This window comes from Salmo trutta, chromosome 6 (assembly GCF_901001165.1).
Source record: "Salmo trutta chromosome 6, fSalTru1.1, whole genome shotgun sequence".
Classification (NCBI taxonomy): Eukaryota; Metazoa; Chordata; class Actinopteri; order Salmoniformes; family Salmonidae; genus Salmo; species Salmo trutta.
The window spans coordinates 334,173-478,351 of NC_042962.1; the positions used below are offsets into that span (position 1 = coordinate 334,173).

The 144,179-nt window shown below is 42.9% G+C and overlaps 3 protein-coding genes across 36 annotated transcripts in view; all 3 read left to right on the forward strand.

The window, feature by feature from the left end:
* Positions 1 to 9,244, forward strand: part of phex (phosphate regulating endopeptidase homolog, X-linked) — a 27,021-nt gene extending 17,777 nt beyond the window's left edge. The window contains exons 10-22 of one of the 34 annotated variants that reach the window (XM_029755056.1): positions 1,644 to 1,737; positions 1,832 to 1,960; positions 2,583 to 2,684; positions 2,770 to 2,847; positions 2,952 to 3,055; positions 3,495 to 3,553; positions 3,628 to 3,682; positions 3,826 to 3,893; positions 4,084 to 4,214; positions 7,320 to 7,385; positions 7,698 to 7,802; positions 7,879 to 7,955; positions 8,031 to 9,244. In XM_029755056.1, coding sequence (XP_029610916.1) covers positions 1,644 to 1,737; positions 1,832 to 1,960; positions 2,583 to 2,684; positions 2,770 to 2,847; positions 2,952 to 3,055; positions 3,495 to 3,553; positions 3,628 to 3,682; positions 3,826 to 3,893; positions 4,084 to 4,214; positions 7,320 to 7,385; positions 7,698 to 7,802; positions 7,879 to 7,955; positions 8,031 to 8,133 — 1,171 coding nt within the window. In that variant the 3' untranslated portion in view covers positions 8,134 to 9,244. Of the gene's footprint in view, positions 1 to 1,643; positions 1,738 to 1,831; positions 1,961 to 2,582; positions 2,685 to 2,769; positions 2,848 to 2,951; positions 3,056 to 3,494; positions 3,554 to 3,627; positions 3,683 to 3,825; positions 3,894 to 4,083; positions 4,215 to 4,355; positions 7,386 to 7,697; positions 7,803 to 7,878; positions 7,956 to 8,030 lie in introns of those variants that run through there. The other 33 variants (XR_003878654.1, XR_003878655.1, XR_003878631.1 and 30 more) reach the window with 33 other exon arrangements.
* Positions 9,245 to 34,576: 25,332 nt separating this feature from the next.
* ptchd1 (patched domain containing 1) lies at positions 34,577 to 104,011 on the forward strand. The gene is made up of 14 exons (XM_029755062.1): positions 34,577 to 35,030; positions 35,278 to 35,512; positions 35,686 to 35,804; positions 36,936 to 37,037; positions 50,560 to 50,674; positions 73,803 to 74,033; positions 75,538 to 75,770; positions 75,849 to 76,087; positions 90,047 to 90,183; positions 93,013 to 93,322; positions 93,515 to 93,654; positions 96,083 to 96,260; positions 101,279 to 101,615; positions 103,274 to 104,011. Exons 2-14 carry the CDS (start codon positions 35,426 to 35,428, stop codon positions 103,872 to 103,874), a joined length of 2,829 nt encoding a protein of 942 aa, XP_029610922.1. The 5' UTR covers positions 34,577 to 35,030; positions 35,278 to 35,425; the 3' UTR covers positions 103,875 to 104,011.
* A 33,528-nt stretch (positions 104,012 to 137,539) lies between these two features.
* The window catches only part of si:ch211-161h7.4 (calponin homology domain-containing protein DDB_G0272472), a 33,851-nt gene continuing 27,211 nt past the window's right edge, over positions 137,540 to 144,179 (forward strand). The window contains exons 1-3 of the mRNA XM_029755063.1: positions 137,540 to 137,878; positions 138,081 to 138,124; positions 142,801 to 142,868. Of these exons, the coding sequence (XP_029610923.1) occupies positions 137,855 to 137,878; positions 138,081 to 138,124; positions 142,801 to 142,868 (136 nt within the window). The 5' untranslated portion in view covers positions 137,540 to 137,854. The remainder of the gene's footprint in view (positions 137,879 to 138,080; positions 138,125 to 142,800; positions 142,869 to 144,179) is intronic.

A 144,179-nucleotide genomic window follows, 5' to 3' on the forward strand; every position in this document is an offset into this window, starting at 1 on the left:
TATATGGTTTCTATAGGACAGTTAGTACCTATGTCATGTGGTTTCTATATGGTTTCTATAGGACAGTTAGTAACTATGTCATATGGTTTCTAGAGGACAGTTAGTAACTATGTCATATGGTGTCTATTGGACAGTTAGTAACTATGTCATATGGTTTCTATAGGACAGTTAGTAACTATGTCATATGGTGTCTATAGGACAGTTAGTAACTATGTCATATGGTTTCTATATGGTTTCTATAGTACAGTTAGTAACTATGTCATGTGGTTTCTATAGGACAGTTAGTAACTATGTCATGTGGTTTCTATATGGTTTCTATAGGACAGTTAGTAACTATGTCATTTGGTTTCTATATGGTTCCTATAGGACAGTTTGTAACTATGTCATATGGTTTCTATAGGACAGTTAGTAAATATTTGATACGGTTTCTATAGGACAGTTAGTAACTATGTCATATGGTTTCTATATGGTTTCTATAGGACAGTTAGTAACTATGTCATGTGGTTTCTATAGGACAATTAGTAACTATGTCATATGGTTTCTATATGGTTTCTATAGGACAGTTAGTAACTATGTCATATGGTCTATATAGGACAGTTTGTAAATATGTCACATGGTTTCTATATGGATTCAATTGGACAGTTAGTAACTATGTCATATGGTTTATATAGGACAGTTAGGAACTATGTCATATGGTTTCTATATGGTTTATATAGGACAGTTAGTAACTATGTCATGTGGTTTCTATAGGACAGTTAGTAACTATGTCATATGGTTTATATAGGATAGGTAGTAACTAATTCATATGGTTTCTATTGGACAGTTAGTAACTATGTCATGTGGTTTATAGAGGACAATTAGTAACTATGTCATATGGTGTCTACGGGACAGTTAGTAACTATGTCATATAGTTTATATAGGACAGTTTGTAACTATGTCATATGGTTTCTATAGGACAGTTAGTAACTATGTCATGTGGTTTCTATAGGACAGTTAGTAACTATGTTATGTGGTTTCTATAGGACAGTTAGTAACTATGTCATATGGTTTCTAGAGGACAGTTAGTAACTATGTCATATGGTTTCTATAGGACAGTTAGTAACTATGTCATATGTTGTCTATAGGACAGTTAGTAACTATGTAATGTGGTTTCTATATGGTTTCTATAGGACAGTTAGTAACTATGTCATATGGTGTCTATAGGACAGTTAGTAACTATGTCATATGGTGTCTATAGGACAGTTAGTAACTATGTCATGTGGTTTCTATATGGTTTCTATAGGACAGTTAGTAACTATGTCATATGGTTTCTATAGGACAGTTAGTAACTATGTCATGTGGTTACTATAGACAGTTAGTAACTATGTCATATGGTGTCTATAGGACAGTTAGTAACTATGTCATGTGGTTTCTATATGGTTTCTATAGGACAGTTAGTAACTATGTCATATGGTTTCTATAGGACAGTTAGTAACTATGTCATATGGTTTCTATAGGACAGTTAGTAACTATGTCATGTGGTTTCTATAGGACAATTAGTAACTATGTCATATGGTTTCTATATGGTTTCTATAGGACAGTTAGTAACTATGTCATATGATTTCTATAGGACAGTTAGTAACTATGTCATATGGTTTCTATAGGACAGTTAGTAACTATGTCATGTGGAGGACAGTGTTCTCCAGGATCACAACTCTCAGCCGACGCTTCTTGTACAGATATCTGGACTTCACACGGGTCTGTATAACACACGCTCACTGATCAAACCTTTCCAAGCACATACACCATCACTCACACACTCATATATCAGTTTTGACCGGTGTATTTTTAGGTAACCACAGGAACGACCTCCCTGACCCCTCGTTGGGATAAGTGTGTTAACTACGTAGAGAACACTCTGGTCTACGCCACCGGACGTCTCTTCATCAACACACACTTCCAGGAGGACAAGAAACACATGGTGTGTGTGGTTCTGTGTGTGTGGTTCTGTGTGTGTGTGGTTCTGTGTGTGTGGTTCTGTGTGTGTGGTTCTGTGTGTGTGTGGTTCTGTGTGTGTGTGTGTTTCTGTGTGTGGTTCTGTGTGTGTGTGGTTCTGTGTGTGTGTGTGTGTTTCTGTGTGTGTGTGTGGTTCTGTGTGTGTGTGTGTGTTTCTGTCTGTGTGTGTGTGTGGTTCTGTATGTGTGGTTCTGTGTGTGTGTTTCTGTGTGTGTGTGTGTGTGTGTGTGTGTGTGTGGTTCTGTGTGTGTGTGTGTGTGTCTTTCTGTGTGCGGGTGTGTTTCTGTGTGTGTGTGGTTCTGTGTGTGTGTGGTTCTGTGTGTGTGTGTTTCTGTGTGTGTGTGTGTGTTTCTGTGTGTGTGTTGTTCTGTGTGTGGTTCTGTGTGTGTGGTTCTGTGTGTGTGTGTGTGTGGTTCTGTGTGTGTGTGTGGTTCTGTGTGTGTGTGTGTGGTTGTGTGTGTGTGGTTCTGTGTGTGTGTGGGTTGGTTTGATCGGTGTGTGTGGTTCTGTGTGTGTGTGGTTGTGTGTGTGTGGTTCTGTGTGTGTGGTTCTGTGTGGATTGGTTTGATCGGTGTGTGTGTGTGTAGATGGAGGAGCTGATTGAAGGAGTTCGCTGGGCGTTCATCAACATGCTGGAGAGAGACAACGACTGGATGGATGGACCGACCAAGAAGAAAGCTATAGAGAAGGTTTCTGTCTGTCTGTTTGTCTTGCTTGTCTGTCCCTCTGTCTTAATCCAAAACACTGATGTAGACTCTCTCTGTCTCTCTCTAGGCCCAGACAGTCCTGGCTAAGGTTGGCTATCCTGAGTTCATACTGAATGACACCTACATCAACCAAGACATAAAAGAGGTGTGTATTCATCTGTGTGTGTTTATGTATGTTATTGTCCGTATATTAGTGTGTGTGTGTACTAATTTGTGTGTGTGTGTGTTTGTGTGTGTTTGCGTGTGTAGCTTGTATTCTCTGAGGACAACTACTTCGATAATGTGATGCAGACTCTGCGTTTCATTGCCCAATCGGATATCAGCTGGCTGCGGAGGACTGTCCCTCGCACTGAGTGAGATGCTATGACAACCACTGGTGGAGAAACCCACCAATCGTAGAAAAATGCATTGAAAGTATAGGGAGCATTACTTCTATCTACATGACATTTGAGTCATTTTGCAGATGCTCTTATCCCGAGCCACTTCCTGTCTGTGCTTTCGTCTTTAGATAGCTAGGTGGGTCAACCACATATCACAGTCAGTAAAACACCTCCCTCAATAAATTAGCTATCAGCAATGTCAGAGCTAGAAAGAAAACAACAGTGTTTTAGTGAAAGAAAGACCAGTACAATCCTACTTTATTCACCGCTAACGTCCATCAGCGTTCACCTACCTATTGTTTTACCACTACATCACTGATGACAACCACCCTGGCGTTTGACTTCCTGGTTGTGATGTCACTTCATACTGCTGTCTTCCTGGCTATGATGTCACTTTCGGTGTGTGTTCTAGGTGGTTCACCAATCCCACGACAGTCAACGCCTTCTACAGCTCCTCCACCAATCAAATCAGTAAGATACATGCGCACACACACGCGAACACATTGCGTTGGCACTGGATTCAAACTGTTCTGTGTTTTACTCAGGGTTCCCGGCTGGAGAGCTCCAGAAGCCTTTCTTCTGGGGGCGGGACTATCCTCGGTGAGATCACACACACACACACACACACACACACACACACACACACACACACACACACACACATACACACACAGGCAGAGCCAGGCATTAGCCGATGAACATATTTCTGGTGTGTGTGTGTGTGTGTGTGTGTGTGTGTTCAGGTCTCTTAGCTATGGCGCCATAGGAGTGATTGTAGGACATGAACTAACACACGGCTTTGACAACAATGGTGAGTCACATACAGTGCATTACAAATACACACAAACAAACACACACACTTTTATAAAGAAGGTGTGTGTGTGTGTGTGTGTGTGTGTGTGTGTGTGGGGGGGGGGGTGTGTGTGTGTGTGTGTGTGTGTGTGTGTGTGTGTGTGTGTGTGTGTGTGTGTGTGTGTGTGTGTGTGTGTGTGTGTGTGTAGGGAGGAAGTATGATAAGGATGGTAACATGGACCATTGGTGGAGCAACGCGTCAATCACAGCCTTCACTGACAAGACCCAGTGTATGATCGACCAATACAACAGCTATCGCTGGGAGGAGGCGGGACTAAATGTAAGACGCACACATATCATCATCATCATCTGTTCGTCACGGGTCGGCTGGAGAGGGTTGAGGGTTAGAAGAGAACACGGGTCGGCTGGAGAGTGTTGAGGGTTAGAACTGAATACGGGTCGGCTGTTATCCTGTAATCAGGTGAGGGGGAAGAGGACCCTAACAGAACAGTGTTGATCTGTTATCCTGTAATCAGGTGAGGGGGAAGAGGACCCTAACAGAACAGTGTTGATCTGTTATCCTGTAATCAGGTGAGGGGGAAGAGGACCCTAACAGAACAGTGTTGATCTGTTATCCTGTAATCAGGTGAGGGGGAAGAGGACCCTAACAGAACAGTGTTGATCTGTAATCCTGTAATCAGGTGAGGGGGAAGAGGACCCTAACAGAACAGTGTTGATCTGTAATCCTGTAATCAGGTGAGGGGGAAGAGGACACTAGCAGAACAGTGTTGATCTGTTATCCTGTTTAATCAGGTGAGGGGGAAGAGGACCCTAACAGAACAGTGTTGATCTGTTATCCTGTAATCAGGTGAGAGGGAAGAGGACCCTAACAGAACAGTGTTGATCTGTTATCCTGTAATCAGGTGAGGGGGAAGAGGACCCTAATAGAACAGTGTTGATCTGTAATCAGGTGAGGGGGAAGAGGACCCTAACAGAACAGTGTTGATCTGTAATCCTGTAATCAGGTGAGGGGGAAGAGGACACTAGCAGAACAGTGTTGATCTGTTATCCTGTTTAATCAGGTGAGGGGGAAGAGGACCCTAACAGAACAGTGTTGATCTGTTATCCTGTAATCAGGTGAGGGGGAAGAGGACCCTAACAGAACAGTGTTGATCTGTAATCCTGTAATCAGGTGAGGGGGAAGAGGACCCTAACAGAACAGTGTTGATCTGTAATCCTGTAATCAGGTGAGAGGGAAGAGGACCCTAACAGAACAGTGTTGATCTGTTATCCTGTAATCAGGTGAGGGGGAAGAGGACCCTAATAGAACAGTGTTGATCTGTAATCAGGTGAGGGGGAAGAGGACCCTAACAGAACAGTGTTGATCTGTAATCCTGTAATCAGGTGAGGGGGAAGAGGACACTAGCAGAACAGTGTTGATCTGTTATCCTGTTTAATCAGGTGAGGGGGAAGAGGACCCTAACAGAACAGTGTTGATCTGTTATCCTGTAATCAGGTGAGGGGGAAGAGGACACTAGCAGAACAGTGTTGATCTGTTATCCTGTTTAATCAGGTGAGGGGGAAGAGGACCCTAACAGAACAGTGTTGATCTGTAATCCTGTAATCAGGTGAGGGGGAAGAGGACACTAGCAGAACAGTGTTGATCTGTTATCCTGTTTAATCAGGTGAGGGGGAAGAGGACCCTAACAGAACAGTGTTGATCTGTTATCCTGTAATCAGGTGAGAGGGAAGAGGACCCTAACAGAACAGTGTTGATCTGTTATCCTGTAATCAGGTGAGGGGGAAGAGGACCCTAATAGAACAGTGTTGATCTGTAATCAGGTGAGGGGGAAGAGGACCCTAACAGAACAGTGTTGATCTGTAATCCTGTAATCAGGTGAGGGGGAAGAGGACACTAGCAGAACAGTGTTGATCTGTTATCCTGTTTAATCAGGTGAGGGGGAAGAGGACCCTAACAGAACAGTGTTGATCTGTTATCCTGTAATCAGGTGAGAGGGAAGAGGACCCTAACAGAACAGTGTTGATCTGTTATCCTGTAATCAGGTGAGGGGGAAGAGGACCCTAGCAGAACAGTGTTGATCTGTAATCAGGTGAGGGGGGAGAGGACCCTAACAGAACAGTGCTGATCTGTTATCCTGTTTAATCAGGTGAGGGGGAAGAGGACACTAGCAGAACAGTGTTGATCTGTTATCCTGTTTAATCAGGTGAGGGGGAAGAGGACCCTAACAGAACAGTGTTGATCTGTTATCCTGTGTAATCAGGTGAGGGGGAAGAGGACCCTAACAGAACAGTGTTGATCTGTTATCCTGTTTAATCAGGTGAGGGGGAAGAGGACCCTAACAGAACAGTGTTGATCTGTTATCCTGTGTAATCAGGTGAGGGGGAAGAGGACCCTAACAGAACAGTGTTGATCTGTTATCCTGTTTAATCAGGTGAGGGGGAAGAGGACCCTAACAGAACAGTGTTGATCTGTTATCCTGTTTAATCAGGTGAGGGGGAAGAGGACCCTAACAGAACAGTGTTGATCTGTTATCCTGTTTAATCAGGTGAGGGGGAAGAGGACCCTAACAGAACAGTGTTGATCTGTTATCCTGTTTAATCAGGTGAGGGGGAAGAGGACCCTAACAGAACAGTGTTGATCTGTAATCCTGTAATCAGGTGAGGGGGAAGAGGACCCTAACAGAACAGTGTTGATCTGTAATCCTGTAATCAGGTGAGGGGGAAGAGGACACTAGCAGAACAGTGTTGATCTGTTATCCTGTTTAATCAGGTGAGGGGGAAGAGGACCCTAACAGAACAGTGTTGATCTGTTATCCTGTAATCAGGTGAGAGGGAAGAGGACCCTAACAGAACAGTGTTGATCTGTTATCCTGTAATCAGGTGAGGGGGAAGAGGACCCTAATAGAACAGTGTTGATCTGTAATCAGGTGAGGGGGAAGAGGACCCTAACAGAACAGTGTTGATCTGTAATCCTGTAATCAGGTGAGGGGGAAGAGGACACTAGCAGAACAGTGTTGATCTGTTATCCTGTTTAATCAGGTGAGGGGGAAGAGGACCCTAACAGAACAGTGTTGATCTGTTATCCTGTAATCAGGTGAGAGGGAAGAGGACCCTAACAGAACAGTGTTGATCTGTTATCCTGTAATCAGGTGAGGGGGAAGAGGACCCTAGCAGAACAGTGTTGATCTGTAATCAGGTGAGGGGGAAGAGGACACTAGCAGAACAGTGTTGATCTGTTATCCTGTTTAATCAGGTGAGGGGGAAGAGGACCCTAACAGAACAGTGTTGATCTGTTATCCTGTGTAATCAGGTGAGGGGGAAGAGGACCCTAACAGAACAGTGTTGATCTGTTATCCTGTTTAATCAGGTGAGGGGGAAGAGGACCCTAACAGAACAGTGTTGATCTGTTATCCTGTTTAATCAGGTGAGGGGGAAGAGGACACTAGCAGAGAACATTGCAGACAATGGCGGGATCAGAGAAGCTTTCGAAGTAAGACACTTTTTCTCTCTGTCCTTTTATCTTCTCTTTCATCTCTCTTTTTCTCTCTTTTTCTCTCTGTCTATTCCTCTCTTTTTCTCTCTGTCTATTCCTCTCTTTTTCTCTCTGTCTATTGCTCTCTCTCTTTCTGTCTATTCCTCTCTCTCTCTTTCACCTCCCCTCTCTCCTACTGTTTATTTAAAAGTGTGTGTGTGTGTGTGTGTGTGTGTGTGTGTGTGTGTGTGTGTGTGTGTGTGTGTGTGTGTGTGTGTGTGTGTGTGTGTGTGTGTGTGTGTGTGTGTGTGTGTGTGTGTGTGTGTGTAGGCCTACAGGAGGTGGATAGAAGAGAGTAGAGGAGGAATTGAGGAGCCATTACTTCCAGGAGTTGGACTCAACAACAACCAACTGTTCTTTCTCAGCTACGCACATGTAAGAACACACAAACACACACACACACACAGTCTTTCTCTCTCTTTTTTACTCTCTCACTGTGTGTGTTCTCTAGGTGCGCTGTAACTCCTACAGACCTGAAGCAGCAAGGGACCAGATTCAGAGTGGAGCCCACAGCCCCCCAAAGTACAGGTAAGAACTCATACACCCACAAACACACCTTTAGTTTCAACGTTTCTGACCCCACCCTTTTCTGTTGCTACGCAGGGTTGTCGGGGCAATGAGTAACTATGAGGAGTTCCGACAGGCGTTCAGTTGTCCTGATTCATCGGTTATGAACCGAGGGACGGAGTCCTGCCGTATTTGGTAAAGTGTTCTACTGCTGAATCCCACTGACATTTTCCTTCCTCTCCGCTCCTCTTCCTCTTCTGTGTGTGTGTGTAATGCAGTAACTTGATTTATTCTATATTACTGTAACTTGATTTATCCTACATTACTGTAGCTTGATTTATTCTGTATTACATCAATTTGATTTATTCTATATTACAGTAACTTGATTTATTCTATATTACATCAATTTGATGAATCTATATTACAGTAACTTGATTTATTCTATATTACATCAATTTGATTTATTCTATATTACATCAATTTGATTTATTCTATATTACAGCAATTTGATTTATTCTATATTACTGTAATTTGATTTATTCTATATTACTGTAACTTGATTTATTCTATATTACATCAATTTGATTATTCTATATTACTGTAACTTGATTTATTCTATATTACTATAATTTGATTTATTCTATATTACTGTAATTTGATTTATTCTATATTACTGTAATTTGATTTATTCTATATTACTGTAACTTGATTTGTTCTATATTACTGTAATTTGATTTGTTCTATTACTGTAACTTCATTTATTCCCTATTACTGTAACTTCATTTATTCTATATTACATCAATTTCATTTATTCTCTATTACTGTAACTTCATTCATTCTGTATTACTGTAACTTGATTTATTCTATATTACTGTAACTTGATTTATTCTATATTACAGTAACTGGATTTATTCTCTATTACAGTAACTGGATTTATTCTCTATTACAGTAACTGGATTTATTCCATATTACAGTAACTGGATTTATTCTCTATTACTGTAACTTGATGTATTCTATATTACTTTATTAAAACAGTGATGTATCTGTCTCTCTATAACTGATGTCATTGGTGTTTTCTATATTTCTGATGAATATTCCCTGTGTGTTTGGATGTATTAAACTCCGTGAGATAGAGCAGTCTTTACTGATGCTGAGTATAACATGACTAATTTTACTGGGAACAAAATCGCACACACGTACGTCCTCTTCTCTCTCTGAGTTAAAGAGATCCATCCTGGCTATTACAGTCAATTATGTCTGCAGTTCCCATGGCAACATATAGCGTGTCTACATAAAACAGTTACACCTCACTGTGTGTCTGTCATCTCTGTTTCTGGTCTGTAACTATAATCTAATCAGACTTCTCTAAAAGATAGAAAACATGTTTACTGTCTATCTGTCTCTCTTTGTCTTTTTCTGAACTCTCTGAGAGGTAGAGAAAGAGGGAGAGAGAAAGGTTAGAGAAAGAGAGAGGTAGAAAGAGAAAGAGGGAATAAGAGAGGTAGAGAAAGAGGGAATAAGAGGGGTAGAGAAAGAGGGAGAGTATGGGGAAGTAGGAGAGAGGTAGAGAAAGAGGGAATAAGAGGGGTAGAGAAAGAGGGAGAGTATGGGGAAGTAGGAGAGAGGTAGAGAAAGAGGGAATAAGAGGGGTAGAGAAAGAGGGAGAGTATGGGGAAGTAGGAGAGAGGTAGAGAAAGAGGGAATAAGAGAGGTAGAGAAAGAGGGAATAAGTGGGGTAGAGAAAGAAAGCGAGGTAAAGAAAGAGGTAAAGAGAGAGGGAGAGAAAGAGGGAGAGAGGAAGAGAATGAGAGAGAGGTTGAGAAAGACAGACCGGTAGAGAAAGAGGGAGAGAGGTAGAGAATGAGAGGGAGAGCGGTAGAGAAAGAGGGAGAGCGGGAGAGAGAGGAAGAGAAAGATGGAAAGAGGAAGAGAGAGAGAGGGAGGGACAACTGGTCTAAAGCAGGAGAACAGTCCGTCAGAGAGGGAGAGGAAGAGAGATGGAAAAGAGGTAAAGGGAGGCATTGAATGTGGAAATTGAGATAAAGTGGTTGCAAAGGAGGAAGAGTGATATTTATGGATCAGCTCTGAGAGGTTGAATGGACTTAAACCCCTAAAGAATACACACTGTGTGCGCACAGTTCTGCAGCATCAAACCTTTCCCTCCCTGGTCTTTACCTCTCTGCTCATCTATCCATCAGCTGTGTGTGGATGGCTGCAGATGTGACATCAGACTCTGGAGGATTAATTCAGTTCAGAAATGTTTTTGTCTCCCTGTTGTCTCTCTTCCCTCCCACTCTTTCTGCTCCTCTGTTCATTAGTAGCAGTGTTGTGCTTCTGCTATTTACATGTTGTTAAACTGGCCATTTTTCCAGTGTGAGTTAGTGGTGCCTACATTTTCTTTCTTGTCCCCTTTGAGAATTGAACCCACAACCCTGGTATTGCAAGCTCTACCAACTGAGCCACTTGTCACACTCACTCTCACTGTTATAGACTCAGGGGTTAAAGTTCTCCGTCACTGCACAGATTTCTAGATTCTGGAGAGGTTGTTTTTGAGGGGATACAAATCCATGCCTTGCTGCTAAAGTTTCCTTTGTGCCCTTAGGCTGAATATACTGTATAATGAACAAAAATATAACCGCAACATACAACAATTTCAAAGATTTTACCGAGTTACAGTTCATATAAAGAAATCAGTCAATTGAAATAAATTCATTAGGCCATAATCAATGGATTTCACATGACTGGGAATACAGATATGCATCTGTTGGTCACAGATACCTTAAACAAAAGGTAGGGGCGTGGATCAGAAAACCAGTCAGTATCTGGGGTGACCACCATTTGCCTCATGCAGCGCGACACATCTCCTTCACATAGAGTTGATCAGGCTGTTGATTGTGACCTGTGGAATGTTGTCCCACTCCTCTTCAAAGGCTGTGTGAAGTTGCAGGATATTGGCTGGAACTGGAACACGCTGCCATACATGTAGATCCTGAGCATCCCAAACATGCTCATTGTGTGACATGTCTGTTGAGTATGGAGGCCATGGAAGAACTGGGACATTTTCAACTTCCACGGAATTGTGTACATTATCATACTGAAATATGAGTTGATGGCGGTGGATGAGTGGCATGACAATGGGCCTCAGGATCTCATCACGGCTGTCACGTCCTGACCAGTAAAGGGGTTATTTGTTATTGTAGTTGTGGCAGGAGGTGTTTGTTTTATGTGGTTCGGGGTTTGTTGGGATATGTTCTTATGTAAGAGGGGTGTTTGTTTTATGTGTTCCGGGGTTTTGGGGTATTGTTCTGGTTTTGTATTTCTATGATTTTCTAGGTTGTGTATTTCTTTGTTGGCCTGGTATGGCTCTCAATCGGGCACAGCTGTACATCGTTGTTGCTGATTGGGAGTCATACTTAGGTAGCCCTTTTTTCACCTGTGGTTTGTGGGAAGTTGTTTTTGCATAGCTGTGTGTGTAGCCTGCAATACTGTGCGTTAGTACGTTTTCTTGTTTTGTTACGTGTCTCAATAAAAGTTCAAATGAGCACTCAACCCACTGCACCTTGGTCTACTCTGTACGACACTCGTTACAACGGTATCTCTGTCCATTCAAATTGCCATAGATAAAATACAATAGTGTTCATTGTCCGAAGTTTATGCCTGCCCATACCATAACCTGTGGAGGCTAATTTCCGCATTACCAAATGAGGAGTTACAAAACACACCAGTCCGAGTTAAACTACATCTTTAATACTTAATTAAGATACTTTTGCAAAAGTTCTTGACCCCCAATAATGCATTCTCTCGAATGAATCATTTAATGAGGTGATTGCAGAATGGCTCAGGGATCTTTTATAGCAACGATACAGCCCCTTCAAAGTACATTGACAAACCACAGATACTTAGTAACAGTTCACAAAGGTTACGTTTTGTATGACAGATATCCATAAAACACATCAGACAGTAACTGCTATGTCAACAGGGTTCATTGAATAGCCCAGTATCTGGTCTCCTTAGAACCGTCCCTCCCTGGTACGGTATTGAACAGAACTATTTCATCCAATGGCATATATCAATTGTCAACTCTAGATACTCCCATCTCAAGCAAACCCCCTCTTGACCCCACTCCTGGACAGGCTCACTGGGGGGAGTGAGCCTCTAGGCCATATATTATCACAGGATAAGTGTGAGATCTAAGAGACCATGGTCCCAGACACTGCCATAAACCTCCCCACAATAAGGAAAAGGAGGGTGTGACTTGCTCATAGACATTGTGGAGACAAGTCATTGGTTCCCCAGTAATCACGCCATCCCTTCACATGGTTTAAGCATAGGTAAAGAGACATTCACATATGAAGACAATATTTCATTCTGTCCTCCTCTCTTGCTGATATTCTGCAGAGCAACAGAGACAGGTAAAAGACAAGTCTGACCTCTTCCCCTCTCTGGGCCCCAAGTGTCTGAGCCCCAGCTAAGGGAAATGTGTAACTGAAAAGACACCAGAGTCCAATGGACACTTTCTAATGACAAGTACCTCAAATAAGCATATTATACTAATAAAACATCTTAATTATCTATGTTACCCAACTAATTCTGATTCGTCCACGACAAACCCCACGGCCACCATGAGGCCCATACCATAACCCCACGGCCACCATGAGGCAGTCTGTTCAAAACGTTGACATCCGCAAACCGCTCGCCCACACAACACAATACACGCGATCTGCGGTTGTGAGGCCGGTTGGATGTACTGCTAAATTCTCTAAAACAAAGTTGGAGGCGGCTAATGGTAAAGAAATGAACATTCAATTCTCTGGCAACAGCTCTGGGGACATTCCTGCAGTCAGCATACCAATTGCATGCTCCCTTAAAACTTGGCATTGTGTTGTGACAAAACTGCACATTTTAGAGTGGCCTTTTATTGTCCCCAGCACAAGGTGCACCTGTGTAATAATCATGTGGTTGAATCAGCTTCTTGATATGCCACACCTGTCAGGTGGATGGATGATCTTGTCAAATGAGAAATGCTCACTAACAGGGATGTAAGAAAATTTGTGCAAAACATTTGAGAGAAATCAGCTTTTTGAATGTATGGAACATTTCTGTGATCTTTTATTTCAGCTCATGAAACATGGGACCAACACTTTACATGTAGTGTTTATATATGTCAGTGTAGTACCCTAATTATAATGCCCTTTGATTGTTTCTTTTTATTAATTCCCCATAACATATGTCACCCGTAGTAAATGTACCGTTCAACCCGGTAATTTGGTTACATTCATTTCTGTTACCCCATGTATTAATTACAGTAATTTACCATTCTCATTCTGGGAGTGTGGAAAGGGTTTCAGAGATCACAACCTGCTACACTTGTGAGAAACAAGTTTTGGTTCCTCTGTCCTGTTAATGTTGAGGGAGTGCACTCGCCTGAGCATGCATAGAAGTGTACGTGCAATATATAGAAAAGTATGTGGACACCCCTTAAAAGGAGTGGATTTGTCTATTTCAGCAACACCCGTTGCTGACAGATGTGTAAAATCAAGCTGACAGCCATGTAGAATGGCCTTACTGAAGAGCTCAGTGACTTTCAACGTGGCACCGTCATATGATGTCACCTTTCCAACAAGTCAGTTCGTCAAATTTCTGCCCTGCTAGAGCTGCCCCGGTCAACTGTAAGTGCTGTTATTGTGAAGTGGCAACGTCTAGGAGCAACAGCAGCTCAGCCACAAAGGGGTAGTCCACATAAACTCACAGAACGGGACCGCCGAGGGCTGAAGCGCGTAGCATGTCAAATCGTCTTTCCTCGGTTGCAACACTCACTACTGAGTTCCAAACTGCCTCTGGAAGGGTTAGGGTTACAGTTCGTCGGGAGCTTCATGAAATGGGTTTCCATAGCAATGCCAAGCGTCGGCTGGAGTGGTGTAAAGCTTGCCGCCATTGGACTCTGGAGCAGTGGAAGCGCATTCTCTGGAGGAATGAATCACGCTTCACCATCTGGCAGTCCGATGGCCGAATCTGGGTTTGTCGGATGCCAGGAGAATGCTACCTGCCCAAACGCAGAGTACCAACTGTAAAGTTTGGTGGAGGAGGAATAATGGTCTGGGGCTGTTTTTCATGGTTCAGGCCCCTTAGTTCCAATGAATCTTAACGCTACAGCATGCAATGACATTCTAGACGATTCTGTGCTTCCAACTTTGTGGCAACAGTTTGGGGAAGGCCCTTTCCTGTTTCAGCATGACAATGCCCCCCGTGCATAAAGCGAGGTCCGTACAGAAATGGTTTGTCGAGATCGGTGTGGAAGAACTTGAATGGCCTGCACAGAGGCCTGACCTCAACCCCATTGAACACCTTTTGGCTGAATTGGAACGCTGACTGCGAACCAGGCCTAATCACCCAACATCAGTGCCCGACCTCACTAATGCTCTTGTGGCTGAATGGAAGCAAGTCCCCACAGCAATGTTCCAGCATCTAGTGGAAAGCCTTCCCAGAAGAGTGGAGGCTGTTATAGCAGCAGTGTTCCAACATCTAGTGGAAAGCCTTCCCAGAACAGTAGAGGCTGTTATAGCAGCAAAGGGGGACCAACTCCATAATAATGCCCATGATTTTGAATGAGATGTTCGAAGAGCAGGTGTTCACATACTTTTGGTCATGTAGTGAACCTGGCCTGCTGCGGCCAAAAGTTGGAAAGTGCCCATTTGGGCACATGTTCGATTTCGGATTGTCTTAACTCACCACATCCACCACTAGTCAGCTGAGCTTCTCAGTAATTTTTTCTTCACCTCACACAGTAAGTCAATGAAGTCTGTTTGTTTAGTTCTTCACAGTAGGCCTATTTCAAAAATCTTTCCAACAATCTCCCCCTTGATAATCAGCAAGCCTCGGAGTGAAAGAGCAAAATATCTGATGATCACATATCATTGGGGCGGCAGGTAGCCGAAAAGGTTGCATGATTGAATCCCCGAGCTGACAAGGTACAAATCTGTCTTTCTGCCCCTGAACAAGGCAGTTAACCCACTGTTCCTAGGCTGTCATTAAAAATAAGAATTTATTCTGAACTGACTTGCCTAGTTAAATAAAGGTTAAATTAATAAAATATATATATCCAGTGGAAATGTTATAAAATACCTCAACACTTTACCCGCGTAAACACAGCTGTCTGTCCAAGCTCACAGGCTGGCAGCGGTGGCCGCTGATTGACTGAATACCCGAGGCGCAAGATGGTGGGAGGTGTCAACAAAGCAGAATGACAGAAATATGATGCCAACTTTTTGAAGTATCAGTAGTTTCTTTGAGAAGATATATAAAGCAGTTTGAACAACAGCATAAATACAGTTATTTTAAAACCGCGTGACTGCTGTACAAGCTGCCACTGTTTTGAACAGATATTTAACATGAGCAGCCAACTCACAAACGAACGAGTGCACCAGGGATAATGCAACAAGCACACAGATGCAATGAGTGAAAACACTATCTAACTGGGGATAGCTAGCTAACAAAATGTCACAAAGCATGTGCTATCCAGGTAACGTTCATTCTGAAATAACTTCATATTTAGGAGTTAGTAAGTATTGAGTTTTGAAAGACTTCATTGGAATGGGAGCTAACTAGCTAGCAAGCTACCAGCTAGCTGCTTATCAAAGGTAGATAACATTGACTACTTGCTCTGCAATGGCAAAGCATAGGCCTAGTACCCTGCTCAAACTCCTTTAGCTCATAGTGAACCTCGAAGATTTCAAATAGTTTATCTGCTGCTTCTCTCTTAAAACCTGTTTGGGATAGGGGGCAGTATTGAGAATTTTGGAAAAAATATGTGCCCATTTTTAACTGCCTCCTACACCAACTCAGAAGCTAGAATATGCATATTATTGTTCAGGTTTGGATAGAAAACACTCAGAATTTTCTAAAACTGTTTGAATGGTGTCTGTGAGTATAACAGAACTCCTATGGCAGGCAAAAGCCTGACAAGGTTTCATGCAGGAAGTACCCTGTCTGACAAGGAGTCGTGCGTCTTGCATCTGTTTATTGAAAAGTAAGGATCTTAGCTGTAACGTGACAATTCCCAGGGCTCCGATAGGCTCTCAGAACCCGGGAAATACCTGAAGGTTAACGAGGCAGCCTCAGGCTGAAACACATTATCGCCTTTGGTAAGTGGCGGATCAGAGGACCTTTGAATGAGGCGCATGCACGATTCGCTCCTGAGGAGAAATTTAATTTGGCTGTTTAGGCTCAATGCATATTCCCGGTCGGAATATTATCGCTTTTCTACGAGATAAATGGCATAAAAATTGGTTTTAAACAGCGGTTGACATGCTTCGAAGTACGGTAATGGAATATTTAGACATTTTTTGTCACGCCAATGCGCCATGCGCAAGACCGTGATGTAGCATTCTGATAGTGTCTAGAACTCACGAACAAAACGTCGCTGTTTGGATATAACGATGGATTATTTGGGACCAAACCAACATTTGTTATTGAAGTAGAAGTCCTGGCAGTGTATTCTGACGAAGAACAAGCAAGGTAAGAACATTTTTCTTATAGGACATGTGATTTTGGTGGAGGCTGACCTGGGTGGGTGTCTAAATAGCTAGCCCTGTGATGCCGGGCTATGTACTTAGATTATTGCAAAATGTGCTTCATCCGAAAAGCTATTTTAAAATCGGACATATCGAGTGCATAGAGGAGTAATGTATCTATAATTCTTAAAATAATTGTTATGCTTTTTGTGAACGTTTATCGTGAGTAATTTAGCAAACTGTTAGTAAATTCCCCGGAAGTTTGCGGGGGTTATGCTTTTTCTGAACGTCACATGCTAATGTCAAAAGCTGTTTTTTGATATAAATATGAACTTGATTGAACAGACATGCATGTATTGTATAACACAATGTCCTAGGTGTGTCATCTGATGAAGATCATAAAAGGTTAGTGCTGCATTTAGCTGTGGTTTGGGTTTATGTGACATGATATGCTAGCTTGAAAAATGGGTGTCTGATTATTTCTGGCTGGGCACTCTGCTGACATAATCTAATGTTTTGCTTTCGTTGTAAAGCCTTTTTGAAATCGGACAGTGGGGTTAGATTAACAAGATTCTTGTCTTTAAATAGCTGTAAAATAGTCATATGTTTGAGAAATTGAAGTAATAGTATTTCTAACGATTCAAAAATCGCGCCACTGGATTTCAGTGGCTGTTACGTAGGTGGGACGAGTTCGTCCCACATGCGCCAGAGAGGTTAAAAACAGTTTTCAGTTTGCTCATTCAACTGACTTGGCTACTCTTATACAATTCTAAATAGCCAACATACTAAAAAAAAACATTTGTAAACAGGCATTAATTATCATCTTATCACATACATACATTTTCATCATGTAATTCTCAACATATCCCCAAAAACAGCAACTTCAAATCAAATCAAATCCTATTGTATTTGTCATATGTGCGAATACAACATGGGGAGAGCTTACAGTGAAGTATTTACTAAAATAAACTGAAGTAAAATAATAAAAATGTAACAAAATAATAATTAAGGAGGAACAATACATTAACAGCAGCGCGGCTATATACAGGGAGTACCGGTACAGAGTCAATGTGCGGGGGCACTGGTTAGTCGAGGTAATTGAGGTAATATGTACATGTAGGTAGAGGTAAAGTGACTATGCATGGATAATACATCACTGGGGCTAAGCTGCCTGCCATCCAGGACCTCTACACCAGGCGGTGTCAGAGGAAGGCCCTAACAATTGTCAAAGACCCCAGCCACCCCAGTCATAGACTGTTCTCTCTACTACTGCATGGCAAGTGGTACCGGAGTGCCAAGTCTAGGACAAAAAGGCTTCTCAACAGTTTTTACACCCAAGCCATAAGACTCCTGAACAGGTAATCAAATGGCTACCCAGACTATTTACATTGTGTGTGTCCCCCAACCCCTAACCCCCACCTCAATTAGGCCGACCAACCAGTGCTCCCGCACATTGGCTAACCGGGCTATCTGCATTGTGTCCCGCCACCCACCACCCACCAACCCCTCTTTTACGCTACTGCTACTCTCTGTTCATCATATATGCATAGTCACTTTAACCATATCTATATACTACCTCAATCAGCCTGACTAACCGGTGTCTGTATATAGCCTGTCTACTGCTACTCTCTATTCATCATATATGCAGTCACTTTTACCATATCTACATGTCCATACTACCTCAATCAGCCTGACTAACCGGTGTCTGTATGTAGCCTCGCTGCTTTTATAGCCTCGCTGCTGTATATAGCCTGTCTTTTTACTGTTGTTTTATTTCTTTACTTACCTATTGTTCACCTAACACCTTTTTTTCACTATTGGTTAGAGCCTGTAAGTAAGCATTTCACTGTAAGGTCTACTACACCTGTTGTATATCGGGCCACGTGACAAATAGACAAATAATATTTTATTTTATTTGATTCGATAATAAACAGAGAGTAGCAGCAGTGTACAAATGGTTGTGGGGGGACAATGCAAATAGTACAGGTAGCGATTTGATTAACTTGTTCACACGTTTTACAGCTTGGGGGTAGAATTAAGAAGCCTTTTGGACCTAGACTTGGCACTCCGGTACCACTTGCCGTGCGGTAATTTGGGGCATCACGGAAGAGGTTGTTTAAAGAGTAACCATCGGCCAAATTAAACTCTATAAGGTATATACCTATCCCATCCATAAACAGTCAATTTAATAAATCATAAACTCGTATCATCATTCTGAACAGTGGTAATTTCATGCATCTGCAAAAACCTCAGCCTTACTCATGATTCAGTACTACACAAATGGGTTTAATTATTTATTTACTAGCTAACTAAATAATTACACAGGATAAACACACTCACACGGTATAGATTATTGACTAGAAACTTAATACGATGGAAACAGGTCCCCAGCTGACTGATACAATATGACGGCTTGTTACAACAGAGATGGAGAGGGGAAGAGAGAGAGAGAGAAAAAGGGACACTTATCGTGGATACATTTTAAAACCATTCTCACGGACTGGCAGAATCCATTAATCATATACTTTGAACACAAACCGCCACCCATTTGGAATAAGAAATCATGAATGTATTTATGTGTGAGTGCCTTTGTTTGACGTTATCTCTGTCGGAACAAGTCCTTCTTAGGAAGGATGTGGGTTGGCCTTTCAGCAGCACGCTTGTAAGGCTCTGTTTGTCCGAAAGGGTCCGGACCCGTCTCTTCTACTGTTGTTCACTCTGGAAGATAGCCAGCCGTGTCGACGGTTCCTATTGGTAATGATGGTAGGAGAATACGGTGATTTGAGACGAGTAGTAGGATGGGATGGTTTGAAGAGTAGTGGTATGGTCCCACTTAGATTCACTTTTCTCAATATCTGACTTAGGACAGCTAATCAGCCGTACCAGTGATTGTCTGAGAGATGAGCTTCTCGCTTACACCTCGTGTTGATACTCAGGGTTCAGGATTCACTTTACACTTTACATGCACAGCTGCAACCTGGCAATGTTCTGGTCTGGAATGTTAACCTCTTGACGTTACCCTAGGATAGGGGGCGCCACAGCGCATTTTGAAAAAAATTCGTTCCCATTTTCAACGGCCTACTAATCAAACTCAGAAGCTAGGACATGCATATACTTATTTTATATGGATAGAAAACACCCTAAAGTTTCTAAAACTGTTTGAATGGTGTCTGTGAGTATAACAGAACTCATATGGCAGTCAAAACCCCGAGACCGATTGAAACAGGAAGTGGGATTCTGAATTGTGGACTCGACTTCACAGCTTTGCCTGTTATTCAAAACGTGAGATATCGTTCATTGAGCACTTTCTATTGCTTCCACTAGATGTCCCCAGTCTTTACAAAGTGTTTTGAGCCTTCTACTGTCGAAACTCAGTGAAGGAGACGCTGTGGCAATTGGTCACAGTAAGAGGGCCATCAGCATTGTGACGTCGGCGGCCGTGTCTACTCCCACCTTTGGAAACGTTTTGAAACACAATGCAATCGTCCCACTCGAATCTTATTGGCTCTCTTGTTGAAACAGGCCCTGAAGATTAATGTTATACAACGTTTGACATGTTTGAACGAACCTAAAGGAGGGAAAAAAGTTATTTTTCGAAACCGCAGTCCCGCGCCCGGATCAGCATTTGGATACAGCCTTCAGACGCGCTAACAACAGCAAGCTAATGGAACATAAAGGATGGACTTTTTCGACCGAAAATACATTTGTTGTGGACCTGGGATTCCTGGAAGTGCTTTCTGATGAAGACAACTAAAGGTAAGGGATTATTGACAATATTATACAAGATCAGATGTGATATGCGATTGTTCCAAGATGGCGCCGAGCTAGGTTTTCTAGCTCATTTTCTGAGTATCGCATCCCCTTTTATCTCAAAGTGTGATTACCCTGTAAAGTTAATTTAAAATCTGTTATGACAGGTGTTTTCAAGAGATATTCATCTATAAATCTTAGATTGACAATATAAAATAAAAAATCGTTTTCGAATAGTAATTTAGTAAATTGCAGCACTGTTTCCCGGGACGCATTTTATGGGAAAATAGTTAGCCAACGTCAGACGCCGATGTAAAATGCTGTTTTTATATAGAAATATGACCTTTATTGAACAAAATAATGCATGCTGTGTGTAACATGATGTCCTAGGTGTGTCATCTGATGAAGTTTGTTAAAGGTTAGTGCTGCATTTAGCTGTTTTTTGGTTATTTGTGATGCATGTGGTTGGTCGGAAAATTCAAATGATGCTACTTTTACCATGTACTCCTCTAACATAATCTAATGTTGTGCTTTTCCTGTAAAACCTTTTTGAAATCGGACGACGAGGGTCGATTCAAGAGAGGTGTATCTATAAAACGATATGAGACAGTCCTATATTTGAAAAAAATATATATTGAATTTCGTTATGCTAATGTCGCTAGGAGTTTTTCGCTGGAAAATGATCCCGCTAACGGATGACGCTCAAGAGGTTCTTTGCCAGTCTTTTTATGGACTCTGGTTGAAACGGATGATTCCATCAGGCTGACACGCTCTCTGACCTCACTTTGGGTGTGGCTACTTACTGTGCAAAGGATATATGATTGCAAGTTATCTCTTATGACTCTTAAAATCACATTCATATCTTAATAAAAATACTTTCATAATTGTTCAAATTATATGCACAATGTATTGGATGGAAACTTAACCTCTCTCGGGTATGTGGGACGATTTCGTCCCACCTACGTAACAGCTACTGAAATTCCAGTGGCGCGATTTTTGAATCGTTAGAAATACTATTACTTCAATTTCTCAAACATATGACTATTTTACAGCTATTTAAAGACAAGAATCTCGTTAATCTAACCCCACTGTCCGATTTCAAAAAGGCTTTACAACGAAAGCAAAACATTAGATTATGTCAGCAGAGTGCCCAGCCAGAAAAAATCATACAGCCATTTTTCAAGCTAGCATATCATGTCACATAAACCCAAACCACAGCTAAATGCAGCACTAACCTTTGATGATCTTCATCAGATGACACACCTAGGACATTGTGTTATACAATACATGCATGTCTGTTCAATCAAGTTCATATTCATATCAAAAAACAGCTTTTTGCATTAGCATGTGACGTTCAGAAAAAGCATAACCCCCGCAAACTTCCGGAGAATTTACTAACAGTTTGCTAAATTACTCACGATAAACGTTCACAAAAAGCATAACAATTATTTTAAGAATTATAGATACATTACTCCTCTATGCACTCGATATGTCCGATTTTAAAATAGCTTTTCGGATGAAGCACATTTTGCAATAATCTAAGTACATAGCCCGGCATTACAGGGCTAGCTATTTAGATACCCACCCAGGTCAGCCTCCACCAAAATCACATTTCCTATAAGAAAAATGTTCTTACCTTGCTTGTTCTTCATCAGAATACACTGCCAGGACTTCTACTTCAATAACAAATGTTGGTTTGGTCCCAAATAATCCATCGTTATATCCAAACAGCAACGTTTTGTTCGTGAGTTCTAGAATGCTTCTTCACGGCCTCGCGCATGGCGCATTGGCGTGTCAAAAATGTCTAAATATTCCATTACCGTACTTCGAAGCATGTCAACCGCTGTTTAAAACCAATTTTTATGCCATTCAACTCGTAGATTAGTGATAATATTCCGACCGGGAGTATGCATTGAGCCTAAACAGCCGAATAAAATTTCTCCTCAGAAGCGACTCATGCACGCGCATCATTCAAAGGTCCTCTGATCCGCCACTTACCAAAGGTGATAATGTGTTTCAGCCTGAGGCTCCCTCGTAAACCTTCAATTATTTTGCGGGTTCTGAGAGCCTATTGGAGCCCTGGGAATTGTCACGTTACAGCTAAGATCCTTACTTTTCAATAAAAAGATGCAAGACGCACGACTCCTTGTCAGACAGGGTACTTCCTGCATGAAACCTTGTCAGGCTTTTGCCTGCCATAGGAGTTCTGTTATACTCACAGACACCATTCAAACAGTTTTAGAAAATTCTGAGTGTTTTCTATCCAAACCTGAACAATAATATGCATATTCTAGCTTCTGAGTTGGTGTAGGAGGCAGTTAAAAATGGGAACATATTTTTTCCAAAATTCTCAATACTGCCCCCTAGCCCAGACAGGTTAACAGATAAAGGGGATATACTTTCCAAGTTACAGTATTTCATCCATACCATTTTTAATAACATCACAAAATAAAAAACAATATGACATAAGCTTTCTATAGCTTCCTTCTGACCATTCCCACATTCTTATGTTAGAATTATTGTTCCAGTGTAGACTTTTGACTGTGTTAGAGTTTTGGCGGGAAAAGCCTGTTAAATTGACTGGCCTTTGGGAAGAGTTCTGGGATGAAATCCTTCATGCCAGTTCACCTGCCAGCAACTCTCTCCACACCTTTCCGGTCCTACTCGTCTGAATTCTTCCGATCCTCCTGTTCCTCTGGCTGGAAATGACAAGCCTGATCTTTCCCACGTACCATGGGATTACTGGGATTTGGCTCAGGTCTTCAACAAACAAAGGGCTTGCAAACTACCTCCTCACAGGGCCTACGATTGTGCCATCGACCTCCTGTCAGGCACTACTCCTCCGAGAGGAGGGCTGTATTCTCTCTCCGGCCCAGAGACTGCAGCCATGAACAGTTATATTAAGGAGGCGCTAGCGGCTGATTTTATTCAGCCGTCCACTTCACCTGCAGGAGTTTTTTTCTTTCTTTGTTGGGAAGAATGATGGGGGATTACATCCCTGTATCGATTACCGGGTGCTAAATAACATTACCATCAATAACCGTTACCCCCTTGCTCTTATGTCATCAGCTTTTGAGAGACTCCAGTGAGCTACGGTTTTCTCTAAATTGGATTAACGGAACGCGTACAATCTGGTGCGCATCAGACAGGGAGACGAGTGGAAGACAGCATTCAACACTCCCAATGGACATTATGAGTACCGGGTCATGCCGTTTGGACTTTCTAATGACCAGCCGTTTCCCAGGCCCTGGTTAATGACGTGCTGCGCAACTTCCTTCACCAGTTCATGTTTGTGTACTTGGATGACATCCTCATCTTCTCCAGGTCCATGGTTGAACACATCCAACATGTCCGCCAGGTTCTTCAAAGACTCCTCGCTCATCACTTGTTCATGAAGGCCGATCTCCTTCCTGGGGTACATCGTGTCTCAGGAATGTGTACAGATGAACTCCCAAAAGGTAGGGCGGTGGTCAACTGGCCACGGCCCAGCACGGTCAAGCAAGTTCAGGGTTTTTGGGGTTTTGCTCATTTCTACCGGAGATTTGTGAGAAACGTTAGTGCTGTGGCGGCACCATTGACAACACTCCCCAAGGGCTCGGCTGGACATGAATGTTGGACCCCAGCTGCGGAGAAGGCGTTCCAGGACCTGAAATGTCATTTTTCTTCTGCACCCATTCTCGTTCATGCAGATCCTTCTCTTCCCTTCCCTTCATGGTGGAGGTGGATGACTCTGACGTGGGCGTGGGGGGCGGTTCCGTCTCAGCGCTCAGCAATAGACCAAAAGCTTCATCCCTGTGCCTTCTTCTCCAGGCGTCTCACTCCAGCGGAGAGGAACTATGATGTCGGCAATCGAGAGCTTCTTGCGGTCAAACTGGCGTTGGAGGAGTGGCGGCACTGTTTGGAGGGCTTGGAACATCTCTTTACGCTTTGGACTGACTGCAAGAACCTGGCCTACATCCAGGACGCTAAACGTCACAATCCACAACAGGCTTGTTGGGCTCCTTTCTTCACTCGGTTCAGATTCATCGTACCGTCTGGAGTCTAAGAACGTGAAGCCGGATGCCCTTTCTCGCCAGTTCCCCAGCTCCAGTACGGATCAGCCACCTGAATCCATCATCCCCAGGTCGCTCATCCTCGGGCCGGTGTCCTGGGGTATAGACACTGTAGTGCAGGAGGTGCAAGGTAGGGAGGCAGTTCCAGACGGCTGTCCACCTAACAGACTTTTTGTGCCTCTTGGGGCACGGTCCAAGGTACTTCAGTGGGCTCACTCATCGCGTCTCACGTCTCATCCGGGAGGGCAGCGAACGCTAGAGTTTAAAGAGGAAGTTATGGTGGCCCTCGGCGGAGACGGACACTCGGACCTTCGTGGCTGCTTGTCTGACCTGCGCACGGAAAAAGACTCCTCGACTGCAGCCTCTGGGGATTTTTCATCCTCTGCCTACACCTTCTCGACCCTGGTCCCATCTCTCTATGGATTTTATCACAGGCCTTCCATCCTCAGAGGGACACATAGTCATCCTGGTCATTTTGGACCACTTTTCCAAGGCGGCACATTTCATTCCGCTGCCCAAGCTGCCATCTTTCCGTGAGATTGCTCAGCTAGTCATTCAGCACGTTTTCTGCCTTCATGAACTTCTTCTGGACATAGTCTCTGAACCTGATCCCCAGTTTGCCTCCAGATTTTGGAGGGCATTCTGTACACTTCTGGGGTCATCAGCCAGTCTGTCTTCGGGTTATCACCCTCAGTCCAACGGTCAAACTGAGCGGGGGAACCAGGATCTGGAGAACGCTTTACGATGCTGTGTCCGCCAACCCCCGCCACTTGGAGCCAGCATCTTCTCTGGGTGGAGTACACACACAACTCTCTCCAGTGTTCCTCCACTGGCCTAACACAATTCCAGGTGCTGTACGGCTACCAGCCCCCCTGTTTCCAGATTGGAGATCGAAATGTCGGTTCCTTCCGCTCAACGCCTCATTTCTCATTGCCGCCATACCTGGAAGAGGGCTCGGTCAGCGCTCCTGAGGTCCTCTGCTCGGGTTCATTGACAGGCCAACCGTCATCGCGCCCGAGTCCCCTCCTGCATCCAGAACAGATGGTGTGGTTGTCTACTAGGGATCTGCCTCTATGCGTGGAATCTAGGAAGTTGGCTCCCCGGTATGTTGGGCCATTCAAGGTGCTACGGCGCATCAATCCAGTGGCCTATCATCTTCGTCCTCCTCGGTCCATGAGGGTCCATCCCACCTTCCACATCTCCAGACTCAAGCCTGTGGTATTCAGTCCTCTGGTTCCAGCCACTCGTCCTCCACCTCTGCCTCGCATGATAGCGGGACAGCCAGCCTACACAGTGCGACACATCCTCTCCAGCCATCAGATCCGGTGGGGGACTCAGTATCTTGTGGACTGGGAGGGTTATGGTCCTGAGGAACGTTCCTGGGTTCTGGCCTGGGACATTTTGGATCCAGGACTAATTTGGAACTTCCATTGTAGTTCAGCTACCCCTGGTGGAAGTTGGGAACCGTTCCTTGAGGGGGGGGGGTCCTGTCATAGGTCAGAGGTCACCTTTGAGTGTACACCCTGAGGGTGCCACTGGAGAGCACCCTTATGTTTTCTAGTGTCTAGGTGAGACTGATTGGGCTTATTGGGTTCACCTGGTGTATGACTATTTGGGTCCTCTGTGGAATAGGCCGGTCTCTTGTTTTGTTTACTGATTCATGTGCCAGTTCTTTGGTGTTTTTGCTGTTTAAGCTTCAGTAAATGTTCTGGATTTATCCACACCTCTGCCTGCTGTGTTTCTCTGTGCCTGGGTCCAAGTTTGTACAAGACTTATTGCCAAAGACACTAATATATACATGTAAACAGGAGTAATAGTGGCCAGTAGCAGGATAAGTAGATATGTAACCGATGTGAAATGGCTAGTTAGTTAGCGGTGGTGCGCGCTAATAGCGTTTCAATCGGGTGACGTCACTAGCTCTGAGACCTGAAGTAGTTGTTCCCCTTGCAGAGGGGCTTTTGTGGCGCGATGGGTAACGATGCTTCGTGGGTGTCAGTTGTTGATGTGTACAGAGGGTCCCTGATTCAAGCCCAGGTTGGGGCGAGGAGAGGGACGGAAGCTATACTGTTACATATATATATATATATATATATATATACAGTAGCAGGATAAATAGATACATACTAATGGTAATATATACATGTCAACAGGAGTAATAGTGACCAGTAGCAGGATAGATAGATAGATAGATAGATAGATAGATAGATAGATAGATAGATAGATAGATAGATAGATAGATAGATAGATAGATAGATAGATAGATAGATAGATAGATGGAAACAGGAGTAATAGTAGCAGGATAGATGAATACAGTTGAAGTCGGAAGTTTACATATACTTTAGCCAAATACATTTAAACTTCGTTTTTCACAATTCCTGACATTTAATCCTAGTACAAATTCCCTGTCTTAGGTCAGTTAGGATCACCACTTTATTTTAAGAATGTGAAATGGCAGAATAATAGTAGAGAGAATGATTTATTTCAGCTTTTATTTCTTTCGTCACATTCCCAGTGGATCAGACGTTTACATACACTCAATTAGTATTTGGTAGCATTGCCTTTAAAGCAAAGCTTCCCACAATACGTTGGGTGAATTTTGGCCTATTCCTCCTGACAGAGCTGGAGTAACTGAGTCAGATTTGTAGGCCTTCTTTCTTCGAACGTGCTTTTTCAGTTCTGCCCACAAATTTTCCATGGGATTGAGGTCAGGGCTTTGTGATGGCCACTCCAATACCTTGACTGCCACAATTTTGCAAGAATGCTTGTGGTCATTGTCCATTTGGAAGACCAATTTGCTACCAAGCTTTAACTTCCTGACTGACGTCTTGAGATGTTGCTTCAATATATCCACATAATTTTCCTGCCTCATGATGCCGTCTATTTTGTGAAGTGCACCAGTCCCTCCTGCAGCAAAGCACCCTCACAACATGATGCTGCCACCCCCGTGCTTCACGATTGGGATGGTGTTCTTCGGCTTGCAAGCCTCCCCCTTTTTCCTCCAAACATAATGATGGTCATTACGGCCAAACAGTTCTATTTTTGTTTCATCAGACCAGAGGACATTTCTCCAAAAAGTACAATCTTTGTGTCCAAATGTGCAGTTGCAAACCGTAGTCTGGCTTTTTTATGACGGTTTTGGAGCAGTGGCTTCTTCCTTGCTGAGCAGCCTTTCAGGTTATGTCAATATAGGATTCGTTTTACTGTGGATATAGATACTTTTGTACCTGTTTCCTCCAGCGTCTTCACAAGGTCCTTTGCTGTTGTTCTTGGAATTGATTTGCACTTTTCGCACCAAAGTACGTTCATCTCTAGGAGACAGAACGCATCTCCTTCCTGAGCGGTATGACGGCTGCTTGGTCCCATGGTGTTTTTACTTGCGTACTATTGTTTGTACAGATGGCCGTGGTTCCTTCAGGTGTTGGGAAATTGCCCCCATAGATGAACCAGACTTGTGGAGGTCAACACATTTTTTTCTGAGGTCTTGGCTGATTTCTTTTGATTTTCCCATGATTTTAACTTCTATGGGCTAGGTGGGACGCTTGCGTCCCACCCTAGTCAACAGCCAGTGGAATCCCATGGCGCGAAATACAAATACCTCAAAAATGCTATAACTTCAATTTCTCAAACATATGACTATTTTACACCATTTTAAAGACAAGACTCTCGTTAATCTAACCACATTGTCCGATTTCAAAAAGGCTTTACAGCGAAAGCAAAACATTAGATTATGTCAGGAGAGTACCCTGCCAAAAATAATCACACAGCCATTTTCAAAGCAAGCATATATGTCACAAAAACCAAAACCACAGCTAAATGCAGCACTAACCTTTGATGATCTTCATCAGATGACACTCCTAGTACATTATGTTATACAATACATGCATGTTTTGTTCAATCAAGTTTATATTTATATCAAAAACCAGCTTTTTACATTAGCATGTGATGTTCAGAACTAGCATACCCACCGAAAACTTCCTGTGAATTTACTAAATTACTCATGATAAACGTTGACAAAATACATAACAATTATTTTAAGAATTACAGATACAGAACTTCTTTATGTAATCGCGGTGTCAGATTTTAAAATAGCTTTTCGGCGAAAGCACATTTTGCAATATTCTCAGTACATAGCTCGGCCATCACGGCTAGCTATTTTGACACCCACCAAGTTTGGGGCTCACTAAACTCAGAATTACTATTAGAAAAATTGGATTACCTTTGCTGTTCTTCATCAGAATGCACTCCCAGGACTTCTACTTCAACAACAAATGTTGTTTTGGTTCCAAATAATCCATAGTTATATTCAAATAGCTCCGTTTTGTTCGTGCATTCAGGTCACTATCCGAAGGGTGACGCGCGAGCGTACTTCGTGACCAAAAAAATCTAAATATTCCATTACCGTACTTAGAAGCATGTCAAACGCTGTTTAAAATCAATTTTTATGCGATTTTTCTCGTAAAATAGCGATAATATTCCAACCGGGCAACGTTGTATTCATTCAAAGGCTGAAAGAAAAAAATGGAGTAGTCTCGTGAACGCGTATCTCAGTCTCACTGTCCCCAGGCACTCACAAACTCTCCTGCTGTTCTTCCCCCAGAGACAGCAGACACCCCATTCCACTTTCTGGCGGCTTTAGAGAGCCAATGGAAGCCTTAGAAAATGTCACGTTACAGCACAGATGCTGTATTTTTGATAGAGATGCAACAGAAGGACAACAAATTGTCAGACAGGGCACTTCCTGTATGGAATCTTCTCAGGTTTTGGCCTGCCATATGAGTTCTGTTATACTCACAGACACCATTCAAACAGTTTTAGAAACTTTAGTGTTTTCTATCCAAATCTACTAATTACATGCATATTCTCGTTTCTGGGCAAGAGTAGTAACCAGTTTAAATCGGGTATGTTTTTTATCCGGCCGTGCAAATACTGCCCCCTATCCCCAACAGGTTTTAAGCAAAGAGGCACTGAGTTTGAAGGTAGGCCTTGAAATACATCCACAGGTACACCTCCAATTGACTCAAATGATGTCAATTAGCAATCAGAAGCTTCTAAAGCCATGACATAATTTTCTGGAATTTTCCAAGCTGTTTAAAGGTACAGTCAACTTTTGACCCACTGGAATAGTGATACAGTGAATTATAAGTGAAATATAATCTGTCTGTAAACAATTGTTGGAAAAATTACTTGTGTCATGCACAAAGTAGATGTCCTAACCGACTTGCCAAAACTATAGTTTGTTAACAATAAATTGTGGAGTGGATGACAAACAAGTTTTAATGACTCCAAACTAAGTGTATGTAAACTTCCGACTTCAACTCTATATATAATTATTTCCACCTTTATTTAACCAGGTAGGCCAGTTGAGAATAACATCTCATTTCTAACTGCGACCTGGCCAAGATAAAGCAAAGCAGTGTGACAAAAACAACAACCCAGAGTTACACAACTGTAGATATTAATATATACATGTCAACAGGAGTACTAGTGACCAGTAGCAGGATAAATAGATGGATACTAATGGTAATATATACATGTAAACAGCAGTAATAGTGGCCAGTAGCAGGATAAATAGATCGATACTAATATATACATTTCAACAGGAGGAATAGTGGCCAGTAGCAGGAAAAATAGATAGATACTAATATATACATTTCAACAGGAGGAATAGTGGCCAGTAGCAGGAAAAATAGATAGATACTAATATATACATTTCAACAGGAGGAATAGTGACCAGTAGCAGGATAAATAGATAGATACTAATATATACATGTAAACAGGAGGAATAGTGGCCAGTAGCAGGAAAAATAGATAGATACTAATATATACATTTCAACAGGAGGAATAGTGACCAGTAGCAGGATAAATAGATAGATACTAATATATACATGTAAACAGGAGGAATAGTGGCCAGTAGCAGGAAAAATAGATAGATATTAATGGTAATTGTCATGACTTCCGCCGAAGTCGATGCCTCTCTTTGTTCGGGCGGCGTTCTGTGGTCGGCGTCGCCGGTCTTCTAGCCATCATCGATCTACTTTTCATTTTCCATTTGTTTTGTCTTGTCTTCCCACACACCTGGTTTCAATTCCATCATTACATGTTGTGTATTTAACCCTCTGTTCCCCCCCCATGTCCTTGTCCGGAATTGTGTCTTTGTAAGTGCTTGTGCACTTATTCTGGTGTGTGACGGGTTGTGTTACTCATTGATTGTTTGTTCTATTTTACGGAGGTTTTTAATATTAAACTGCTCTGTTGGAACACAGTTTTTGCTCTCCTGCGCCTGACTTCTCTGCCACCAGTACGCACCCTTTACAGTAATATATACATGTAAACATGAGTAATAGTGGCCAGTGCAGGATAAATAGATAGATACTAATTGTAATGACAATCAATAATCATTGAACAGCAGCGTAATGGAGTACTAAATCTAATCAATACTCTTTGTAGCAGCAGCGTAGGTTTTTGTCTGAGTGGGTAGAGACCTGTGGATGGGCAAAGAGTCAGTGTGGATAGTCTGTGGGAGAGGGAGAGCAGTAGTTTTTAGCCATATAACAGTCTTATGGCCAGGGGATAGAAGCTGTTTAGAAGTCTGTTTGTGAGAGCCTTGATGCACCAGTACCACATGCCGGATGGGATCATGGAGAACAGTCCTTGTCTCGGGTATCCAACAGGGTAAATGCAAATTGACAACCCCATGTTTCAGCCCATGTATTTATAGACAATATGTTGCATCAGTTATTGGGCTCATATTTTAAATATAATTTTAGACGTGGTCAGCATAATTTTATTTTCATTCATTTTGGAGTAGAATGTCAATCTAAAAAGTCACCAGAACTGAGCTTCTCAGTCCTTCTACATAAAACAAATTATACCGGTGAGGACCGCGGACCCCTTAAGTAAGAGGACTGGAATTGCTCAAACTTACAGTTTAATACATGTACAAAATTATCCTCTTTCCCTAAAAGCAAGATGGTCATGACTTTCTGACATTAAAGAGGGGTTTAACTTGGCCCCAGACAATCCATCTGAGATTAGGTTCAGTCATGGGATTTTCTTTTGCTTTGACAAATCAAATCAAAGTTTATTGGTTGCATACTGTCATGTTTGTTGTATGATGAAGACCAAGGTGCAGCGTGTGTATCGTTCCACATTTTATTTTAACTGTGAAACTATGCAAGGCATACAAATAAACTAATAAACAAAACAACAAACCATGACGAAGAGGTGCACCATACACTAACTCAAAACAATCTTCCACAAACCCAGGTGGGAAAAACATCTAGTTAAATATGATCCCCAATTAGAGACAACAATGACCAGCTGCCTCTAATTGGAGATCATCCCCCCAAAAAAACACAGAAAAACATAAACTTGAACCACACAACATAGAAAATGTAAACTAGACAAAACCCTCTGTCACGCCCTGACCTACTCTACCATAGAAAATAAAAGCTTTCTATGGTCAGGACGTGACACATACACAGTTTAGCAGGTGTTATAGCGGTGCAGTGAAATGCTAGCTCCTATCAATGCAGTAAAATGTCAAACAATTAAAATGTAAAGAAAAATAAATACAAAAAGGCAAGAACGGCAGGACGAATCCAATTAACAACCCAAATATCACTGTAGCAGTATCAAAATGCAATCACTGGGAATTTATACAAGATAAACTAAGAATAATATGTACAGCAGTAGATATATTAGAGTAAGCTATGTCAAGAATCCAGTATATAAATAAATATGCAATGTGTATGAACAGTGTAACTAAAATCACATTTATAGTAGTAGAAATATTATGACGGGATCCAGTATGTAAATACACAGTGTGAAATGGGAAGTGTCCTGTGCTTTAGTGTCTCGATAACATGGGACAGCAGCGTTGCCTGTTAGTGTGTGTTTGTGAGTATAAGGTTTTTTGCAGACGTTTACTGACACAAGCCATATTCAACAGGTGTTGTACACGTCACATAACGTTAGCTAACGAGCCAGCCACCTAATGTTAACTAGTTAAAGAAAAATGAACAAAGTGCCAACAATGAACAAAGTTCCTACAATGCCTAACATTAGGCTCTAACTAGAAAAGCAAACAGCTCTGGAAAATGAATAATAGCATCCGCTAGGGAGCCAGTCAGCTAACATTAGCTAGCTAGCTAACAGTACACTTTAGCTTAAGCTTAAGACATATAAGCTTAAGACATATAGCTAGCTAGCTTGGTAAACAATGACCCTAGCTAGTTAAACAACGTTTAAGATCACACACGTCACACAACGTTAGCTAACGAGCCAGCCAACTAACGTTAGCTAGTTAAACAACAATGAACAAAGTGCCAGCAATGAACAAAGTGCCAACAATGAACAAAGTGCCAACAATGAACAAAGTGCCAACAATGCCTAACATTAGGCTCTAACTAGAACAGCACACGGCTCTGGGAAACAAATAATAACGTCAGCTAGGGAGCCAGCCAGCTAATCGTAGCTAGCTAGATAACAGTACACTTTAGCTTGAAATGAAACCACTTTCTTTCAAAATGTAGATACTGTAATATCTGAAAATGTAACTATCTATCTTGCCTGTATACATCATCACATATGATGGACACGTCTCCCTGTCAGGAATGCCATACCACGGTTGCCCTTAATTTGAAGATGTAATCCGGAGACAGGTGTTTTCTCCATCTCTTTAGCTATCAGACTCCAATTCCACTGATTTCAAAACTTGGTCCTCCACGACACAAAACATTTTATTTAAATGTTCGACAAGATTACAAACACAGACTGACAAAATCAAATAGACAGAAGCCTTCAGTATGGCAGACTAATCCAAACTCCTCTCTCGGCATGTCCAGCCCACTCACTATCTCAGCCAATCATGGCTAGTGGGAAGGTTGCTGACTTTTTCTGTGGCTTAACCAACAAGGCACATAATTTAACAACTGTATTAATATTTACAGATGGCATACAAGTTTGTTATTAAGGCACATGAAAATTCACATGTTCGAGAAGGCATTTCTGCCAAAAAAAACGCATTTTGATAAAAATGACTTGCGTGACTTGTCGTGACTTGCGACATACACCTAGTTTTCTGAATCGGATCACATATGGTCATACATTTGGCAGGAGGTTAGGAAGTGCAGCTCAGTTTCAACCTCATTTTGTGTGCAGTGTGCACATAGCCTGTCTTCTCTTGAGAGCCAGGTCTACCTACGGCGGCCTTTCTCAATAGCAAAGCCCACTGAGTCTGTACATAGTCAAAGCTTTCCTTAAGTTTGGGTCAGTCACAGTGGTCAGGTATACTCTGTTTAGGGCCAAATAGCATTCTAGTTTGTTCTGTTTTAATTTTAATTTTCAATGTGTCAAGTCATGATTTGTTTGGGGCTAATTGTGTCACTCTCTCTCTTCTCTCTCTCTCTTCTCTCTTCTCTCTCTCGTCTCTCTCTCTCTCTCTCTCTCTCTCTCTCTCTCTCTCTCTCTTCTCTCTCTCTCTCTCTCTCTCTCTCTCTCTCTCTCTCTCTCTCTCTCTCTCTCTCTCTCTCTCTCTCTCTCTCTCTCTTCTCTCTCTCTCTCTCTCTCTTCTCTTCTCTCTCTCTCTCTCTCTCTCCTTCTCTCTCTTCTCTCTCTCTTCTCTCTCTCTCTCTCTCTCTCTCTTCTCTCTGCTCTCTCTTCGCTCTCTCTTCTCTCTGTGTGTGTCACCGTAGCACCAGGAGCCATCACCATGGGAACCAGGGCTTGTCAAAGAAGAAGTGATCTGTCTGGTTACTATGGAAACAGCTAAATACATTCCAACAGTAAACATACAGTACAGTTGCATTCAGAGTGACCAGAGGAGCTAAATATTACAAGGGTCAGAACCAAACCGAGCAATGAGAGAGGTGTGAGAGAAAACACAATCGGATTACATTCAGTTACTTTTGGATTACTTTCCCTTTAAGAGGCATTAGAAGAAGACAAAAGGAGCATTCAAATGCATTTTTGTGTGTCATCATACTAGACTCTGACTTGTTCTCTCTCAGGTGGAACAAATTTAACCAATTTAATTTATACGTGTGACTTTTTTCAATGACTAATTGAATGTCAGATTTTTTTTGACACAATCATTCTTTTGAATTTAAAAGTAATCGAATAAGTAATCATCTACTTTTTGAAAAGTATCTGTAATCTGATTGTAATATTTTAGCTGGTAACTGATAACAGTTACAGAGAAAGAGGCTGGCGCTCCCACTGACTGCCTGAAATAAATGATATTCGGAGTTTGAGTCTGCTTTACCAGCGAGGCGAGAGAGAGGCGGGGCACGGGAAGCTGTGACACCAAGAGGTGCATCAGTAACGGAATCACTGTTTACCAGCCAGCCGGTAATTAGTGATGTCAGTTTGTTAGAGCGTGAGGACAACGGAGAGGAGCGGCCAGTGGAAGAGAGAGTGGCGTGGAGCCACCGGGGTGATAGTGGGGCAGTGGAGCGTGAGGAGGCGATGACAAAGCCTTCACCGCTGCAGCGCGACCTAACCGGATAACATCACCTACACACACCGGGGAATCTTTTTTCGCCTAGTCTTACCGAGCCTGCACTCTCTGGGCCAGTGCTACTGGATTACCGAGTTACCGAGCTAAACTAGCGGTTTTATCTGTCTTGGCTACACCCAGAGACGGCTGGATGAGGTGGGAGATGTGAGGGTCCACTGCGCCCACTCTGGGTTATAACGTCACCATCTAGCTGCTTTAAAGGATAGGCTATCGCTTCTCTTGGCTGCTTTCACTGGATCTCTGTTGCCTTCATTTACCCATGTAGGTTAGTTCGAGTTCTGTCTATTTATGGAGCTGTCTCTATATAAGTGCCATTATCTCCCGGTATCTGTTGCTCTCTAGGCTACTGTGTCTACTGTCTGCTGCACCCAACCTGTAGAGAGAGGGAGAGTTGGGGGAGAGAGAGGAAGTGGGGGGGGATAGAGCAAGTTGAGGGAAATAGAGGGGTAAATATATATATATATATAGAGAGAGACAGAGATCTGCAGGTTATTTATCTGTTGGAGCTACAGTCTGCCGCCAGGGGCTCTGATGAGTGAAGCCCTGAAAAGGAGCTGTCTGACCAGGGAGAACTAGGCTGTCCTCCTTCCTGTCTGTCTGTCTGTCTACCGGAGAACACTGGGACAGTAGTGCCTGTGGACCCGATGCTGTGTGCACCTGATGGTCGGCGTGCCCACTGTTTCCTCTCGCTGGTGGGAGAGGCTCAAGACGTTGTGTCCAGAGCGCGCTAGGAGGATGCTGCGCCAGGTGTGTTTGTGAGAGAGAGAAGGATGTTTGTGTGTGTTTGTGAGAGAGAGAGAGAAGGATGTGTGTGTTTGTGAGAGAGAGGATGTTTGTGTGTGTTTGTGAGAGAAATGATGTTCATGTGTTTGTGTGTGTATCTATGTGTGTGTGTATCTATGTGTGTGTGTGTGATTCAGGTGTTGCAGGCAGGCCTGAGGAGCTCCTTCCAGGCTCTGGGTCGGTTTGTGGCGAGCCACCCAGTATTCTTTGCCTCCGCCCCCGTACTGGTGTCTGTCCTGCTGGGGGCCAGCTTCAGGTAACAGACACCCCTACATATACACAACTCAATGTTAGATGTTTTTATTCAGAAAAAGAAGCCACATGCTGTGAAGGGCCGCAACATGTTGATTGGTGCAGGCCTGTAGCAGACTCCTCCATGGTGACACGTTGATTGGTGCAGGTCTATAGCAGACTCCTCCTCCATGTTGATTGGTGCAGGTCTATAGCAGACTCCTCCATGGTGACACGTTGATTGGTGCAGGTCTATAGCAGACTCCTCCATGGTGACACGTTGATTGGTGCAGGTCTATAGCAGACTCCTCCTCCATGTTGATTGGTGCAGGTCTATAGCAGACTCCTCCTCCATGTTGATTGGTGCAGGTCTATAGCAGACTCCTCCTCCATGTTGATTGGTGCAGGCCTGTAGCAGACTCCTCCTCCATGTTGATTGGTGCAGGCCTGTAGCAGACTCCTCCTCCATGTTGATTGGTGCAGGCCTGTAGCAGACTCCTCCTCCATGTTGATTGGTGCAGGCCTGTAGCAGACTCCTCCTCCATGTTGATTGGTGCAGGCCTGTAGCAGACTCCTCCTCCATGTTGATTGGTGCAGGCCTGTAGCAGACTCCTCCTCCATGTTGATTGGTGCAGGCCTGTAGCAGACTCCTCCTCCATGATGACATGTTGATTGGTGCAGGCCTGTAGCAGACTCCTCCATGTTGACATGTTGATTGGTGCAGGTCTATAGCAGACTCCTCCTCCATGTTGATTGGTGCAGGCCTGTAGCAGACTCCTCCTCCATGTTGATTGGTGCAGGCCTGTAGCAGACTCCTGCATGGTGACATGTTGATTGGTGCAGGCCTGTAGCAGACTCCTCCTCCATGATGACATGTTGATTGGTGCAGGCCTGTAGCAGACTCCTCCTCCATGATGACATGTTGATTGGTGCAGGCCTGTAGCAGACTCCTCCTCCATGGTGACATGTTGATTGGTGCAGGCCTGTAGCAGACTCCTCCTCCATGATGACATGTTGATTGGTGCAGGCCTGTAGCAGACTCCTCCATGATGACATGTTGATTGCTGCAGGCCTGTAGCAGACTCCTACATGATGACATTTTGCACAAAGGTATTCTGCTATTGTGTGTTTGTGTGTGTTTGTGTGTGCGTTTCAGTCGGTACAGAGTGGAAGGTAACGTGGAGTCGCTCCTGGTTCCTAAACACAGTCTGGCGAAGATAGAAGGAAACCTGGTGGACTCCCTGTTTCCTGTCAACAGGTCTGTTTTCTACTATTATTGTCTAACAGCTCTATTTCTACTAGTATGTACTATTATCTACATATCTACTAGAATCTACTATTATCTACTGTTATCTACTAGAATCTACTATTATCTACTATTATCTACATATCTACTAGAATCTACTATTATATAATATTATCTACTAGAATCTACTATTATATAATATTATCTACTATAATCTACTATTATCTACTATTACCTACATATCTACTAGAATCTACTATTATATAATATTATCTACTAGAATCTACTATTATCTACTGTTATCTGCTAGAATCTACTATTATCTACTGTTATCTACTATAATCTACTTTTATCTACATATCTACTAGAATCTACTATTATATAATATTATCTACTAGAATCTACTATTATCTACTGTTATCTACTGTTATCTACTATTATCTACTGTTATCTACTATAATCTACTTTTATCTACATATCTACTAGAATCTACTATTATATAATATTATCTACTAGAATTGACTTATCTACTGTTATCTACTATTACTGTCTAATAGCTCTGTCTCTACTATTATCTACATATCTACTAGTATCTACTATTATCTACATATCTACTAGTATCTACTATTATCTACTGTTATCTACTATTACTGTCTAATAGCTCTGTCTCTACTATGATCTACTATTATCTACTGTTATCTACTATTACAGTTTAATAGCTCTCTCTACTGTTATCTACTTTAATCTCATAACTCTGAAACTACTATTATCTACTATTATCTACATATCTGCTTATATCTACTATTATCTACTATTACTGTCTAATAACTCTGTCTCTACTATTATCTACATATCTACTATGATCTACTATTATCTACCGTTATCTACTATTAGAGACTCATAGCTCTGTTTCTACTATTATCTACTTTTATCTACATATCTACTAGTATCTACTATTATCTACTGTTATGTACTATTACTGTCTAATATCTCAGTCTCTAATATTATCTGCTATTATCTACATATCTACTAGGATCTACTTTATCTACTGTTATCTACTATTACTGTCTAATATCTTGGTCTCTACTATTATCTAAATAGCTACTAGTATCTACTATTATCTACATATCTACTAGTATTTACTATTATCTACTGGTATCTACTATTACTGTCTAATTGCTGTTTCTACTATTATCTACTATTATCTTTCATATCTGCTAGTATCTACTATTATATACATATCTACTAGTATCTACTATTATCTACTGTTATCTACTATTACTGTTTAATAGCACTTTCTCTACTATTATCTACTATTAGTCTCATAGCTCTGTTTCTTCTGTTATCTACTATTATCTGCATATCTACGAGTATCTACTATTATTACTGTCTAATAGCTTTATCTCTTCTATTATATACTATTATGTACATATCTACTAGTATGTACTATTATCTACTGTTATCTACTATTACTGTCTCATAGCTCTGTCTCTATTATCTGCTATTATCTACTATTATCTAATGTTATCTACTATTACTGTCTAATAGCTTTGTCTTTATTATCTACTATTATCTACATATCTACTAGTATCTACTATTATCTACTATTATCTACATATCTACTAGTATCTACTATTATCTACTGTTATCTACTATTACTGTCTAGCTCTGTTTTTACTATTATCTACTATTATCTACTGTTATCTACTATTACTGTTTAATAGCTCTCTCTACTATTATCAACTATTCGTCTCATAACTCTGTTTCTACTATTTTCTACTATTATCTACATATCTACTTGTATCTACTATTATCTACTATTGCTGTCTAATAGCTCTGTCTCTACTAGTATCTACTGTTATCTACTATTACTGTCTAATTGCTCTGTCTCTAATATTATCTACTATTAGAGACTCATAGCTCTGTTTCTACTATTATCTACTGTTATCTAGATATCTACTAGTATCTACTATTATCTACTGTTATCTACTATTATCTACTATTAGAGACTCATAGCTCTGTTTCTACTATTATCTACTGTTATCTACATATCTACTATCATCTACTGTTATCTACTATTACTGTCTAATATCTCGGTCTCTACTGTTATCTACTATTATCTACATAGCTACTAGTGTCTAAAATTATCTACATATCTACTAGTATTTACTATTATCTACTGTTATATACTATTACTGTCTAATAGGTCTGATTCTACTATTATCTACTATTATCTTTCATATCTGCTAGTATCTACTGTTATCTACTATTATCTACATATCTACTAGTATCTTCTATTATCTACATATCTACTAGAATCTACTATTATCTACTGTTATCTACATATCTACTAGTATCTACTATTATCTACTGTTATCTACTATTACTGTTTAATAGCTCTGTCTCTATTATTATCTACTATTAGTCTAATTGCTCTTTTCTACTGTTGTCTACTATTATCTGCACATCTACTAGTATCTACTATTATTTACTATTACTGTCTAATAGCTTTATCTCTACTATTATATACTATTATCTACATATCTACTAGTATCTACTATTATCTACTGTTATCTACTATTACTGTCTAATAGCTCTGATTCTACTATTATCTACTATTATCTTTCATATCTGCTAGTATCTACTGTTATCTACTATTATCTACATATCTACTAGTATCTTCTATTATCTACATATCTACTAGAATCTACTATTATCTACTGTTATCTATATATCTACTAGTGTCTACTATTATCTACATATCTACTAGTATCTACTATTATCTAATGTTATCTGCTATTACTGTCTAATAGCTCTGTCTCTACTGTTATCTACTGCTATCTACTATTAAAGTCTCATAGCTCTGTTTACTATTATCTACATATCTACTATTATCTACTATTATCTACATATCTACTAGTATCTATTATTATCTACTGTTATATACTATTACTGTTTAATAGCTCTGTCTCTATTATTATCTACTATTAGTCTAATGGCTCTTTTTCTACTGTTGTCTACTATTTTCTGCACATCTACTAGTATCTACTATTTTTTACTATTACTGTCTAATAGCTTTATCTATTCTATTATATACTATTATCTACATATCTACTAGTATCTACTATTATCTACTGTTATCTATTATTACTGTCTAATAGCTTTGTCTTTACTATTGTCTATTATCTACATATCTACCAGTATCTACTATTATCTAATGTTATCTGCTATTACTGTCTAATAGCTTTGTCTCTACTGTTATCTACTGCTATCTACTATTAAAGTCTCATAGCTCTGTTTACTATTATCTACATATCTACTATTATCTACTATTATCTACATATCTACTAGTATATATAATTATCTACTGTTATCTACTATTACTGTCTAATAGCTGTCTCTGCTATTATCTTCTAGTGTCTTCTCTTATCTACTGTTATCTACTATCTACTTTTATCTACTCTTGTCTACTATTATCTACACATTAATTATTATCTACTATTATCTACATATCTACTATTATCTACTGTTATCTATGCTTATCTACTATTAGACAGTAGATAATAGCTCTGTTAGCTCTGTTTCTACTATTATCTACATATCTACTAGAATCTACTTTTTTTACTGTTATCTACTATTAGTCACATAGCTATTTCTACTTTTATCTACTATTATCTATTGTTATCTACTGTTATCTACATATCTACTATTATCTACTGATATCTACTTTTACTATCTGATAGCTCAGTCTCTACTATTATGTACATACCTTCTCGTATCTATTATCTATTATTACTATCTGATTGCTCAGACTCTACTATTATCTACTATTATCTATATATCTACTAGTATCTACTGTTATCTACTGTAATCTATTATCTGCTATTATCCACTATTACTGTGTAATAGCTCAGTCTCTACTAGTATCTACTTTTGTCTACATATCTACTAGTATCTACTATTATCTACTGTTATCTACTCTTACTGTCTATTAGCTCTGTCTTTACTATTATCTACATATCTACTAGTATCTACTGTTATCTACTATTACTGTTTAATAGCTCTGTCTCTACTATTATCTACTATTATCTACTATTATCTACATATCTACTATTATCTGCTATTATCTACTATTATCTACATATCTACTATTATCTACTATTATCTACATATTTACTATTATCTACTATTATTTACTATTATCTACATATCTACTATTATCTACTATTATCTACTATTATTTACTGTTATCTACATATCTACTATTATCTACATATATACTATTATCTACTGTTATCTACTGTTATCTACATATTATCTATATATCTACTATTATCTACATATTATCTACTGTTATCTACATATTATCTACTGTTATCTACATATTATCTACATTTGGCCAACTATCATTACATATTATCTACTGTTGTCTACATATTATCTACTATTATCTATATATTATCTACTGTTATCTACATATTATCTACATATTGTCTATATATTATCAACATATTATCTACATATTGTCTATATATTATCTACTATTATCTACATATTATCTTCATATCTAATATTATCTACATATTATCTTCATATCTAATATTATCTACATATTATCTACATATTATCTATATATTATCTACTGTTATCTACATATTATCTACATATTATCTACATATTATCTATATATTATCTACTGTTATCTACATATTATCTACATATTGTCTATATATTATCTACATATTATCTACATATTATCTACTATCATCTACATATTATCTACATATTATCTACATATTGTCTATATATTATCTAATATTATCTACATATTATCTTCATATCTAATATTATCTACATATTATCTACATATTATCTATATATTATCTACTGTTATCTACATATTATCTACATATTATCTACATATTATCTATTTATTATCTACTGTTATCTACATATTATCTACATATTGTCTATATATTATCTACATATTATCTACATATTATCTACATATTATCTACTATCATCTACATATTATCTTCATATCTACTGTTATCTACATATTATCTACTATCATCTACATATTATCTACATATCTACTTTTATCTACATATTATCTACACATTATCTACGATTATCTACGATTATCTACTTATTATCTACATATTATGTACGGTTATATACATATTATCTACTATTTTCAAGATATTATTTACATATTATCTAGAGTTATCTACATATTATCTACATATGATCTACTATCATCTACATGTAATCTACATATTGTATACTATTATATACCATTATCTACATATTATCTACATATTATCTACTCTTATCTACATATTGTATACTATTATATACCATTATCTACATATTATCTACATATTATCTACTCTTATCTACATATTGTATACTATTATATACCATTATCTACTATTATCTACTGTTATCTACATATTATCTATATATCTACTATTATCTATATATCTACTATTATCTACTATCATCTACATATTATCTACTGTTATCTACATATTATCTACATATGACCAACTATCATCTACATATTATCTACTGTTGTCTACATATTATCTATTGTTATCTACTATTATCTACATATTATCTACTGTTATCTACTGTTATCTACATATTATATACTGTTATCTACATATTATCTACATTTATCTACATATTATATACTGTTATCTACATATTATCTACATTTATCTACATATTATCTACATTTATCTACATATTATATACTGTTATCTACATATTATCTACATTTATCTACATATTATCTACATTTATCTACATATTATCTACATTTATCTACATATTATCTACATTTATCTACATATTATCTACATTTATCTACATATTATCTACTATTATCTACATATTATCTACTATTATCTACTTATTTTCTACTAACTCTACGGCCCATGGGAGACTCGACACTCGCAAGGCATAGGAGATCGGGGAGGCAGTCTGGCCACCCTTCATCTATCCGAGAAGATCCAATTGTCACCCTCTGATCTGTTTCACCTGTTCTTGTGATTGTCTCCACCCATCCAGGTGTCGCTTATTTTCCCCAGTGTATTTATCCCTGTGTTTCCTGTCTCTCTGTGCCAGTTCATCTTGTATGTTTAGTTAAGTCAAACAGCGTGTTTTTCCCATACTCCTTTTGCTATTCTCCTTTTTCTAGTCCTCCTGGTTTTGACCCTTGCCTGTTTCTGGACTCTGTACCCGCCTGCCTGACCATTCTGCCTGCCTTGACCATGAGCCTTTCTGCCACTGTACCTCCTGGACTCTGAACTGGTTTTGACCTTTTGCCTGTCCATGACCATTCTCTTGCCTACCCCTTTAGATTATTAAACATTGTAAGACTTCAACCATGTGCCTCCTGTGTCTACATCTGGGTCTCACCTTGTGCTTTGATACCAATCCAACTATCAAAGAACTTTGCCCCGCTTGAGATGGACCTATCAGCCCCCCTAGCCCCCTCTTCGTTCCACATCAGATTCCATCACGTTGGCAGCTCGATGGTGAGATATATTGGCCTGCCTACAATCTGTGGACCGACCAAGGTCCGCTATCACCCAAGAGCCAGTGCCCACAACATCAACTCCCTCCTTCCCACGGTTCTGGCCAACCACTTCAATATTGAAACCATTGTCACTCACAAATGTTTAACCTTAGTTTTAGGCGATCTGAGGGAGACTTACAATTTTTTTTTACATCTTTGCTAGCACAGTGAAGAGAATAATTTTCTCTAGCTCTGAAATTTTAAGCTGACTCGTTGCCCTAAACGAGTACCTGAAAAAACTTTTTGTGACAACTTTGATTTGCTGTGGAAGCAACCAGCACTTTTTAAAAGAGACTGGATTTACCCTAACCGCTGGGTTCCAGGATTATTTCCAGCAACATCAAACTGTTTTAGAGACTGACAGGGTCTGGTAGTGCTCCGGTCCCAGCAACATCAAACTGTTTTAGAGACTGACAGACAGGGTCTGGTAGTGCTCCAGTCCCAGCAACATTAAACTGTTTCAGAGACTGACAGACAGGGTCTGGTAGTGCTCCAGTCCCAGCATCATCAAACTGTTTTAGAGACTGACAGACAGGGTCTGGTAGTGCTCCGGTCCCAGCAACATCAAACTGTTTTAGAGACTGACAGACAGGGTCTGGTAGTGCTCCGGGCCCAGCAACATTAAACTGTTTTAGAGACTGACAGACAGGGTCTGGTAGTGCTCCGGTCCCAGCAACGTTAAACTGTTTCAGAGACTGACAGACAGGGTCTGGTAGTGCTCCGGTCCCAGCATCATCAAACTGTTTTAGAGACTGACAGACAGGGTCTGGTAGTGCTCCAGTCCCAGCAACATTAAACTGTTTCAGAGACTGACAGACAGGGTCTGGTAGTGCTCCAGTCCCAGCAACATAAAACTGTTTCAGAGACTGACAGACAGGGTCTGGTAGTGCTCCAGTCCCAGCAACATCAAACTGTTTCAGAGACTGACAGACAGGGTCTGGTAGTGCTCCAGTCCCAGCATCATCAAACTGTTTTAGAGACTGACAGACAGGGTCTGGTAGTGCTCCAGTCCCAGCAACATTAAACTGTTTCAGAGACTAACAGACAGGGTCTGGTAGTGCTCCAGTCCCAGCAACATCAAACTGTTTCAGAGACTGACAGACAGGGTCTGGTAGTGCTCCAGTCCCAGCATCATCAAACTGTTTCAGAGACTGACAGACAGGGTCTGGTAGTGCTCCAGTCCCAGCATCATCAAACTGTTTCAGAGACTGACAGACAGGGTCTGGTAGTGCTCCAGTCCCAGCAACATCAAACAGTTTTAGAGACTGACATACAGGGTCTGGTAGTGCTCCAGTCCCAGCAACATCAAACTGTTTCAGAGACTGACAGACAGGGTCTGGTAGTGCTCCAGTCCCAGCAACATTAAACTGTTTCAGAGACTGAAAGACAGGGTCTGGTAGTGCTCCAGTCCCAGAGTCATCAAACTGTTTTAGAGACTGACAGACAGGGTCTGGTAGTGCTCCAGTCCCAGCATCATCAAACTGTTTTAGAGACTGACAGACAGGGTCTGATAGTGCTCCAGACCCAGCAACATCAAACTGTTTCAGAGACTGACAGACAGGGTCTGGTAGTGCTCCAGTCCCAGCATCATCAAACTGTTTTAGAGACTGACAGACAGGGTCTGGTAGTGCTCCGTCCCAGCAACATCAAACTGTTTTAGAGACTGACAGACAAGGTCTGGTAGTGCTCCGGTCCCAGCAACATTAAACTGTTTCAGAGACTGACAGACAGGGTCTGGTAGTGCTCCGGTCCCAGCAACATCAAACTGTTTCAGAGACTGACAGACAGGGTCTGGTAGTGCTCCAGTCCCAGCAACATCAAACTGTTTCAGAGACTGACAGACAGGGTCTGGTAGTGCTCCAGTCCCAGCATCATCAAACAGTTTTAGAGACTGACAGACAGGGTCTGGTAGTGTTCCAGTCCCAGCAACATTAAACTGTTTCAGAGACTGACAGACAGGGTCTGGTAGTGCTCCAGACCCAGCAACATTAAACTGTTTCAGAGACTAACAGACAGGGTCTGGTAGTGCTCCAGGCCCAGCAACATCAAACTGTTTTAGAGACTGACAGACAGGGTCTGGTAGTGCTCCAGTCCCAGCATCATCAAACTGTTTTAGAAACTGATAGACAGGGTCTGGTAGTGCTCCAGTGCCAGCAACATCAAACTGTTTCAGAGACTGACAGACAGGGTCTGGTAGTGCTTCAGACCCAGCAACATTAAACTGTTTCAGAGACTGACAGACAGGGTCTGGTAGTGCTCCAGTCCCAGAGTCATCAAACTGTTTTAGAGACTGACAGACAGGGTCTGGTAGTGCTCCAGTCCCAGCATCATCAAACTGTTTTAGAGACTGACAGACAGGGTCTGCTAGTGCTCCAGTCCCAGCAACATCAAACTGTTTCAGAGAGTGACAGACAGGGTCTGGTAGAGCTCCAGTCCCAGCAACATCAAACTGTTTTAGAGACTGACAGACAGGGTCTAGTAGTGCTCCAGTCCCAGCAACATTAAACTGTTTCAGAGACTGACAGACAGGGTCTAGTAGTGCTCCAGTCCCAGCAACATTAAACTGTTTCAGAGACTGACAGACAGGGTCTGGTAGTGCTCCAGTCCCAGCAACATCAAACTGTTTTAGAGACTGACAGACAGGGTCTGGTAGTGCTCCAGGCCCAGCAACATCAAACTGTTTTAGAGACTGACAGACAGGGTCTGGTAGTGCTCCAGTCCCAGCAACATCAAACTGTTTTAGAGACTGACAGACAGGGTCTGGTAGTGCTCCAGTCCCAGCAACATCAAACTGTTTTAGAGATTGACAGACAGGGTCTGGTAGTGCTCCAGTCCCAGCAACATCAAACTGTTTCAGAGACTGACAGACAGGGTCTGGTAGTGCTCCAGTCCCAGCAACATCAAACTGTTTTAGAGACTGACAGACAGGGTCTGGTAGTGCTCCAGTCCTCCGTGTCAGAATAACCAACAGAGGACTTGAAAACCATATAAATTCCTTTAGGAATGGCACTATGGTAATTGTGAATAACCTAATGTATGGTCCTATATCACCGCCTTCTAGTGAGTTTATACAAACTGTCATCTACTATTCTGATAGATTGAAGACTGTCAGAAAAAGTGGTTGTAGCATTAATAATTTGGTTGTTATTCGATTGGTTACCTCAATCCAGACGGGTTAGGGTTAGGACCTGGTTATTACCAAGGGGCTTTCTACTGGGCCCACCCATAACCACAGCCATACTCTGGATCTGGCTATTACCAAGGGGCTTTCTACTGGGCCCACCCATAACCACAGCCATACTCTGGACCTGGTTATTACCAAGGGGCTTTCTACTGGGCCCACCCATAACCACAGCCATACTCTGGACCTGGTTATTACCAAGGGGCTTTCTACTGGGCCCACCCATAACCACAGCCATACTCTGGACCTGGTTATTACCAAGGGGCTTTCTACTGGGCCCACCCATAACCACAGCCATACTCTGGACCTGGTTATTACCAAGGGGCTTTCTACTGGGCCCACCCATAACCACAGCCATACTCTGGACCTGGTTATTACCAAGGGGCTTTCTACTGGGCCCACCCATAACCACAGCCATACTCTGGACCTGGTTATTACCAAGGGGTTAGGGTTAGGGTTCCACCACCTATTCTGCCTTCCTCTTGTGATGATTTAGTTGATAACATGAATAGCTAATTAAAGGAAACCATTGATGCCATAGTTGAAAAAGGCCACCTCCAAACAGAGAGCTCCGTTTGGGGAACTAATAAATGAGGGAACTAATAAATTAGGAAACTAATCAATTAAAGAGAAATTGCAGAATGAAAGAGCGGAAGTGGAGAAAGTCAAAGTTGCAGATCTATTATGATATTCTGAGAGAGCAACTTGGCATATATAACAAGGCCATTAGAAATGCCAGACGGTCTTGTTTTTCTAGCTTGATCCCCAATAATCAGAAAAATTAGGGAGTGCTCTTCTCGACCGTTGATGGCCTGATAAATCCTACCCCCTCAAACCTATGTGAACTTTCCTTCACATCTAAATGTGATGAGTTTGCGGCATATTTCAGAGATAAAATAACCAACATTAGGCTGGGTATCAGACAAGTAAGACCTGATGAGAAGTTTGATGATATGTGCCCTAGCCTACAACGCAAAGGCACAAAGGATTCATTTTCCCTGGTTGACACAGACGTGTTCAGGAAAATTATATCACAACTGAAGCCTTCTACCTGCCTTCTAGATCCTGTCCCCACCACCTTCTTCAAAATATTAATTGCAATCGGAAGAAATGCAAGCTATTGATAATCTCTCCCTGTTCACAGGCACTTTCCCCATTGCACTAAAAACTGTTATGTGAAACCCCTTCTGGGGAAACGGCATCTAGATTCATCAGCTCTTAGCAATTATCGATCAATCTCTAGCCTTCCATTCTTAAGCAAAATTCTGTAGCAATTGATGTTCAAACAGCTAAATCATTTAAGTGACAACTGTTAAAAAAAAAATCCAATCTGTTTTTTGTGCCCACCACAACACAGAGACAGCCTTAGTTAAAGTGGCAAATGATCTAAGAGCCAACACAGATGCCAAACAGCTCTCTGTCCTTGTACTCTTAGATTTAAGTGCTGCATTCGACACTGTTGATCATGATTTCCTTCTGGAGAGGGGGGTGGCCTCTCCGGTCCAGGAGAGGTGGGGTGGCCTCTCCGGTCCAGGAGAGGTGGGGTGGCCTCTCCGGTCCAGGAGAGGTGGGGTGGCCTCTCCGGTCCAGGAGAGGTGGGGTGGCCTCTCCGGTCCAGGAGAGGTGGGGTGGCCTCTCCGGTCCAGGAGAGGTGGGGTGGCCCCTCCGGTCCAGGAGAGGTGGGTGGCCCCTCCGGTCCAGGAGAGGTGGGTGGCCTCTCCGGTCCAGGAGAGGTGGGTGGCCTCTCCGGTCCAGGAGAGGTGGGTGGCCTCTCCGGTCCAGGAGAGGTGGGTGGCCTCTCCGGTCCAGGAGAGGTGGGTGGCCTCTCCGGTCCAGGAGAGGTGGGTGGCCTCTCCGGTCCAGGAGAGGTGGGTGGCCTCTCCGGTCCAGGAGAGGGGGGTGGCCTCCGGTCCAGGAGAGGGGGCTGTCCTCTCCGGTCCAGTTCTAAATTGATTTAGGACCTATTTAACCGGTCGAGTTTTATGTCTCCCTTGGTGAACATAACTTAGAGAAAATACATATCATGTGGCTTTTCATCAAGGTTCGATTTTGGATCCGGTAGTGTTCAGTTTATATATGTTACCTCTTGGCAGTGTTATCAAGAAGCACAGCATTGATTTTCACTGCTACGCAGACGATACACGAGGATTTAGCTCCATGGATAAATGATTAGGTTGTATTAGTGATTTAAACACTTGGATGGCTCACAACTTCCTCCAGCTATATCAAGACAAGACCGAGGTACTTATTGTTGGAGTCAAAGCACAGAGAGAAATCTGGCCGCACATTTTAATGGGCAATAAAGATAAAACACGAGGTAAAAATCCTAGGTGTCATTTTAGATTCTGAACTCAATTTCGAATCACACATTAGGAATGTGACCAAAATAGCTTTTGACCAACTGAGGAGCGTTGCCAAGGTGCAGCCGTTTCTCTCTCATGCTGATACAGAGAGACTCATCCATGCTTTTATTACAAGCAGGCTTGACTACTGTAATGCTCTCCTGTCTGGTCTACCCAAGAAAGACATTGGTCAACTGCAAAACATACAGAATGCTGCAGCACAGGTACTGACCAAGACCAGACGGAGAGAACACATTACACCGGTTTAATGGTCTCTGCACTGACTGCCTGTGCCTTTTAGAATTAATTTTAAGATTATTCTATTGGTTTTTAAATCAATCCATGATTGTGCAGCCCAATACATATCAGACATGCTTTTAAGTTATGTACCCAGTAGGTCCCTCAGGTCCTCTGGCACTGGCCTTTTAACTATCCCAAAGCCTAGGACCAGGAGGCATGGAAAGATAGCCTTTTAACTATCCCAAAGCCTACGACCAAGAGGCATGGAGAGACAGCCTTTTAACTATCCCAAAGCCTAGGACCAAGAGGCATGGAAAGACAGCCTTTTAACTATCCCAAAGCCTAGGACCAAGAGGCATGGAGAGATAGCCTTTTAACTATCCCAAAGCCTAGGACCAGGAGGCATGGAGAGACAGTTATTATGCCCCCAGCCTGTGGAATAGCCTGCCAGAGAACCTGAGGGGTGCCGAAACTGTGGACATATTTAAAAGAGATCTTTTAAATATTTTTAGCTTCGCTTTTCCTTAGGTGCTTTTTAGTCATTCAGTTCTTATTGTTATTCTTTAGTTTTTTATCCTCTTGTGTTTGCTGTGTAGTAAATATGAATGTTTTTTTTATTAGTTTTTCCCAATGAAGCACATAGCAATGCATTCCATGTCTGAAATGTGCTGTAATAATGAAGCTTTATTTAACCATTCCAAACACAAAAACTGGGAAAATAAACAAAAATCCAAAACACAGCAGAATAGAAAGTGGACAGCACCACATGGGAGGAGACAGTCCTTATTCTAATATACAGTGCATTTGGAAAGTATTCAGACCCCTTTCCAAGCCTGTAGCGTCATACCCAAGAAGACTAGAGGCTGTAATCGCTGCCAAAGGTGCTTCAACAAAGTACTGAGTAAAGGCTCTGAACAATTATGTAAATGTGATATTTCACACCACCCCCCAAAAAATATACATTTTTGGAAATGTACAAATCCTGTTTTTGCTTTGTCATTATGGGGTATTGTGTGTAGATTGATGAGGGATAAAACACGATTTAATCCATTTTAGAATAAGGCTGTAACATAATAAAATGTGGAAAAAGTCAAGGGGTCTGAATACTTTCCCGAATGCACTGTAATATATATTTTAGTAATGGTGGACTGAAAGGTCTGTTTGTGTGTTTGTTGCCAACAGATCTAAACACACCCTGTACTCTGACCTGCAGACTCCAAGTCGTTACGGCCGTGTTATAGTCACCTCTAGGAGAGGCAGCATCCTGGACCCTCTACACACAGACCTAGTACTCAAGGTAACGCTGTGCGTGCGTGTGTGCGTGTGCGTGTGTTGGTCGGAGAATGATATAGTGGCCTATTTTATGTTTGCTTCACACACTCTTCTCTCAGTGTAAAAACCACACAGCACAGGGCCAGCCAGATGAGCAGCAGTCAGTCAGCCAGGCCAGGCAGTGTATATATAGTCTGAACCAGTCACTCAGTCAGCCAAGCCAAATCAAATCAAATTTTATTGGTCACATACACGTGAATAGCAGATGTTATTGTGGGTGTAATGAAATGCTTGTGCTTCTAGCTCCCACAGTGCCATAATGTCTAACAAGTAATATCTAACAAATTACACAACATATACCCAATACACACACATCTGAGTAGGAATGAATTAAGACTATATACATATGGACAAATGATGTCAGAGCAGAACGGACTAAGATACCGTAGAATAGTATAGAAAACAGTACATACTGTATGAAAAGAGTAATGCAAGATATGTAAACATTATTAAGTGAATGAGAAACCGTAGAATGGTATGGAAAACAGTATATACATATGAGATGAGTAATGCCAGATATGTAAACATTAAGTGACTAAGATACCGTAGAATAGTAGGTATATATAAGCCAGGAGGTATATATAGTCTGAACCAGTCAGCCAGCCAGGAGGTATATATAGTCTGAACCAATCAGTCAGTCAGCCAGGAGGTATATAGTCTGAACCAGTCAGTCAGTCTGTCAGGAGGAATATATAGTCTGAACCAGTCAGTCAGTCAGCCAGGAGGTATACATAGTCTGAACCAGTCAGTCAGCCAGCCAGGAGGTATATATAGTCTGAACCAGTCAGTCAGCCAGCCAGGAGGTATATATAGTCTGAACCAGTCAGTCAGTCAGGAGGTATATATAGACTGAACCAGTCAGTCAGCCAGGAGGTATATATAGTCTGAACCAGTCAGTCAGTCAGGAGGCATATATAGTCTGAACCAGTCAGTCAGTCAGGAGGTATATATAGTCTGAACCAGTCAGTCAGCCAGGAGGTATATATAGTCTGAACCAGTCAGTCAGGCAGGAGGTATATATAGTCTGAACCAGTCAGCCAGCCTGGAGGTATATATAGTCTGAACCAGTCAGTCAGTCAGCCAGGAGGTATATATAGTCTGAACCAGTCAGTCAGCCAGTCAGGAGGTATATATAGTCTGAACCAGTCAGTCAGCCAGGAGGTGTATATATAGTCTGAACCAGTCAGTCAGCCAGGAGGTATATATAGTCTGAACCAGTCAGTCAGCCAGGAGGTATATATAGTCTGAACCAGTCAGTCAGTCAGGAGGTATATATAGTCTGAACCAGTCAGTCAGCCAGGAGGTATATATAGTCTGAACCAGTCAGTCAGTCAGGAGCTACATATAGTCTGAACCAGTCAGCCAGGCCAGGAGGTATATATAGTCTGACCCAGTCAGTCAGTCAGGAGGTGTATATATAGTCTGAACCAGTCAGTCAGCCAGGAGGTATATATAGTCTGAACCAGTCAGTCAGTCAGGAGCTACATATAGTCTGAACCAGTCAGCCAGGCCAGGAGGTATATATAGTCTGAACCAGTCAGTCAGCCAGGAGGTATATATAGTCTGACCCAGTCAGTCAGCCAGGAGGTATATATAGTCTGAACCAGTCAGTCAGGCCAGGAGGTATATATAGTCTGAACCAGTCAGTCAGTCAGGCCAGGAGGTATATATAGTCTGAACCAGTCAGTCAGCCAGGCCAGGAGGTGTATATATAGTCTGAACCAGTCAGTCAGCCAGGAGGTATATATAGTCTGAACCTGTCAGGCACTGTAAAAAAATATTGAGATTGTGATTTTTTTCTGAGTGGGTCGTAAGGGAGATAAAGAACAGAACACGTACAAATAGAGATGTGGTTGATTATTATTCAATTTCTAAAAAATCCACAACAAGCCGAAGATCAACATGCGCAATGCCAAGCGTCGGCTGGAGTGGTGGAAACACGTTCTCTGGAGTGATGAATCACACTTCACCATCTGGCAGTCTGACGGACGAATCTAGGCCCGAATGCATAGTGCCAAATGTAAAGTTTGGTGGGGGAGGAATAATGGTCTGGGGCTGTTTTTCGTGGTTCGGTCTAGGCCCCTTAATTCCGGTGAAGGGAAATCTTAACGCTACAGCAAACAATTACATTTTAGTTGATACTTTGTTTCCAACTTTGTGGCAACAATTTCCTGTTTCAGCATGACAATGCCCCCGTGCACAAAGCAAGGTCCATACAGAAATGGTTTGTCGAGATCGGTGTGGAAGAATTTGACTGGCCTGCACAGAGCCCTGACCTCAACCTCATCGAACACCTTTGGAATGTATAGGAGCGCCGACTGCAAGCCAGGCCTAATCGCCCAACATCAGTGCCCGACCTCACTAATGCTCTTGGGGCTGAATGGAAGCAAATCCCCACAGCAATGTTCCTCGTCAGCTTGGGGATTCGATCTTGCAACCTTTCGGTTACTAGTCCAACGCTTTAACCACTAGGCTAGAGTGGAGGCTGTTATAGCAGCAAAGGGGGGACCAACTCCATATTAATGCCCATGACTTTGGAATGAGATGTTCGAAGACTATGTTTCCACATACTTTTGGTCATGTAGGGAGCTTCATTCTATACCTAGAGGACTCCTGATATCTCCAGGAGTAATAAGTATAATTAATTTTGTCTTAATCTGTTGTGGTCTAGTACTGTGTTTTGCTAGCTAGGGCCATCTACTTTAAGTGTTTCCTGGTTTCCCAGTAGCCTACTTAGTGTGAACTGCTGACTGATCATCATTTGCAGTTAGTTGTTGACACATCAACCATAATGAAGGAGCAGGGCAATTTGTTACTTTTGGTAATCAGTGGCTGTATTGGAGGGGTAGTGGTTTCAACTCTCCTAGACAATCATCAATTAGTACAAGGAGGTGTGCTCTCCACCTCTGCTAGGCAATTACATTTACATTACATACATGAAGGGACGTCGCGTGCGCCATCCGTATGGTTAGTGAGAAAGTCCATGTTGCAAATGTACCCTCCCTTACTAGACGTCCGACCACGTCCGATAAATCCGCGGACGGCGTCGGGCCGCTCACGGGGGCCGGATCTTCCAGGAAGTCATCGAACGGAGTCTCTCGGACCTTCGGTTTCCGTTTAATTAAATTTTCAAATTTTGGTCATTTCCTTGCAGTCCCGGATTATTCCACGAGAGGGCGTATGGAATCATATTGCAAATGTAACATATATCACCAATCGCGACACGGCTTTTTCTCCTAAACGGAAGATAATTCGAAGACGAAACTCGGTCTGCGTGGGTTTGGCATAATGGGCAGTTGGCCCCGAACAGGATGGAGTCGAGGCCTCGACGCTTTTCGAGTTAAGGCTATTTTTCTGGGATTGAAAGTCAAAGAGGAAAATAGAGTGCTGATTTGACCACTTCACATAAAACTACATGAGCCTACGGTGTCAGGAGAAAAGGAACCATGCATTTACCAATGTTCATTTCAGAGAAATTGTACAATGACACATTGGTGATATTCAACAACGAGAGGTTTTTTTTTCAAAAAAGTTACATATCCAGTTGCAGCGTGTTCAGATGAGTCCGTTAAGGCAGGTTTCGGAGCTCTGCGAGATTTCTGTGATTTTCTGTGATTTTCTGAAACAACACACACTTGTTCAACCCTCTGTAAATAAGTCAGTTCTTAAGAGAAACACTTAAAACTCAATATTCTATAAGAGCCTAACGTTCAGATTCCTGTGTCAACCAGAAATGCCTTATAATGGTGTCATAGGGGCTGTTTTGAAGGGTTAAAAAGGTCAGATCTTTCCACAACTTCATATGTGTGACTAGGCAACCCTCATGAACTGTAAATCAGTCATTTATCCCATCAGGTGTCAAAGAAAAGCTCTCTCAAACACACACACAGCAAGGACGGAGTGACACAGTGCGGTGCTTAAAGACACAAAGAGCCTGCAATGGCATTACCATTATCTCTAGGCTGAGACGAGTTCAATGAGACGCCCCGCTTGACCGTAGCTTGCTCGGTATGAGCACAGCGACCGTGAGAAAACTAGGCCCAAAATGAGGCCTGCACCAATATGTCAAGTGCTTATGGGTGACAGTGAGAGAACCATTAGGGTTAGAAGCACAATTCAACCTCAGGAGCGTTCCTGAGGTCCTCCCGATCTGTGCAAGCCTAACCTTGACCCTGTGGCATTAACCCTTCACAGTGAAAAGAAGGTGTTTAGATCAAACTGTGTGCAATGACTTCTCTCCCCATAGGAATACATTGACAATTCTCCTAAATTCAACCTGAAGTCTATGTGGGTTATGAATGCCTTATGAACCTGTATTCTATAACAATCCATCAGGCTACTGTGAGGTCTACCTGTGTCGATTCTAAGGTTCCTGGAGCAACCGGAAAATGTTAAAATCACCCTAGAGCTATTGTCATATAAGCAACCTGCAGATAGTGAAAATCACGCAACTCAACCATCTGTCATTCAGTCAATTCTTAAGGTAGAGACTTCATATTCAGGATTCTGTTTATGTCTACCCCAAAGACAACGTGTGTGAAGTAAGAGCTTCCTGTGACAACCGGAAGTTGTTAAAAACAGCCAAGAGCTATTGTCATATGGTCAACCTGCATATAGTGAAAATCACGCAACTCAACCATCTGTTATTCAGTCAATTCTTAAGGTAGAGACTTCATATTCAGGATTCTGTTTATGTCTAACCCAAAGACAACATGTGTTGAGTAAGAGCTTCCTGTGACAACCGGAAGTTGTTAAAAACAGCAAAGAGCTATTGTCATATGGTCAACCAGCATATAGTGAAAATCACGCAACTCAACCCTATGTCATCCAGCCAATTCTTTAGGTAGAGACTTCATATTGAGGATTCTGTATATGCCTACCCCAAAGACAACGTGTGTTTATTCTTTTTGCAAAAAAAACAAAAACACACACACACAATTTGGCCATAGGGACATAGTGTGGGGCTTAGAGTCTTATACCACCTTCAATAGTTACTTTCGTTCAAACGATTCAAGAACCGTCAGACCTAGAGCTCCGAAATTTTAGAAACCTGTTCTAGAGCTCAAGTCGATAGTGCACGGTGATTTATGGGGCTCTAGAAGGTTCTCTGACCGAGAAACCGCCTCGTACATTTGCAATATTTTCAATTCATTTTGAATATCACGGACATGGCGACATGTAGAAATGTCCCAGAGTCGCAAGACTAGGTGCATTGAAACCGCCTCGGCCCATAGAGACGGACCCCAATGTCTCTGCCCGATAGCTCATTCAGGGACCCCGTAGTAACGCCCTGAAAAAGTGGATTTTCAGCACCAATTAAGGCCATTGCTCGGGCACCGAATGACCTATCAAGCCGAAACTTGGGATTCGGGGTCGCCTCACATAGGCCTACACATAATGTCAGAACTGGACCCGCAGCTATAACGTAACTATGTGTTTTAGGTTTTTTTATGGTTAAAATTGAAAGCACTGTGAATTATGGGCCTTCTCTGACATATGTGATAGTTGGCTTCTATACGAGTTGGAAAAAGTGGATTTGGTGTCAGATGCTATCAGTTTGGTGTCTGATTGACATCTAATTGACTGATGGACGCTGACTGCTGGGTGACGAGCAATGGAGAGGAACCACAGTCACTGCCCGGCCATCCCGAGTTCATCGGGCCAGTCAATTATGCATTTCTGCAGTATTTTTGAGCATGCCTAAATTTGTGATGCTAAATGCCCATTATTTCATATTGCAAACGTAACGCTCTATATTGCAAACGTAACGTGCGTTTGCAATATGATTCAACAGCAAAAAATATCACCAAAGTTGACATGATGAAATCAACACAATGAGCGACAGAGAGGAACCACAGTCACTGCCCAGCCATCCCGAGTTCATCGGGCCAGTCAATTATGCATTTCTGCAGTATTTTTGAGCATGCCTAAATTTGTGATGCTAAATGCCCATTAAATCATATTGCAAACGTAACGCTCTATATTGCAAACGTAACGTGCGTTTGCAATATGATTCAACAGCAAAAAATATCACCAAAGTTGACATGATGAAATCAACACAATGAGCGACAGAGAGGAACCACAGTCACTGCCCGGCCATCCCCAGTTCATCGGGACAGTAGATTATGCATTTCTGCAGTGTTTTGAGCATGCCAAATTCGTGATGTTGAGATCCATTGAAACATATTTCAAATGCGCATCAGTGCACATGGTGACCCGAAATGGGTTACCAGGAGTAATTTTTTAGAAGGGTTTTAGATGCCTTTAGGGTGGTGCAAGGGGTGCACGGTTGGGTAGGGAGCACCTTCCATCAGTGCCCATCCAGTATAAGGCGCCCCTAGTCATTTTGGACATTTTTAAAAGAATCACTAAAAATCTACAGTCCCACTTCTCTCATGTCACCATCAAGTCATGGAGAGGAACCACAGTCACTGCCCGGCCATCCCCAGTTCATCGGGACAGTCAATTTTGCATATCTTTAGTGTTTTTGAGCATGCCAAATTCGTGATGTTGAGGCCCATTGAATCATATTGCAAATGCGCATCCGTGGACATGGTGACCCGAAATGGGTTACCAGGAGTAATTTTTTAGAATGGTTTTAAATGCCTTTAGGGTGGTGCAAGGGGTGCACGGTTGGGTAGGTAGCACCTTCCATCAGTGCCCATCCAGTATAAGGCGCCCCTAGTCATTTTGGACATTTTTCAAAAAATCGCTAAAAATCGACAGTCCCACTTCTCTCATGTCACCATCAAGTCATGGAGAGGAACCACAGTCACTGCCCGGCCATCCCCAATTCATCGGGACAGTCAATTTTGCATATCTTTAGTGTTTTTGAGCATGCCAAATTCGTGATGTTGAGGCCCATTGAATCATATTGCAAATGCGCATCAGTGCACATGGTGACCCGAAATGGGTTACCAGGAGTAATTTTTTAGAAGGGTTTTAAATGCCTTTAGAGGGTGCAAGGGGTGCACGGTTGGGTAGGGAGCACCTTCCATCAGTGCCCATCCAGTATGGGGCGCCCCTAGTCATTTTGGACATTTTTCAAAAAAATTGCTAAAAAACGACAATCCCACTTCTCTCATGTCACCATCAAGCCATGGAGAGGAACCACAGTCACTGCCCGGCCATCACCAGTTCATCGGGACAGTTAATTTTGCATTTCTGCAGTGTTTTTAAGCATGCCAAATTCGTGATGTTGAGGCCCATTGAATCATATTGCAAATTCGCATCAGTGCACATGGTGACCCGAAATGGGTTACCAGGAGTAATTTTTTAGAATGGTTTTAAATGCCTTTAGGGTGGTGCAAGGGGTCCACGGTTGGGTAGGGAGCACCTTCCATCAGTGCCCATCCAGTATGGGGCGCACCTAGTCATTTTGGACATTTTTCAAAAAAACACAAAAAAACTCACCATCAAGCCATGGAGAGGAACCACAGTCACTGCACGGCCATCCCCAGTTCATCGGGACAGTCAATTATGCATTTCTGCAGTGGTTTTGAGCATGCCAAAGTTGTGATGCTAAATGCCCATTGAATCATATTGCAAATACGCATCCGTGTATTTGTAATATGATTCAACAGCAAAAAATGTCACCAAAGTTGACATGATGAAATCAACACAACGAGCGATGGAGAGGAACCACAGTCACTGCACGGCCATCCCCAGTTCATCGGGACAGTCAATTATGCATTTCTGCAGTGGTTTTGAGCATGCCACATTTGTGATGCTAAATGCCCATTGAATCATATTGCAAACGTAACATGGAATATTGCAAATGTAACGCGCATTTGCAACATGATTCAACAGCAAAAAATATCACCAAAGTTGACATGATGAAATCAACACAACGAGCGATGGAGAGGAACCACAGTCACTGCACGGCCATCCCCAGTTCATCGGGACAGTCAATTATGCATTTCTGCAGTGGTTTTGAGCATGCCAAAGTTGTGATGCTAAATGCCAATTGAATCATATTGCAAATGCGCATCCGTGTATTTGCAATATGATTCTACAGCAAAAAATATCACCAAAGGTGACATGATGAAATCAACACAACGAGCGATGGAGAGGAACCAGGAGCGTTCCTGAGGTCCTCCCGATCTGTGCAAGCCAACCTTGACCCTGTGGCATTAACCCTTCACAGTGAAAAGAAGGTGTTTAGATCAAACTGTGTGCAATGACTTCTCTCCCCATTGGAACACATAGACTATTCTCCAAAATTCAACCTGAAGTCTATGTGGGTTATGAATGCCTTATGAACCTGTCTTCTACAACAATCCATCATGCTACTGTGAGGTCTACCTGTGTCGATTCTAAGGTTCCTGTGACAACTGGAAGTGGTTAAAAACACCCAAGAGCTATCGTCATATAACCTGCACATAGTGAAAATCACGCAACTCAACCATCTGTTACTCAGTCAATTCTTAAGGTAGAGACTTCTTATTCAGGATTCTGTTTATGTCTACCCCAAAGACAACGTGTGTGAAGCAATAGCTTCCTGTGACAACCGGAAGTGGTTAAAATCACCCAAGAGCTATTGTCATATTACGTGCGCATAGTGAAAATCACGCAACTCAACCATCTGTTTCTCAGTCAATTCTTAAGGTAGAGACTTCTTATTCAGGATTCCGTTTATGTCTACCCCAAAGACAACGTCTGTGAAGCAAGAGCTTCCTGTGACAACCGGAAGTGGTTTAAAATAGCCTAGAGCTATTGTCATATTGCCACCTGCAGATAGTGAAAATCACGCAACTCAACCATCTGTTATTCAGTCAATTCTTAAGGTAGAGACTTCTTATTCAGGATTCTGTTTATATGTACCCCAAAGACAACGTGTGTAAAGCAAGAGCTTCCTGTGACAACCGGAAGTGGTTAAAAACACACAAGAGCTATTGTCATATTGCCACCTGCAGATAGTGAAAATCACGCAACTCAACCATCTGTTACTCAGTCAATTCTTAAGGTAGAGACTTCTTATTCAGGATTCTGTTTATATGTACCCCAAAGACAACGTGTGTGAAGCAAGAGCTTCCTGTGACAACCGGAAGTGGTTAAAATCACCCAAGAGCCATTGTCATATTACGTGCGCATAGTGAAAATCACGCAACTCAACCATCTGTTACTCAGTCAATTCTTAAGGTAGAGACTTCTCATTCAGGATTCTGTTTATGTCTACCCCAAAGACAACGTGTGTGAAGCAAGAGCTTCCTGTGACAACCGGAAGTGGTTAAAAACACCCAAGAGCTATTGTCATATTGCCACCTGCAGATAGTGAAAATCACGCAACTCAACCATCTGTTACTCAGTCAATTTTTAAGGTAGAGACTTCTTATTCAGGATTCTGTTTATATGTACCCCAAAGACAACGTGTGTGAAGCAAGAGCTTCCTGTGACAACCGGAAGTGGTTAAAATCACCCAAGAGCCATTGTCATATTACGTGCGCATAGTGAAAATCACTCAACTCAACCATCTGTTACTCAGTCAATTCTTAAGGTAGAGACTTCTTATTCAGGATTCTGTTTATGTCTACCCCAAAGACAACGTGTGTGAAGCAAGAGCTTCCTGTGACAACCGGAAGTTGTTAAAAACAGCCTAGAGCTATTGTCATATTACGTGCGCATAGTGAAAATCACGCAACTCAACCATCTGTCATTCAGTCAATTCTTAAGGTAGAGACTCCATGTTCAGGATTCTGTTTATGTCTACCCCAAAGACAACGTGTGTGAAGCAAGAGCTTCCTGTGACAACCGGAAGTGGTTAAAAACACCCAAGAGCTATTGTCATATTGCCACCTGCAGATAGTGAAAATCACGCAACTCAACCATCTGTTACTCAGTCAATTCTTAAGGTAGAGACTTCTTATTCAGGATTCTGTTTATGTCTACCCCAAAGACAACGTGTGTTGAGTAAGAACTTCCTGTGACAACGGGAAGTGGTTAAAACAGCCTAGAGCTATTGTAATATGGACAACCTGCATATAGTGAAAATCACGCAACTCAACCATCTGTTACTCAGTCAATTCTTAAGGTAGAGACTTCTTATTCAGGATTCTGTTTATGTCTACCCCAAAGACAACGTGTGTGAAGCAAGAGCTTCCTGTGTCAACCGGAAGTGGTTAAAAACACCCAAGAGCTATTGTCATTTGGCCACCTGCAGATAGTGAAAATCACGCAACTCAACCATCTGTTACTCAGTCAATTCTTAAGGTAGAGACTTCTTATTCAGGATTCTGTTTATGTCTACCCCAAAGACAACGTGTGTTGAGTAAGAACTTCCTGTGACAACGGGAAGTGGTTAAAACAGCCTAGAGCTATTGTCATATTACGTGCGCATAGTGAAAATCACGCAACTCAACCATCTGTTTCTCAGTCAATTCTTAAGGTAGAGACTTCTTATTCAGGATTCTGTTTCTGTCTACCCCAAAGACAACGTGTGTGAAGCAAGAGCTTCCTGTGACAACCGGAATTGGTTAAAAACACCCAAGAGCTATTGTCATATTGCCACCTGCAGATAGTGAAAATCACGCAACTCAACCATCTGTTACTCAGTCAATTCTTAAGGTAGAGACTTCTTATTCAGGATTCTGTTTATGTCTACCCCAAAGACAACGTGTGTGAAGCAAGAGCTTCCTGTGACAACCGGAAGTGGTTAAAAACACCCAAGAGCTATTGTCATATTGCCACCTGCAGATAGTGAAAATCATACAACTCAACCATGTGTCATTCAGTCAATTCTTAAGGTAGAGACTTCATATTCAGGATTCTGTATATGCCTACCCCAAAGACAACGTGTGTCTATTCTTTTTGCAAAAAAAACAAAAACACACACACACAATTTGGCCATAGGTACATAGTGTGGGGCTTAGAGGCTTATACCGCCTTCAATAGTTACTTTCGTTCAAACGATTCAAGAACCGTCAGACCTAGAGCTCCGAAATTTTAGAAACCTGTTCTAGAGCTCAAGTCGATAGTGCACGGTGATTTATGGGGCTCTAGAAGGTTCTCTGACCGAGAAACCGCCTCGTACATTTGCAATATTTTCAATTCATTTTGAATATCACGGACATGGCAACATGTAGAAATGTCCCAGAGTCGCAAGACTAGGTGCATTGAAACCGCCTCGGCCCATAGAGACGGACCCCAATGTCTCTGTCCGATATCTCATTCAGAGACCCCGTAGTAACGCCCTGAAAAAGTGGATTTTCAGCACCAATTAGGCCATTGCTCGGGCACCGAATGACCTATCGATCCGAAACTTGGGATTCGGGGTCGCCTCACATAGGCCTACACATAATGTCAGAGCTGGACCCGCAGCTATAACGTAACTATGTGTTTTAGGTTTTTTTATGGTTAAAATTGAAAGCACTGTGAATTATGGGCCTTCTCTGACATATGTGATAGTTGGCTTCTATACGAGTTGGAAAAAGTGGATTTGGTGTCAGATGCTATCAGTTTGGTGTCAAAATGACATCTAATTGACTGATGGACGCTGACTGCTGGGTGACGAGCAATGGAGAGGAACCACAGTCACTGCCCGGCCATCCCGAGTTCATCGAGCCAGTCAATAATGCATTTCTGCAGTATTTTTGAGCATGCCTAAATTTGTGATGCTAAATGCCCATTGAATCATAATGCAAACGTAACGCGCAATATTGCAAATGTAACGCGCATTTGCACTATGATTCGACAGCAAAAAATATCACCAAAGTTGACATGATGAAATCAACACAACGAGCGATGGAGAGGAACCACAGTCACTGCACGGCCATCCCGAGATCATCGGGCCAGTCAATTATGCATTCTGAGCATGTCAAATTCGTTAAAAATGTTAAAAGCAACAGAGTCCCACTTCTCCCTCATCATACATGACAAGTAGACCATCTGCGTTTATTGATGGCTCAACATAGGGATATATATCATTTGGGCAGTATAAATGCCATTTGGACCATGGTTCACTGACTTTTGGGTTTGGAAACCGACTTCCTATGATCGTACATGGCAAACGGACAAACATACTGATTTGGCACATTCAATACTTTCATACATGTATAATTGACAAAAAAAGAATTGGACATTTCATTTGCACATTTCTAATGGCATTTGGCAAAAAATATAAATTTGTCACTTTTGACTTCCTATGAAATCATATTCCAAATGCACAAATCATATGCCTTATGCACAAGCAAATATGTCACTTTTGACTTCCTATGAAATCATATTCCAAATGCACAAAACATATGCCTTATGCACAAGCAAAAACAACCCAAAAAATTATGTCAATAAAATATGTCAAAAGTATGTCCATACAGCTCTTATACATGTGTAATTGACATTAAAATAAAAAAAAAATCGAAAAACGGTCCAGAAACCACTTTTTTAGGGTTGAAAAGTTTTCAAAAAATATGTCATTTTTTCAAAATTTGACTCTTGGGACTTGAATTGTGTTACATTTGCAATATGAAAATTCACTGCGGAGAGCTCTAGCTATCTTTTGGATATTTGCTGTAATTTGGCACTTGCAATACTTCCACAAGTGACAAAAAAAAGCATTGGATATGTCATTTTGCAAAGAAAATGAAAAAAAAATTCACTTTTTTCCTATGAAATCATATTCAAAATGCACAAATCACATGCCTTGCGCACAAGCAAAAGCAACCCAAAAAACGACATCAATAAAAAACGTCAGAAGCATGTTCATACAGCTCTTATACATGTGTAATTGACATAACAATCGAAAAAAATTCGAAAAACGGTCCAGAAACCACTTTTTTACAAGGTGCTAAGTTTTCAAAAAAAAAATTTGCTGTATGAAAATCCAAGGTGGAGCGCGCTCGCCATCTAAAGGAAATTTGGGGTGTTACAATTGGCAATTGCCATCGGAAAATTGCCATATGATTGGCCCGGAGATGGGCCGCTTTGGGTGGTTTTTGCAATCGTGTGTATGATTCGTGCTATGCCAATATGTTGCCATGTTATTTTGTCCAAATCAGGGGGGTATTCCCTTACATTTAAGTCATTTAGCAGACACTCTTATCCAGAGCGACTTACAAATTGGTGCATTCACCTTAAGATATCCAGTGGAAAAACCACTTTACAATAGTGCATCTAAATCTTTTTTTTGGGGGGGGGGTAGAAGGATTACTTTATCCTATCCCAGGTATTCCTTAAAGAGGTGGGGTTTCAGGTGTCTCCGGAAGGTGGTGATTGACTCCGCTGTCCTGGCGTCGTGAGGGAGCTTGTTCCACCATTGGGGTGCCAGAGCAGCGAACAGTTTTGACTGGGCTGAGCGGGAGCTGTGCTTCCTCAGAGGTAGGGAGGCGAGCAGGCCAATTAGGAATTAGTGTTAGTACTACAGTCTCCCCTGGTTTCTCAGCGGTAGCTGTAAGAACCGTTCGTGTCAGTGGCGGTTTTGTCGTAAAACTAAGACCGCTGGTGAAACAGACTGTTCTGCCAAGTTTTTTGAGGAAAGAACGAAATGAAGGCTCTCACTTGCGAATCTTACCTAGTTATTTGCAGATTATCTAATTTTGCTCTTTTGTAACTTTGTCAACTATGTGTGTGTTTTCTATACCTCTTTGCACCTCTCCCTGTAGGCTTTACAGACGCTCCCCACCCCTTGGCTGCAACCCTTCTAGTTTAGTGTACCCTGCACACACAACACATGGAATTCTGGGTCTCAGGCAGCTTTTGGAAGTGCCGATCTGCGTTCAAGAACGCCAAGTTAATCTCAGCCTATGCTGCCCTTCAGTCCCTTGACTTTTTTGCCCTGGCGGAGATATGGATCTCCCAGAGAACACTGCTTCTCCAGCTGCTCTTTTTTCACCTGACTGTGTTTTCTCTCATATTCTAAGAGTATCTGGTCATCACGGTGGTGGCACCGGTCTACTCATTTCTCCTAAGTGGAGTTGTTCTCTTTTCTCGCTCTCTTACCTGTCCATCTCCTCATTTGAATTCCATGCTATCACTGTCACTTGCCCACTCAAGCTTAACATTATTGTCATCTATCATCCACCAGCTGCCCTTGGAGAGTTCCTCAATGAGCTTGACACCTTGATAAGCTCATTTCCTGACGATGGCGCACTGCTCTTCGTACTTGCGACTTCAACCTTCTGACATCTGCCTTACATTAACTCTCTCTTTCCCCTCCTTGCCTCTTTTGACCTCACCCTTTCCCAATTCCCTCCAACTCACAAGCACAACAAGGACAGCACACTCAACAAGCACAGCACTTACACAAATGTCTTATGATTGGCTGAGAGAAATTGATGATAAAATGATTCTGGGAGCTGTCTTGTTAGACTTCAGTGAAGCTTTTGAACTTTATTGGTCATAGTCTACTACTGGAAAAACATGTGTGTTATGGCTTTACACCCCCTGCTATAATGTGGATAAAGAGTTACTTGTCTAACAGAACAGAGGGTGTTCTTTTATGGAAGCCTATCAAATATAATCCATTTAGAATCAGGAATTCCCCAGGGTAGCTGTTTAGGCCCCTTACTTTTTTCAATTTTTACTAACGACATGCCACTGACTTTGAGTAAAGAATTTCTATGTATGCGGATGACTCAACACTATACACGTCAGCTACTACAGCAACTGAAAGGACTGCAACACTCAACAAAGAGCTGAAGTTAGTTTCAGAGTGGGTGGCAAGGAATAAGTCAGGCCTAAATATTTCTGAAACTAAAAGCATTGTATTTGGAACAAAACACTTACTAAACATTAAACCTCAACTAAATCTTGTAATAAATAATGTGGAAATTGAGCAAGTTGAGATGACTAAACTGCTTGGAGTGACACTATATTGTAAACTGTCATGGTCAAAACGTATTAATGCAGTAGTAGCTAATATGGGGAGAAGTCTGTCTATAATAAAGTGATGCGCTGCCTTCTTAACATCACTATCAACAAGGCAGGTCCTACAGGCCCTAGTTTTGTTGCACCTTGACTACTGTTCAGTCGTGTGCCACAAAAAAGGACTTAGGAAAATTGCAATTGGCTCAGGACAGGGCAGCAGGGCTGGCCCTTGGATGTACACAGAGAGCTAATATTAATAATATGCATGTCAATCTCTCCTGGCTGAAAGTGGAGGAGAGATTGACTTCATCACTACTTTTATTTATGAGAGGTATTGACATGTTGAAAGCACTGAGCTGTCTGTTTAAACTACTGGCACACAGCTCGGACACCCATGCATACCCCACAAGACATGCCACAAGAGGTCTCTTCACAGTCCCCAATTCCAGAACAGACTATGGGAGGCGCACAGTACTACATAGAGCCATGACTACATGGAACTCTATTCCACATCAAGTAACTGACACAAGCAGTAGAATCAGATTTAAAAAACAAAAAACACCTTATGGAACAGCGGGGACTGTGAAGCAACACAAACATTGGCACTGACACATGCATACACACACACACTGCGTTCAATTTGCTGGACCCCAGGAAGGGGATCCATAATATATACAAATACAAGGCAGGCAATAGGCTTGACCTCATCTCTACTAGAGGCTGTTCTCCTACTAATCTCACTGCAACCGCCCTCCAGGTCTCTACTTTATTTCCTTTTCTGTCTCCCTTTTCTCCAACCCTAACTACTCAGCCCCTACCCTGATGTTAGTCATGCGGTGTTGCAATCTTCGCTCTCTCTCCCCCACCACTCTCTTCTCCTCTATCCTATCATCTCTCCCTTCTGCTAAATCCTTCTCCCTCCTGCCTCCTGATTCGGCCTCATCAACCCTACTCTCCTCCTTTTCCGCATCCTATAACTCGCACTATCCTCTTTCCACCCAGCCGGCTTCGCCCTCCCCTCTTGCCTCGTGGCTGAGTGACTCATTGCGAGCTTACAGAACAGTTGAGGAAAACTAAACTTCCGGAGGACCTATCATCCTTTCATTCCCTCCTCTCTACTTTCTCTTCCTTTGAATAGGCTGCTAAAGCCACTTTCTACCACTCTAAATCTCAAACTTCTGCCTCTAACCCTAGGAAACCTTCTCCTCCCTCCTTAATCCTCCACCCCCTCCTTCCTCCCTCTCTGGACAACTTTGTCAACCACTTTGAAAAAAAGTTGACATCCGCTACTCATTCACTCTGCCTATTGAGTCCACTGGTCTCCCTCACATAGCACTACCCTACGCCTTGACCTCTTTCTCCCCTCTCTCTCCAGATGACATTCTGCGACTAATGAGGTCTGGCCGCCCGACAACCAGCCCGCTCGACCCCATCCCCTCATCCCTTCTCCAGACCATCTCTGGAGACCTTCTCCCATTCCTCACTTCACTCATCAATTCATCCCTGACCACTGGCTGCGTCCTCTGACTTCAAAATGGCCCGAGTTGCTCCCTTCCTCAAGAAACCAACACTCGACTCATCTGACGTCCAAAACTATAGACCTGTAACCCTTCTTTCTTTTCTTTCCAAAACACTTGCGTGTGCTCTTGGTGATCAACTCTCTCGTTATCTCTCTCAGAACAATATTCTTGACCCTAACCAGTCAGGCTTCAAAACGGCTCACTCAACTGAGACTGCTCTCTGTCATGGAGGCTCTCCACACTGCCAAAGCTGACTCTTTCTCCTCTGTTCTCATCCTCCTAGATCTATCCACTGTCTTCGACACCCTGAACCATCAAATCCTCCCCACTCAGGGCTGGGCATCTCAGGCTCTGCACAGTCTTGGAGTGCATCCTACCTGGCAGGCTGCTCTGACCAGGTGATGTGGAGAGGACTAGTGGTGTCCCCCAGGGCTACTGGTTGTCCCCTCCTCTCTCTCTATACACCAAGTCATCCGGCTCTGTCATACATGGTCTCTCCTATCATTGCTATGGGAATGCCACTGAACTACTTTTCTCCTTCCCCCCCTTCTGACACCCAGGTGGCGACACGCATCTCTGCGTGCCTGGCAGATATCTCAACTTGGATGTAGGCCCACCACCTCAAGCTCAACAAGACAGAACTGCTCTTCCTCCCAGGGAAGGCCTGCCCGCTCAAAGACCTCTCCATCACAGTTGACAACTCCAGTGTCGCTCTCCCAGAGTAAAAATAACCTTGGCGTGACCCTGGACAACACCCTGTCATTCTCTGTAAACATCAAAGCAGTGACCCGCTCCTGCAGGTTAATGCTCAACAACATCCATAGAGTACAACCCTACCTCACACATGAAGCGGCGCAGGTCCTAATCCAGGCACTTGTCCTCTCCCGACACGACCACTGCAACTCTTTGTTGTCAGGGCTCCCCGCTTGTGCCGTTAAACCCCTGCACCTTATCCAGAACGCTGTAGCCCGCCTGGTTTTAAACCTTCCCAAGTTTTCTCATGTCACCCCACTCATCTGCACACTCCACTGGCTTCCAGTCGAAGCTCACATCCACTACAAGACAATGGTGCTTACCTACGGAACAGCAAGTGGAACTGCCCCTCCCTATCTTCAGGCTGTGCTCAAACCCTACACCCCAACCCAAGCACTTCATTCTACCACCTCAGGTCTCTTGGCAATATTGCCCAGTCCAAGCTCTTCTCTCTCCTAGCACCCCAATGGTGGAACCAGCTTCCCCCTGAAGCTTGAAAAGTGGAGTCCCTGCCCATCTTCCGAAAGCATCTGAAACCCTACCTTCAAACAATATCTTAACCTCTTACATCTAGATGTGCCGCTAGCGGAACGCCTCGCCAATATCCAATGATAGAGCGTGGCGCAAATTACAAACAACTCAGAAATCCAAAATCGTCCATTTTTCAAACATATGACTATTTTACACCATTTTAACCTCTCTGGCGCATGTGGGACGAACTCGTCCCACCTACGTAACAGCCACTGAAATCCAGTGGCGCGATTTTTGAATCGTTAGAAATACTATTACTTCAATTTCTCAAACATATGACTATTTTACAGCTATTTAAAGACAAGAATCTCGTTAATCTAACCCCACTGTCCGATTTCAAAAAGGCTTTACAACGAAAGCAAAACATTAGATTATGTCAGCAGAGTGCCCAGCCAGAAATAATCAGACACCCATTTTTCAAGCTAGCATATCATGTCACATAAACCCAAACCACAGCTAAATGCAGCACTAACCTTTTATGATCTTCATCAGATGACACACCTAGGACATTGTGTTATACAATACATGCATGTCTGTTCAATCAAGTTCATATTTATATCAAAAACCAGCTTTTTACATTAGCATGTGAAGTTCAGAACTAGCATTCCCACCGAACACTTCCGGTGAATTTACTAAATTACTCACGATAAACGTTCACAAAAAGCATAACAATTATTTTAAGAATTATAGATACAGAACTCCTCTATGCACTCGATATGTCCGATTTTAAAATAGCTTTTCGGATGAAGCACATTTTGCAATATTCTAAGTACATAGCCCGGCATCACAGGGCTAGCTATTTAGACACCCAACCAGTTTAGCCTTCACCAAAATCACATTTCCTATAAGAAAAATGGTCTTACCTTTCCTGTTCTTCGTCAGAATGCACTCCCAGGACTTCTACTTCAATAACAAATGTTGGTTTGGTCCCAAATAATCCATAGTTATGTTCCATCAGCGACGTTTTGTTCGTGAGTTCTAGACACTATCCCAATGGTAAATCACGGTCGTGCGCATGGCGCAGAACGTGACAAAAAAATTCTAAATATTCCATTACCGTACTTCGAAGCATGTCAACCGCTGTTTAAAACCTATTTTTATGCAATTTATCTCAAAGAAAAGCGATAATATTCCGACCGGGAATCTGCATGTCTGTAAACTGAGGGAAAAACCGAAAGACGGGGTCGGGGCAGGTCGCGAGCGTAAGCATTTCTCCACTGATTGACCACTTAGCTTTTGCTCTCGTGTGCTTCAGCCAGGGCTTTGAATTACGTCATTCCTGTTTTTCCCGGGCTCTGAGAGCCCATTGGAGACGTGGAAAGTGTCACGTAAGAGCAGAGATCCTTTGTAATAGATAGAGAGAATCAACAAGGGCAAGAAATGTTCAGACAGGGTACTTCCTGAACAGAACCTTCTCAGGTTTTTGCCTGCCATAGGAGTTCTGTTATACTCACAGACACCATTCAAACAGTTTTAGAAACTTTGGAGTGTTTTCTATCCAAAGCTAATAATTATATGCATATTCTAGTTTCTGGGCAGGACTAATAATCAGATTAAATCGGGTATGTTTTTTATCCAGCCGTGAAAATACTGCCCCCTAGTCATAAGAGGTTAACATGCATGAGAGCATCAGCTGTTCCGGACGACTGTGTGATCACGCTCTCCGCAGCCGATGTGAGTAAGACCTTTAAACAGGTCAACATTCACAAGTCCGCAGGGCCAGACGGCTTACCAGGACGTGTACTCCGAGCATGCGCGGACCAACTGGCAAGTGTCTTCACTGACATTTTCAACCTCTCCCTGTCTGAGTCTGTAATGAAACATGTTCAAGCAGACCTAAATAGTCCCTGTACCAAGAACACAAAGGTAACCTGCCTAAATGACTACCGACCCGTAGCACTCACATCTGTAGCCATGAAATGCTTTGAAAGGCTGGTCATGACTCACATCAACACCATCATCCCAGACAACCTAGACGCACTCCAATTTGCATACCGCCCCAACAGATCCACAGATGATGAAATCTGTATTGCACTCCACACTGCCCTTTCACACCTGGACAAAAGGAATACCTATGTGAGAATGCTATTCATTGACTACAGCTCAGCTCACCATAGTCCCCTCAAAGCTCATCAATAAGCTAAGGATCCTGGGACTAAACACCTCCCTCTGCATCTGGATCCTGGACTTCCTGACGGGCCGCCCCCAGGTGGTAAGGGTAGGTAACAACACATCTGCCATGGTGATCCTCAACACGGGGGCCCCTCAGGGGTGCGTGCTCAGTCCCCTCCTGTACTCCCTGTTCACTCATGACTGCACGGCCAGGCACAACTCCAACACCATCATTAATTTTGGCGATGACACAGCAGTGTTAGGCCTGATCACCGACAACGATGAGACGGCCTATAGGGAGGAAGTCAGAGACCTGACCGTGTGGTGCAATTATAACAAACACTCCCTCAAGACAAAAGAGATGATTGTGGACTACAGGAAACGGAGGACCAAGCACGCCCCCATTCTCATCGACGGGGCTGCAGTGGAGCAGGTTGAGAGCTAAAGTGCTTTGGCGTCCACATCACCAACAATCTAATATGGTCCAAGCACACCAAGACAGTCGTGAAAAGGGCATGACAAAACCTATTCCCCCTCAGGAGACTGAAAAGATTTGACATGGGTCCTCAGATGCTCAAAGGTTTTTACAGCTGCGCCATCGAGAGCATCCTGATGGGTTGCATCACTGCCTGGTATGGCAACTGCTCGGCTTCCGACCGCAAGGCACTACAGAGGGTATTGCGTACGGCCCAGTACATCACCAGGGCCAAGCTTCCTGCCATCCAGTACCTCTATACCAGGCGGTGTCAGAAGAAGGCCATAAACATTGTTAGACTCCAGCCACCCCAGTCATAGACTGTTCTCTCTGCTACCACAAGCGGTACCAGATCGCCAAGTCTAGGTCCAAGAGGCTTTTAAATAGCTTCTACCCCCAAGCCATACGACTCCTGAACAGCTAATCAAATGGCTACCCAGACTATTTTCATTGCCCCCCCCCTCCTCTACGCTGCTGCTACTCTGTTATTATCTATGCATAGTCACTTTAACTCTACCTACATGTACATATTACCTCGACACCGGTACCCCCTGTATATATCCCCGCTATTGTTATTTACTGCTGCTCTTTAATTATTTATTCTTATCTCTTACTTTTTTGTAGGTATTTTCATAAATCTCTATTGTTGGTTAAGGGCTTGTAACTAATCATTTCACTGTAAGGTCTACACCTGTTGTATTTGGCGCATGTGACAAATAACATTTGATTTGATTTATATCCAGTCAGTAAGAACACATTGTTTACAAATTTGATCAATATTAGGGATTAAAGCTCTGTTGTTGAGGGTGAGGTATGGTATGTAATGGGTAGTCTAGTGACCATACACAAGCGCTGGTAGATGCAGCATTCCAAGGTGTGTGATAACTCCGCCCACACACTGTGAATGGCATCGCTGTTTCCTAGTAACTGTAACCACGCACATGATCCCTATTGTCTTCTTGCCATGGAAACAGAACAGAATGCTTCCTAATCTGTGGATACTTCTCCCAATACAGTGTTTATACTGTATTATTGGACATATACAAAAAGGAACATAATTATATACATACAGGTACATATGGCAGTAGGTAGATTATAGTATAGGTGCATACAGTGCATTCAGAAAGTATTCAGCCCCCTTTCCTTTTTTCAATTTTTTTTACAGCCATGTTATAAAATGTATTAAATAATTGTTTTACCTCATCAATCTACAAACAATACCCCATAATGACAGAGCGAAAACAGTTTTTCTGAAATATTTGCATATATATATATTTTTTTAATTAACAGAAATACCTTAAGTATTCTGATCCTTTGCTATGAGACTCAAAATTGAGCTCCAGTTCATCTTGATTCCATTGATCATCCTTGAGATGTTTCTCCAACTGGTTTGGAGTCCACCTGTGATAAATTCAATTGATTGGACATGATTTGGAAAGGCAGACACCTGTCTATATAAGGTCCCACTTTTGACATTGCATGTCAGAGAATAAAAACAAGCCATGAGGTTGAAGGAATTGTCCGTAGAGCTCTGAGACAGGATTGTGTCGAGGCACAGATCTGGGGAAGAGTACCAAAACATTTCTGCAGCATTGAATGTCCCCAAGAACACAGTGGCCTCCATCATTCTTAAATCAAAGAAGTTTGGAACCACCAAGACTCTTCCTAGAGCTGGCTGCCCGGCCAAACTGAGCAATCAGGGGAGAAGGGCCTTGGTCAGGGAGGTGACCAAGAACCCAATGGTCACTCTGACAGAGCTCTAGTGTTCCTCTGTGGAGATGGGAGAACCTTCCAAAAGGACAACCATCTCTGCAGCACTCCACCAATTAGGCCTTTATGGTAGAGTAGCCAGACGGTAGCCACTCCTCAGTAAAAGGCACATGACAGCCTGCTTGGAGTTTGCCAAAAGGCACCTAAAAGACTCTGACCATGATAAACAAGATTCTCTGGTCTGATGAAACCAAGATTGAACTCTTTCGCCTGAATGCCAAGCGTCACGTCTGGAGGAAACCTGGTACCATCCCTACGGTGAATCATGGTGGTGGCAGCATCATGCTGTGGGGATGTTTTTCAGCAGCAGGGACTGGGAGACTAGTCAGGAATGAGGGAAAGATGAACGGAGCAAAGTACAGAGATCCTCGATGAAAACCTGCTCCAGAACGCTCGGGACCTCAGAATGGGGCGACGGTTCACCTTCCAACAGGACAACGACCCTAAGCACACAGCCAAGACAATGCAGGAGCGGCTTTGGGACAAGTCTCTGAATGTCCTTGAGTTGCCCAGCCAGAGTCCAGACTTGAACCTGATCGAACATCTCTGGAGAGATCTGAAAATAGCTGTGCTGCGACACTCCCCATCCAACCTGACAGAGCTTGAGAGAATCTGCAGAGAAGAATGGGAGAAATCCCCAAAATACAGGTGTGCTAAGCTTGTAGCGTCATACCAAATAAGACTTGAGGCTGTAATCACTGCCAAAGGTGTTTTAACAAAGTACTGAGTAAAGGGTCTGAATACTTATGTAAATGTGATATTTCAGTTTTAATAAAGGTGTACACATTTCTAAAAACCTGTTTTTGCTTTGTCATTATGGGGTATTGTGATGTCATTATGGGGTATTGTGATGTCATTATGGGGTATTGTGATGCCATTATGGGGTATTGTGTGTAGATTAATGATGGGAAAATAACGATTTAATCAATTTTAGAGTAATGCTGTGACATAACAAAATGTGGAAAAAGTCAAGGGGTCTGAATATTCTCTGAATGCACTGTATATTATATGCATACAGGTACTTCCATGTTCCAAAATAACAGGCTTGTTTCCTGTGTAAAGGCAGTGACATCGCTACTGATTGAATGGATTGGTAAAGAAGCACAGAAATAAAGAATTCTCTCTCTCTTCAGCTCCATCGTGCTGTCGTTCAGCTCCAGGTTCCAGTGTTGGGGTTCAACTACTCTTTCTCCCACCTCTGTCTTCTCGACGACAAGAATACCTGCATCATCGATGACATCATCCGAGCCCTGGAGGACAGCCAATCAGCGCGCTTCGCTAACCGTTCTTCCCTTCCTCTGCGCTACCCAATCACACGTCTGGCTGATGGGCGGATGGCCTACATTGGTCACCAGTTAGGAGGGGTTTGTACTGTGTATTTTCATTGGTCACCAGTTAGGAGGGGTTTGTACTGTGTATTTTCATTGGTCACCAGTTAGGAGGGGTTTGTACTGTGTATTTTCATTGGTCACCAGTTAGGATGAGTGTGTACTGTGTATTTTCATTGGTCACCAGTTAGGAGGAGTGTGTACTGTGTATTTTCATTGGTCACCAGTTAGGAGGAGTGTGTATTGCTTCTGATTTGAGATTAGAGTTGTACAATTCTGGCAACTTTCCCCAAAGTTCCCAGGTTTTCCTCAAATCCAAGTTGGAAGATTTCTAGAATCAGAAGGAAATGAGCAGGAAATAAGTCCTCCAACCAGGATTTCTGGACAACCTGAGGGATATCTTACAAAGTAAGAGAAAGATACTCAGGGTTTTCTAAAGCTAACCAGCTTCAGTTAACTTCCCATTCCATCCAAGTACTACAACGGTGGATATGGCTTGTCCTCCTGCCTCTAACTCTAGCAGGCTTGTAACTTTGCGTTCATGTCACACATGGCTATTCGAAAGCGCTCTTCATTGACACTATGCTGAAACATCAATCCATGGCTGAGTCAGTGCCACATTTTAATTTGTGCTGAAATCAAAATGAAAGAAAATGATCTTGCAAATTCAGCAGGTTATTGAGTGAAATAGACTTTTAGAAGTGCTTTTATTTTAGTACTTGTCGTTATTGCCGTCTTAGGAGTGGGAAAAAGGTGCTTGTGCATTGATAAGCACACCAATCACTCCTATCTGTGGAACAGCTTGTTGCGCTGTGGCCATAGACATATAATCTATAGAAGAGTTTTGGAACCTCTAAACCTGAGAATTTAACTGTTAAACTCATGGGTTCACTAGCAATATCTGCCAGTCCTGACTTGAATGGGAACTGGTGTCTATGTCTATGGTTGGTTACGGCTGTTAGTTTGCCTTTAACAATGTGAAAATATAATTGCAAGAAAAACATACAGTTTGGAAAGCAAATGTTGTCCTTACTAAATGTGTCATGTGATACATATTTTAATTACTTTTTTTACACACAAAAAAACATTTGATTAGTAAAATATTGAATCAGTAGTCTTCCTCAAATGAAGGGGATGATGACACAATCATTGCTAGAGGGAGAGAATCTAATTTCATTGGTCCTCAACTTGTGGCTCAGACACTTACAGTAATTCAGGATAAATGGAGTTAGCCCTGAGTTAGCCCTGAGTTAGCCCTGAGTTAGCTCTGAGTTAGCCCTGAGTTAGCTCTGAGTTAGCCTGCACCCGAGCAGGATAGTTCTAAATGACTTGTTGCCATAGAAATGTACCTGGCTCTCTCCTCAGTTACCTCGCTAACTCCTCAAACCTGTTTCGTAGGATATCCCTTTTTGGGAAAGTTTATATGAATTTTGCAACCTTTAAACGCAGCCTTTCTTCTGCGAACAACCCTTTACTGGCCCTTACTTCCGCCCTCAGGTGACCTTTCCCTTCTTTAGACGCAGCCTTTCTTCTTTTCCAGGTGCAGGCGTGGGGGGCGGGGCCTGCAGTACAGGGTCCAGGTGGTGTGTCTGGTCGAGGCCAGGGAGTCCGGAGCGCTAGGGCTCTGCAGCTGACCTACTACCTGCAGGCTCGCGGCGCCCTGACGGACAGGGTGGCTAGCCAATGGGAGCAGGCGTTCTGTGGCGAGCTGGGCCAGTTTGGGGCGGGACACCCTGAACTGAGCTTATACCCCTTCACTTCATCCTCTCTAAGGTGTGTGTGTGCATATGTGTGTGTGTGTGTGTCTCTCTCTTCTCTCTACCCCTCTAACTCAGCCCTCTCTCCCCCCAGGACAGACTTCCAGGCGTCGTCAGTGCTGGCTCGGCGCCCCCTGCTGGCCAGTGTATGTGTGTGTTTGGTGTTAGCCGTGGGCTGTTGTTCAATGAGGGACTGTGTGAGAGCTAAACCCTGGCTAGGGCTTTTGGCTCTGCTGTCTATCGCTCTTTCTGGTCTCACTGCTGCTGGCATCCTTAACCTGACTGGAACCACTTACAACTCAACCTACCTGGGGGTACCATTCATACTGCTGGGTGAGTTATAATTCCCTATCTACCTGGGGGTACCATTCATAGTGCTGGGTGAGTTATAACTACCTATCTACCTGGGGGTACCATTCATACTGCTGGGTGAGTTATGACTACCTATCTACCTGGGGGTACCATTCATACTGCTGGGTGAGTTATAATTCCCTATCTACCTGGGGGTACCATTCATACTGCTGGGTGAGTTATAATTCCCTATCTACCTGGGGGTACCATTCATAGTGCTGGGTGAGTTATAACTACCTATCTACCTGGGGGTACCATTCATACTGCTGGGTGAGTTATGACTACCTATCTACCTGGGGGTACCATTCATACTGCTGGGTGAGTTATAATTACCTATCTACCTGGGGGTACCATTCATACTGCTCGGTGAGTTATAATTTCCTATCTACCTGGGGGTACCATTCATACTGCTGGGTGAGTTATAATTACCTATCTACCTGGGGGTACCATTCATACTGCTGGGTGAGTTATAACTACCTATCTACCTGGGGGTACCATTCATACTGCTGGGTGAGTTATAACTACCTATCTACCTGGGGGTACCATTCATACTGCTGGGTGAGTTATAATTACCTATCTACCTGGGGGTACCATTCATAGTGCTCCACCACTCCAACTGTTCTTAAACACTAGTAAAACTAAATGCATGCTTTTCAACCAATCGCTGCCCGCACCCTCCCGCCCGACTAGCATCACTACTCTGGACGGTTCTGACTTAGAATATGTGGACAACTACAAATACCTAGGTGTCTGGTTAGACTGTAAACTCTCCTTCCAGACTCACATCAATCATCTCCAATCCAAAATTAAATCTAGAATTGGCTTCCTATTTCGCAACAAAGCTTTCTTCACTCATGCTGCCAAACATACCCTCGTAAAACTGACTATCCTACCGATCCTTGACTTCGGCGATGTCATCTATAAAATAGCCTCCAACACTCTACTCAGCAAATTGGATGTAGTCTATCACAGTACCATCCGTTTTGTCATCAAAGCCCCATATACTACCCACCACTGCGACATGTATGCAAACCCACTGGCTCCAGGTCATCTATAAGTCTATGCTAGGTAAAGCCCCACCTTATCTCAGCTGACTGGTCACCATAACATCACCCACCCGTAGCACGCGCTCCAGCAGGTTTATTTCACTGGTCATCCCCAAAGCCAACTCCTCCTTTGGCCGCCTTTCCTTACAGTTCTCTACTGCCAATGACTGGAACGAATTGCAAAAATCACTGAAGCTGTAGACTTATATCTCCTTCACTAACTTTAAGCATCAGCTGTCAGAGCAGCTTACCGATCAACGTACCTGTACACAGCCCATCTGTAAATAGCCCACCCAACTACCTCATCCCCATATTGTTATTTATTTTTGCTATTTTTCACCCCAGTATCTCTACTTGCACATCATCATCTGCACATCTATCACTCCAATGTTAATGCTAAATTGTAATTATTTCGCCAGTATGGCCTATTTATTGCCCTACCTCCCTAATCATGCTACATTTGCACACACTGTATATAGACTTTTCTATTGTGTTATTGACTGTACGTTTGTTTATGTGTAACTCTGTGTTGTTGTTTTTGTCGCACTGCTTTGCTTCATCTTGGCCAGGTCGCAGTTGTTAATGAGAACTTGTTCTCAACTGGCCTACCTGGTTAAATAAAGGTGAAATAAAAACAACATATATATATATATATATATATATATAACTGACTTTATTTATATATATATATATATATATATATAGTGCTGGGTGAGTTATAACTACCTACCTACCTGGGGGTACTATCTATCATCTATCTATCTATCTATCTATCTATCTATCTATCTATCTATCTATCAGAACTCAGGATAAGACCCAAATGCAGACAGCTAGAGTCACAGATCTGTATTGACCCAAACAGGGGGCAGGCAAAAGACATGTCAAAGGAAGGCAGAGGTCTGTAATCCAGGGCAGAGTCAATAAGGTATTGAACAGCAGGCAGGCTCGGGGTCAGGACAGGCAGAGGTTTGTAAACTGGTCAGAGTCAGGGAGATACAGAATGGCAGGCAGGCTCGGGGTCAGGGCAGGCAGAGGTTTGTAAACTGGTCAGAGTCAGGGAGATACAGAACAGCAGGCAGGCTCAGAGTCAGGGCAGGAAGAACAGTCAGAACCGGGGAAACTAGGAAACATAACTTGAGAAAGCAGGGAGATGGGAAAACAAGCTGGCAAGACCTGACAAGACGAACTGGCAACAGAGAACACAGGTATAAATACACAGTGGATAATGAGGAAGATGGGCGACACCTGGAGGGTGGCGGGGACAAGCACAAAGACAGGTGAAACAGATCAGGGTGTAACACTCTCATCATCTCTCTCTCCTCATCTCTCTCTCTATCTCTCTCTCTCCTCATCTCTCTCTTTATCTCTCTCTCTCCTCATCTCTCTCTCTCTCTCTCTCTCTCTCTCTCTCTCTCTCTCTCTCTCTATCTCTCTCTCTCTCTCTCTCTCTCTCTCTCTCTCTCTCTCTATCTCTCTCTCTCCTCATCTCTCTCTCTCTCTCTCTCTCTCTCTCTCTCTCCTCATCTCTCTATCTCTCTCTCCATCTCTCTCTCTCTCCTCATCTCTCTCTCTATCGCTCTCTCTCTCTCTCTCTCTCTCTCCTTATCTCTCTCTCTCTCCTCATTTCTCTCTCTCCTCATCTCTCTCTCTATCTCTCTCTCCTCATCTCTCTCTCTCCATCTCTCTCTCCTCATTTCTCTCTCTCCTCATCTCTCTCTCTCCTCATTTCTCTCTCACACCTCATCTCTCTCTCTCCTCATCTCTCTCTCCTTATCTCTCTCTCTCTCCTTATCTCTCTCTCTCTCTTCATCTCTCTCTCCTCATCTCTCTCTCTCTCCTCATCTCTCTCTCTCTCCTCATCTCTCTTTCTCTCTCCTCATCTCTATTTTTTTACGTAATTTTCCCAGACCCCACTTAAGCTGTTGGTGTGTGTCATTACTCTCTCTCTTTCTCTTTCTCTCTCTCTCTCTATTTCTCTCTCTCTCTTTCTCTCTCTCCGTATGTCCTCTGTTATTTCAGTCCCAATAGCAGCGCTCCTCCCACACATGACACTAATTACAGTGAGCATGTGCTTGTATATGTGTGTTTGTGCGTGCGTGTGTGTGTCTCAAACATAGACTGTATTCCTGATAAATATAGAGACAGACAGAGGATGTTTAGTTTTTGTCTAACCCTATGAATACATTGTGACGATGGAAGCTTCCAGTCCCTTCAACCCCTGAGCACCTCCCTACAAACACTTACTGTACTGCTTTACAATACACAGCTCTTAGAGAGAGGGAGAGGTTCAGACTACAGTAAATCTAAGTCCCCAGGCAGTCTACTTCCCCACTACTCTCCCTTTCGTCCACCTCTCTTCTCCCTTGCTCCCCTGTCTCTCTCTGATTTTTATCCAAAGTGACAGTAGTGTGTGCATACATTTTCATATGGGTGGCTCCAGTGGGAATCAAATCCACAATATTGTCTTTCCAAGCGGCTTGGGCTACCAACTGAGCCACACAGGATAATGTCTGCTAGGATGGTCAGAGACAGGATAATGTCTGATAGGTCACCTAGATTTGTAGTAGTAAAAAGCATTATCATAATCCTACACACACACACACACACACACACACACACACACACACACACACACACACACACACAGAGAGAAGAGATTATCTCAGAGCTTCACAGAAGGAGGGGGTCAGTGTCACTGATGAGTCACAGGTGCCATGGCAACCACAGAGGTGAAAGCCATCTGCCCCCCCACACCTCCCCCAGCACACACACAGTAGCAGTGCGTGGGTAAAATCACTGGGGAAGCCAAGCCAGGATAAAAGCCATATGTGACCGACGGTGCTCGATTCGGTCTTATGTAGGAACATTTCAAATTGTGTTTTTTTTTACATTGGATAACAGTAGAGACTCCGCTACAAAATGGTATATCATACTCTACAGTTGAGGAACAATGGGAAAGGAATTCTGCTTTGAAAGTTGATGAACTTCTCACCCCACTTTTGAGAAAATGGCCCCTTGAATATTTGGGACACCTTCTGGAGAGCTCTTCTTTGTCTACACCCATTCAGCATTGTTCACACTCTCTTAAGAGCCCCTCATCTCTTTAAGGATTCACATGTGAGGCCATTGTACTAAACAGAGTAAGGTAGTGTAGTAAACAACCAAAGATTTCAAGACTAAAAGTGGGGAAAGTAGTAGAAAAAATACACTCTATCTAGTCATTGGCCTATATCCTAATCTGACTTGGTGCATGTCATTTTCTTCTTCACATACCGTCTCTGGTAAACACACACTATATCAAATGAAATCAATGTTTATTTGTCACATGCACAGGATACAGAAGGTGTAAACGGTACAGTACATTGGTTACTTGCATATTTGCATAGTAGCAATATCAGAAATAGTAAGTGTCCAGATAAATATTGTATAAATATTTTATTATTATTAGGTAACTCTTACCCGACACACTTGTCTAAATTGATGGCTATAACCACGCCGCAGCCACATCTAGCTGTTGTCTAGACATCCACACATGTTCATCAAATGCAATAGATGGCCATAATCACCCCCAGACACACCTGGCTAACTTGATGGGTCATGTCGTCATCTGGTGAAGAATCTTTTGTTTAGACATGTAGCTAGCTAGCTAAACAATGAGCCTAAAGGTGCTTTCAAGACAACAGGGAACTTGAAAAAATATGAGGTCAAATCATGGCGTCAGTGATCTTCAGGACGGAAAGTCTGGGCTCTTGAAAGAGGCCGAGTTCCCAAGTTGGAATTCCAAGTTGAATGACAGTTAAAACGATTTTTCCTAGTTGGAGCGTTTTTTTTCAGAGTTCCAAGTTGTCTTGAATGCATCAATAATCCCAACCCATATACTACTAGCAATACAAACTTATTGTAATAGCTAGTCACCATGCTTGAATCTGCAGGTAGCTAAAGCTAACCAACTAGGTTCAATGTTAGCTAGCTAGGCAACATTAGGCTATAATTCCGCACTTTGATTGGAAATATGCGGAGGGAATCGAAAAGAGAACACACAGAAGGCTGTTGTGTAAAACACCTGACTACGGATTACATTTTCAAATTAAGGGCAACCATGGCAACCATGGCATCCATTTTTACATTTACATTTTAGTCATTTAGCAGACGCTCTTATCCAGAGCGACTTACAGTAGTGAATGCATACATTTCATACATTTTTTTTTTAAACTTTTTTTCGCATCCGTGACAGAGAGGGAGAAGTACACCCATGTATATGTGTAAGAGAGTCTAGCAAGCAAAATATTCAGATATTATAAGTTTCTAATACTGTCAGAAAGCTGTTTGCAAATGGATTTCTGAGATACAAACAATATTACTACACAGATCATACACGTAACGTTAGCTAGCGAGCCAGCCAGCTAACTTTAGATAGCTAGCTAAAAGTAGGCTTTAACTTTCAAATAAAAATACTTTCTGACAAAATTAGAAACGTATAATATTTGAAAGTAGCTAGCTTTACTCTCTTACCCATATACATGGACGAATGCTTCTCCCTCTCTGTCATGGTTGCCTTTAGTTTGAAGATGTGATTCCGAGACAGGTGTTTTATACAACAGCCTTCTGTGTGTTCTCTTTTCGACTCCCTCTGCATATTTGCAATCAAACTGCAGAATTTTCTCCATCTCCTTAGCTATCATACTCTGCTTCCACCAGGCATTCCACTGACTTCTAAACTCGGTGTCACGTGGGCACCCTCTCTGGCCTCTAGGTCACCAGGCTACTCGTTATGGCGCACACCTCTCACCATCATTAAGCTCATCTGCGCATAATGACACCCACCTGGACTCCATCATCTCCTTGATTACCTGCCCTTTATATGTCACTCCCTTTGGTTCCTTCCCTAGTCGTCATTGTTTCAGTTTCATGTCTGTGCGTTGTTCGTGTTTCTTGTTTTGTATTATGTTTTAATTTATTTATTAAATGATTCACTCCCTGAACTTGCTTCCCGACTCCCAGCGCACACATTACACTCGGTCAACTGCTTCCGTGACAAGAATGTTGATCGTTGTTTCAGAAGACTCTACCATGTCTGGTTCTATGAAAAATGTTTTGACCTAAATCAGGGATTTCCTCATAGTCTGATTCATTTTCAGAGTCAGCGAGAGTCAGCATGGCACAATCGGTGCTCCAGAAAGTGGAGCGCATTAACAACACTTTTGCAGTTCTTCGTGATTTCTTTCAAAAAAGACATCATGTTATATTATCTACACATATTGAGCAGCTCATGTTATAGACAGAAGCATGTTACATGCCAGACCAAGCTGAACTTATCTCTCGGCATATCCAGCCCATCCATTATCTCAGCCAATCATGGCTAGCGGGAAGCTTCCTGACTTTTCTGTGGCTAAACCAACTAGGCTCGTAATTGTATAATTTTATTCATATTTACACATGGCATATGAGTTTGTTATTAATGCACATGAAAGTTCATATGTTCCTGAAGGCATTTTGATAAAAAATAAATGTTTACGTTCAAATGGCTCTCCTGTGACGCACGACATACGCCTAGTTTCCTGAAACGAGTCACATAGTAAAACAATGTGTTGTGATAATTGTGTTGTTTGCTCAATAAGCTGTTAGCTCATATGACTTGGGACCGTGATACACTACATTACCAAAAGTATTTGGACACCTGCTCGTCAAACATCTCACTCCAAAATCATGGATATTAATATGGAGTTGGTCCCCCATTTGCTGCTATAACAGCCTCCGCTCTTCTGAGAAGGCTTTCCACTAGATGCTGGAACATTGCTGCGGGGATTTGCTTCCATTCAGCCACAAGAGCATTAGTGAGGTTGGGCACAGATGTTGGGCGATTAGGCCTGGTTCGCAGTCGGCGCTCCTATTCATTCCAAAGGTGTTCAATGGGCTTGAGTTCAGGGCTCTTTGCAGGCCAGTCAAGTTCTTCCACACCGACCTTGACAAACCATTTCTGTATCGACCTCAATTTGTGCACAGGGGCATTGTCATGATGAAACAGGAAAGGGCCTTCCCCAAACTGTTGCCAAAAAGTTGGAAGCACAGAATCATCTACAATGTCATTGTATGCTGTAGCAGTAAGATGTCCCTTCACTGGAACTAAGGGGCCTAGCCCGAACCATGAAAAACAGCCCCAGACCATTATTCCTCCTCCACCAAACATTACAGTTGGCACGATGCAGCTGGGGAGGTAGTGTTCTCCTGGCATCCGCCAAACCCAGATTCATCTTTCAGACTGGCAGATGGTGAAGTGTGATTAATCATTCCAGAGAACGCGTTTCCACTGCTCCAGAGTCCAATGGCGGCAAGCTTTATAGCACTCCAGCCGACGCTTGGCATTGCGCATGGTGATCTTCGGCTTGTGTGTGGTTGCTCGGCCATGGAAACCCTTTTTATGAAGCTCCCAACGAACCGTTTGTGTGCTGACGTTGCTTCCAGGGGCAGTTTGGATCTCGTTAGTGAGTGTTGCAACCGAGGACAGTACTCGGAGGTCTCGTTCTGTGGATTTGTGTGGCCTACCACTTTGTGGCTGAGCCGTTTTTGCTCCTAGATGTTTCCACTTCACAATAACAGCACTTACAGTTGACCGGCGCAGGTAGTAAGGCAAAAATGTGAAGAACTGACTTGTTGGAAAGGTGGCATCCTATGATGGTTCCACATTGGAAGTCACTGAGCTCTTCAGTAAGGCCATTCTACTGCCAGTGTTTGTCTATGGAGATTGCATGGCTGTGTGCTTGATTTTATACACCTGTCAGCAACGGTGTGGCTGAAATAGCAAAATCCACTAATTTGAAGGGGTGTCCACATACTTTTGTATATATTGTGTACATCCTATCAAACCTGTTGTCTGGTTTGTTTGGCTAGCTTGCTAACTATTAGCCAAGCAAGCAAGCAAGGAAGTTAAGAATTTAGCTAGCTAGTCTGTAATGCTAGCGATGACGCTAACAGTTTAGCTAGCTAGCCAGCAAGCTAAACATTTGGCTGGTTGGCAGTGGCAGGAGTATGGGGTAACGTTAGTTACAGCGTGGTTACACTGTTAGCACTGAGGCGGTGTGCCCTAGTAGGAAGACCACTTCGTGCAGCTCAACCTGCACTATCAGCTCCAATATAAATAACATGAGCAAAGTTCAACTGCCTCACCTAAAGCCTATTATTGTGGGAAGCTGCTATAGACCACCAAGTGCTAACAGTATCTGGATAATATGTGTGAATGGTTGATAATGTATGTGATATCAACAGAGAAGTATATTTTCTGGGTGATTTAAATATTGACTGGCTCTCATCAAGCTGCCCACTACAGAAAAAGCTTCAAACTGTAACCAGTGCTTGCAACCTGGTTCAGGTTATCAGTCAACCTACCAGGATAGTTACAAACGGCACAGGAATTAAATCATCAACATGTATTGATCACATATTTTCTAATGCTGCAGAAATGTTCTTTAAAGCACTATCCAAAACCATAGGATGTAGTGATCACAATATAGTAGCCATATCTAGGAAAACCAAAGTTCCAAAGGCTGGGTCTAATATAGTGTATAAGAGGTCATACAATAAGTTTTGTAGTGATTCATATGTTGTTTATGTAAATAAGATTTGCTGGTCTGTGGTGTGTAATGAGGAGCAACCAGACGCTGCACTTGACGCATTTATGAAATTGCTTATTCCAATTACTAATAAGCACGAACCCATTAAGAAAATTACTGTAAAAACTGTTAAATCTCCTTGGATTGATGAGGAATTGAAAAAGTGTGTGGTTGAGAGGGATGAGGCAAAAGGTATGGCAAATAAGTCTGCCAGCCCAATTGATTGGCAAACATATGGCAAATACAAAAATCATGTGACTAAACTAAATAATGAACAATAAACTATACTATGAAACAAAGATAAACTATATAAAGATTGATAGTTAAAAGCTTTGAGGCACCTTAAATAACATAATTGGGAAAAAAAGCCAACTCTGCTCCTTCATTCATTGAATCAGATGTTCATTCATCACTAAACCCACTGATATTGCAAACTAGTTTAATGACTATTTCATTGGCAAGATAAACAAACTTAGGGATGACATGCCAGCAACAAACGCTGACACTACACATCCAAGTATATCTGACCAAATTATGAAAGACAAGAATTGTACTTTTGAATTCTGTAAAGTCAGTGTGAAAGAGGTAAAAAAATGATTGTTGTCTAGCAACAATGACAAGCCACCGGGGTCTGACAATCTGGATGGAAAATTACTGAGGATAATAGTGGACAACTCCTGTTTACTGGCTCAAATAACCAACCAATCAGTCTGTTACCAACCCTTAGTAAACTTTTGGAAAAAATTGTGTTTGACCAGACATAACGCTGTTTCACAGTAAACAAATTGACAACAGACTTTCAGCATGCTTATAGGGAAGGACACTCAACAAGCACAGCACTTACACAAATGACTGATGATTGGCTGAGAGAAATTGATGATAAAATGATTGGGGGGGCTGTCTTGTTAGTCTTCAGTGTAGCTTTTGACATTATCGATCATAGTGTCACGATTTCCGCCGAAGTCAGTTCCTCTCCTTGTTCGGGCGGCGTTCGGCGGTCGACGTCACCGGTCTTCTAGCCATCGCCAATCCACCTTTCATTTCCCATTTGTTTTGTCTTGTTTTCCCACACACCTGGTTTACATTCCCTCATTACTTGTCGTGTATATAACCCTCTGTTCCCCCCATGTCTGTGTGTGGAATTGTTTGTTGTAAAGTGTATGTGCACTTCTGACTGGTTCGCGAATGGTATTTTGTACCCATATTTTGTTGTTCTGGGTGCCGTTGGTTTTGCATACTAAACTGCTCCGGTTATTACCCAGTTCTGCTCTCCTGCGCCTGACTTCCCTGCAGCCAGTTACGCACCCCTTACAGTATTCCACACCTGAATATGGAGTCAGCAAGAGCAGGTGCCCCTGGTATATATATTACACATAGTCTGCTGCTGGAAAAAAATGTGTTATGGCTTTACCCCCCCTGCTATATTGTGGATAAAGAGTTACTTGTTTAACAGAACACTGAGGGTGTTCTTTAATGGAGCCTCTCAAACATAATCCAGGTAGAATCAGGAATTCCCCAGGGTAGCTGTTTAGGCCCCCTTGCTTTTTTCTATCTTTACTAATGACATGCTTTGAGTAAAGCAAGTGTGTCTGTGTGCGGATGACTCAACACTATACACGTCAACTACTACAGCAACTGAAATGACTGCAACACTTAACAAAGAGCTGCAGTTAGTTTCGGAATGGGTAGCAAGGAATAAGAGAGTCCTAAATATTTCCAAAACTGACTGCATTGTATTTGGGACAAATCATTCACTAAACACTAAACCTCAACTACGTCTCGTAATGAAAAGTGTGGAAATTGAGAAAGTTGAGATGACTAAACTGCTTGGAGTAACCCTGGATTGTAAACTGTCATGGTAAAAACATATTGATATAAAAGTAGCTAAGATGGGAAAAGTCTGTCCATAATAAAGAGGTTCTCTGCCTTGTTAACAACACTATCAACAAGGCAGGTCCAACATGCCCTAGTTTTGTCGCACCTTGACTAGTGGTCAGTCATGTGGTCAGGTACCACAAAGAGGGATTTGGGAAAATTGCAGTTGGATCAGAAGAGGGCAGCACGGCTGGCCCTTAAAAGTACACGGAGAGCTAACATTAATGACATGCATGTCAATCTCTCATGGCTCAAAGTGGAAGAGAGATTGACTTCATCATTACTTGTTTTTGTAAGAAGTGTTGACAAGCTGAATGTACCGAGCTGTCTAAAATACTGGTACACAGCTCGGACACTCATCCATACCCCACAAGACATGCCACCAGCGATCTCTTCACAGTCCCCAAGTCCAGAACAGACTATGGGAGGTGCACAGTACTACATAGAGCCATGACTACATGGAACTCTATTCCACATCAGGTAACTGATGAAAACAGTAGAATCAGAAGGTGCAGATACATGCATACAAAATCAAATCTAACTGTATTTGTCACGTGCCGAATACAGCAAGGTAATCTTGGAGGGGGGGGGGGGGTCAATGTAAATTGTCAGGTGGCAATTTTATGAATTGTTCAGCAGTCTTATGACTTAGGGGTAGAAGCTGTTGAGGAGCCTTTTGGACCTAGACTTGGCGCTCCGGTACCGCTTGCCATGCGGTAGCAGAGAAAATAGTATATAACTGGAGTGACTGGAGTCTCTGACAATTTTCTAGGCTTACCTCTGACACTGGATGGCAGGAATCTTGGCCCCAGTGATGTACTGGTCAGCAACCGGTCAGGATGCTCTCGATGGTGCAGCTGTAGAACCTTTTGAGGATCTGGGGACCCATGCCAAATCTTTTCAGTCTCCTGAGGGGGAAAAGGTTTTGTTGTCCTGGCACCACACTGCCAGTTCTCTGACCTCCTCCCTATAGGCCATCTCATTGTTGATGGTGATCTGGCCTACCACTGTTGTGTCGTCAACAAACTTAATGATCGTGTTGGTCGCATTTGGCCACGCAGTTGTGGGTGAACAGGGAGTACAGGAGGGGACTAAGTACACACCCCTGAGGGGCCCCAGTGTTAAGGATCAGCATGGCAGACGTGTTGTTGCCTATTCTTACCACCTGGGGTCGGCCCGTCAGGAAGTCCAGGATCCAGTTGCAGAGGGAGGTGTTTAGTCCCAGAGTCCTTTTCTTAGTGATGAGCTTCGTGGGCACTATGATGTTGAACGCTGAGCTGTAGTCAATGAACAGCATTCTCACATAGGTGTTCCTTTTGTCCAGGTGGGAAAGGGCAGTGTGGAGTGCGACTGAGATTGCATCATCTGTGGATCTGGTGGGGTGGTATGCAGATTGGAGTGGGTCTAGGGTGTCCGGGAGGATGCTGTTGATGTGAGCCATGACCAGCCTATCAAAGCACTTCATGGCTCCCGACGTGAGTGCTATGGGGCGGTTATTATTTAAGCAGGTTACCTTCGCTTCCTTAGGCATAGGGACTATGGTGGTCTGCTTGAAACATGTAGGAAGTACAGACTCAGTCAGGGAGAGGTTGAAAATGTCAGTGAAGACACTTGCCAGTTGGTCCGCGCATGCTTTGAGTACACGTCCTGGTAATCCGTCTGGCCCTGCAGCCTTGTGAATGTTGACCTGTTTAAAGGTTTTGTTCACATCGGCTACCAAGAGCGTTATCACACAGTCATCCAGATCATCTGGTGCTCTTGTGCATGCTTCTTCCCTGTGGCTCAGTTGGTAGAGCATGGTGTGTGCAATGCCAGGGTTGTGGGTTCGATTCCCACGGGGGGCCAGTACAAAAAAAAATGGATGAAATTTATGAAATGCACTACTGTAAGTCGCTCTGGATAAGAGCATCAGCTAAATGACTAAAATGTAAAATGTTCAGTGTTGCTTGCCTCGAAGTGAGCATAAAGGGCATTTAGCTCATCTGGTAGGATCACGTCACTGGGCAGCTCGCGTCTGGGTTTGTCTTTGTAGTCCGTAATAGTTTTCAAGCCCTGCCACATCCGACGAGCGTCAGAGCTGGTGTAGTAGGATTTGCTTGTTTGATGGTTTGTCTGAGGGCATAGTGGGATTTCTTATAAACATCCACTGTGGGGACGACGTCATCGATGCACTTATTGATGAAGCCGATGACTGAGGTGGTGTACTCCTCAATGCCTTTGGATGAATCCCGGAACATATTCCAGTCTGTGCTGCAAAACAGTCCTGTAGTTTAGCATCTGCCTCATCTGACCACTTCCATATTGAGCGAGTCACTGGTACTTCCTGCTTTAGTTTTTGCTTGTAAGCAGGAATCAGCAGGATAGAATTATGGTCAGATTTGCCAAATGGAGGGCGGGGGAGAGCTTTGTATGCATCTCTGTGTGTGGAGTATAGGTGGTCTAGGATTTTTCTCTCCCCTGGTTGCACATGTGACATGCTGGTAAAGATTTGGTAAAACTGATTAAAATTTCCCTGCATTAAAGTCCCCGGCCACTAGGAGCGCCGCTTCTGGGTGAGAATTTTCTTCTTTGCTTAATCACACATTGTGATATTGTTGCATGGTGGTATTGGCAGCAGCTAATGGGGATCCCTAATAAATACAAATACCTGGCTAAAATGCTTGCTCGCTAGGCTAACTTCCTTTCATTGGAAACGTCGAGCCAGCTAGCTAACATTAGTCTACTACATCTAGCTACATATTGAACTTTCATCCTCTCATAGCAGGTACACAATTTTTATGAATGGTTGGATCAGAGTCGCCGTTATAATCATTGGCCAGTACGGAGAATTAAGGAAAACCACGAGTCCAAATCCATAGCTCCATTCATTACCAATTTAGGAAAGGGACGACTTTAGCTAGCTAGACACCGTAGGACAACGATACAACGAGATGCAACAATTCACGTTTTTTCTGTCAATGACATTTTGCTTTTGATGTGATCTGATTGGTGTGAAGCCAAATCCAAACTGGCTTCCCTTACTCAGTTTAGCTCAACGCTGATTCGCTATTCTTTTCGTTTTTTTAATTATGTAGGCCAAATGCTCGCTGGCTTGTCTTGCTATTGAATTCAATGCTACAGGTGGCAACAATGTCATACTCTTTTTGACCAGACAGCATCAGATATTTGGGCTACACTTTCTGAAAGAGAGGAGCGCTGTTTTGCTCGCTCAGATGCTTTATACAGTGACATACAATCAGCTTCTTGCGAATTGAAGGAAAATGTTGAATTGCAGAGAGACGAAAGATACATGTTAAAAAGGAAATGTTAAATACATTTTATTTTTATTTGCTAACATTTTTGGGGAAGTCTGGCTTTCTTTGGCATCCAGGAATACACAAAACACATTTATTTCTGTGTGTGTCTGTCTCCAGGTCACGGACTGTTTGGCACATTTGAGATGCTATCGTCATGGAGAAGGACACGTGAGGACCAACATGTTAAGGAGCGTGTAGCTAGCGTATTCTCTGATGTCATGCTGCGTTACTCAGGAGCTACACTGCTACATCAGGTCAGTCTGTGTTTGTGTGTGTGTGTGTGAGTGTGCGTGTGCGTGTGCGTGTGCGTGTGTGCATGCATGCGTGCGTGCGTGTGTGTGTGTGTTTTTTGTGTTTGTCTAGCCATGCTGTGACACTCTAAAGCCTTGAATTCAATCTGGGTTGGGCTGGCCTTGGTGGGCTGGCCTTGGGGTTCTAGATGGCCTTGTGGGTCTAGCTGGCCTTGGGGTTCTAGATGGCCTTGGGGTCTAAATGGCCTTGATGGTCTGGCTGACCTTGGGGCTCTAGATGGCCTTGGGGTTCAGATGGCCTTATGGTCTTGATGGTTTGGCTGGCCTTGTGGTTCTAGATGGCCTTGGGGTTTTAGATGGCCTTGTGGGTTTAGATGGCCTTGTGGGTTTAGATGGCCTTGGGGGTCTAGCTGGCCTTGATGGTCTGGCTGGCCTTGGGGGTCTAGCTGGCCTTGATGGTGTAGATAGCCTTGATGGTCTGGCTGGCCTTTGGGTTCTAGATGGCCTTGCGGCTCTAGATGGCCTTGATGGTCTGGCTGGCCTTGGGGTTCTAGATGGCCTTTGGGTTCAGATGGCCTTGGGGTCTAGATGGTCTTGATGGTTTGGCTGGCCTTGTGGTTTTAGATGGCCTTGTGGGTTTAGATGGCCTTGGGGGTCTAGCTGGCCTTGATGGTCTAGCTGGACTTGATGGTCTGGCTGGCCTTGATGATCTGGCTGGCCTTGGGGGTCTAGCTGGCCTTGATGGTCTAGATAGCCTTGATGGTCTGGCTCGAATTGCGTTTAGAAATGATGTCATGTCAATAGGTAGACATTACTGTGCAGCTTAACTAACTAATTAGCTCCACTAATGTTGCTCGCTGTAACTAATGTTACCCCCATCCTCCTGCCACTGCCAACTAGCCAAATGTTTTGCTTGCTGGCTAGATAGCTAGAACTGGACCATCGAGTGCTGAAGCGTATAGCTCATAGAAATCGTCTGTCCTCGGTTGCAGCACTCACTACCAAGTTCCAAACTGCCTCTGATGTAAAGATCACCGCCATTGAACTCTTGAGCAGTGGAAACGCTTCTTTGGAGTGATGAATCATGCTTCATCATCTGGCAGTGCGATGGACAAATCTGGGTTTGGCGGATGCCAGGAGAACTGTACCTGCCCCAATGCATATTGCCAAATGTAAAGTTTTGTGGAGGAGGAATAATGGTCTGTGGCAGTTTTTCATGGTTCGGGCTAGACCCCTTAGTTCCAGTGAAGGGAAATCTTAACGCTACAGCATTCTAGACGATTATGTGCTTCCAACTTAGTGGCAACAGTTTGGGGAAGGCCCTTTCCTGTTTCATGACAATGCCCCCGTGCACAAAGCGAGGTCCATACAGAAACGGTTTGTCGAGATCGGTGTGGAAGAACTTCACTGGCCTGCACAGAGCCCTGACCTCAACCCCATCAAACACCTTTGGGATGAATTGGAACGCTGACTGTGAGCAAGGCCTAATCGCCCAACATCAGTACCCGACCTGACTAATGCTCTTGTGGCTGAATGGAAGTAAGTCCCTGCGGCAGTGTTCCAACATCTAGTGGAACGCTTTCCCTGTCACGTCCTGACCAGTAAAAGGGTTATTTGTTATTGTAGTTTGGTCAGGACGTGGCAGAGGGTATTTTGTTTATGTGGTTCGGGGTGGTGTTTTATGTAGTAGGGTGTTTGATCTATTATTTCCGGGTTTTTGGGGTTATGTTCTATGTTTGTATTTCTATGTGGTCTCTAGTCTTTTGTATTTCTTTGTCTAGTTTATTGGGGTTGGACTCTCAATTGGAGGCAGGTGTTTTCTAGTTGCCTCTGATTGAGAGTCCTATATATGGGTATGTGTTTGGTTAAGTGTTTGTGGGAGATTGTTTCTTGTTTTGCCTGTGTGAGCATGACAAGACTGTTTTGTTGTTCGTGCGTTCTTCGTTTTGTTATTTTGGTGTTTTCTTTATTTAAAATAAATAACAAGATGAGCATCCACATTCCTGCCGCGTTTTGGTCCTCTATTCCCGACGACAACCGTTACATTCCCAGAAGAGTGGAATCTGTTATAAACTCAGCAAAAAAAGAAACATCCCTTTTTCAGGACCCTGTCTTTCCAAGATAATTCCTAAAAATACAAATAACTTCACAGATCTTCATTGTAAAGGGTTTAATCACTGTTTCCCATGCTTGTTCTTTGAACCATAAACAATTAATGAACATGCACCTGTGGAACGGTCGTTAAGACATTAACAGTTTACAGACGGTGGGCAATTAAGGTGACAAAGACATTTTCCCTCACACACTTTCAACAGGAAGTGAACAGCGATGACAGAAACGGGGAGGCTTTCACAGAAGAAGGGAGACATACTTTTGGTCATGTAGTTTAGGGAGCTAGCTTTCAATAATGTATGAATATGACCCGACTAGCTAAAATACCTGCTAGCTAATGTTAGCTCGCTAGCATTTGAGGGCTGATAACCAAACGACATGACTGACTCTGTTCTCATGAAAGTTTGTGTAGTGCAAAAATAAATGAAGGATCCAGCTATGGTGATAATTCCTGTCTGGTTACTGCAGTGCTGCTTGTCCATGTGCTAGCTAACCTCAACAAACTCAGGCAGGCTAACAGGAACAAACCCAGACATGTCAGCATTCAGCAGTGATCAGCTGGTGGTTGCATACAGTAGTAACAGCGTCACCAGCCCAAATCTAATCAGGCTAGCCCCAGTTGTGAAACTTGTCTGCGCTGGCCCGGGTTTCCTCCGACCCAACTGGAATTTTGCCCTGACTTAAAGTGCCAATGGAAACGGTGTGTGTGTGTGTTCCCAGGTGTCTCTGGGTCTGGCTGCGTCTCCTCTGACCAACCTGGAGGCTGTCCGGCTGTTCTGTCGCTGCGCTGCATTGGGCGTAACCGTTGGTTACCTTTACACCTTGTCCTTCTACGCCACCTGTCTGGTTGCCACGGGTTACCTGGAGACAGGGTACAGACACGGGTGTTTCTGCCGCCGCGTCCCCAAGAAGGGAGCGCTGGACACCAAGCCACGCTGGTACCGCTGTCTCATGTACACACGCTACCAGGACGAGACACACTCACAAACTCACTCACACACACCCAACTCTACACACACACACACGCCTAATGCTGCGCATGCCTACACACATACAGCAAATCCTGCACACACACACGCTCACACACACACTCCCAACACTACACACACACATGATCATACACCTAACACTACGCACACTCACACACACACTCCCAACACTACACACATACATGCTCACACACACGTTCCAAATACACACACGCCAACCACCATCTCTGAACTGCGACCCCAGGACTCACACTTGTTGCTAGGCTGCGTGCAGCGTTGCTATGGAGACTGGATCACCAACACCTATGTGAAGCCCTTCATGGTTCTGCTCTACCTCGTATACATCTCCTTTGGCCTGATGGGCTTCCTACAGGTAACACACACACACACACACACACACACACACACACACACACACACACACACACACACACACACACACACACAAACTACTAACTGTAATAACACTGCTGATTACTAACTCTACTGACTACTAACTAATAACTCCACTGACTACTAACTCGACTAAATCCACTGGCTACTAACTCTACTGACTACTAACTGACTACTAACTCCACTGACTACTAACTCTACTGACTACTACCTCTACTAACTCCACTGACTACTAACTCCACTAACTACTAACTCTACTAACTCTACTGGCTACTAACTCCACTGACTACTAACTCCACTAACTACTAACTCTACTGACTACTAACTCCACTAACTCTACTGACTACTAACTCTACTGACTACTACCTCTACTAACTCCACTGACTACTAACTCCACTAACTACTAACTCTACTAACTCTACTGGCTACTAACTCTACTGAATACTAACTCTACTGACTACTAACTCTACTGACTACTAACTCTACTGACTACTAACTCTACTAACTCTACTGGCTACTAACTCTACTGACTACTAACTCTACTGACTACTAACTCTACTGACTACTAACTCTACTGACTACTAACTCTACTAACTCTACTGGCAACTAACTCTACTGACTACTAACTCTACTGACTACTAACTCTACTGACTACTAATTATACTAACTCTACTGGCTACTAACTCTATTGACTACTAACTCTACTGACTACTAACTCTACTGACTACTAACTCTACTGACTACTAATTCAACTAACTCTACTGACTACTAACTCCACTGACTACTAACACTACTGACTACTAACTCCACTGACTACTAACTCTACTGACGACTAACTCCATTGACTACTAACTCTACTGACTACTAACTCCACTGACTACTAACTCCACTGACTACTAACTCCACTGACAACTAACTCTACTGACTACTAACTCCACTGACTACTAACTCTACTGACTACTAATTCTACTAACTCTACTGACTACTAACTCTATTAACTCTACTGACTACTAACTCTACTAACTCTACTGGCTACTAACTCTACTGACTACTAACTCCGCTGACTACTAACTATACTGAATACTAACTCTACTAACTCTACTGACTACTAACTCTACTAACTCTACTGGCTACTAACTCTACTGACTACTAACTCCACTGACTACTAACTCTACTGACTACTAACTCTACTAACTCTACTGACTACTAACTCTACTGACTACTAACTCTACTAACTCTACCAACTATTACTTCCACTGACTACTAACTCCACTGACTACTAACTCTACTGACTACTAATTCCACTGACTACTAACTCCACTGACTACTAACTCTACTGACTACTAACTCCACTGACTACTAACTCTACTGACTACTAATACCACTGACTACTAACTCCACTGACTACTAACTCTACTGACTACTAACTCCACTGACTACTAACTCTACTGACTACTAACTCTACTGACTACACTGACTACTAACTCCACTGACTACTAACTCTACTAACTCTACTGACTACTAACTCTGCTGAATACTAACTCTGCTGAATACTAACTCTACTGACTACTAACTCTACTAACTCTACTGACTACTAACGCTACTAACTCTACTGGCTACTAACTCTACTGGCTACTAACGCTACTGAATACTAACTCTACTGACTACTAACTCCACTGACTACTACCTCTACTGACTACTGACTCTACTGACTACTAACTCTACTGACTACTAATTCTACTGACTCTACTGACTACTAACTCTACTGACTACTGACTCTACTGACTACTAACTCTATTGACTACTAACTCCACTGACTACTAACTCTACTGACTACTGACTCTACTGACTACTAACTCTATTGACTACTAACTCCACTGACTACTAACTCCACTGACTGCTAACTCCACTGACTACTAATTCTACTGACTACTAACTCTACTGACTACTAACTCTACTGACTACTAACTCTATTGACTACTAACTCTACTGACTACTAACTCTACTGACTACTAACATTAATAATTCTACTGACTACTAACTCCACTAACTCTACTGGCTACTAACTCTACTGGCTACTAACTCTACTGACTACTAACTCCACTGACTACTAACTCTACTGACTACTAACTCTACTAACTCTACTGGCTACTAACTCTACTGACTACTAACTCTACTGACTACTAACTCTACTGACTACTAACTCTACTAACTCTACTGGCTACTAACTCTACTGACTACTAACTCTACTGGCTACTAACTCTACTGACTACTAACTCTACTAACTCTACTGGCTGCTAACTCCACTGACTACTATCTCTACTGACTACTAACGTTAATAATTCTACTAACTCTAAGCCCTAACAGTTATAGAATATATCTGATATATGACATCATGTGTGTTGCAGGTGAGCCAGGGCTCGGAGCCCAGTTCTCTGGTTGCTATGGATACAGGGACATTGCTGTATGCTCGCGCCCAGCAGCGCTACTTCTCCTCCTACTCTCCTGTGATTGGCTTCTATGTCTATGAGAGCGCCCCCTATTGGAACACCTCGGTACAGCGAGACCTGCTGGAGTACGCTAAAGGTACTGACCTCCAACCCTAACTCTAACCCTAACCCTGCTAGAGTAGCTAAAGGCACTGACCTCTGACCTTTAACCCTAACCCCAGGTTTTCAAAACTTTGTCGTGGTGCCCCCCCCCTGGGTGCACGTTTGTTTTTTGCCCCCAGCACTACACAGCTGATTCAAATGATCAACTCATCATCCATCTTTCATTATTTGAATCAGCTGTGTAGTGCTAGAGCACGTGCATCCAGGGGGGCCCCAGGACCGAGTTTGGAGAACACTACCCTAAACCTAACCCTGCTTGAGCACGCTAAAGGTGTACTGACCCCTAACCCTGATGGAGAACCTTAACCTTAACCTTAACCTGTATTCAGACCCCTTTGCTCTGCAACTCAGGGCTATCCAATTTCCTTTGACCATCCATGAGATGGTCAACTACAACTTGATTGGAGCCCACCTGTGGCCAATTCAACTGTTTGGACATGATTTAGAAACACATCTGTCTGTATAAGGTCCCACAGTTGACAGTGCAGAAACTATACCATGAAGTCCAAGGAACTGTCCGTAGATTTCTGAGATTGAATTGTGATGCGGCATATATTTGAGGAATGGTATAAAACAATTTCTAGTGTTGAAAGTTTCCAAGAGCACAGTGGTCTCCATCATTGGGAAACTACCTAGACTCTGCCTAGAGCTGGCCGTCCAACCAAACTGGGCAAGAAGGGAGGTTACCAAGCACCCAATGACCACACTGACGTAACTACAGAGCTTATTGGCTGAGATGGGAGAACCTGCCAGAAGGACAACAATCTCTACTGCACTTCACCAATCAGTCCTTTATGGTAGAGTGGCCAGACGGAACTATTTGGCCTGATTGGTGGAGTGCTCCATCTCCACAGAGGAACTCTAGAGCTCTGTCAGAGTGACCATCGGGTTCTTGGTCGCCACTGTGATTTTGGGGTCCGTCAATGCTGCAGGCGTTTTTTTGGTACCATTCCCCAGATCTGTGCCTCGACATAATCCTGTCTCGGAGCTCTACGGATAATTCCTTCGACGTCATGGCTTTGTTTTTGCTCTGACATGCACTGTCAACTGTGGGACCTTCTATAGACAGATGTGTGCCTTTCCAAATCATGTCCAATCAATTGAATTTACAACAGGTGGACTCCAATCCAGTTGTAGAAACATCTCAAGGATGATCCATGGAAACAGGATGCACCTGAGCTCAATTGCAAAGGGTGTTACTAAGATTTTTCTGTTTTGTATTTTTAATACATTTGCTGAAATTTCTAAAAACCTGTTTTCACTTTTTCATTATGGGTTATTGTGTGTAGAGAGGAATTTATTGGATTTTATAAATTTTAGAATAAGGCTGTAATGTAACAAAATGTGGAAAAAGTCAAAGGGTCTGAAAACTTTCCAAATGCGCTGTATGTGGTTGCTTCAAGTTGTGTGTTTACAGTCTTTTATGTATTGCCTTGGTATTTCCCTCCAATTCCAATGTTAGTGTGTTTATAGTTTGTTCAAAAGCTTACAGAAACCAAAAATATAGACCTGTCCCATTTTTGAAAAATTCTAATCAAAAGCCTAAACAACATTAAACAACATCTTGTTTTAAACAGGCTGTGTCTAAACACACTCACAGTGTATAATATTAAAACAATACAGTCTATGAAGGGTTTTACACACATCCAAACATTTCACAGTAGCTGACAAAGATCCAATATAAAGAGAGAGAGAGAATGTCCAGTGTTTTACTGCTCCTTATTAGGCCTGTTTTATAAACCTAATCAGAACCATCTATCAGATCAGATTCACACATCTCCATATGTCGCATTGCAAGCCCTCCACGGATGATGTCCCCGGTAAACCAGGAAGGTGAATTATTCTAATAAGTTTGGTTGTAATAAAATTTAACAAAAACAAGCAATCCATTTTTATTAAACAACAACAACAGCAATGAATACATGTAAAATGTAATGATATCATAAAATCGCAAGGGTAAAAATGATAATTGCTGTGGAACCAGCCTTCATTATAGTAGGCCTAAGGAAGGGCTTGTGTTTTGAACATATGAAACGGAAAACAATCGATTTTTACAGGTTACAGATAACTACTAACCACGAGGTTGACCGGTATTCCCCGAGGTTCTCTGGGTTCATGATGGGCATGGACAGGTAGCCTACATCATGGAGGGGATTTACGGGCATCCAAAACGGGACCTGCGTGGCTAAAATAATGTGGGCCTAATAAAGCTTAGGTGATTAAGATTTATTTCCAAGTGGTCTCAGGAGCCAAACCCTTTATCGACAGTCTTGACTACTTCGCATTGGGCAGGCAAAAAAATCAACTTCATTGAGAGGAGGGGAGGCAATGTTTGGTTTTGAACCAAATAAAATAAAATGTTTATGTTTCTAAATAGGCAGTATACAGGCACCAAAAGCACTTTAGACTGCTGTTGTCCCATGTTCATATGGGCAGTGTGCGTCACCGAGTTTCCACTGTCAGAATTCATGACATAACCAACTGCGTTACCACTAAAACCAGCTTTTGGTTGTTCTTAAATATCCCCATCAGCGCTGCCTGAAATTAGCACTTTGGATCATGTTTTTAAGGACACACATCAAATATTTCCATCCCACCGATGTGAGCACAAGCGAGCTAATATAAGACAGGCAAGTTACCGAACCTGGCGTTGGGGTTGGAAAATGAAAGTGCGCCAGTTTTTACATAACAAAATTGCAAACTAACGTGCATTTGACACTTTGACACTTAAATCCCAGCCAAAGCCCAGATTTTAATCGCATTGAAAATCTGTGGAAAGATTTGACTATTGCTGTTCACCACCACTCCACATCTAACTTAACAGAACTTGTGAAAATCTGCAAGGAAGAGTGGGAGAATATTCCCAAATCCAGATGTGCAAAGCTGATACAGACATACCCAAGACGACTCAGAGCTAATACAGACATACCCAGGACGACTCAGAGCTGATACAGACATACCCAGGACGACTCAGAGCTGATACAGACATACCCAAGACGACTCAGAGCTGATACAGACATACCCAAGACGACTCGGAGCTGATACAGACATACCCAAGACGACTCAGAGCTGATACAGACATACCCAGGACGACTCAGAGCTGATACAGACATACCCAGGACGACTCAGAGCTGATACAGACATACCCAAGACGACTCAGAGCTGATACAGACATACCCAAGACGACTCAGAGCTGATACAGACATACCCAAGACGACTCGGAGCTGATACAGACATACCCAAGACGACTCAGAGCTGATACAGACATACCCAAGACAACTCAGAGCTGATACAGACATACCCAAGACGACTCAGAGCTGATACAGACATACCCAAGACGACTCAGAGCTATAATGTCCACCAAAGGTGCTTCTAGAAAGTATTGATTCAGGGGTGTGTATACTTAGATAAATTAGATTTCTGTATTTAATCTATTTTGTATTTAGACTTTTTCGCACATCATGTCCAAATCATCCAATAGTATCTGCAATTGATTGTGAAGCTCAACAAAGTCACTTATAGATGTTTTGTACATGATGTGGGAAAAATGCTAATATTGGTCCCATGACTTGAATGGGATTTGTGCCACAAATGCTAAAACGTTAGCATGTGGAAACAGTGCCAGGGAAACTAACTAAACCAAAGCATTGACTGCTGTCATACCTTCCATAGACTGCTTACAGGGTAAGTAAATCAGTATGTCATTTTGTAGTTTGGGTTAAATATCCCTTTAATATAGGCTTCAATTAGCAGGCTGATCGTGTAGCAGGCTGATCGATTAGCATGCTGATCGATTAGCATGCTGATCGTTTAGCAGGCTGTTCGTTTAGCAGGCTGTTCGTTTAGCAGGCTGTTCGTTTAGCAGGCTGTTCGTTTAGCAGGCTGATCGTTTAGCAGGCTGATCGTGTAGCAGGCTGATCGTGTAGCAGGCTGATCGTTTAGCAGGCTGATCGTTTAGCAGGCTGATCGATTAGCATGGGCACTACAGTGTATATGTCTGGCAGTTAAACATGACCAACTGAACACACTGTGTATATACTAACATACTGTGATCAAATATGGCAGTGAGGCAACATATGAGACATTAATGACCAACATTTCACTCCAAAACCAGAGATGATTTTAGGTTTTAGGTATTTTCTCTCGCTTCATCTAAAAAATGGCCGCCATGTTTTCCGAAATATTTTAAAATGGCTAGACTGATCACAGGACCGAGATCTAAGCTCTGATTGGAGGAATATAGAAAATTACCCACTAGGTGGCGCTGCCAATCAAAACTCCCCAGATTATTATTTTAAATGTTTGTCTTCCAAAATTTCCAGTGTATCACCATGGCTTTAACCCTATTTCTTCAAAGCTAATGGTCTTCTTTAAATCTCTTTTAAAAACACATTATCAGGAACTTGCTTTCGATTGATTGTTTTGATCAAGTGATTTAAAGTAATCAAATAAATCAACAATCAAATCAAATACAGTTTTATTTGTCACTTGCCGAATGCAACAGGTAGAACTTACCGTGAAATGTTACTTACGATCCCTTAACCAACAAAGCGGAGTTTAAAAAAAAATAAGCTAAAAGAAAAATAGTAACACAATAAAATAACAATAACGCGGCTATATACAAGGGGTACCGGTACCGAGTCAGTGTGCAGGGGTACGAGGTAATTGAGGTAATATGTACATGTAGGTAGGGGTAAAGTGACTATGCATAGATAATAAACAGAAAGTAGCATGACCCAGAAATCCTATGACACCACCTGGTATAGAGGTCCTGGATGGCAGGGTGCTTGGCCTCAGTGATGTACTGGGCCGTACACACTATCCTCTGTAGCTCCTTGTGGTTGGATGCCGAGCAGTTGCCGTACCAGGCAGTGATGCAACCGGTCAGGATGCTCTCAATGGTGCAGCTGTAGAACTAGTATTATATTGTATGAAAAGTGCTGTATAAATATTACTATTGGTATATGAATATAATTGTTATTATTGTTGAAGGGTTCCAACGAATCAGCTGGCTGGAAAGCTACCTGGATTACCTGACAGAACGGAACCTCTCCACTACCAGCCAATCCCGTGATAGCTTTACGCGGATGCTCCGCCTCTCCTTCCTTCGCCAGCCGCAATTCGCTCATTTTGCCGATGACATCATCTTCGCTGAGCGCGATGAAGGGGAGGAGCCAGAGATGGCAGCGTCACGTGTCTTCCTGGTTGCCAAGACAACGGAGAACAAGAGGGAGGAGATGTCCGTCCTATTGGACACGCTGAGACGTCTGTCTCTGACGTCACGCGTCCGCTTTCTCATCTTCAACCCCTCCTTCGTCTACCTGGACAGGTGGGACGGAAGTGTGTTTGTGTTTGTGTGTGTGTGTGTGTGTGTGTGTGTGTGAGAGGAGAGAGTCTCAACTGATCTTTCTGTCTCTCCTCCTCTTTCCCTCCCCCCTCTCTACCTGTCTTTCTCTCTCTCCTCCTCTCTCCCTCCCCCACTTGTCTTTCTATCGCTCTATCCTCCTCTCTCCCTCCCCCCCACCTGTCTTTCTGTCTCTCTCTCCTCGTTCCCTCCCTCTACCTGTCTTTCTGCCTCTCTCTCCTCCTCTCCCCCGCACCTGTCTTTCTGTCTCTCTCTCCTCCTCGTCCCTCCCCCCTCTACCATCTTTCTGTCTCTCACCTCCTCTTTCCCTCCCCCTCTCTACCTGTCTTTCCCTCTCCCCCTCTACCTAACTCTCCTCCTCTCCCCATCTCTACCTGTATTTCTGTCTCTCTCCCTCTCTTTCCCTCTCTCCCCCTCTCTCTACCTGTCTCCTCCTATTCCCCCTCTTCCTTTCTCCTCCTCTTTAACTCTCCCCCACCTTTCTACCTCTCTCCTCCTCTTTCCCTCCCCCCTCTCTACCTCTCTCTCCTCGTTACTTCTCCCCCCTCTCTCTCCTCCTATTTCCCCCTCTCTTCCCACTCTACCACTCTCTCCTCTTTCCCTCTCCCCCCTCTCTACCTCTCTCTCTACCTCTCTCTCCTCCTCTTTCCCTCCCCCTCTCTACCCCACTCTCTACCTGTCTCCCCTCCTATTGCCCCCTCTCTACCTCTCTCCTCCTCATTCCCTCCCCCTCTCTGCCTGTCTTTTTGTCTCTCTCTCCTCTTCTTTCCCCCCCTCTCTGTCTCTCGCTCCTCCTCTTTCCCTCTCCCCCTCTCTACCTCTCTCTCTCCTCCCCTCCCCCTCTCTACCTTTCTTTGTCTCTCGCCTCCCCTTCTCCTCTACCTGTCTTTCTGTCTCTCTCTCCTCCTCCCACCCCTCTCTACCTCTCTCTCCTCTTCTTTCCCTCTACCCCCTCTCTACCTGTCTTTCTGTATCTCTTTCCTCCTTTTTCTCTCTCCCCCTCTACCTGTCATTCTACCTCTCTCTTTCCCTCCCCCCCCTCCTCCTCTTTCCCTCTCCCCCTCCCCCTCTACCTCTCTCTCCTCCTCTTCACCTAACCCCCTCTCTACTTCTCTCCTTTCCCTCTCCCCTCTCTACCTGTCTTTCTGTCTCTCCTCCTCTTTCCCTCTCCCCCTCTACCTCTCTCTCTTCTTTCCCTCTCCCCCTCTCTACCTGTCTTTCTGTCTGTCCTCCTCTTTCCCTCTCCCCCTCTACTTCTCTCCTTTCCCTCTCCTTTCCCTCTCTACCTGTCTTTCTGTCTCTCCTCCTCTTTCCCTCTCCCCCTCTACCTCTCTCTCTTCTTTCCCTCTCCCCCTCTCTACCTGTCTTTCTGTCTGTCCTCCTCTTTCCCTCTCCCCCTCTACTTCTCTCCTTTCCCTCTCCTTTCCCTCTCTACCTGTTTTTCTGTCTCTCCTCCTCTTTCCCTCTCCCCCTCTACCTCTCTCTCTTCTTTCCCTCTCCCCCTCTCTACCTGTCTTTCTGTCTGTCCTCCTCTTTCCCTCTCACCCCCTCTCTCTCCTACTTTTTATCTTCCTTTCTCTCCATCTCTCTCTGTTTCTCTGTTTCTCTCCTCCTCTCTCTAGGTATGCTACAGCGGTGAGCTCTCCTCTGCGCCACTCCCTGATGGCGGTGTTGTTCCTGCTGGGTCTGTCGTCTCTAGCGGTGGTGGAGCCCCTAGTGGCAGTGTGGCTCAGTCTCACCCTCCTCTCTGTCCAGTTTGGTGTTCTGGGCTTCATGACTCTGTGGGGCGTGGAGCTCGACTGCGTGTCTGTGCTATGTCTGATTTCAGCACTGGGTCACTCTGCAGACTGCTGTGGTCCTCTACTGGCCACCTTCTCCTCTGGCCGGGGGGACAGCCGGACCGTGTGGGTCAGACTGGCGTTGGAGAGACATGGCGTCCCCTCTCTACAGACGTTGATCTGCTACACCGCAGCGCTGCTCCCTCTGGCCGCCGTCCGCTCCAACCTTACACGCTCGCTGTTCCGTTGCCTAGTGCTGACGGCGTTCTGCTCAGCGCTCCATGCCTTGGCCTTCCTGCCCACGCTGCTCACCTTCCTGCCACCCGCCAAGAAGACAGGAAGTAGACAGGGAGACAGAGGGGAAGGGGAGGGGCTTAGAGAGGAAGTGGAGTGTGTGGAGATGGTTGACAGCACCAGGGTGGTCGACCAGATCACCACCGTCTGACCAACAGGATGTGATGTCACAGGTTTTGATGGGGTCACCGAGGATATGTTACCATGGCTACTGGCCTCTGTTGGCTGACGCCTCACGGGGTGTGGCCAATCAGAGCAAGGAATCAACATGTTGCGTTTTCACATAGAGAGAGAGAGGAAGAAGCGGAGGAAGAGAGAGGGTGAGAAAGTCAGATGAGAGATAGATGGGGAGAGAGAAAGAAAGTGGAAGGGAGAAAAAGTCAGAGGGAGAGGTAGAGAGAAAGAGAGTGAGAGACAAAGTGAGACAGAGAGGGTGGAGTAAAATAGAGAAAAAATGGAGAGGTGCTTTGTTTCCATGGTTACTCTCTTCTTGCCTCTTGTTGCAGTGCCATACAGTTATTAGGACATGCCCCCCCCCCCATTTTTTGCAGTCTGGATCTACTGCAGACTGGATCTACTGAACATTGCATCTACTGCAGACTGGATCTACTGAACATTGGATCTACTGCAGACTGGATCTACTGAACACTGGATCTACTGAATACTGGATCTACTGAACATTGGATCTACTGCAGACTGGATCTACTGAACACTGGATCTACTGAACATTGGATCTACTGAACATTGGATCTACTGCAGACTGGATCTACTGCAGACTGGATCTACTGCAGTCTGGATCTACTGAACACTGGATCTGTTGCAGACTGGATCTACTGCAGACTGGATCTACTGCACACTGGATCTACTGATCACTGGGTCTACTGCAGACTGGATCTACTGCAGACTGGATCTATTGCAGACTGGATCTACTGCACACTGGATCTACTGAACACTGGATCTACTGCAGACTGGATCTACTGCAGACTGGATCTACTGCAGTCTGGATCTACTGCAGTCTGGATCTACTGCAGACTGGATCCACTGAACACTGGATCTACTGCAGTCTGGATCTACTGCAGACTGGATCTACTGAACACTGGATCTACTGCAGTCTGGATCTACTGGACACTGGATCTACTGAACACTATCTACTGCAGACTGGATCTACTGCAGTCTGGATCTACTGCAGTCTGGATCTACTGCAGTCTGGATCAACTGAACACTGGGTCTACTGCAGACTGGATCTACTGCAGACTGGATCTACTGCAGACTGGGTCTACTATGGTCTCACAGAGACTTTGACGTCAATAAGAGTTTCCTGTATCAATGGAGGAAAGGTTTTAGTGATGTCAGAAACCCTTCATGAGCTATTGTCCAATCAGAGACTTCTAACCCTGTATGAGAGGGATGTCAGTCAGTTGTCATAGTAACTAATGACCTGTGGAACACTGTGTATGTTACATTCACCTGTGAATCATCTGTTTATCCCAAACTACAAAAAATACCGTATCGCAGGTAATAGAGGACCAGTGATACCGTATAGAGCTCCAGAGTGGAGGTGTCATAATACCCATAAAACCTGGTGGTCAAACAGGAAAATGGTTCAAATAGTTTTCCACCATTCATTTTTCTCATAGGGGATTTTAGAAACACTTATAATGAGGGCTATGTTTCATGTAGGCTTACCCTGGCGTGACACTTTGATAACCATGTAAAGACAAGGTGACTTTTAGCAATATATTTGGCTCTATTTACTCTCAGATTCAAATAAAATGCTAATTAGCATCAAAGATGCATGTCATCTCTAGCTGACACATTTGCTAACAGGTATTGTGTCAATTTAAAACTTATACAAGACAGTTAACAGAATTGTCCATTTAAAGAAATGTAGCCAATGTATTCATTACTACATTTAGCTAGCATTATATAGATAATCCAGAGATTCTTACCTTTGCCTCAATTTGGCAGTCTAGTCCAGATCATCATGGTATTTGTAGTTCTTTATGATAGCCACATTAGCAGCTAATAAGTGTTTCATTTTTTGGGGGGGGGTAAATATATTGATAAAATTCACCTTGTCCAAGAGAGATCAGTTATCAAAAAGTCACACCAGGGTAGGCCTACACGAAACACAGACCTTACTTTAAGTGTTTCTAAAATCCCCTATGGGAGGAATGAATGGTGGAAAACTATTTGAACCATTTCTCTGTTTGACTTCTAGGTTTTATGGGAGTTATGACTTATACTGTGGTACTCTATAATTAAGCAATAAGGCACGAGGGGATGTGGTATATGGCCAATATACCACGGCTAAGGGCTGTACTTATGCACGACGCATTGCGGCGGCATAGACACAGCCCTTAGCCGTGGTATATTTTCCGTATACCACAAACCCCGAGCTGCCTTATTGCTATTATAAACTGGCTACCAACGTAATTAGAGCAGTAAAAATAAATGTTTTGTCATACCCGTGGTATACGGTCTGATATACCACGGCTGTCAGCCAATCAGCATTCAGGGCTTGAACCACCCAGCTTATAACAGGTAATAAAGGACCAGTGATACCGTATTACAGGTAATAGAGGACCAGTTATACCGTATTACAGGTAATAGAGGACCAGTTATACCGTATTACAGGTAATAGAGGAGTAGTGATACAGTTGTACAGGTAATAGAGGAGCAGTTCTGTACGGTATGTATTGCAGCTAACAGAGGAGCAGTGATAGCGTATTATAGGTAATAGAGGAGCAGTGATAGCGTATTACAGGTAATAGAGGAGCAGTGATGGCGTATTACAGGTAATAGAGGAGCAGTGATGGCGTATTACAGGTAATAGAGGAGCAGTGATAGCGTATTACAGGTAATAGAGGAGCAGTGATAGTATTACAGGTAATAGAGGAGCAGTTCTGTATGGTATGTATTGCAGCTAACAGAGGAGCAGTGATAGCGTATTACAGGTAATAGAGGAGCAGTGATAGCGTATTACAGGTAATAGAGGAGCAGTGATAGCGAATTACAGGTAATAGAGGAGCAGTGATAGCGAATTACAGGTAATAGAGGAGCAGTGATAGCGAATTACAGGTAATAGAGGAGCAGTGATAGCGTATTACAGGTAATAGAAGAGCAGTGATAGTATTACAGGTAGTAGAGGTCAGTGATACCATATTACAGGTAATAGAAGAGCAGTGATACAGTATTACAGGTAATAGAGGAGCAGTGCTGTACTGTATGTATTACAGCTAACAGAGGAGCAGTGATACTGTATTACAGATAATAGAGGAGCAGTGATAACATATTACAGCTAACAGAGGAGTAGTGATACCATATTACAGGTAATAGAGGAGCAGTGATAGTATTACAGATAATAGAAGAGCAGTGATAGTATTACAGATAATAGAGGAGCAGTGGTAGTATTACAGGTAATAGAGGAGCAGTGATAGTATTACAGATAATAGAGGAGCAGTGATAATGTGTTACAGGTAATAGAGGAGCAGTGATAGTATTACAGGTAATAGAGGAGCAGTGATAATGTGTTACAGGTAATAGAGGAGCAGTGATAGTATTACAGATAATAGAAGAGCAGTGATAGTATTACAGGTAATAGAGGAGCAGTGATAATGTGTTACAGGTAATAGAAGAGCAGTGATACAGTATTACAGGTAATAGAGGAGCAGTGGTATACGGCATGTATTACAGATAATAGAGGAGCAGTGATGTACGGCATGTATTACAGATAATAGAGGAGCATTGATGCTGTATTACAGTTAATAGAAGAGCAGTGATAGTATTACAGGTAATAGAAGAGCAGTGATAGTGTTAGAGATAGTAGAGGAGCAGTGCTGTACTTATGTATTACAGCTAACAGAGGAGCAGTGCTACCATATTACAGGTAATAGAGGAACAATATTACCATATTACAGGTAATAGAGAAGCTGCTGCAGAGAGAAAATATTCTAAATACTTTACAGACTTTAGAAATACAGCAACAACAGGAACATCTGCACTCAGAAATCAGACTAATGAATAAAATGAAATGTTTTTGAATCCTAAATCGACCCTTAGCCCCTGTTTCATAGGCCTATGCACTCCAGTATTCCAGTGCAGTACTGTATATCACCCTATTCTTTACATAGTGCACTACTTTTGGCCTGAACTCTGGATTAGGGACTTCTACAGGGATCTGTCTTGTGTTCTGTTGATGTTTCTGTTGGCTAGAAGAATAAAGACACACATGTTTCTGGGTCTTGGTGTCTTTTAGTGTGTGACGGACACTCACACACACACACCCTAGTGTAGACTAGAAGATGTGATGGCCTCAGGTACCTTGTGTTGTTTGTATTCAGTTGTGATGTCACATTCATACTGCAGACTGGAGGGAAAAGAGAAGCGAGCATCTACCGGTTGGATCACTTCTCTACCGGTTGGATCACTTCTCTACCGGTTGGATCACTTCTCTACCGGTTGGATCACTTCTCTACCGGTTGGATCACTTCTCTACCGGTTGGATCACTTCTCTACCGGTTGGATCAATTCTCTACCGGTTGGATCACTTCTCTACCGGTTGGATCACTTCTCTACCGGTTGGATCACTTCTCTACCGGTTGGATCAATTCTCTACCGGTTGGATCACTTCTCTACCGGTTGGATCACTTCTCTACCGGTTGGATCACTTCTCTACCGTTTGGATCAATTCTCTACCGGTTGGATCACTTCTCTACCGGTTGGATCAATTCTCTACCGGTTGGATCACTTCTCTACCGGTTGGATCACTTCTATCAATCTAACTCTTCATATTAATGCACCTCACTTTGTCTGTACATTACCTCTCTCTCTCTCTCTCTTTGTCTACCTCTCTCTCTTGTTCTCCAGCTGTCTCTCTCTCTCTTTGACTACCTCTCTCTCTTGTTCTCCAGCTGTCTCTGTCTCTCTTTGTCTACCTCTCTCTCTCGTTCTCTAGCTGTCTCTCTCTCTCTTTGTCTACCTCTCTCTCTCGTTCTCTAGCTGTCTCTCTCTCTCTTTGTCTACCTCTCTCTCGTTCTCTAGCTGTCTCTCTCTCTCTTTGTCTACCTCTCTCTCGTTCTCTAGCTGTCTCTCTCTCTCTTTGTCTACCTCTCTCTCGTTCTCTAGCTGTCTCTCTCTCTTTGTCTACCTCTCTCTCTCGTTCTCTAGCTGTCTCTCTCTCTCTCTCTTTGTCTACCTCTCTCTCTTGTTCTCTAGCTGTCTCTGTTTCTCTTTGTCTACCTCTCTCTCTCGTTCTCTAGCTGTCTCTCTATCTCAAATCAAATTGTGTTGGTCACATACACGTGTTTAGCAGATGTTATTGAGGGTGTAGCAAAATGTTTTTGTTTCTAGCTCCAACAGTGCGGTCATATCGAACAATTCACAACAATACACACAATCTAACGTAAAATAATGGAATTAAGAATATATAAATATTTGGACAAGCTATGTCAGAGCGGTATAGACTAAGATACAGTAGAATAGGATAGAATACAGTATATACAGTTGAAGTTGGAAGTTTACATACACTTAGGTTGGAGTCATTAAAACTTGTTTTTCAACCACTCCACAAATGTCTTGTTAACAAACTATAGTTTTGGCAAGTCGGTTAGGACATCTACTTTGTGCATGACACAAGTAATTTTTCCAACAATTGTTTACAGACAGATTATTTCACTTATAATTCACTGTATCACAATTCCAGTGGGTCAGAAGTTTACATACACTAAGTTGACTGTGCCTTTAAACAGCTTGGAAAATTCCAGAAAATAATGTCATGGCTTTAGAAGCTTCTGATAGGCTAATTGACATCATTTGAGTCAATTGGAGGTGTACCTGTGGATGTATTTTAAAGCCTACCTTCAAACTCAGTGCCTCTTGTCTTGACATCATGGGAAAATCTAAAGAAATCAGCCAAGAAAATTGTAGACCTCCACAAGTCTGGTTCATCCTTGGGAGCAATTTCCAAACGCCTGAAGGTACCATGTTCATCTGTACAAACAATAGTAAGCAAGTATAAACACCATGGGTGTCACATGGGATGACGCTGGAGAGACTAAGCAGGTAAGGGGAGTCAAACATTTAATAAGGAATGGACATGGAACAAGACAGGAACAGTGTCAGCGAGATGCAGGGCAGCCTGGCGCCCTCAAGCGCCAGGGGGAGGGAGTGGCAGCAGACCTGACAAATGTCAGGAATTGTGAAAACTGAGTTTAAATATATTTGGCTAAGGTGTAAGTAAACTTCAACTGTACTTATGAGATGAATAATGCAAAATATATAAACATTATCATCTGACTCTTTCTCTCAAGTCAATTTCAATTTAAGAGTTTTTTTGGCATGGGAAACATATGTTTACATTGCCAAAGTAAGTGAAATAGATCATAAACAAAAGTGACAAACAATACACATTTTTACAGTAAGCATTACACTCACAAAAGTTACAAAATAATAAAGACAATTCAAATGTCATATTATGTGCAAATAGTTAAAGTACAAAAGGGAAAATAAATAAACATAAATATGGATTGTATTTACAATGGTGTTTGTTTCTATCTGTATTTATTATGGATCCCCATTACTTCCTGCCAAGGCAGCAGCTACTCTTCCTGGGGTTTATTATGCATCCCCCGTTAGTTCCTGCCAAGGCAGCAGCTACTCTTCCTGGGGTTTATTATGCATCCCCCGTTAGTTCCTGCCAAGGCAGCAGCTACTCTTTCTGGGGTTTACTGTGGATCCCCATTAGTTCCTGCAAAGGCAGCAGCTACTCTTCCTGGGGTTTATTATGGATCCCCATTAGTTCCTGTCAAGACAGCAGCTACTCTTCCTGGGGTTTATTATGGATCCCCATTACTTCCTGCCAAGGCAGCAGCTACTCTTCCTGGGGTTTATTATGGATCCCCATTAGTTCCTGTCAAGACAGCAGCTACTCTTCCTGGGGTTTATTATGGATCCCCATTAGTTCCTGTCAAGGCAGCAGCTACTCTTCCTGGGGTTTATTATGGATCCCCATTAGTTCCTGTCAAGGCAGCAGCTACTCTTCCTGGGGTTTATTATGCATCCCCCGTTAGTTCCTGCCAAGGCAGCAGCTACTCTTTCTGGGGTTTATTATGGATCCCCATTAGTTCCTGTCAAGGCAGCAGCTACTCTTCCTGGGGTTTATTATGCATCCCCCGTTAGTTCCTGCCAAGGCAGCAGCTACTCTTTCTGGGGTTTATTATGGATCCCATTAGTTCCTGCCAAGGCAGCCGCTACTCTTCCTGGGGTTTATTATGGATCCCCATTAGTTCCTGCCAAGGCAGCAGCTACTCTTCCTTGGGTTTAGTATGGATCCTCATTAGTTCCTGCCAAGGCAGCAGCTACTCTTCCTGGGGTTTATTATGGATCCCCATTAGTTCCTGCCAAGGCAGCAGCTACTCTTCCTGGGGTTTATTATAGATCACTATTAGTTCCTGCGAAGGCAGCAGCTACTCTTCCTGTGGTCCAGCAAAATGAAGGCAGTTATACAATTTTAAAACATTACAATACATTCATTACAGAATTCACAACACACTAAGTGTGTGCCCTCAGGCCCATACTCCACTACCACATATCTACAACTGTCACAACATCCGCCGGAGTCGGTCCCTCTCCTTGTTCGTTCGGCGGTCGACGTCACCGGCCTTCTAGCCGTCACTGACCCACTTTTCATTTTCCATTTGTTTTGTCTTTGGTTTATTTCACACTTGGTTTTTATTCCCCCATTACATGTTCATTATTTAACCCTCTGGTTTCCCCCATGTTTGTGTGCGTGTTTGTTTTATTGTAAGGCTGTATCTGACGGCTGGTATATCGTTGCCGGGTTTTGTTATTACTCCCGTTTATTTCGTGGTACCGGTATTTTTCCAGCACTTAGTATTGTGTTTATACTGGTGTTATCTTGAATTAAATACCTTGTCCATGCATCTCAGTTCTCCTACGCCTGACTCCTTTCACCAGTTACCCACAGCCTTGACAACAACGCAAAATCCATGTGCATGTGTCTGTGCCTATGTTTGTGTTACTTCACAGTCCTTCGCAGTCATGTATAGTGCGTATGTTATCGTGTGTGTGTGTGTGTGTGTGTGTGTGTGTGTGTGTCTATGTTTGTGTTACTTCACAGTCCCTGTTGTTCCATAAGGTGTATTTTTACCTGTTTTTTAAATCTGATTCTACTGCTGCATCAGTTACCTGATGTGGAATATAGTTCCATGTAGTCATGGCTCTATGTAGTACTGTGCTCCTCCCATAGTCTGTTCTGGAATTGGGGACTGTGAAGAGACCTCTGGTGGCATGTCTTGTGGGGTATGCATGGGTGTCTGAGCTGTGTGCTAGTCATTTAAACAGACAGCTCGGTGCTTTCAACATGTCAATACCTCTCACAAATACCAGTTGTGATGAAGTCAATCTCTCCTCCACTTTGAGGCATGAGAGATTTACCTGCAAATGATTCATGTTTGCTCTCTGTGTACATCCAAGGACCAGCCGTGCTGCCTTGTTCTGAGCCAATTGCAATTTTCCTAAGTCTCTCTATGTGGCACCTGACCACATAACTGAACAGTTGTTCAGGTGCAACAAAACTAGAGCATATTATTTTTGTCTTACTGAGATTTACTGTCTGGTCCCAGGTTTGACAGAATCTGCATCCCTGTCTTAGCCCACGGCCCTGTGGAAAGAAATGTGTGGGTTTTTTGCCAATTTGTGTACATGGATTTTATAATGTTGTATGTTTTTCCACGAACACAACTTTCCATCAATTTGTATAGCAGACCCTCATGCCAAATTGAGTCAAAAGCTTTTTTGAAATCAACAAAGAATGAGAAGACTGCATTTGTTTTGGTTTGTTTGTCAATTATGGTGTGCAGGGTGAATACGTGGTCTGTCGTACGGTAATTTAGTAAAACATTTACGAGTCTGCTGTTAATGATAATGCAGAGGATTTCCCCAAGGTTGCTGTTGAAGCATATCCCACAGCAGTTATTGGGGTTAAATTTGTCTCCACTTTTGTGGATTGGGGTGATCAGTACTTGATTCCAAATATTGGGGAAGATGCCAGAGCTAAGGAAGATGTTAAAGAGTTTATGTATAGCCAATTGGAATTTGTGGTCTGTATATTTGATCATTTCATTGAGGATACCATCAACACCACAGGCCTTTTTGGGTTGGAGGGTTTTTATTTTGTCCTGTAGTTCATTCAGTGTAATTGGAGAATCCAGTGGGTTTGGTAGTCTTTAATGATTGACTCTAAGATTTGTATTTGATCATGCATATGTTTTTGCTGTTTGTTCTTTGTTATAGAGCCAAACATATTGGAGAAGTGGTTTACCCAGACATCTCTGTTTCGAATAGATAACTCTTCGTGTCATTGTTTGTTTAGTGTTTTCCAATTTTCCCAGAAGTGGTTTGATTCTATGGATTCTTCAATTACATTGAGCTGATTTCTGACGTGCTGTTCCTTCTATTTCTGTAATGTATTCTCGTATTGTTTGAGTGATTCACCATAGTGAAGGCAAAGGTTTTCTGGGTCTCTATGTTTCTCAATTTCTTTGTTAGGTTTTCACATTCTTCATCAAACCATTTGTCATTCTTGTTCATTTGCTTAGGTTTTCTGTTTGAATTTTTTTTTTGATTTGATAGGGAAGTTGAGAGCTCAAATGTGCTGTTTAGGTTTTCTTTTGCGACGTTAACGCCTTCACTATTACAGTGAATTGTTTTGTCCAAGAAGTTGCCTAAAAGGGATTGAATTTGTTGTTGCCCAATTGTTTTTGGTAGGTTTCCACAATACTTTCCTTCCATCTATAGCATTTCTTAATATTGTTCAGTTCCTTTTCATTGATGCCTCATGACTGAGTATTGCTCTTTTCAGGTAGACTGATTTTACTGTGATTCCCAGTAGTTCCTGCAAGGCAGCAGCTACTCTTCCTGGGGCCCAGCAAAATTAAGGCAGTTATACAATTTTAAAAACATTACAATACATTCATTACAGATTTCACAACACATTAAGTGCCCTCGGGCCCCTACTCCACTACCACATATCTACAACACAAAATCCATGTGTACGTGTGTGTATAGTGCGTATGTGTAACGGTCGTCGTAGTAATTGGACCAAGGCGCAGCGGGTTGAAGCTCATCTTAACTTTTATTGTGAACACGACTAATAAACAAAACAATAAACGAACGAACAGTCTTGTAGGCTCACACAGCAGTACAAAGAACAACCTCCCACAATTCCTAAAACAAACAAACTCCTAATTATAAGACCTTCAATCAGAGGTAACGATAACCAGCTGCCTCCAATTGAAGGCCCCAATCCCAATTACTAAACAGAAATAAACACCCTAGAAACAGACATAGAACTATACAACATAGAACTAATCCAAAAACATCAATCAAACACCCCTCTACATAAACACACACTCAAAACCATATAAAACAAATACCCCCTGACACGTCCTGACCAAACTCTGATTACAAATAACCCCTTTACCGGTCAGGACGTGACAGTATGTTATCATGTGTGTGTGTGCATGTGTCTGTGCCTATGTTTGTGTTGCTTCACAGTCCCGCTGTTCCATATGGTGTCTTTTTTTTATCTGTTTTTTAAAATCTGATTCTACTGCTGCATCAGTTACCTGATGTGGAATAGCGCCCCAATAGGTCCACTGATGATGCAAACGCCAATTCCCTATCCCATCTTGACAAGAGGAATACCTATGTAAGAATGCTGTTCATTGACTTCAGCTCAGCATTTACCACCATAGTACCCTCCAAACTCGTCATTAAGCTGTAGACCCTGGGTCTGAACCCCGCCCTGTGCAATTGGGTCCTGGACTTCCTGACGGGCCGCCCCCAGGTGGTGAGGGTAGGAAACAACATCTCCACCCCGCTGATCCTCAACACTGGGGCCCCACAAAAAAAACGATTTAATCCATTTTAAAATAAGGCTGTAACGTAACAAAATGTGGAAAAAGTCAAAGGGTCTGAATACTTTCCGAATGCGCTGTGTAATATATATATATATATATATAATGAAACCCTGGTTGTGACGTAGGCAACAGATCACAATTCAGGGAATCCCCATTCCCCATTGAGCTCATTTTTGGAAATGGCAAGTTCACTTTCTCATCCATAAACGCATATCAAGTGCCAGTGTGCTGTCCAGCAGCTCACACCAGCAGGATGGGGCCTTTTCATTAGGAGGGACATCTGACCTTTACTAGGCTGTCCAGCAGCTCACACCAGCAGGATGGGGCCTTTTCATTAGGAGGGACATCTGACCTTTACTAGGCTGTCCAGCAGCTCACACCAGCAGGATGGGGGCCTCTTCATTAGGAGGGACATCTGACCTTTACTAGGCTGTCCAGCAGCTCACACCAGCAGGATGGGGGCCTTTTCATTAGGAGGGACGTCTGACCTTTACTAGGCTGTCCAGCAGCTCACACCAGCAGGATGGGGCCTTTTCATTAGGAGGGACGTCTGACCTTTACTAGGCTGTCCAGCAGCTCACACCAGCAGGTAGAGGGCCTTTTCATTAGGAGGGACGTCTGACCTTTACTAGGCTGTCCAGCAGCTCACACCAGCAGGATGAGGCCTTTTCATTAGGAGGGACGTCTGACCTTTACTAGGCTGTCCAGCAGCTCACACCAGCAGGATGAGGCCTTTTCATTAGGAGGGACGTCTGACCTTTACTAGGCTGTCCAGCAGCTCACACCAGCAGGATGGGGCCTTTTCATTAGGAGGGACGTCTGACCTTTACTAGGCTGTCCAGCAGCTCACACCAGCAGGATGAGGGCCTTTTCATTAGGAGGGACGTCTGACCTTTACTAGGCTGTCCAGCAGCTCACACCAGCAGGATGGGGGCCTTTTCATTAGGAGGGACGTCTGACCTTTACTAGGCTGTCCAGCAGCTCACACCAGCAGGATGGGGCCTTTTCATTAGGAGGGACGTCTGACCTTTACTAGGCTGTCCAGCAGCTCACACCAGCAGGATGAGGGCCTTTTCATTAGGAGGGACGTCTGACCTTTACTAGGCTGTCCAGCAGCTCACACCAGCAGGATGGGGCCTTTTCATTAGGAGGGACGTCCAACGAACAATTGAAATATTAGTCCTACGGGGACACCTGTACATTTGGCAGCCAGCACACATGATCATTGTAGCCTTTTATCATATAGACGTTGAAATATCCTCATGTCTAGAATAAAAACCTCCAGAATTACAGATGAAAGTTTATAAAAACGAATCCAGTGTGAATCTTCTGGAATAAGGCACTTGCTGGAATAATAATGACATAACCAACATCTCTAGTAATACTATAGCTGTCTCTCTCTCTCCCCCCCTTCAAACTTTCCTTGTCAATTCATTTATTTTAGCATTAGTATATGCTATAATGGAGCCTAGACCTACTTTCTGATGGACTACAGCTAATTATTAGAATCAGGTGTGCTTGATTAAGGTTGAAGTGAAAACCCACAGGACGGTAGCTCTCCAGGAACAGGGTTGGAGAGCTCTGTGTTAGAGTGGGTGCGTGCGTGCGTGAGTGAGTTTGCTAATTCTCTCCATGTCCATTAAAAAACTTTCCTAAAGTAGTCTGGACTCTTAATAAGAGAGAATTGAAATGAGCATATATTTATATTTGTATGCAAATTATCAACATCTGTGTGAGGAATGGTGACAGGTGACAGTTCTGCGTTTCCTTCCTGTCATTAATGGGATGCAACTGAAGCAAATGTAGTTTGCTAGTATTTGCTCATATTTTCCGTATTATTGTATCTCTTTCTCATTACGGAGTCCTCTCTAGCCACTTTGAACAACATTATCTTGCATTGACACTGCCTTCTCACAAGAGAATGAAGCAGTAGTTGTAATGGTATTGTTTGTTGTTCTTAATATCATAATTCTATATTGCGCCAGATTTGTGCACACCCCGTGTTCCATAATGTTGTCATGGAAAATATGAATGTTGTTTACTACCAATCAGCAACTGCGCTGTAAATCGTTGTGGAATGTTAACTAAAGAGTGGAATGTTAGCTAAAGAGTGGAATGTCAGCTAAAGACAGGCTAGTGTTTTCGAGCCATTGTTTTTTAAATATTATGAAAGGCTTGTTCTGGCAGCATTGTGTTCACTGACAGATTTGTCGTGATTCCCGGGCTATATGCCTTGGGATTAGGCTACATTATAGGCCTAATCCTGCTGTACTGTTCTAAGACATTCCATTTCTTTCTGGACAGCAGTAATTCTATAACTTTGGCAAATGTATTTTAATTCATCAGGGATGTTGCGGCACCTCCAACACCCTTCCTATGATTCTTTAAGGAAATAAATGACGAAGTGCAATGCTGAAGAGATGAGAGTTAAAGGCTCATTTCTAGCAGAGAAGTGGAGCACTTCTCTCTCCACAGCAACGGCCACACGTTGGTCTAAATCACATAATATAATGTTGCTCGAACCGTAAGCCTGGGCACAAATTAATAGTTTAGAATATCAAGCTGAAAATCTACGTTTTCACGTTACGTTTTTTTTGGGGGGGGGGCAGGAATATTAATTATGAGGCAACTAGACTGAATTTCTTGATGATCGCTTTTATTAGAATTTGTACATTGCAAAAAGTGTAGAGGTACCAGACAGGTTCGGGAACTAAACAGTCCAAAGCGGAGAGGTGCTGGATCCTGATCCAGCAGACAGTTTTCAGAGACCAGGCAGATCACAACAGTGAACCGTGAGATATAGAATAAACGATGGTTAAGGGGAGATCCACCACTAGGTGTCATCATATCCCCACAGATCACATTGATTTCAACAGTACTTGATAGAATCCACTAGCTTGCTGAACTGGTATAAAATGGCCCTATTGCATATGATTTGTATAATAACATATCTGGGACATTTTGGAGAACACTTGTGGATCTGTTAGACATGTACATTATGGATTTTCTCTGTAAACTGATTTGACAACTGATTAGCATTTCCGGACAGTAAGAGGCACCTTTTCCTCTGGTCTAAATATTCCAATGCCCCAGGGCAATGATTGGGAAGACATTGCCCTGTGTAGGGTGCTGTCTTTCGGATGGCATGTTAAACTGGTGTCCTGGCTCTCTGTGATCACTAAAGATCTCATGGCACTTATCGTAAGAGCAGAGGTGTTAACCCTGGTGTCCTGGCTAAATTCCCAATCTGGCCCTCATACCATCACGGCCACCTAATCATCCCCAGCTTCCAATTGGCTCATTCATCCCCCTTCCTCTCCCATGTAACTATTCCACAGGTCGTTGCTGTAAATGAGAATGTGTTCTCAGTAAACTTACCTGGTAAAATAAGGGTAAAAAAAAAGATATACATATTTACAAATATCTTCACATTGTGATGTTTCTATTAATTATTAGTATGCATGGAACCATTCATGAAGACGAAGTACGTAGGCCACTACCTGCTGAGTATAGGAAAAGAAAGATACCACAAAATACGATAGATGACATGGGCCTGTCATTCACACTGAAAATCCCATCAAGTATAGGAGGACATCTAGAGGTCACTTCATCCTCCGTCACTAGCTATTAGACATGTATATCCCCTTGATGTTGGGTGAGTCCCGTTATCTATGCAGAAACACACAGCTAGAGATTTAATGCAGTAGCATGTGATGCAAGGAGATATATTTGACGCAGGTATTTACTTTGCAACATGTATTGTCATTGACTATAACAAATGTATAATTCTATGAGTTATGCATCTGTGTACTGGCATTTTTGTACCCCTTTACTCGCTAGCTATTACAAAACAAATAAACAGAGAACATCACTACAAATACATTTTTCTCTGAAGAAACATAAAATAACATTAAAGTAAAGAAAATAAACACAAACATAAAACAATAACTAAAAATCACAACACATTAATTGCCAGTGTCAACAGTTTCAAAAGTTATTAATAAAGAACCTCGAATAAATAGAATAAAGTCAGGGGTTACGGTTGTATAAACCTATTATAGAATAAAGTCAGGGTGTCACGTCCTGACCAATATTATTTGTTATTGTAGTTTGGAAAGGACGTGGCAGGGGTGTTTGTTTTGTGTTGTCAGGGTTTTTGGGTTGTGTTCTATGTTTTGTATTTCTATTTTCTAGTTTTTCTATTTCTATGTCTAGTTTATTGTTTTGACCTTCAATTGGAGGCAGCTGTTCCTCGTTGCCTCTAATTGAAGGTCCTATTTAGTAGGGGTGTTTTTTCATGGGTTTTTGTGGGTAGTTGTTCTTTGTATAGCCTAGTAGCCTTACAGAACTTTTGTCATTTGTTTTTGTATACGTGTTTATTTTTGTTTTCCTTCTTCAATAAAAAAAGATGAGTATACACGTTCCCGCTGTGTTTTGGTCCAATCCCTACGACACCATGACAGAACTACCCACCACCAACGGACCAAGCAGCGGAGGAAGGAGCAGCAGCAGAGCTATAAGGAGTTTTGGAATTGGGAGCAGATACTAGCGGGAGAAGGACCATGGAGGAAGGCTGGAGAGGACAGAGAACGCTATGCTGGAACACGGCTGGCAAGGAAGCCTGAGAGGCACCCCCAATACATTTTTGGGGGGGCACACGGGTAGTTTGGCTGGCCCTAAGCCAACTCCCCGTGCTTATTATTGGGAGCGTGTGGAGTGGAGAGCACCGGTGTATGCGGAAGTGCGCACGATCTCGCCCATGCGCACGCACAGTCCAGTGCGAGTGATCCCAGCCCCTCGCAAGTGCCGTGCTAGAGTGGGCATCCAGCCTGGAAGGAGGATGCCTGCGCAGCGCATCTGGCCACCGGTGCGCCTCCTAGGCCCAGGCTATCCTACGTCTGCTCTACGCACGGCAGCCATCAGGCCTCTGCACAGCCCAGTTCGCCCTGTGCCAGCACTCCGCTCGTACAGGGCTACTATTACCATCCAGCCAGGACGGGTTGTGCAGGAGGTGCGCTCCAGACCTCCAGTGCCTACTCATGGCCCGGTGTATCCAGTTCCTGCTCCTCGCACTAGCCCTGAGGTGCGTGTCTCTAGTCTGGCGCCTCCAAAGCCAGCACCACGCATCAGGCCTCCAGTGCGTCAGCCCAGTCTAGTACGTCCTGTTCCCGCTCCTCACACTAGCCTTGGGGTGCGTGTCTCCAGTCTGGTACCTCCAGTACCAGCCCCACGCACCAGGCCTCCAGTGCGTCTGCCCAGTCCAGCTCGTCTTGCTCCTGCTCCTCGCACTAGCCCTGTGGTGCGGGTCCCTAGTCTAAGCCAGCCCCACGCATCAGGCCTTCAGTGCGCAGTCCACGTCCAGAGCTTCCGACGACAGTGCCCCGTCTAGAGTGCCCCGTCCAGAGTGTCCGGCAACAGTGCCCCGTCCAGAGTGTCCGGCAACAGTGCCCCGTCCAGAGTGTCCGGCAACAGTGCCCCGTCCAGAGTGTCCGGCAACAGTGCCCCGTCCAGAGTGTCCGGCGACAGTGCCCCATCTAGAGACGGCCCACAGTCCGGAGCCGGCAGAGACGGCCCACAGTCCGGAGCCGGCAGAGACGGCCCTCCAGTCCGGAACCGGCAGAGACGGCCCTCCAGTCCGGAACCGGCAGACGGCCCTCCAGTCCGGAGACGCCCTTCAGCCCGAGGTCTTCAGCGATGCGCCATAGCCCAGAGACTTCGAGATGGGTAAAATATAATAAGCAGTTAGCGGGGGGTGGACAGGTTAGGTCGGGGAGTAAGGCCTGAGCCACCTCCGTAGTAGGAGGTTGGGGAGGGGGGGGTGTAGCACAAGAACCGTCGGTGACGGTGGCCACCCTCCCTTCCCTCCCTTTAGTTTGGGATTATTTTTGTTTTGGGTTTATTTCTTATTTGTTTTTGAAGTTACAAGCCTGAAACTTTGAACATCGACTGCTGACACCCTGTGAAAGCCATAGGAAGCTATCCAGGGAGCTATTTTACAATATGAGCTTTCTCTTGTAATAGCTAGCGAGTAAAGGGGTACAAAAATGCCAGTACACAGATGCATAACTCATAGAATTATATTTTGTTCTAGTCAATGTCAATACATGTTGCAAAGTAAATACCTGCGTCAAATATATCTCATTGTATCGACTTTAGACATATAGCCACCCAGAATTTAAGAGCAACTTGACAGCCGAAAAGCAATGACAAAAATTGTGTGCGCGGGGGAGGGACAAATGGACATGAGCTCTGCACGTGCCTGCTCCTCTACTCCCGCTCTTCCTTCTCCTCTTCCTCGCACCCTCCCTCTGTAGCTCTCTGTTGTTGTGCTGATCTCATGGTGATGTTATGACGATGTCACAATGATGTTATCCCTTCCACAGGAAGTTGCGTTGTGACCTTCCGTCTAAGATACTGGTGCAACTGTGTTTGTCTCTCCTGATGCTGAATCTACTGTTTCTATTGGACGGCTGGCCAGCCCTCTACCCTGCCCCCAGCCTGTGTATAAGTACTGCATTCTTCCTTCTACTTCCTGTTGACATCCTTCACCTGGTGAGATTGATGTAGTAGTAGTAGTAGTAGTAGTAGTAGTAGTAGTAGTAGTAGTAGTAGTAGTAGTAGTAGTAGTAGTAGTAGTAGTAGTAGTAGTAGTAGTAGTAGTAGTAGTAGTAGTAGTAGTAGTAGTAGTAGTAGTAGTAGTAGTAGTAGTAGTAGTAGTAGTGTTATTATAATTATTATTAAAATAATAATTATTGTTATTGTTTTTACTGTTATTATTATTATTAGTGGTGTTATTATTGCTGTTTTTCTTACTTAAAAATATTGAAATTATGTATATTACTATTATTTATTATTATTATTACTCTTATGCATTTAGCATTTTTATGATTACACATTGTAGTTGTAACATATGAGTAGTAATAGAGTTAGTAACATTATTTTGCTGTTTGCTCTAGGTCTGGTTTGGAAGCGCTCCACATGTACCTTAGCCTCTCTAGGGTATGTGGGACGAAATCGTCCCACCTACTCAACAGCCAGTGGAATCCCGTGGCGCGATATTCAAATACCTTAGAAATGCTATTACTTCAATTTCTCAAACATATGACTATTTTACAGCATTTTAAAAGACAAGACTCTCGTTAATCTAACCACACTGTCCGATTTCAAAAAGGCTTTACAACGAAAGCAAAACATTAGATTATGTCAGCAGAGTACACAGACAGAAATAATCAGACACCCATTTTTCAAGCTAGCATATAATGTCACATAAACCTAAACCACAGCTAAATGCAGCACTAACCTTTGATGATCTTCATCAGATGACACTCCTAGGACATTATGTTATACAATACATGCATGTTTTGTTCAATCAAGTTCATATTTATATCAAAAACCTGCTTTTTACATTAGCATGTGACGTTCAGAACTAGCATACCCACCGCAAACTTCCGGTGAATTTACTAAATTACTCACGATAAACGTTCACAAAAAACATAACAATTATTTTAAGAATTATAGATTCAGAACTCCTTTATGCACTCGCTATGTCCGATTTTAAAATAGCTTTTCGGCAAAAGCACATTTTGCAATATTCTGAGTAGATAGCTCGCCATCACGGGCTAGCTATTTTGACACCCACCAAGTTTGGCCCTCACCAAATTCAGATTTACTATAAGAAAAATTGGATTACCTTTGCTATTCTTCGTCAGAATGCACTCCCAGGACTTCTACTTCAATAACAAATGTTGGTTTGGTTCAAAATAATCCATAGTTATGTTCAAATATCCTCTGAGGGGTATCTGTCGAAAGCACCCCTTGGGAAAAAGACGTTTAGGAACCTCTTGGTGCAGAATCCGATCCAAGGAGATATTTATTGTCCTTCTGTAGCATCTCCATCAAAAATACAGCATCTGTGCTTTAACGTGACATTTTCTAAGGCTTCCATTGGCTCTCAGAAGGTGCCAGAAAGTGTAATGGGGTGTCTGCAGTTTGGGCAAAGTACAGCAGCAGAGTTTGTAAGTGGTCAGCCTGGGGACAGTGAGACTGGAAATGCGCGTTCACGAGAGTTTAGATTTTAAACAGCGTTTGACATGCTTCTAAGTACGGTAATGGAATATTTTGAAATGTTTTGTCACGAAATGCGCTGGCGCGTTACCCTTCGGATAGTGACCTGAACGCATGAACAAAACGGAGGTATTTGGATATAACTATGGATTATTTTGAACCAAAACAACATTTGTTGTTGAAGTAGAAGTTCTGGGAGTGCATTCTGACGAAGAACAGCAAAGGTAATCCAATTTTTCTAATAGTAATTCTGAGTTTAGGTGACCCCGAAGTTGGCGGATGTCAAAATAGCTAGCCGTGATGGCCAAGCTATGTACTCAGAATATTGCAAAATGTGCTTTCGCCGAAAAGCTATTTTAAAATCGGACATAGCGATTGCATAAAGGAGTTCTGTATCTATAATTCTTAAAATAATTGTTATGTATTTTGTCAACGTTTATCATGAGTAATTTAGTAAATTCACCGGAAGTTTTCGGTGGGTATGCTAGTTAGCATGTGACGTTCAGAACTAGCATACCCACCGCAAACTTCCGGTGAATTTACTAAATTACTCACGATAAACGTTCACAAAAAGCATAACAATTATTTTAAGAATTATAGATACAGAACTCCTCTATGCACTCGATATGTCCGATTTTAAAATAGCTTTTCGGATGAAGCACATTTTGCAATATTCTAAGTACATAGCCCAGCCATCACAGGGCTAGCTATTTAGACACCCAACCAGTTTAGCCTTCACCAAAATCACATTTCCTATAAGAAAAATGGTCTTACCTTTCCTGTTCTTCGTCAGAATGCACTCCCAGGACTTCTACTTCAATAACAAATGTAGGTTTGGTCCCAAATAATCCATCGTTATGTTCCATCAACAACGTTTTGTTCGTGCGTTCTAGACACTATCCCAATGGTAAATCACGGTCACGAGCATGGCGCAGAACGTGACAAAAAATGTCTAAATATTCCATTACCGTACTTCGAAGCATGTCAACCGCTGTTTAAAACCAATTTTTATGCAATTTATCTTGTAGAAAAGCGATAATATTCCGACCGGGAATCTGCATGTCTGTAAACTGAGGGAAAAACCGAAAGACGGGGGCGGGGCATGTCGCGAGCGTAAGCATTTCTCCACTGAGAGACCACTTAGCTTTTGCTCTCTGTTGTTTCAGCCAGGGCTTTGAATTACGTCATTCCTGTTTTTCCCGGGCTCTGAGAGCCCATTGGAGATGTGGGAAGTGTCACGTAACAGCAGAGATCCTTAGTTTTTGGAAGAGATGTCAAAGAAAGCAAATAAATGGTCAGACAGGGTACTTCCTGAACAGAACCTTCTCAGGTTTTTGCCTGCCATAGGAGTTCTGTTATACTCACAGACACCATTCAAACAGTTTTAGAAACGTTGGAGTGTTTTCTCTCCAAAGCTAATAATTATATGCATATTCTAGTTTCTGGGCAGGACTAATAATCAGATTAAATCGGGTACGTTTTTTATCCAGCCGTGAAAATACTGCCCCCTAGCCATAAGAGGTTAAGCAGTCCTCCAGGACTGTTTCCAGGTATGGTCGTTTCGATTCGTGTTTAGTGGACATATTCCCCACAAAGTGGAGTGGTCGTTCGCAATGACGTGATGTGTCATTTCTGTTCAAAGTGGAAGCAGATCGACTTTTCAGATTTTGAGTGGGCTTGGCTTTAACGAAGCGTTTGACCTTTTTTCTTCGCAACCTTTGTATCAGAGTCTATAGACAAAGCCCGTGGGCTTGTTTCTTGATCAAGCGGGCCCTGAATAGGGTCTTGAGTGAGAGCGGGAGAGATTTGAATTTTAACGTACTTGCTATGGGGGTTAATTCCTGCAGACCTGGTGTCCGGTAATTCCTTGTCTAGTCCTTGTTACTTATCTTTTACCCTTTTCTCAAATGTTTCTCGCTTTAGTTCTTCCCGTAGTGGGACTTCTGGAGAACATTGGTCTACATTTTGATTGTCCTTCAACCCTTTGTTACCCTTGTGCTCTGACACTTTGTGTGGGTTGGGTGCAGGAACGTAGCGAACAGGTCAATTGTAGCGGTATTCGTTTTGAAGGCAACGTACTTTACAGTTATTTCGACCGCGGCGGTTATTGGATTTGTGGTTTCGTGGTAGAAACCGTTGTTGTGCGTCATCTCTCAACGCTCCAATACCTGATAATGCACCCTCTAACTGGAGTGAGTGCTCCTGGTCAAACTTCAAAACCGAGTGGTCGGGCTCTTAGCGTTGCGAGCTTTTGATGCCTCGAAAGCTGTGCTTGCAAGCTCTCTGAGTTGTAAGATAGGCAAGCCAATGTGGGCTGCAGGGCCCAAGTAGGTAATGAAGGTGGGATACATGTTCGACAGAAACATTTGTTTGAATGGTAACAGCTCTTCCATTCCTGTTTCTGTGAGTAGGCCAAAGTAAGCTGAACGAAGCCTATGATAGAAAGCTTGTGGGTGTTCGTTCCGAGCTTGTTTGACCGTGTTAGCCAGTGAGCTATCGTGTTTGCGAGTCGCAGAACCACTGAATTCTAATTTCAAAGCTGTGGCAAGTTTAGCGTAGTCATTTAGCACGTGTTGCTGTTGTAGGCGAATGAACCTCGTCACGTGTCTATTCGACGTTCGCTTCAACAGGTAAACCCTGTCAGAACCCGTAGCATTCGGGTAGCCACCGAACGCGTCCTCTATGTCAGCTAGGAACGTCTCAGTATCGTTTGGCTGACCTGGAACGCCGTCAAAGGTGGGGACATTCTTGACAAGTTTGTCAAGGTATTCCGCATCAAGCGGGCGGAGAGGGTTGGCTTCATCCTGTGGGGAAATTGGGGCCGAAAGGCCAAGAGGAGAAGCCAAGCTTTGGCTTTGTTGGCCAAGAGGCTCCATGTTACTCAGTGCCGAATGGCCAAGAGGAGAAGACTGAGGGACACATGAGGGTGGCAATGTCTGAAACCTATCGTCTTCACTCCTTTGAGTACCGGACTCCGGTTGCTTGGATGGATAGTCATGCTGTAGAGCGTGACCATTCTGGACTTCCTCCAGATGGTACCTAAGGGTGGTATTCTGCTGCATTGCAGAGTCCACTTGAGGGCTTAGAGTACCGATTTTGGACACGTGAGTGTCACACCTGCTCCTTTCGGTCTCAAACTTATCTGTCATGGTTTGCAGATAGAGGTCTTGAGTATGGAGTGAGAGATTCAGTGATGAGATTTCCTCTGCTTGCTTAGAAATCAATATTTCCATCCTCGTCACCTGAGTTCTCTCATCATTCATTTGGTCAGCGACTTCAATAAGTTCTGCTGATTTGTCATCCAACTTAGTCATTGTGTTCATCAACTGATCGTCTTTGGTCTGCAGAATTTGGAGTAGAACATTGTTACCTTGAGTAACGTTCAACAAAACTGCCTGCATGTTATCAAATTGCGCGCTCCTGTTTGTAGATAACTCGACAGATTTATCTAGTTTGGAGTGGACTACATCGCATTTAGTTTTGGCTAAATCAAGTTGTTCCTGCAGACGACGATTTTTTTGGAGAGTTTGTGCTCGTTCATCGTCATAAGTATTTGCAATTACTTTTAATTGTTCCGATTTCAAACGCAGTTCCTCGACTAGCAGAATGTTTTCATTTCCTGCTTTTGTCAATAGTTGCTCAGTTCTCTCCACCTGTGCCCTTATGTTAGCCATGTCTTGCACGTGCTTCAGCCTTTGATGGCGATACATAAGTGCTAAAGTGGAGAGAACCGTCACAAAGCCTGTGTTTGATGGTTGATTTTGGAGAGCGTTCGCAATTTCGGCTGTTTTTTCGCTAATGGTATAATTAGGGTTGGTATCGCTGCTGAGGTCAGAGATCAATTCTTTTATGGGTGGAGGTTCACTAATTAGCGGAGGAGTGGTGACCACCTCCTTTGGTAGCTTGCACATTATTAGAAAAATTTAGAGGAAAAATGTTCCTGTTTTTTTTTTTCAACGTTTGGGTTTGGAATTCATTGGAAGCTGCAAAGACAAGTTTAATCTATTTATAGATGTTGACGAACCATCAGTACTGTACCAGTAATGTGGAAGTTGGACGTGAATTAATTTGCAAAAGCAAATTGAATTAATGAATCAATGATTAATCCTACCTGGGTAGGCTATCTGGGTATTAAACTTGAATTAACCTGAGAGGTTGCTTCATCCAGGTTAATATGAGAAGTTTAAAAGTGTCTCATTTGATTGGAAGAACATTAAGGTATGTAAAACTATTTAACTTATTAAATTGAATGAGACGATAATCCATACAATCTCCATTGATTGGATATCATAAGTGTAAACAGTAGATCAAATGTTGGGAACACTCCCCACTATGGTACACTTCTTCCTTGGGCCGAAGCCACATGGGATTCCCGCTGGGGCGGGACTTCTGTCAGTACTGGATTACTGAATGGGTTTTGCAAAAATCAAATTTTACTGATTGATCAATTTTAATGATAAATCAAACCTGTATGTGCTATTTGGGATTTCAACTTTAATTAACCTGAGAGGTTCATTCATCTAGGTTAATGTGGAAAAAGGTTACAATGTCTCATTTAGAAAACTCATCAATTTGGATATTATTTAACCTCTGGGCGGGCTCCCGTATGCGGGACGGACATCCGGCGAAAAATCCTATCGCCATTAGCATAACGAAATGTAATATTATTTTTTTTTCAAATATAGGACTATGTTATATCGTTTTATAGATACACCTCTCCTGAATCGAACCACGTTGTCCGATTTCAAAAAGGCTTTACAGCAAAAGCAAAACATTAGATTATGTTAGAGGAGTATATCGTAAAAGTAGCCACATAGCCACATAGCCACATAGCCACAACCACATGCATCACAAATAACCAAAAAACAGCTAAATGCAGCACTAACCTTTGACAATCTTCATCAGATGACACTCCTAGGACTTCATGTTACACAATACATGCATTCTTTTGTTCGATAAAATTCATATTTATATATAAAAACAGCATTTTACATCGGCGCGTGACGTTGACTAACTATTTTCCCTCAAATGCATCCGGTGAAACAGCGCTACAATTTACTAAATTACTATTCGAAAACATTTTTAAAATGTAATATTGTCATTCTAAGATTTATAGATGAATATCTCTTGAAAGCACCTGTAATGCCAGATTTAAAAATTACTTTACTGGGTAATCACACTTTGCGATAAAAGGGGATGCGATACTCAGAAAAATAGGCTAGCAATACAGGCCAGCTCCATCTTGGAACAATCGCATATCAAATCTACTCTTGTATACTATTGTCAATAATCCCTTACCTTTGATTATCTTCATCAGAAGGCACTTCCAGGAAACCCAGGTCCACAACAAATGTATTTTCGTTCGAAAAAGTTAATCCTTTATGTTCCAATAGCTTGTTCTTGTTAGCGCGTTCTGAAGGCTGCTCCAAAAGTTCCGTCGTGTGCAGGACTCCTCTTCTAACCTCTCTGGCGCATGTGGGACGAATTCGTCCCACCTACGTAACAGCCACCTGAATTCAGTGGCGCGATTTTTGAATCGTTTGAAATACTATTACTTCAATTTCTCAAACATATGACTATTTTACAGCTATTTAAAGACAAGACTGTCCTTAATCTAACCACACTGTCCGATTTCAAAAAGGCTTTACAACGAAAACAAAACATTAGATTATGTCAGGAGAGTGCCCAGCCAGAAATAATCAGACACCCATTTTTCAAGCTAGCATATGATGTCACAAAAACCCAAACCACAGCTAAATGCAGCACTAACCTTTTATGATCTTCATCAGATGACACACCTAGGACATTATGTTATACAATACATGCATGTCTGTTCAATCAAGTTCATATTTATATCAAAAACCAGCTTTTTACATTAGCATGTGACGTTCAGAAAAAGCATACCCCCCGCAAACTTCCGGGGAATTTACTAACAGTTTGCTAAATTACTCACGATAAACGTTCACAAAAAGCATAACAATTATTTTAAAAATTATAGATGCATTACTCCTCTATGCACTCGATATGTCCGATTTTAAAATAGCTTTTCGGATGAAGCACATTTTGCAATTATCTAAGTACATAGCCCAGCCATCACGGGCTAGCTATTTAGACACCCACGCAGTTCAGCCTTCACCAAAATCACATTTCCTATAAGAAATATGTTCTTACCTTTCTTGTTCTTCGTCAGAATGCACTCCCAGGACTTCTTCTTCAATAACAAATGTAGGTTTGGTCCCAAATAATCCATCGTTATATCCAAACAGCGACGTTTTGTTTGTGAGTTCTAGACACTATCAGAATGCTACATCACGGTCACGAGGATGGCGCATGGCGTGACAAAAAATGTCTAAATATTCCATTACCGTACTTCGAAGCATGTCAACCGCTGTTTAAAACCAATTTTTATGCCATTTATCTCGTAGAAAAGCGATAATATTCCGACCGGGAATCTGCAATGAGCCTAAACAGCCGAATGAAATTTCTCCACGGGGGCGAATCGTGCACGCGCCTCATTCAATGGTCCTCTGATCGGCCACTTACCAAAGGCGATAATCTGTTTCAGCCAGAGGCCGCCTCGTCATCCTTCAGGTTTTTCCCGGGTTCTGAGAGCCTATTGGAGCCCTAGGAATTGTCACGTTACAGCTAAGATCCTTACTTTTCAATAAACAGATGCAAGACGCACGACTCCTTGTCAGACAGGCCACTTCCTGCATGAAACCTTGTCAGGTTTTTGCCTGCCATAGGAGTTCTGTTATACTCACAGACACCATTCAAACAGTTTTAGAAACTTTAGGGTGTTTTCTATCCAAACAATAATATGCATATTCTAGCTTCTGAGTTGGTGTAGGAGGCAGTTAAAAATGGGCACATATTTTTTCCAAAATTCTCAATACTGCCCCCTAGCCCAAACAGGTTAACAAAATGCATTTATTTTTTATTTAGGTTCGTTCAAACATGTCAAACGTTGTATAACATAAATCTTTAGGGCCTTTTTCAACCAGAGCTCCAATAACATTCAAGGGGGACGATTGCATTGTCTTTCAAAACGTTTTGAAAGGGGGGGGTAGCCAGGGGCGCCGGCATCATAATGGTGATGGCCCTCCTCATGTGACCACGTTCCACAGACTCTATTGTGTCAGTTTTCACAGTAGAAGGCTCAAACCACTTTGTAAAGACTGGGGACATCTAGTGGAAGCAATAGGAAGTGCTCAATGAACCATTGCTCACGGTGTGATTTATAGGCAAAGTGATGAAGTTGAGTCCGCAATTCAGAATTCCACTTCCTGTTACGATCTGTCTCGGGGTTTTGACTGCCATATGAGTTCTGTTATACTCACAGACACCATTCAAACAGTTTTAGAAACTTTAGGGTGTTATCTATCCACAAGTATTAATTATATGCATATCCTAGATTCTGAGTTTGAGTAGGAGGCCATTTAAAATGGGCACAATTTTTTTTTTTTAAATCGCTGTAGCGCCCCCTATCCTAGGCGACCGTCAAGAGGTTAAAAGATCCACTTGAGAATGAAAATCTGGCAATTTCACTTATTAGTTCAATTGAATAAGACATCGATATCCGTCTGGATATCGTGAGTAACGACTTGAGTGTCACCTGACTAATTCTTCTTGAAGGAAAGTACTGGTGACTCTTCAGAGGTCCTTGATTGCACACGCTGAAATCAAACGGAAGTACCCAGGGTGGGATTTCCGTTCCGCAAGGCGGAGGAATTACAATGTGGCACAAGACAAAATGGCTGTTTTCTCTTTTGTTAGCTTAGCATCTCGTGTAAGCTAATCCTACTTTATGCCTGAAAAATGCACAACATAGGATTCCCTTGGCAAGGGAAAGGTTTTACTTATAACTATTATGTTCAAACCCTTTTCGGCGTTATTTGACGATGTTTTAACCGAAACTCGCGGCAAACAACGAAATACGCCGTGGTCTACTCGCATCGAAACGCGAGACAGACAGAGATACTTATCGCTGGTCAAGCTAATATCTGCTCAATTTCAATCTGCTGGCTCTTTGTCCTCGCTCGAAATTAATAATGACCGAGCCTACACGCGTCTGAAACGCGCGAGTCAGAAATAGCCTTGCATTCGGCCAAACGCTCTATTTCTCAGATAGCTTTATCAGCCCTCATACAGAACTGTATAGCTTATGCTACCCACTGACTACGTCAGAGCACAACATGGAGGCGGGGAATCTCCAGCACACACCACCAATAATTCCTGTCTACAATTCCCATAATGTTTATAATTAACTTGGTATATTGTGTAATCTGCTTTTCAATTTTATATAGGCTGAATCAAAATGAAAGCGTCATCCTATTTTAGATTCCTCGCACGGGGGCTCCAATAATGTATTATCAAAATGACCCAAACGTGCGTTCTAGTTTTAGAGTCCTCACCGGAGGCGCCAATAATGTCGTGTTCGGACCCTTTTCGGATCATCGAACAATGTTAAATTCTTGGTTATCTTCACGAACCCTGGCTAACAAGTTGAATCAGCAATACAAAATTGGGTGTAATTATTTATTTACCAAATACCTAAACTAATCACACAGAATTACATATACACAGAATACAAATTATGTCATACAGAAAACATCCCTGGTGGACGGAACCTGTATGAGGCTGTTACACAGAGAGGGGGTTGGGCTTGAACGAAAGAGCGGGAAGACTGAGGAACAAAGGGAGAAGCAGTGCTATCGTAAATTCAGAATCTTATGCATTCTAAATTACCGCCCATTTGGAAAAGGAAAATGCAATAAATATTTACTCTGAGCTGCGCTTCGGTAGGTTGGTCGTAGATGCTCGCCGGGTTGGCCAACAGAGATCTTCCTGTCCTCGGAAGAATGTCTCTGGTGGTAAATTGGATACGTTGTAGTATCTTCGTTGTGTGTCAGACTGGATCCGTCGTCCGTCCTTTCCTAGCCCACGTTTACAGCGGCCGCTGCTAACTTAACGGCTAGGAAGTATCACTTCTGTAGTGAATAAGAGTTCCAAGCTCATACCATTCGCAACCAAAGCTCACGCCGAGGTTGGCTTAGTTCTGTACTTTACATGTGAGTCCTTTTAACGCAGAGGCTGCAGACCTCACGTACCCGGAACAGGGTGGTTACCTTTTCGTCAAAGGCTTATATAGTGGAGAGGGAGAAGGGTGTGTTTCATCGTTTATAACCCATGTCTCTTCACAGGGGTGGGCCACTGATTAAGCAGGGCACTTTCCTTATGAAAACCCAATTCTCTCATTTGGAAGCTAAAATTAAATTTAATCTTCTAACAAACAGTTTCAATATCAAACATTTAAATTGCACAACAATTCCATGTGAATCTGATAACTACAATGTGTAGCCTTTCAGGTACAGTTTATGTCGTCCTGTCATCAGTCATAAAGTCTCAGATGACAACCGAACAGACATCATATTCATTAAGTTCCAACGCATATTTCCAACTGGTTCTATTACCGAAATATGGTTCCTTTCCCCCACTTGTTTGATGTTCCCAGATTCTCTATGTTTAACAAGGCTATTCGAGAGTCCTTCAGTAGGGTCAGAGAGAGAGGGGAAGGGAGAAAGGTATTTATGGGGGGACATAAACCTTACCCACATGCCAACGTCATGACATAAGTGACCCCAAACTTTTGAACGGTAGTGTACGTTATAGAATACGACCTTAAGAAATGTAAGCAGCAGAAAATCCAGACATCTCCCAGAGGGTCGGCAAACAGGGACACCTCGTCCTCCAACACCACGACCAACTGGTGCAACTAGGTACAGCTATGGATGAGGTCCTCAGTGTTCTCCAACACCTCGACATCCCCCAAGGGAGGACCCTAGCGGAGGACCCTCTACCATAAGTTGTCCCAGCGAGCCAGTCCTCCAGCCCATCCAGCAGTCTGCCCAGGTCAGCGATGGCCCGATTGTTCCTCCCGGACAAATATGATGGGACTCCATCTAAATGCTGTGGCTTCCTACTCCAGTGCTCCCTCTATTTTTCCCATCAGATGGAAGGCCCTATTACTGAGATGTCCAAGGTTGCCATGGTAATTTCCCTTTTGACTGGATGGGTGTTACACGGCCGGGGCCCACTCCAGGAGAGAGGAGAGGAGGAGCTGGGTTCCTATGAGAGGTTCATGGCTCTGTTCAGGGCAGTCTTCGATCATCCTCCGGAAAGCGGAGACGGAGGTGAGCGCCAACTCCAACTCCGGCAGGGTGCCCAGACCACTGCGGAGTACGCCCTCACCTTCCGGACCATGGCAGCCTCCAGCAGATGGAATTAGCCTGTGCTCCGCACCGTATTCAGAAGAGGCCTGTGCGAAAAGGTCCAGACGGAGCTGGTGTGCTGAGATAACAACCTCTCCTTGGACGCACTCATAGCGATGGCCATCCATCTGGATAACCTTCGTCGAGAGTGTCGGCACCTCCATCATCTCTCACCCTCCTCCTTTGGCCATCGTGAGACAGAGCATGAACCCATGGAGGTAGGGCCCATACACTTCCCCACGGCAGAGCGACGCATTTGGAGACAGCTGGAGCTCTATCCCTATTGCAGTCAGGAAAGGCTTCAGTGGTGTCCGGTGCATCCTAACCAGGAGTCCACGACGGCTGAGGGACAGCCCTGTGATCATCCGTCTCCCGGGATTGGCGTGAGTGTTCCAATAAACCTCAATTTCCACCAAACCCTTTCTGGTTTCAATTTCACTGGCTGGCTGTCCCTTCGGTGTTGTCTCTACAGCTTTAGTGTACTCCAGTGCCGTGGGGAATTTCATTGACAAGGGGGTATCGTCGGACGGGGCCACAGTGTCTCCCGACCCCTCCTGTCTCAGCCTCCAGTATTTATGCTGCAGTAGTTTGTGTCGGGGGCTAGGGTCATTCTGTTATATCTGGAGCATTTCTCCTGTCTTATACGGTGTCCTGTGTGAATTTAAGTATGCTCTCTCTAATTCTCTCCCTTTTTCTCTCTTTCTTTCTTTCTTTCTTTCTCTCTCTCAGATGACCTGAGCCCTAGGACCATGCCTCAGGACTACCTGGCCTGATGACTCCTTGCTGTCCCCAGTCCACCTGGCTGTGCTGCTGCTCCAGTTTCAACTCTTCTGTCTGCGGCTATGGAACCCTGACCTGTTCACCGGACGTGCTACCTGTCCCAGACCTGCTTTTTTCAACTCTCTAGAGACAGCCAGAGCGGTAGAGATACTCTGAATGATCGGCTAGGAAAAGCCAACTGACATTTACTCCTGAGATGCTGACCTATTGCACCCTCGACAACCAGTGTGATTATTAGTATTATTTGACCCTGCTGGTCATCTACGAACATTTGAACATCTTGGCCATGTTATAATCTCCACCCGGCACAGCCAGAAGAGGACCCCTCTTGAAAGGGGACCCCAACTGCCAGACCCCACCTGGCAGCTGCCGTACCAGGCGGTGATACAGCCCGACAGGATGCTCTCAATTGTGCATCTGTAAAAGTTTGAGTCTTAGGGGACAAGCCAAATTTCTTCAGCCTCCTGAGGTTGAAGAAACGCTGTTGCGCCTTCTTCATCACATCCTCTTTGTGAGTGGACCATTTCAGATCATCGGTGATGTGTACACCGAGGAACTTGAAGCTTCTCAACTTCTCAACTGCGGTCCCGTTGGATAGGGGTGTGCTCTCTCTGCTGTTTCCTGAAGTCCACGATCATCACCTTCGTTTTGTTGACATTGAGGGAGAGGTTATTTTCCTGGCCCCACTCCACCAGGGACCTCACCACCTCCCTGTAGGCTGTCTCATCGTTGTTGGTAATCAGGCCTACAACTGTTGTGTCGTCTGCAAACTTGATGATTGAGTTGGAGTCATGCGTGGCCACGCAGTCATGGGTGAGCAGGGAGTACAAGAGGCCCCTGTGTTGAGGATCAGCAAAGTGGAAGTGTTGTTTCCTACCTTCAACACCTGGGGGCGGCCCGTCAGGAAGTCAAGGACCCAGTTGCACAGGGCAGGGTTCAGACCAAGGGCCCCGATCTTACCCTCACTAGGGGGTGATTGCGCGCTGGACTCATGTCTGGAAATGTCCAATGTCCACTCATTGAAAGTGCTGTATCTCCCTCATTTTTCAGAGTAAAAGCCTGAAACAATGCCTAAAGATTGGTCACATGTAGAAGAAGCCATAGAGATTGTGATCTGGGTCCTAAGTCTTTGTATAGTGGATAGGCTTTCAATGGAAAAACAGCCTTTCAAAATAATAGTACTTCCTGGATGGATTTTCCTCAGGTTTTCGCCTGCCATATTAGTTCTGTTATACTCACAGACATTATTTTAACAGTTTTGGAAACTTTAGAGTGTTTTCTATCCAAATCTACCAATTATATGCATATCCTAGCTTCTGGGCCTGAGTAGCAGGCAGTTTACTATGGACATGCTTTTCATCCAAGATTCCGAATGCTGCCCCCTACCCTAGTGAAGTTAATGATGAGCTTGGAGGTTACTATGGTGTTGAAGGCTGAGCTGTAGTCAATTATCAGCATTCTTACATAGGTATTCCTCTTGTCTAGATGGGATAGGGCATTGTGCAGTGCTATGGCAATTGCATCGTCTGTGGATCTATTGGGGTGGTATGTAAATTGAAATCGGTCTAGGGTGTCAGGCAAGAGGACATATGATCTTTAACTAGTCTCTCATAGCACTTCATAATGACAGAAGTGAGTGCTACGGGGTGATAGTTATTTAGTTCAGTTACCTTTTTCTTTCTTGGGTACAGGAACAATGGTGGACATCTTAAAGCAAGTGGGGACAGCAGACTGGGATAGGAAGAGATTGATTACGTCCGTAAACACTACAGCCAGCTGGTCTGCGAATGCTCTGAGGACGCGGTTAAGGATGCCGGCAGCCTTGGAAGGGTTAACACATTTAAATGTCTTACTCACGTCAGACATGGAGAATGAGAGCCCACAGTCCTTGGGAGCGGGCCGCTTCGGTGGCACTGTGTTATCCTCAAAGCGGGCGAGGAAGGTTTTTAGCTTGTCCAGGAGCAAGACGTCGGGGTCTGCGACGTGGCTTGTTTTCCCTTTGTAATCTGTGATTGTCTGTAGACCCTGCCACATACGTCTTGTGTCTGAGCCGTTGAATTGCGTCTTGTGTCTGAGCTGTTGAATTGCGTCTCCACCTTGTCTCTGTACTGACGTTTTGCCTGTTTGATTGCCTTACAGAGGGAATAACTAAACTGTTTGTATTCAACCATATTCCCAGTCACATTGACGTGGTTAAATGCTGTGGTTCGCGCTTTCAGACTTGCGGTAATGCTGCCATCTCCCCACGGTTTCTGGTTTGGGTAGGTTTTAATAGTCACAGTGGGAACAACATCCCCTTTACACTTCCTGATGAACTCAGTCACCTTGTCCATGTATACGTCAATGTTATTCTCACAGGCTACCTGGAACATTTCCCAGTCCACGTGATCAAAACAATCTTGAAGCATGGATTCCGATTGGTCAGACCAGCATTGAATAATCCTTAGCACGGGTACTTCCTGTTTGAGTTTCTGCCTATACGAAGAGATGAGCAAAATGGAGACATGATCTGATTTACCGACGGGAGGGCGCGGGAGGGCCTTGTAGGTATCGCAGAAGTTGAAGTAGCAGTGATTGAGTGTTTTCCCTAAGCGAGTACTACAGTCAATGTGTTGATAGAACTTCTGTAGTGTTTTCCTCAATTTTGCTTTGTTAAAATCCCCAGCTTCAAAAAATGCGGCCTTAGGATATGTGGTTTAGAAATAACAACAACAACAACAAAAATACTGTAAAGTTGCTTAGGAGCAAAAAGCAGAGCTGCCATGTCTGTTGGCACTACCTTTAATGTGTTGTGAAATCTGTTGTGAATGTATTGTAATGTTTTTAAAATTGTATAACTGCCGTATTAGCCACTCCTTTTGCCCCATCTCTTTCAACCATAGTTTTTCAATTCCTCATCAAGTCTTAAATGTTTAAACATAGAACACCTGTTTAGGAGAGGTGCTGGCTAGCGGAGTAGACTACTAGAAAAAGGAGAACTGCATGTTTGTCAATAATTGGATAATAATAAATTCATCAAATTTAGCGTCTGGATGCTCCTTATTAATCACATCAGACCAACAATATTTTTTAAGATCATCCACATAAACAGCAAATTATTTTAGAAGCATTTAAGGAAATCTGCACTCACAGGCCCTGAGCCTGTAGGGAGGTGACTTGAATAAGGATGTGTCTGAAGGAGTATGATGGTTTTATTTGTATGTATCAAAAAATTGTGATATTTTTGTCTTTTGAATGTAGGTTTTTCCCACTTTCGTATAATAGATATTTGTTCTATAGTTTACAACCCATACACTAGGTGGCGGCATGCATCTTTAATAATTGTTTGCGGACGTCAATAATACCATAGAAGAAGGAGAAGACGGATGGGTGATTTCAGAGATATTAGAAAAGAAAGAGAAGAATCCCTGCAGGATTAAAAAGATATACATTTTTGCTAAACTAATCGTCACACTTCTAAAAGTCAGGGTATGGAGTCGAAAAACCTGACTATTTTCCTCGAAAGTACATCATGTCACGAATTCATAGCTATACGATATTACAGAGAACACGTTTTTTATCTCACAACTTGGAAAATATTTGTAATGTTGTTCTTCTTGGTGACGTTGTTCATGTTTTTTTCAGCTGGCACCCATTGGAGTGATCGCCTTGTCCCAGAATGCACCGCGTAGTCTTGACGACGGATGGGCACCTGGGTCATGTGTATTAACTTGAATGTAATGCAGTTTTCCATCTCCTGAAAAGTATCTCTGTCTTGCTTGAACACATTTCCGGCACTACAGCGGTAGTGTCTGAAGTTAGCGCGGGCAATTTTTTTGTTGTTGTCAACAACGTCTTCGTTTTGCTAACGTTAGCGGTCTTGTAAACATTGATATATATTTTTTTTCACGAACTAAGGATACGTGTCTAACTGTATCATATGTCAACTTGTTTGCTAGTTTAGTTTCACCGTGCAAATAAAACACTCCTTTTTCAATAATTGGGAGAAATGGCGGTAGGGCTGTGCTACGCTAGCTAGACCGATTTATTATCAAGCGGGCTAAATACATTTGGCTGAGTCTACACGGACAGAAATGGATTCCAAATACCCAAATCTGGTAGCTATTTATTTTCGCTAAGTATTGACAAGCTACGTTTGGCTAGCAAACTAACATTACAGAATAAGTTGCCATATGCAGTGAAAAACTAGTTAACATTAGCTACCTAACGTAACTGACTATAGTTAGCTAACTTGCTAACACCGTTAGCTATCGCCGGATGATAATCACATCTGCAAAACGTCAATCTGTTTTTTCACAGGCGAGACCTCAGAAGAAGCTCCGGTACTTCTCCAGTAAAGCGAGGTAAGAAACCTATTCTAGATAACTTGGTATAGAGAAATGGTAATGGCTTATTTTTGTAGGCATTAACTCTGCCATGGTTCGTTTGTTGGACAAAGCCTACGAGGAAAATGTGTTTTTGGAAAAACACCGAAAATGTCTGTCAAGTTGATGTTATACGTTTGGTTCTATGATAATCTTAAATCAGCAAACGTAACTTTGAGTTTAATAATTTATGTAATAATTATAAACAAATCAAAGGTTTCGTAATAAAGGTAATGTTAACTGTGCGATCATAGCAGTCAGAATAACACGTATAAAATATCCTAAACCTGTGTTAATTTGGATACGAAAGAAACGCACACCTGTTTAGGAGAGGTGCTGGCTGGCGGAGTAGAACACCTGTTTAGTTGAGGTGCTGGCTGGCGGAGTAGATCACCTGTTTAGGAGAGGTGCTGGCTAGCGGAGTAGAACACCTGTTTAGGAGAGGTGCTGGCTAGCAGAGTAGAACACCTGTTTAGGAGAGGTGCTGGCTAGCAGAGTAGAACACCTGTTTAGGAGAGGTGCTGGCTAGCAGAGTAGAACACCTGTTTAGGAGAGGTGCTGGCTAGCAGAGTAGAACACCTGTTTAGGAGAGGTGCTGGCTAGCAGAGTAGAACACCTGTTTAGGAGAGGTGCTGGCTAGCAGAGTAGAACACCTGTTTAGGAGAGGTGCTGGCTAGCAGAGTAGAACACCTGTTTAGGAGAGGTGCTGGCTAGCAGAGTAGAACACCTGTTTAGGAGAGGTGCTGGCTAGCAGAGTAGAACACCTGTTTAGGAGAGGTGCTGGCTAGCAGAGTAGAACACCTGTTTAGGAGAGGTGCTGGCTAGCAGAGTAGAACACCTGTTTAGGAGAGGTGCTGGCTAGCAGAGTAGAACACCTGTTTAGGAGAGGTGCTGGCTAGCAGAGTAGAACACCTGTTTAGGAGAGGTGCTGGCTAGCAGAGTAGAACACCTGTTTAGGAGAGGTGCTGGCTAGCAGAGTAGAACACCTGTTTAGGAGAGGTGCTGGCTAGCAGAGTAGAACACCTGTTTAGGAGAGGTGCTGGCTAGCAGAGTAGAACACCTGTTTAGGAGAGGTGCTGGCTAGCAGAGTAGAACACCTGTTTAGGAGAGGTGCTGGCTAGCAGAGTAGACTACTAGAAAAAGGAGAACTGCACTCTCTAGGAGCTCAGGTGCAATAATTGAATAACCTAATAACCAACGTTTTGACAGACACGCTGTCTTCATCAGGGTATGATGACAAACCCTGCCGGTCACTAGTTATATAAAGTGTCAAAAAAACACACACAGGTGTCTAATCATGGTGGGATGTGGCCTGATATCATTGGTTAATTCTCAGATATAAGAAGAACATACAAACACATGAATGGATAGAGTACGATAATAGATACATAGGCCTACAAACATTTACAACGAATAGAAAAATCACAATCTCAAGAACGGCTTCAGGTCAAAGTCTACATTGAGACCGAAGGGAGCAAGGGTCTTTAAATTATAGATCCAGGCAGCCTTTTGTTTTAACAATAAATTGTCGAGGTCACCCCCTCTCCTAGGGAGGGTGACATGTTCGATGCTGATATAACGCAGAGATGAAATCGAGTGGTTCGCTTCCAAAAAGTGGGCCGCAACTGGGCAAGTCGTGTTTTTGCTCCTAATGGTGCTACGATGCTCTGAGATTCCTACTTTTAATTTGCGCTTTGTTTTACCCACACAATTTTTACCACAAGGACAAGTTATAAGATAAATAACTGCCTTAGTGGAGCACGTGATAACACCTTTGATTGGGATCTGTTTCCCTGTTTGTGGGTGTTTGAAGAATCTACATTTGTAAGTGCCATTGCATTGAGCGCAGCCATTACACTTGTAGTTTCCATCTGGTAGAGGTGCAAATAGATGACGTACAGGGATATTTTGGGGTGGTAAATCAGTTTACCCTTTTGATCTCTGAGATTTCTGCCCCGTGAGAATATGACCAAGGGAAGGTCTGAAAACACATTACCAATACTGTCATCGGATCTTAGAATGTGCCAATGTTTGTGAACGATTCTCTTAATTTGTTCAGAGTGCTTTGAATGGAGGGTAGTTGGAACGCAAGAATGCTTATTTTTGCTAGACTGTCCTTGAAAGAGATCATGTCTTGATTTGTTTTGAATTTTCTCAGTGGCAGTATTAATCTGACCATTTTTGTACCCCCTCTGCTTGAATATTTTTTACGTCTCAGCCATATTTCTTTCAAAATCTGATTGTTTTTTGCAAATTATTTAGATTAGACAGAATTGGCTGTAGGGCAAACTGTTTTTCAAGGGAAGCGGGTGACAGCTATCAGCCCTCAACAAACTGTTACGATCAGTAAGATTCCTGTAAAGATCAGTGTATAGGACATTATCCTCAGAAGATCAAGGAAACTGATTTGACGTGTGTCAGATTGCATAGTAAATCTCAGGTGCTCAGACAAGAGTTAAGAAAAGCATGGAATGCCTGGAGCTGTTTTGAATCACCCCTCCATAGAACACATATCATCAATGTACTGTTTCCAAATCAACCCGTTCACCTCAAATAGTGGAAGCATGCCATATTTGGATTAGATAATGCTGAACAAGGTTGGAATGTTATATAAATATAATGATTAGTTAATTTGACAAATAAACAAGTCAGTTGAAATTGCACTGGATGCATTAGACTTCAGAGTTGCGTTGGGGGCATACTTATATTTCACTGTACAGTCTTACCTAAAGATTGTTGATCCATGAAATGGGGTTTCAGTCTACTTGGTGACACACAGGATTTGTCATTAACACAGAACACAACTGTGAAGAGTTTACACAACTATTAGTGTCGTGGCTCTTATTTACGGGCTTTGACTGTGGGAAATCACCTCCCGTCAGCCAATTGTGCGTATTGACATTCATATTTAGTATTTATTCGGATCCCAATTAGCTATTGCCAAGGCAGCAGCTACTCTTCCTGGGGTCCAAACAGGAAACAACACAACAAATAAAATACATACTATACAGTGCCTTGGGAAAGTATTCAGACCCCTTGACCTTTTCCACATTTTATGTTACAGCCTTATTCTAAAATGGATTAAATACATGTTTTACTCATCAGTCTACACGCAATAATCCATAATGACGAAGTAAAAAAAAGAATCTTTTTTGCAACTGTGTGTATATATACAGTTGAAATCGGAAGTTTACATACGTTAAGGTTGGAGTCATTAAAACTCGTTTTTCAACCAACTCGTTTTTCAACAACCACCTTGTTTAATGTTTTTGATTGCTACATGATTCCATATGTGTTATTTCATAGTTTTGATGTCTTCACTATTATTCTACAATGTGAAAAATCCAAATACAAATAAAGAAAAACCTTTGAATGCGTAGGTGTCAACTTTTAACTGGTACTGTATGTACATATAACTAGGAATACATTAAAATAGTCAGTGCAAAAGGGGGTCAATGAAGATGGCTAAATAGCTAACTGTTTAGCAGTCTATTGAATGGGGGTGGAAGGTGTTCAGGATCCTGTTGGTTCCAGATTTAGTGCATCGCTCTCGCTTGCCGTGCGTTGACAGAAAGAGTCTATGACTCGGGTGGCTGGAGTCTTTGACAATTTTTAGAGCCTTCTTTTGAGGTCCTGGATGGCAGCGAGCTCAGCCCCGGTGATGTACTGGGCCGTACTCACAAGGCTTGGGTGGTATACTCTATACCAGGCTATTTGGAAAAAGCCACGGGATGGTTTTTCAATACCGTTAAATGTAATTTTATATCTAAGAAATAGTTTTGTAGCTACATTTTAAGAAAGTACCTGAGGTCAAGTTGTGCAACAAACAACACTGCCAGGTCACTGACGACCTCCCTATAGTCTGTCACATCGTCGTATGTGATAAAGGCATACCACTGTCGTGTCCTCAGCAACCTTAATGATGATATTGGAGTTGTGCCCGGACATGCAGTCGTGGGAGATCAGGGAGTACAGGACGGAACTGAGCACGCACCCCTGATGGTCCCCGTGTTGAGGATCAGCGTGACAGATGTGTTGTTGCCTACCCTCACCACCTGGGGGCGGCCTGTCAGGAAGTCCATGATCCAGCTGCAGAGGGAGGTGTTCAGTCTCAGGGTCCTTAGCTTAGTGATGAGCTTTGAGGGCATTATGGTGTTGAACGCTGAGCTCTAGTCAATGAATAGCATTCTCACGTAGGTGTTCCTTTTGTCCAGGTGGGAAAGGGCAGTGTGGAGTGCAATAGAGACTGCATCATCTGTGGATCTGTTGGGGCGGTATGCAAATTGGAGTGGGTCTAGGTTGTCTGGGATGATGGTGTTGATGTGAGCAATGACCAGCCTTTCAAAGCATTTCATGGCTACAGATGTGAGTGCTACGGGGCGGTTAGTCATTTAGACAGGTTACCTTGGCGTTCTTGGGCACAGGGACGGTGGTGTTCTCCTTGAGGTATTACAGACTCGGTCAGGGAGAGGTTGAAAATGTCAGTTAAGACACTTACCAGCTAGTCAGCGCATGCTCTGAGTACGTGTCCTGGTAATCGGTCTCGCCTTGTGAATGATAACATTTTTAAAGGTCTTTCTTACATTGGCTACCATCGTCATAAATACTAGTAAATGAAAACGGCTTTCTATGTTGATGTTCTTCTGTTCTGTCAGCGCATCAACCATGAAGGGAAATGCCGAACTGGACATTGATGACTCCAATACTTGGTTCAAAGACTTGGGTAAGAAATATACTCACTTTAATATTCATCCTCTCACATGTTGTCAATGGAAACTAAGATTCCTGACCAAAGTCACATATAAAGGAGGTGGAGATGGGGGCTCCAGAGTGGCGCAGCGGTCTAAGGCACTGCATGTCAGTGCTAGAGGTGTCACTACAGACCGTGGTTCGATCCTAGGCTGTATCACAACTGGCCGTGATCGGGAGTCCCATAGTGCGGCGCACAATTGGCTCAGCGTCGTCTGGGTCAGGGGAAGGTTTGGCCGGTAGGCCATCATTGTAAATAAGAATTTGTTCTTAAATGACTTGCCTAGTTAACCTCTACGGGCTAGGGGGCAGCATTGAGAATTTTGGAAAAAAATATGTGCCCATTTTTAACTGCCTCCTACACCAACTCAGAAGCTAGAATATGCATATTATTGTTCAGGTTTGGATAGAAAACACCCTAAAGTTTCTAAAACTGTTTGAATGGTGTCTGTGAGTATAACAGAACTCCTATGGCAGGCAAAAACCTGAGAAGGTTTCATGCAGGAAGTACCCTGTCTGACAAGGTGTTGTTCTTGCTTCTGTTTATTGAAGAGTCAGGATCTTAGCTGTAACGTGACAATTCCTAGGGCTCCAATAGGCTCTCAGAACCCGGGAAAAACCTGAACGATGACGAGGCAGCCTCAGGCTGAAACACAGAATCCCCTTTTCCAAGTGTCGCATCAGAGGACAATAGAATTAGGCGCGTGCGCGATTCGACCCCGTGGAGTATTTACCTTCGGCTGTTTAGCTAATTGCAGATTCCCGGTCGGAATATTATCGCTTTTCTACGAGATAAATTGCATAAAAATTGATTTTAAACAGCGGTTGACATGCTTCGAAGTACGGTAATGGAATATTTAGACATTTTTTGTTACATTCTGCGCCATGCGCACGACCGTGATTTAGCATTCTGATAGTGTCTAGAACGCACGAACAAAACGCCGCTGTTTGGATATAACGATGGATTATTTGGGACCAAACCTACATTTGTTATTGAAGTAGAAGTCCTGGGAGTGCATTCTGACGAAGAACAGGAAAGGTAAGACCATTTTTCTTATAGGAAATGTGATTTTGGTGAAGGCTAAACTTGCCGGGTGTCTAAATAGCTAGCCCGTGATGGCTGGGCTATGTACTTAGAATATTGCAAAATGTGCTTCATCCGAAAAGCTATTTTAAAATCGGACGTATCGAGTGCATAGAGGAGTAATGTATCTATAATTCTTAAAATAATTGTTATGCTTTTTGTGAACGTTTATCGTGAGTAATTTAGCAATTTGTTAGTAAA

Excerpts from the sequence above, each read along its gene's own strand:
- ptchd1 (XM_029755062.1), top strand. The coding sequence starts at position 35,426 with ATGGTCGGCGTGCCCACTGTTTCCTCTCGCTGGTGGGAGAGGCTCAAG. Across the intron at positions 96,261-101,278 it reads CCTGCTGGAGTACGCTAAAG|GGTTCCAACGAATCAGCTGG; the intron begins GTACTGACCTCC and ends TTATTGTTGAAG. Across the intron at positions 101,616-103,273 it reads TCCTTCGTCTACCTGGACAG|GTATGCTACAGCGGTGAGCT; the intron begins GTGGGACGGAAG and ends TCCTCTCTCTAG.